At 35.6% G+C, this 127,651-nt stretch overlaps 11 protein-coding genes and 2 non-coding genes across 17 annotated transcripts; 5 read left to right on the top strand and 8 right to left on the bottom strand.

Annotated features, from left to right (window-relative positions):
* The first annotated feature begins 2,943 nt into the window (after nucleotides 1-2,943).
* On the top strand, nucleotides 2,944-3,461 carry SMAP1 (small acidic protein 1). Its single transcript, XM_086233851.1, has one exon. It carries the CDS (start codon nucleotides 2,947-2,949, stop codon nucleotides 3,244-3,246), a length of 300 nt encoding a protein of 99 aa, XP_086089977.1. The 5' UTR covers nucleotides 2,944-2,946; the 3' UTR covers nucleotides 3,247-3,461.
* Nucleotides 3,462-6,563: 3,102 nt separating this feature from the next.
* LOC147293720 (F-box protein At2g05970-like) lies at nucleotides 6,564-7,703 on the bottom strand. The gene has a single exon (XM_086231121.1). The coding sequence runs from the start codon at nucleotides 7,701-7,703 to the stop codon at nucleotides 6,564-6,566; it is 1,140 nt and encodes a 379-aa protein (XP_086087247.1).
* Nucleotides 7,704-24,592: 16,889 nt separating this feature from the next.
* On the bottom strand, nucleotides 24,593-25,510 carry LOC147293719 (uncharacterized). The gene has a single exon (XM_086231119.1). It carries the CDS (start codon nucleotides 25,508-25,510, stop codon nucleotides 24,593-24,595), a length of 918 nt encoding a protein of 305 aa, XP_086087245.1.
* Nucleotides 25,511-41,187: 15,677 nt separating this feature from the next.
* Nucleotides 41,188-41,610, bottom strand: LOC147293718 (S-protein homolog 2-like). Its single transcript, XM_086231118.1, has one exon. It carries the CDS (start codon nucleotides 41,608-41,610, stop codon nucleotides 41,188-41,190), a length of 423 nt encoding a protein of 140 aa, XP_086087244.1.
* Nucleotides 41,611-42,885: 1,275 nt separating this feature from the next.
* TRNAY-GUA (transfer RNA tyrosine (anticodon GUA)) lies at nucleotides 42,886-42,977 on the bottom strand. Its single transcript is given in 2 exon segments — nucleotides 42,886-42,921; nucleotides 42,941-42,977. It is a non-coding gene; the product is annotated as a tRNA-Tyr (tRNA).
* A 1,761-nt stretch (nucleotides 42,978-44,738) lies between these two features.
* Nucleotides 44,739-44,830, bottom strand: TRNAY-GUA (transfer RNA tyrosine (anticodon GUA)). Its single transcript is given in 2 exon segments — nucleotides 44,739-44,774; nucleotides 44,794-44,830. It is a non-coding gene; the product is annotated as a tRNA-Tyr (tRNA).
* Nucleotides 44,831-45,605: 775 nt separating this feature from the next.
* LOC147293715 (tubulin-folding cofactor B-like) lies at nucleotides 45,606-50,469 on the bottom strand. The gene is made up of 7 exons (XM_086233774.1): nucleotides 49,977-50,469; nucleotides 49,750-49,850; nucleotides 49,358-49,419; nucleotides 49,126-49,167; nucleotides 48,394-48,527; nucleotides 47,468-47,537; nucleotides 45,606-45,885 (listed from the first exon to the last, which is right to left on the bottom strand). Exons 1-7 carry the CDS (start codon nucleotides 50,453-50,455, stop codon nucleotides 45,853-45,855), a joined length of 921 nt encoding a protein of 306 aa, XP_086089900.1. The 5' UTR covers nucleotides 50,456-50,469; the 3' UTR covers nucleotides 45,606-45,852.
* Nucleotides 50,470-51,824: 1,355 nt separating this feature from the next.
* LOC147293714 (uncharacterized) lies at nucleotides 51,825-60,077 on the bottom strand. 5 transcript variants are annotated; one of them, XR_015120537.1, is made up of 15 exons: nucleotides 59,628-60,077; nucleotides 59,017-59,226; nucleotides 58,752-58,868; nucleotides 58,553-58,637; nucleotides 57,368-57,476; nucleotides 57,209-57,276; nucleotides 57,006-57,131; nucleotides 55,979-56,925; nucleotides 55,501-55,704; nucleotides 55,330-55,390; nucleotides 54,178-54,291; nucleotides 53,495-53,608; nucleotides 53,296-53,402; nucleotides 52,509-52,584; nucleotides 51,825-52,304 (listed from the first exon to the last, which is right to left on the bottom strand). XR_015120537.1 is itself a non-coding variant. In XM_086233194.1 (15 exons), exons 1-14 carry the CDS (start codon nucleotides 59,717-59,719, stop codon nucleotides 52,558-52,560), a joined length of 2,361 nt encoding a protein of 786 aa, XP_086089320.1. In that variant the 5' UTR covers nucleotides 59,720-60,076; the 3' UTR covers nucleotides 51,826-52,304; nucleotides 52,509-52,557. The 5 variants fall into 5 exon arrangements, 3 of the variants coding, with proteins under 3 accessions (XP_086089321.1, XP_086089320.1, XP_086089322.1); XR_015120538.1 differs by having other exon boundaries at nucleotides 59,017-59,175; XM_086233194.1 differs by having other exon boundaries at nucleotides 51,826-52,304; nucleotides 53,316-53,402; nucleotides 59,628-60,076.
* Nucleotides 60,078-67,929: 7,852 nt separating this feature from the next.
* Nucleotides 67,930-71,917, top strand: BAM1 (beta-amylase 1). Its single transcript, XM_086231885.1, has 4 exons — nucleotides 67,930-68,740; nucleotides 69,331-69,541; nucleotides 70,565-70,675; nucleotides 70,764-71,917. The coding sequence occupies exons 1-4, from the start codon at nucleotides 68,115-68,117 to the stop codon at nucleotides 71,568-71,570; spliced, it is 1,755 nt and encodes a 584-aa protein (XP_086088011.1). The 5' UTR covers nucleotides 67,930-68,114; the 3' UTR covers nucleotides 71,571-71,917.
* A 1,734-nt stretch (nucleotides 71,918-73,651) lies between these two features.
* UNE15 (Late embryogenesis abundant protein (LEA) family protein) lies at nucleotides 73,652-75,054 on the top strand. Its single transcript, XM_086234303.1, has 3 exons — nucleotides 73,652-73,687; nucleotides 73,944-74,078; nucleotides 74,974-75,054. The coding sequence occupies exons 1-3, from the start codon at nucleotides 73,652-73,654 to the stop codon at nucleotides 75,052-75,054; spliced, it is 252 nt and encodes an 83-aa protein (XP_086090429.1).
* A 3,931-nt stretch (nucleotides 75,055-78,985) lies between these two features.
* On the top strand, nucleotides 78,986-91,684 carry LOC147293711 (putative triglyceride lipase). Its single transcript, XM_086232297.1, has 18 exons — nucleotides 78,986-79,483; nucleotides 80,159-80,217; nucleotides 80,461-80,542; nucleotides 80,699-80,766; nucleotides 82,136-82,205; nucleotides 82,995-83,076; nucleotides 83,326-83,390; nucleotides 84,195-85,223; nucleotides 85,387-85,449; nucleotides 85,532-85,578; nucleotides 86,894-86,939; nucleotides 87,031-87,110; nucleotides 87,970-88,083; nucleotides 88,484-88,565; nucleotides 89,070-89,195; nucleotides 89,911-89,991; nucleotides 91,038-91,163; nucleotides 91,401-91,684. The coding sequence occupies exons 1-18, from the start codon at nucleotides 79,166-79,168 to the stop codon at nucleotides 91,470-91,472; spliced, it is 2,610 nt and encodes an 869-aa protein (XP_086088423.1). The 5' UTR covers nucleotides 78,986-79,165; the 3' UTR covers nucleotides 91,473-91,684.
* A 2,109-nt stretch (nucleotides 91,685-93,793) lies between these two features.
* Nucleotides 93,794-95,656, bottom strand: LOC147293710 (uncharacterized). Its single transcript, XM_086233789.1, has 2 exons — nucleotides 95,112-95,656; nucleotides 93,794-94,404 (listed from the first exon to the last, which is right to left on the bottom strand). Exons 1-2 carry the CDS (start codon nucleotides 95,557-95,559, stop codon nucleotides 94,145-94,147), a joined length of 708 nt encoding a protein of 235 aa, XP_086089915.1. The 5' UTR covers nucleotides 95,560-95,656; the 3' UTR covers nucleotides 93,794-94,144.
* Nucleotides 95,657-101,110: 5,454 nt separating this feature from the next.
* Nucleotides 101,111-122,260, top strand: LOC147293709 (myosin-6-like). Its single transcript, XM_086230694.1, has 40 exons — nucleotides 101,111-101,533; nucleotides 103,295-103,423; nucleotides 104,787-104,930; nucleotides 105,190-105,335; nucleotides 105,423-105,579; nucleotides 105,744-105,802; nucleotides 106,051-106,210; nucleotides 106,572-106,721; nucleotides 106,792-106,928; nucleotides 107,033-107,179; nucleotides 107,293-107,394; nucleotides 107,886-107,943; nucleotides 108,037-108,138; nucleotides 109,428-109,465; nucleotides 109,598-109,724; nucleotides 109,843-110,013; nucleotides 110,123-110,254; nucleotides 110,372-110,481; nucleotides 111,183-111,243; nucleotides 111,516-111,693; nucleotides 111,782-111,987; nucleotides 113,552-113,671; nucleotides 115,141-115,239; nucleotides 116,417-116,533; nucleotides 116,657-116,770; nucleotides 116,936-117,075; nucleotides 117,400-117,511; nucleotides 117,591-117,611; nucleotides 117,706-117,789; nucleotides 117,933-118,103; nucleotides 118,594-118,728; nucleotides 118,832-119,014; nucleotides 119,575-119,706; nucleotides 119,788-119,858; nucleotides 119,949-120,048; nucleotides 120,150-120,206; nucleotides 121,145-121,201; nucleotides 121,396-121,482; nucleotides 121,566-121,648; nucleotides 121,736-122,260. The coding sequence occupies exons 1-40, from the start codon at nucleotides 101,531-101,533 to the stop codon at nucleotides 121,851-121,853; spliced, it is 4,518 nt and encodes a 1,505-aa protein (XP_086086820.1). The 5' UTR covers nucleotides 101,111-101,530; the 3' UTR covers nucleotides 121,854-122,260.
* Nucleotides 122,261-127,651: the final 5,391 nt, after the last annotated feature.

Genomic DNA, 127,651 nt, shown 5'->3' with positions numbered 1-127,651 from the left:
TATAAAGTTTTGACAAAATTGCTCTCGATGCTTTTATATTATCTTGAAAATTTACTAATGTAGTCTCAACTTCACATTTAGTTGTAAATGTACGATACTCACAACTTCAAATTTAGTTGTGACTGAACGACAGTCACATCTAAGTTATGAGACAGTCATAGTTAAGTTGTGATTTAATTGAATTTTTTTTAGAAAAATTATACTACAATATAGTATAAATAGAGGTCAGAACAATATTTTTACTCAAACTAATATACAGTATAGTGGTGTGAGTTGTCTCTTTCAATTTACCAAGACAATTACAATTAAGTTGTGACTTGATTGATTTTTTTTTAATACAATATAGTACAAATTAATGTAATATTTGTGATGTAATATATTTTTTTATTGTAGTAGCATGTGATATAATATTTGTAAATTCTAATACCATTTACTTTATTAATTTGTTTAACTTTTTAACTAATACCTAATCTAAAATGCTATTTAATTTTGGTACCTAAACTAAAAAGTTATTGAAATTTAGTAGTTAAAATCAATGGACCTTTATATATATTATAGAGAAAATTACAGATTTTGTTCACTTATTTCATAACTAGTTCGGTTTTGATCCATGATCTTTTTTAAGTTCGATATTAGTCCACTTATTGTTCTTTTTATTCAATAATGGTTCATTCCGTCCATTTTGAGTGGATGAACATTTATTTAAGGGGCAAATATTTAATTTCCTCAGAAAAAAATTTATAAAATAAAATAAATAAAAAAAGGTGCATGTGCACCACCCTCTTCCCCCCCGCCAACCCACACCCACACCCCTCCCAACCCAGCACCTCTCCTCTCCTCTCCTTTCTCTCTCTTTCTTTTCTCCATTCTTTCTCTCTTCCATCTCTTAGGCCACCCCACCCCACCCCCTCCCTGAACTCCTCTCTCTCTTCCCCCTTCCTAACGTTCTCTATCTCTCTCTTCCCTATCTCCGGTCGAGGTTGGGTGGGGGGAGGGGTGGATGGGGCTGGGTGGTAGGGGAGAGGCTGTATAAGTGTGGCGGCGGTTGCTAGCCTGGCTGGGTGGGGTTGGGGGAGGGGGCGGGGTGGGGCAGGGCTAGATTGGGTGGGGGTAGGGGTGGAGGTGGTCGAGTGAAGCTTGGGGGAAAGGGGGGAATATTTTTCTTTAAATTTTTTTTGTTTTTGTTTTAATTTTTTTATGAAAAAATTACTGATTTTCCTCTCAAATAAACAACATCCATCCAAAATAGACGGAATAGACCAATATAGAACAAGTTTAGATAATAAGTGAACTAAAACCAAACTTAAAAAAAATCGTGAACCAAAACGAAACTAGTTAAGCTACATATCTAAGTGTCGATGGATCAACATTTGAAAGTTTTGTCACCTCTAATTAATCAGAATTCATTCATTGCTTAGATATTAGGTTTTAACTCTCCATCGTTGCTTAAATCCAAGAGTTAAAACTTAATATCTAAACTCTAACAATTTTACACCCTAAAATAAGCAACTCGTTAGAAAGTGAAAAAGAAAATAGAGATTAAAGTTGGTGAAAGTGTTGGAATAAAGAGTATATTATCCTTTAATTATGTTGTATCCTCGAGGGAGCCTCCCTCTCATTCTTCAATCTCAAACTCTTCCTCTCTTTCATATTTCACTATTGTAGTAGCCTTTTGACTTTCACTATGTTAACCAATAGCTTTGGTACTTTTACCAATTCAATCGACAACCTTTTCTTGTCTCCACACATTTTTGTCCATCTCATTCAGGTTCATTCGTCTATGATAGAGAGGTGGGTGAGAGATAGCGAAGGGAGAAAGTGAGGAAGAGATAGGGAGGCTCGAAGATAATTTCTGTAAGAAATTTTCAGGTACGGTATCTTTAATTTCTTGATAATTTTCTAGTACAACATATCACTCTTGCATGATTTATACGTACGTACACTTTTTGTTTGTTATTTGATCGTGATTTAATTTGAAGGAGGAGATCAATTATTTTTTTGCCCAGAAGGAAGAGATTATCATTTCGATTTTAAAAGTTTTTCTTTCTTTTCAATCCATTTTATTAAGAAAATATCAGAATTTAGAGGAAGCGACGATGTTAACTACAAGAGAAAAGATATTGAAAAGTTATAAGTCAATCAAGAATTCTCTAATGCGAAGCAAGAAATGCAGAAGTAATGCGAGATATGAGAAAGCGTGTGCACTCTCATGGCGTTAAGCATTGAAACGCCCACATTGATTGCATGTGCATCCCCACATTGATTCCTATGTGCATCCCACATTAAAGAAGAGCTCCTAAGTTCTTAAATGGTGAGTGATCTAGGGTTCCTTGTATATTTGTAATTGATTTTTTTTTTTGGTTGAAGTATACTTGTAATTAGTTATACCTCCTACCTACCTTATATTGTATTCCTTGTTTAACAAGGCTACTTGTATTTTTTCCTATATATACCTCTAGATGGAGAAGAATAATACAACATATATTTACCCTAAACCTAGATTTTGACACTGATAAATATAACTAATGAGTATGTGACATATTCTATCAAACAAGAAGATTGATAGTACGTACAAAGGAATTTGATTCACTAAGTCAAAGGAATAGGTTATTTAGCACATTATTCTTGTTTTAAATAATATTTAACTCATTACTCTCTTTTTAATAATATTTAACACATCATTCTTGCATGATTTGTTATTTATCACCAATTTTAACATCTTTTCTTTTTCAATTCATTGGGTGTTTTCCGATCGTTGTTAGTTTTTTTTTTTTTGGCGTTAAATGAAAGAATTTAGAGTTTAATCCCAAAATTTTAGGGGAAATAATGATTATTATCCAATTAAAAAAAGATAATGAAAACTGAAAAAGTGAAAAGTCCCAAATTGGTATAAATAATGACTAATGAGTCGGTGATAATTCCGACAGAAGCAAATGCAACAACAGAATGACAAACGACATGTCGTCTTTGACGAGACAAAAGGCGAGCTCTCCAGCCGAGACCCAATACGCAAGGCGCTCACAAGCCATAGCTACCGCGAGACAGAGAAGGTTTGGCGCGATGAGGCCGACGGCGATGGACTTCTTTGGCGACATGGACGACCACGGCTCCACCATGGCCATGGACGTGGACGACGTCGACCCGCTCGAGATGTTCGGTGAGGGCGTCATCGGCGAAAGCAGGCTCGCTGACGCTGACTTCTTCAACTCCTTCCAGGACGATTTCGACGACACCGACATCAACTGAACCAGACCCAGATGCTCTTCGCCATCAACACCCATGTAATTCTTTTGCTTAGATTTGACTTGCTCCGGTTTCTAGGGTTCTCTTTGCTCTGTTAGACTGTTTGTGGTTTGAGGAGGTTTAACTCTTTGATTGGACAAAAGGGTATGTGAAATATTAATGGGTGGATGGTTTATGTTGTTCAGTTGATCGTATATGAATATATGAATCTTGGTTTTTGTGTTTGTGCAATATATGCTTGTGGGAGTGATGGAATTTTTATTTTTATTTTTTCTTATGTTCGTTTGAGATTTTTTAAGCTGTGTGTGGTTGCTGAAGAATTAGTGCAAAGCAGAAAGTAATTGGTTGATTATGTGGGTTAATGGGGATTCCCTCTTTATATTTTGTTATTTTTATTTGCATTTTTGGGGCTTCTGCAGGCGTTGTTTAGTATTACATCTTTTGGGTTGTTTAGAAAAGTCAGGAATAGAAAAAGAGAATTGGTTTTGTGAAGGCTTTTTGTTGAGTCAATGGTAGTGAATGATAGGCAACAGTTGAAATCTTTGCCTTCCCTTCTAATTCTTGCTTTGTATGCAGAGACCATGTAATTATGTTTTGCTTTACAACATTGTTATTTATGGTTTGTGAATTTGTTCTATGCTAACTAAACTGGGTGTCATCATCTCTTCAAATATATTCATTTGATCCAAGTTTGCCTGTCTGTGCTCCCTATATTGGTGGTCTCTGTGCTTGTGTATTCTTGGTGGTTATGCTTTGTTTTTTTTTTTGGTGGTTATGCTATTTAGTCGAATTACCAATCATCATGTACATCGATTTCTAGGTGCTTATGAATTTAGGTTGAAACCTTTAAGAGTCTTGTTTATCATTTTCCTTGAAGAGGTGTCTAGTTGAGAACTTGAAATGATGGGTTGGTATGTTGTGCATGGGGTACACTTAGGTGCTTGAGTTAGGGTGGTATCTGTTGTGGCCGGGGAGAAGAGTTATATCCATATAGAATCTAGCAATTGATATATACACGTGAGTGGAAACTGTTGAGCTACATAAGAGTGATTCAAGAAATACTAGGAATCCTGGAAGCTAGTGTTACACTTTGAATTGTTCTAGTTGAGAAAACGAAGATGCACAAATGATGCCTGGGGATCTAGAGTCTGGTATCACAAAGTTGGGTTTCTCTACAAGACTACAATTGTTAAGTCAGATTTCATAAGCTATCTATACATATGTGAGAGGTTAATAACTTAATCATTTAGCATGCAAGAGAGTTCTGGGCAAGTTTTAAATATTGGCTTTAATTTAAGAGCGCTTGGAAACCAGTGACCTTTTAGGTTAATACAAGACAAGGTAATGATCAAAGACAAGAAGGAAAAAAGAGACAAGGAAGAAGTTGAGAGGAATAAATGCTGATGAAGACAAGGAACAAATTTAGATGAATCAGTGTTGCAAAGTTTATGGTTCTCATTGCCTTCACAGGATTAGTTTAACATTCTCTTGCCTTTTCTTTTCTTTTTTATTTTGCTGGCTACATAATTCATATGTAGCATGGACCTCCCCAACTGATCACCAAGTTTTGTCCACTGTTTCCATAACCGCAATGCTGTTTTGGTTGCTGCAATTAGTTGGTCGCAAAGACACAACTGCGCATGCTTTGCTCATCCTTCCTCGCAAACCATTCAAGTTGTAATATTCTAGTGTACAGCGATGGTAGACATTGTATGAACGCTTCAAACTTTGGTAATTAAAGCCAGGTAGGTCTGGGAAAGTATAGAAGGGAGGGAGCGGAAGTGGATCATCAATCCGAGATAAGGGATTGAAGAGCAGAAACTCTAAATTGCTTGCTTTGAACCTAAGTTGCATTCAAGTATATCTGGGAAAGTATCGAGGGTTAATCCGAGAACCCAATAGTTTGATTCCCTTAAGATAGAACAAATCAAACCAAAAAGTAGTGCCTAAACTAGTCCAAGAAAACATAGTAAATATAGGTAATACATTACAAAGTCAAGAAACCAAAACATTCTGTTTATTCACTAAAAAAAACAGAAACCAAAAAGAAACTAAATATTGAACTTCCTCTAAATAGATTGCTGTGTACCATATGCCTCACCAAAGATTAATCTAATTATGAACAGATTAAAATAATTATCAATCTTCCCCAACAGTAATCTTTCAAACTATATAGACCCTTTGGATTGTTGATAATTAATCTATAGCTACAAGCTTAAAATGGACTCGGATCAAACCAAAACGCTGGTGGTTCAACTAATTCAAGCCATGTTGGATGATCACAGACATTTTCCTTTCTTAATGAATTGTCTCTCAAATTAAACACACCAAAATGATAGCCGGAATCTTCGGATAACTGATTTATGAAGTAAATTGAACCCCGATCACATTCTGGAGCATCATGGGGTGTTATTACTATGGACTGATTCGAACCCAAAAGCAATGCAGGATTGGCGATGGATTCCACCTCTACCCATCTACAACTTCCATCATCGGAATAATGTTCCAGCTTATAAGCAAGGACTTCAATTTTTTGGTGGAAATCAAGCCAAGGGTTAATTATAGCACCTCAGGACCATTAACAGTACATCTTCTGCTGTCTTGATTATGTAACACGTGGTGTAATTAGGTCGGCAGTGCTCACGATGAGGTTCAGGCCATGGTGCTTGGATTTCCATAATTTTGGGAAAGGAATTTGGGAAATCCCAGACTTCAACACTATAATTTCGGCGTAACGCGTAGAAATGATTGATAAATAATTACTATCGATTCTCAAACAATCAAGATCGATTGATAAATAAGCCGAAACGTGCTTAAGTTGAAAAATAATAACTTTCTAGCGAGCAAAAGAGGTAATGTTTATACCCATATATAAACATGCACGCTTAAGTTGAAAAATAATAACTCGTGTTGATTGACGCGCGAGAGATGCAGATTGATGGGCAAGGCAATAATAGTTAACCTACTAGAAGCTCCTATATATGGTTCGATCGACAACTTTTTTTAGGTACTCAATTGGGACAAATAAAAGTTTAGGTACCACATTAAGATAATGATCAAAGTTTAGATACTAAATATTAAAAAAAAAAAAAAACCCTTAAATAAAATATTCTCTTAGAACATGATAATATATGCCCGATGAGTGATTGCAATAGAAAAGCAGCATATATATAATATCACTTAATTAGTTGATCAATTAATCGGAAAGGAGGATTTCAAAATTGAAAATTAAAGCATACAGCTAAAAAACTGAGATGATCTTGGTTTAATCAGTAGAGGGACGTCTAGCTACGTGTATGAATATTTGGCTACAAGGCTAACTAAAACAGATAATGATCAACCCAAAACACTGGTGCAGTCCCCGTTGCCAAATTTGAGGCTTTTTTCACTTTTTTGTCTCTCAAATTAAACACACCAACAAAATGATTACCATGTGGCAGCTGAGACGTGAAGTAAATTGAACCCTCTTCACATTTTGGAGCATCATGGGAAGAGATTACTATGGACTGATTCAAATGACCCAAAGCCAACGCACGATTGCCAATCGATTCCACCTCTATCCATCTTCCATCCAAACTCAGCTTATAAACCTGGAATGGAATTGAGATCTCCCTCTGAATCAGCAACACATCTTCCACTGTTTTGATTATATAAGTTGTGCACGAGGGAGAAATCGTTTTTATACCTAACATGGATGCATCAGCTAGAATTTCCTCCTTTTTAATGGGAAAGGAACCTGGGAAATCCCAAACTTCAACAGTACTATAATCATCGCGTAACGCGTATAATTGATTTTCATAGCTCGTAACATCAATGTACCACCGGTGCTCGTTAAGTTTTGTCCACTCATGATCTGCAGTGGTACAGAATGCAAGATGAAACCTTGTGCAGCTTTCAAATTTGGTGATGCTGTACATTACCATGACTCCAATGTTGTTTTTGTTGAGGCAAGTTGGTCGCGAAGAAAGAACAGCTTTTGCCACCCTTTCTCTTACATCTTTCAAATTGCATTCAAATATATCTGGGAAAGTATTGAGGGGTGGGAGTGGAAGTTGAATCTGAGATAAGGGATCTAAGAGCCTAAACTCAAGCTCTTTGTTCAACAGAAGCAGCCAACCCTGAGACGATCCGAGACAAACACTATGGCCCCCCAAGTACTTCTCACCGGGCTTGTTCTTCAAGTGGTAAACCTTCAAGTTGCGAACCTTATTCTCTTGGAGACTGTAAAAACAAAAACCGTCATTACCAAAACCATCATTGTTATTTTGGCCAAGAAGGAGCCACGGTGTTCCACGTTGGTCCTTGACGGCCTTATACCAAGAAGGGCAAACTGCTTTGAACATGAGTATGTCTTCGGAGGACAATTTTGACAAGATTATTGCACATAGGTTGGTTGGAAGTTGGGACCAGTTTGCTTCTCTTGTACTCACTATTTGTGTGGACTCCTTCTTGTCAGCCATTGATATCATCTTCAAGGGATTGAGGCTGAATCTATACATTGGAAAACAATAAAAATAAATTAAACTAATTGATCGATACCGTTTCGTCCCTTGCCTTCAATATATAGGAGTAGTTTACTTGGAAAACAAGTTTTTATGAATATGGGAAACCTTGTTTGATGAGAATTTGGGCTTCATTCCCCTTTCTAATTAATTACTTTCTTATTCTATATTACGTTTGTTGCTTTTTCTTTTGGAAAATAAAGAAAAGATAAGGAAATTAACTCTTGCCATTCCCCTTTATGCCCTGAATAAAAGGGAATAGTTTACTTGGGAAACAAGTTTGGATGAATTTGAAACCTTATTGAGGCTTGGAGACTGGATTATTTAAAGTATAATTGGTAATTTTATTTTTTATTTTATGATTTGTTTAATATATTTTCTATATTTTCATTTAAGTCTTCACTTTTAGCATTATGTTTTTTTTTCCTTTAATTTATTACAAATAAAAAAAAAACAAAAGAAAATGAAAAAACTTGGGCCCAAAAGCCGGAGCCTAGATTGGGTTTGAAACCTATCTTGGGCCAAGCTTCAATCCTCCCCTCTCTTCGGCTCGCCCCAAATATTCAAAAAGCTTGAGGGACTTTACTTGACCTGAGTCCAACATTTCAAGCTTGTCCGGACTCTCAAACAATAATGACTAGTAATAAATCAAGATTTAGGGACTGACACAAAAGATCAAGCCCCATTGGAAGATAAGATCACTTGCTCCTATTATTTTGTCTTTCAAATTAAACACACCTATATGATAGTGGTAAGACGACGGTACCCCTATTGTTTTTTCTTTGGTATAGGCTACGGTAATTTATTGATTAAGTAGATTGAATCTTCATCATCGTTTAGACATTCATGGGGTGGGATTAATATGGACTGATTAAAACCCAAAACCAATGCATGATTGCCAATCGATTCCATCTTTATCCATCTAGACTTGCCAGAGAAGAAAACATAAGATGATCGGTTTGGTATCAACTGACGATTGAGATTTTCAAACCGCCACTGACAAGCATCGGTTCAGTATGCTAACCGATACCAACTATTCGAACAAGCGTCAGACGACGTTTTTTTGATTCAGTAAGGTCGTTTTCGGTCGGTTCTTTATTTTTTCAGAAGAATCGACCTAGCCCTAGCTGAAATAAAACCCTAGCAGGATTCTCATTGATATGATCTTCATGAGGCTGAGGCTGGATCTACCTTGGAGTTCGTTGAGAAGAAATTAAACCTAGCAGCTTGAAAGGAAAATAAAGAAAGATCTGGAAATTAAGTCTTACCATTTCCCTTGATGCCCTAGATAAAAAGTGAGTAGTATACTTGGGAAAGAAGTTTGGATGAATTTATGGAAACTTTGTTGAGTTTGATGTACCTTTGAGACTATGGGTTATTTTACGTAGTTCTGGTCATTTAGTTTTTATTTATAATTTTTTTAACATATCTTCTTTAAATTTTTTTTAAGCATCAAGTCTTTAAAATAATAATAGAAAATTATAATTAAATTTTAAATACCAATAGTTTTTCAAAAAAACAGTAAGACACTGTTTGTCTGGTAACGTTTTACAGAAATATTTTTAAAAAATTGTATTGTAAAATGAAAATGATAAATTAAATTTTTCGTTCTCAAAATATGAGAAGGCGTCTAGTAGCATAATTGAAAAACAATTGTATAAAACAAAAACAATGCACATTTGGTAATAACCAATTATTATAACCAAATAATTATATTTACAAAATATATTAATTATAAATTATTGTTAACCAATTTCATAAAATAACTAAAACTAATAACAAAAAAAAAAGAGGAGTTGCAGAACTCATAACACCCAACCCACCTTGGCAGTCGGCGCGACCCCACCCTCCCCCTTCTCTCTCTTTGTCCCTCTCTCTATTCGTCTCTTTCTCTCCCTCTATTCCTCTTTCTCTCGAACACCTGGGCTTAGAGGGGGTTGAACAAAATTGACGAGGGCTCGATCAGAACAAGCTTGCCTTTGAAAAACAGGTCGTCGAAGGGAGACAAAGAAAGGTTGTGGGCGAGACAGAGATGGAGAAAGAGAAATAGATAGAGAGAGAGGAATAAAGGATAGATGAAGAGAGATGGGCGAGGTGGGCAGCGCCGACGAGTAGGGTTGCGCTAGAGGTGGATCGGGCTGGGTGGGGAAGGGGTGCGATATGCACCTCCTCTTCTTCTTTTTTCATTTTTCAATTTTTCTTGTTTTTTTTTTGGTTTTTAGTTTTTATCTTTTTTATCATTTGTATCCCGTGTTCTGTATGTTTTTCAAATTCACCGAAAACATTAGGGCCCGTCTGGTAACGTTTTCCAAAACAATTTTTAAAAAACTGTATTGTAAAATGAAAATGACAAATTAAATTTTGTATTCTCAAAATTTGAAAAGGCGTCTGATAGTGTAATTGAAAAAAAATTATATAAAACAAAAATAATGAAAACACATTTGATATTAACTAATTATTACAACCAAATAATTATATTCACAAAAGATATTAACTATAAATTATTATTAACTAATTCCATAAAATATATAATTAAAAAAAAAGAGAAGTTTCATAAAATCCAACCCACCTCGGCCGGCACGACTACCTTAGAGGTAGAAGAGTTGTTGGTGGTCGTATTATTAATAGAGACAAGACTGCAAGCACCTAAGATTTAGTTGAACAGATGTATTTTCTCTATGTAAGTGTTGTTAAGGCTCGTGAGCTTCTTGTCGTGAATGTTACGGGGAGTCTTGATCTGTTTATTGAAGCAAGAATTGGAAACTATAGAGTTATTACAAAGTATATATTTTGAGAGATAGATAGAGAGAGATAAATAAATAGAGGAATAAAGGAGAGATGAAAAGAGATGAGTGAGGTGGGCAGCGGTGGGGATAGGGCTACCACCGGAGGTGGGTCTGGCTAGGTGGGAGGAAGTGCAAATCACATGTTTTTTCATTTTTTTTTTCAGTTGTAAATTTTTTTTATTTGTTTCTATGTTCTCTATGTTTTCTAAATTCACTGAAAACATCATTTAGTTGTTTTCTGAATTTACACTGTAAACTATAAATTCTATTTTGTGTTTTTCAAAAACTGTTTTCTCAATACGGCAATCAAACGCATTTTTGTCATTTTTTGAATTTGTAAAATGAAAAACCATTTTGTAAAACGTTACCAAACGCACTCTTATTTGTTCGTTTTCTGAATTGAAAAAAAAACTATAAAAGTCCAATCACAATATGCCACATATAAAAAAAATTAAAAAAATACAATGGACTGTCCAGTTCAGTTTTACCAATTTGTAGAAATTTCAAACCACTACTGAACCAGTAAAAACAGTTTGGTTCAGTTCGATTTGGTTTTTATTGACTTTTTCATTGACCAAACCAAACCAAACCAGTTTTGACGGTTCCAGCCAGTTTCTGCACACCCCTAGTATCCTCACTAAAACAATCAAGACTACAAAAAAATCAAGGGTTGGAGTCGACCCAAAAAATAAGCACTTTCTAGTGGGAAAAATTTTGCTGGTTGAGGCCTGGGTAGATCACTCTCATCATGGCATGGTTAAGAAACCAAATTAAAATAAATATTAAACCTATAGCTGGTGGACTAAACCACAGTACTGATAATCACGCCAATCGATCTGTATCAATGAGGCAAGTTTTGCCCAACAATGTTGCCTAGTGTTCATATCTAGTGTACTAGCACAGTGAAATCAATCACAAGAACCCAATATATAGTTTGATCCCCTTCAAATAGAACAAATCAAACCACAAAGTAATGAGATCTAAACTACTCTAAGAAAACATAATATATAGGTATACATTATAGAGTTATTAAGAAACCAATTTGAAATTAAATATTAAACTTCAACAAAATATGAACATTGGAACAGGTTGGTGAATTCCTAAAACGGATTAGGATCAACCCAAAAAAGTGGTTCAATCTCCCTTGAAAAACAAGGACTCTTTGCAATTGTCTGTCTCTTTTGTCTCTCAAATTAAAACACCCAATTATTTGCTTTGCACCTATAAATTGTTGAGAGTAATGTGAAGCAATGTCCCACATCGGAAAACTAAGGCTTAACATATGTGCTTATAAGTCTTGGGCCTCTCCACCCATTGCCAATTGGTTTTGGGTTGGATGCTCTAATTCTATAATGGTATCAGAGCCAGGTTATCCGCGTGTAAGGCCTAACGGTCACACGTGCTCCCACGTCACCCAATATAATTTGTTCACGTGTAAGGCTCAAAATATCGCCACACGTGCGGGGGCGTGTTGAGAGTAATGTGAAGTAATGTCCCACATCGGAAAACTAAGGCTTAGCATATGTGTTTATAAGTCTTGGGCCTCTCCACCCATTGCCAATTGGTTTTGGGTTGGATGCTCTAATTCTATAATATGATTGAAGACCTCCTGTAGAGCGGCGATCATCTGGATCGCCTGCGTAATCGGCATCAGAATAAGCAATTAAATTCAAAGAACTGGAAGTGTAGTGAATACCATGAGAAGAAGTGTTCTTGAGATAACGGAGAATAGATGTAGGAGAATGCATAAATTGGCAAACTTGGTTGACAGCAAAAGCAATGTCTGGCCTTGTGAGAGTAAGATACTGAAGTGCGCCAACTGTACTTCGATAGACAGTAGGATCAGATAGAGGGTCGCCATCACAAATACTTAAGCGACGGCCACTAATAGCTGGAGTAGAAACTGGTTTAGCGTCAAGCATGTCTGTTCGTTTGAGTAAATCCAATATATATTTGGATTGAGAAAGATGCAATCCGTGTGGTGATCGAACAGCCTCAATACCCAAAAAATAATGTAAGGGACCTAAGTCCTTCATAGAGAACATGCGACCAAGCTCCTTGATTAATGAGGCCATATGCAACACATCATTGCCTATAATTAAAATATCGTCCACATATATTAACAAATAAATAACAATGGAGCCATGATGGTAAGTAAAGAGAGAATAATCTGCAAGAGAGGCCTGGAAACCCAAATGTTCCAGATGAGTAGAGAAACAAGTAAACCAGGCTATGGGAGCTTGCTTTAACCCATAGAGCGATCTACGTAGCTTACAGACATGATGAGGAAACTGAGGATCAAGAAACCCATTGGGTTGCCGCATATAAACCTCCTCAGATAGATAGCCATGCAAAAATGCATTCTGAACATCCAGTTGACGAATAGGCCAATTATGATTAACAGCAACTGCAAGAATGAGACGAATAGTACTATGATTAACCACTGGACTAAATGTCTCTCCGTAATCAATACCCGGTTGCTGATGAAATCCATTAGCCACTAAACGTGCCTTGTAACGCTCAATAGACCCGTCTGATCGCTTCTTGATGCGATAGACCCATTTATTAGGTAATACATTCATGGAAGGATTGAAAGGAACAAGTGTCCAAGTGCCTGCCCGTTGAAGGGCACCAAACTCATCAGCCATAGCTCGTCTCCACTGTTCAGATTTATTAGCCTGTGTAAAACAAGTCGGCTCTACAAAAGAATTAGTAACATCAACTGCCAAAACATATTTGGAGTTTGGTTTCACAATACCTGCTTTACCCCGAGTCACCATAGAATGAGTATTTTGAACACCAATAGAAGGATCATTAGCCGGCAATGGAGATGGAGACCCTGGTGGTGACGGATTGAGAGATAAACGGGGTATCGAATGAGACGAGATAGTGGCAGGACTGTGTGATTGAGCAAGGGAAGTAGGTGACAGCAAATTTGGAGATAACAAACTTTGAGAGCATGTGTTGGTTTGAGGTGTTGAGCACGGGCTGGAAGCAACCTGCATTATAGGATTAGATAAAGAAGGAGACAAAGAACTAGAAGAACCTGCAGATGTTGACGAAACTGGAGGACGAGGAGAAGCCCTTGGAAAAGTAGTGTCCTCAATCATAACTGGCAGCATAGGATTTGAAGAAGAGGAAGGAGCCCCTGCGGGTTGAGTGAGAGTGCCATATTTAAAAGGAAAAGAACATTCATCAAAAACAACATGCCTTGACAAAAAGACTTGACCAGTTTTAATATTCAAACACCTATACCCTTTTTGATTTAGAGAATAACCCAAAAAACAACACTTGACAGAACGAGGTTGAAGCTTATTATGATTATATGGGCGCAAATAGGGAAAGCATGTGCAGCCGAAAACTTTTAGAAAATCATATTGAGGAGTTTTAGCAAAAATTTTCTCATAAGGAGAAATATTATTTAAATTTCTAGTGGGCAATCTATTAATTAAATAAGTAGCTGTATGAAAAGATTCTACCCAATAAGAAATAGGCATAGAAGCATGTGTTAACATAGTGAGACCGGTATCCACAAGATGTCTATGCTTACGTTCAGCCACCCCATTTTGCTCGGGATGGTGTGGACAAGTATAGCGATGGAAGATGCCATTTTGAGTTAAAAAAGTTTTGAAATGATTATTGATATATTCTCCCCCACCATCACTCTGAAAGATTTTAATTTTTCGATCAAACAAATTTTCAACAAGCTTTTTAAATTGAACAAAAAGAGCAAATACCTCATATTTGTATTTCATAGGAATGAACCAAGTGTATTTAGAGAAATCATCAACAAAAATTAAATAGTACTTAAATCCAGAATTTGATAAATAGGGGGATTGCCATACATCCGAATGCAACAGTTCCAAGGGATAAGTTGAAAAAGAACTAGAATCAGAAAAAGGCAACTTAATGTTTTTGCCCAAATAACATGAATGACATAAAGAATTCCCAAGTTTGCCAGTCAGAGGCAATTTATTTTGATTAACTAATTGGTGAAAAATAGGAGCAGAAGGATGGCCAAGCCTAGCATGCCAGCCCGGACCAGTCACCCGCTCACCAACAAAGGCAAAACGACCGCCTAACACCTTGGAACTGAACTGAAAAGGAAAAGGATAGAGGCCATTCTCACTCGGCCCGCCGAAAAGGGTCTTCCCCGTCGCCAAATCCTGCACCAAAAAATGAGTAGGAAAGAATGTAAAATAACAGTTGTTATCTTTAGAAAACTGACTAACAGAGAGAATATTTGTAGAGGCATTAGGACAATAAAGAACATTGGTTAAATCATAAGAAGAGGAATTTTGACAAAAAGAAGTGTCACCAATATGAGAAATACCCAAACTAGTACCACCAAGAACACCATTGACATTGTCAGCACCACGATACTCCTTTGGTGCTTGCAAATGACTCATATCCTGAGTGATGTGAGAGTTTGCACCAGTATCTGTTAACCAGCCCAAAGTACTGGGAGAGCCATGTGTAGCAGCAACCATTGAAGTGAGGCGCGAAGTAGGAACACGACCCTCATAAGCCATGTTCATCCTGTTATAACAATCTAATGCAGAATGACCAGAACGTCCACATATCTGACATTGAACACGTCCTGAAGAACCACCAGAAAATTGAGATTGATTGGTAGGAGGAGGCAAAGGCCCCAAAACACCAGCAGAACCTGGACCACGACCCCCACCATGCTGAGACCCACGACCACTCCCGTGAGAAGGAAAAGAACCACTGAAAGAACCACTAGAAGAATTAAAACGACGCCCTCTGCCACCATGCCGTCCTCCACCACCACGATGGCCAAAAGGAAAACCACGGCCCCGATAGGTACCTTGGGCACGAGCAGCAGATGCGGCCATGGCAGTGATATTGGTGTCAGTGACAGGAAGATACGGCTGTGATAACCTGCGTTCAGCACTCAATAAAAGAGCTTCGAGCCCATCATAGGTGATGGGAGTTTCTCGAGCTTGAGCAGATGCAACAGTATTCTCATATAAATTACCAACATTACTCATGATGATTGTCACCAAATCATCATCCGATACAGGAGCACCATACATTGCTAAATTATCAGCCAAAATATTAAGACGATCTAAAAAATCAGAAATGGAAGAATCACCTCTATAAGTGCGCATTAACTCACCGCGCAATTGCATAATACGATTTTGGTTCTGAGATGTGAACCGAGAAGCAAACGACGCCCAGGTTTGACGCGCAGACGTGAACCGAGCAACTGTCGCAAGCATGGTGGGACTGAGAGAACTATTAATCCAGGACAACACCATTTGATCTTGTTGAATCCAGGTTTCATATAACGGATTCACAGTATCCGTAGCCTTGCCAGCAGTATCCAGCAAAAAAGCAGGAGGACAAGGATTAGTGCCATCTACAAAAGACATCAGATTACGGCTCCGGAGGATGGGAGTGATCTGTGCCAGCCACAGCAAGTAATTATTGCGATCTAGTTTAATGGTGAGAAGACTGGGAACACTCGCAAGCGATGGTGTGTGGGAGGATGAGGCAAAGTCAGTAGCAAGAATGGTGGAGTTCGTAGAGGGGGTTGGCTGAATAACAGGGGAAGTACTCATGATTGAGAAAGGAAAGAAAAAGACGACTAGACGTAAGGGATCAGTTTTTAGTCGTAAGACTTTATGGTGGCTCTGATACCATAACCAAATGATCCCCAGGAGCCTCAGGACTAAATGTACATCTTCCTCTGTTTTAATTATGTACGCAACCTCTGCAGGACTCATAAATCGTTTCTTTGTGTAACATAGATGTATCATGTCGGATTTTTATCTTTTAAATGGGAAATGAATCCTGAAAATCCCAGACTTCAACACTATAATTTTGGGGTAATATCGTAATACATAGAAATGATTATGATAGCTCATAATATCAATGCACTCCCAAAACTTGTCGTTAAGTTTGGTTCACTTATCATCTGCAAAAGAAAAAAAAATAAAGAAATTAAACTAATTGATCAAGAAATTAACTCTTACCATTCCAGCCCCTTGCCTTGAATCAATAAAAAGGAGTAATTTGCTTAGGAAACAAATTTTGATGAACTAGGAAACCTTGTTGAGGCTGAATCTGCCTTGGAAACTGAATTATTTAACGTATAATTGGTAATTTGTTTACTATATCTTCTTTTAAATCTTTTTAGCATCTTATCTTTTTTATTCTTCTAATTAATAAATAAAAAAACCGATTAAGCCGCCTAAATTGGGTTTGAAGCCCAGCCTAATACCCTTGATCCAAGCTTCAATCCTATCTCGTATAGCTTGGCTTGACAACTCGTTTTACATCCTTAATTGAGGGTATGTTTACTAATCTGGAATTGGGTCGAAAATGAATCGGAGATAGAAGGAAATGGGGGAGAGATTTCAAAACTGAAAAGCAGCATAAAAAACTGAGTTGATGTTTGGTTTAATCTAACTTCATCAGTGTACTAGCTTCATAATCACACAAATTGATATGAAAATACACTGAGATGAATCACAGGAACCCAATAGTTTCACCATTAGATACAACAAACCAAACCATAGAGTGTTTATACATAACAGAATTAAGAAACCAAAGTAAAACCAACGGTCAAGACTGTGAAGGCATTGTATGCCTGCAGTCATTATAGAATTTCCGATCATCTATAGTGATGAAACATAGGCCTTTAGTGACCAAAATTTTGGTCTTTTAGGGATGGAATAGTTCATCACTAAATCAATTTTTTTAGTGAGGAAAGACTTTGGTCACTAAAAAGTATAGGTTTTAGTGATGAATATTTTTTGTTCCTCACTAATAGGCTTTAGTCACTTGGTTTGGGTTTCGGTCAATTTAGAAACTTAAACTTAAACTTAAACCCTATATTCTATATTCTATATCCTAAATCCTATTGTGTTTTTTTAAAATTTTAAATCCTATAACTTACCCAATACACTATACCTTAAGACTATAATTCATAGTTGGTAACTTGGTATATAACTATAGAAGCAATTTTGTTGAGAATTTGGGATTGCATGTCAAAACCTGATTGTCAAACAGGAGCTTATATTTAGCAGCCTGAGAATGCAATTGCTCTTTTGTCTATACACAGTTGCAGTGCTAAACAATTTTTGGCCCACTAATGAAGTTACCATTTTCTTGATGATTGGTTCAAGAAAATGGTAACTTGGATCAAGAAAATGATAACTTACCATTTTTTGACAAAAAGTAACCACTTTTTGAGAAAAAAAAAATCAAGAAAATTGTAACTTTGGTCAAGCTTGGGCTTGGTTACCACTTTTTTGATCGAAGTTACCATTTTCTTGATCGAACGATCAAGAAAGTGGTAACGTTTTTTGCCCCACTGATTTGCTTACCAGTTTCTTGAGGATTGGCTCAAGAAAATGGTAACTTCGATCAAGAAAATGGTAACTTACCATTTCTTGAGAAAATGGTAAGTTTGGTCAAGCTTGGGCTGCGTTACCACTTTCTTGAACCAAGTTACCATTTTCTTGATCGATCGATCGATCGATCAAGAAAGTGGTAACGTGTTTTGCTTAGTTGATTCCATTACCATTTTCTTGAGGTTTGGTTCAAGAAAATGGTAACTTCGATCAAGAATGTGGTAACTTACCATTTTTTGAGAAAAAAAATAAAAAAAATGGTAAGTTTGGTCAAGCTTGGGCTGAGTTACCGTATTCTTGAACCAAATTACTATTTTCTTGATCGATCGATCAAGAAAGTGGTAACGTGTTTTGCTTGGCTGATTTGGTTACTATTTTCTTGATTTTTGGTTCAAGAAAATAGTAACTTCGATCAAGAATGTAGTAACTTACCATTTCTTGAGGAAATGTTACCATTTTTTGAGAAACAAAATCAAGAAAATGGTAAGTTTGGTCAAGCTTGGGCTGGGTTACCACATTCTTGAACCAAATTACCATTTTCTTGATCGATCAATCAAGATCAAAAAAGTTTTGCTTGGCTGATTTGGTTTCTATTTTCTTGATGTTTGATTCAAGAAAATGGTAACTTCGATCAAGAATGTGGTAGCTTACCATTTCTTGAGAAAAAAAATCAGGAAAATTGTAACTTTGGTCAAGATTGACCTTGGTTACCACATACTTGAACTAAGTTACCATTTTCCTGATCGAACGATCAAGAAAGCGGTAACGTGTTTTGCTTGACTAATTTGGTTACCATTTTCTTCATGGTTGGTTCAAGAAAATGGTAACTTCGATAAAAAATGTGGTAATTTACCATTTCTTGAGAAAATGTTACCATTTCTTGAGAAAAAGGATCAAGAAAATGGTAAGTTTGGTCAAGATTGGGCATGGTTACCACATTCTTGAATCAAGTTACCATTTTCTTGGTCGAACGATCAAGAAAGTGGTAACGTTTTTTACCCCACTAATTTGGTTACCATTTTCTTGATGTTTGGTTCAAGAAAATTGTAATTTCGATTAAGAAAATGGTAACTTACCATTTCTTGAGGAAAAAAATCAAGAAAATGGTAAGTTTGGTCAATATGTAATTTTGTGATTGCATGTCTAAACCGAATTGGCACGGAAATTCTATAATGATTGCAGGCATACAATGCCTTCACAGTCTTGACCGTTTGATGAGATATATTTGATCTAACGGATGAGAAAAAAAACAAGGGCTGAATCGGTAGCCCATATTGAGAGAGAAAGAGGTAACCTCTGAACAAAAAAAAAAAAAAAAAAATCCTTCTGAGTCAGGGCAAACAAAAAATGCAACGGAGCCCAATCTTGACCAAAGTTACCAGATCTGCGTTTTTTGTTTGCCCTGACTCAGAAGGATTTTTTTTTTTTTGTTCAAAGGTTACCTCTTTCTCTCCCATTATGGGCTACCGATTCAGCCCTTGTTTTTTTTCTCATCCGTTAGATCAAATATATCTCATCCAACGGTCAAGACTGTGAAGGCATTTTATGCTTGCAGTCATTATAGAATTTCCGCTTGTAATCTGTCCTTGAAATCTCAACAGCCTGCACAGACTACAAATTTCAAATTGAATAACAAGGGTATATTATACAGATACATATCATCCATGTCACCAGAAATAAGTCCTAAAGTCAAAGATTATTTCTGAAGCTTACCTGCATTCCTTCCATGCCATTGATTCCTACTCCAATATCAGCCTCTTGAATCATGCCAACATCATTTGCCCCATCTCCAATTGCCAAGGTTGTCCTTCCTGTATGTTATTTTTTTTTTTTTTACCAAACGAGTAATCTGCAAAAATATAAGATTGATTTTAGGACACTAGTAGGTATTTTGAAATGAAAAGATGGAATCGGCTTGTTTTTCTTAATTACAGAAGTTGGTAAGACGATAAAATTCACTACAGAATATAAAAGAAGAAGAACTTATGTTTGCCTAACTTCTAAAATGAAGATTATATATAATAGACCTACCAAATCCTTCTGTTTTGGAGAGACCCTGCAGCATATAACAGAGGCACAATTAACAGCCAAAGGTAAGAACTGGTCCTTCACATCACTTCTCAGAGCAATTTCAAGGCCAGGGGTGCATCTTTACTGCCTTCTTCAAACTTGAATTTGTGAAAACTTTCGAGTTGGTTTAAATGTCTTCTTTCATCGCCTGGAAACTAGAATAAACAAAATATGTGATTACCAACTCAACTTCTATTGAAGTTGGATGTTTAAGAAAATTGAAACTTACTATAGTCTCCTTATAAGCTTATGTGCTTCTTTTCCTCAGTTTGTCATGCTGGTCAATAATTCTGAAAAACAGAGAAAAGAAAAGTGGTAAGCATGCATATACTTGCTAAAGTGGGAGACTTGACTATATTGTGCCCTAGAAGAATTTCATGCTCATATGTTGTCTGAACACCCATGCCCAAAATTTTTAATCATGGAATAGATTTAGTCTCTAGTTGTTAAAGTCAAAAGCGGCTGCCAAGTCCATGCAAAAAGTCTGAATTACTAATGACCTTCCCATTTCTTAGCAAAAACTCAGATGATGGGCCTTTGTTTTCTCTTCTCTACCTCTCTACTCCAATTTTTAGTCATGAATTTGACCAGTGCAGCTGATACCATATCTCCATCACAATTCATCAGAGAATGTTTTTGCAGTATTCTTGTAACAATCTCATAAGAATAAATTCAGTATCACATATAATCATTTACTTCAAAAGAAAATGTAAAATCTTGTAAAGAAACATGAGCTGACAAACATAAAGGGAGCATTAAGACAGGAGTTCTGCATTTCATGAAACCTAGAGGTGTGGAGGTCAATTGTTGAACTCTCAGAGATTAAAATAAATGAATTACCATGAATCTGTTCCTTATGCTCAGTTGCAGTTTGAAACAATCCCCCATTGAATATCTGAACATAGTTTGATGAGTTAATAGATGATGTTATACATAATGCTTCAAAATATGAATTAAAATTGAACCACGTATGCAATTCAAACAGGTCGATAACATGTCATGCTATCACAGAATAAAAGAAGAGGTCCAGTGGCATGTTTTTGTATCAAGCACAAAGGTACAACAACCATTTAAGCAATTATATGTAAGGTCCTATAGCATGTACTTTTCACTACTTGCAGTGATCTACAATACCCGAGTACAGGACCCAAAAGCATGTATCTAAGCATTGTAAAATACTACAATGCTTAGATGGGAAAGAAATCTTTAATGCAAATTTATTATTTAAGAAATAACCAATCAGAAATGGAGCCAATAAAGTAAGCCAGAAATTGTAATGCCCTACTAAGAATTGGTTGATTACAGGCACTGATCCAATCTACCATTTTCTTCTATTAAAACCTTGAACTAAAATATAAAATTGGTCTTTCAATAACAATAGAAAAAAGCATCAACATCAGCAGATTAGAGAAGAGCAAGCACATGGCCATAGGAAATTACGCAAATAATAGGAAAAATAAGATGCGGGATTAGCCTTGAACTCTACAACAAACAAACACAAAACTAAAACTTCAGACAATTTTTATCTCACTGATAACATTAGATTCAGAGAACATAACAGTACAGGTAACTATGTCAAGGCAGCATACAAAACTGTACCCATACATACCAACATGTATCCAGTTTAAGGATAGAAATAAAACATACCAACAGATCTTCCTCCTGGACCCTGTGCTGCTATATGCGAAAACCCAAATCGGGAAAAAAACCAATTACATTTTCTGGCATAGCAAGAAAAACCAATTCCTCTGAAATCCATACAAGTAAGAGAATTTAAATACACAAATTTGAGAAAGCCATTGCAAGGTAATTGACAAGATTCACAATCTCTCTATGAGGACGCAATTATACCTCTGTAATGATCCGGTAGCGACCATGACCTGATACCCGAGAGAGACCTCGAAGCCGCTAGAAAACTCAGATCGCCGGCGAAGGGGTTGGATCTGTTCTCCTTTGATTCTCCTTCATGATTGAATTTTAGGACTAAAGGAGGACACCCAAACGATCAGTGTGTCGAGAGGATGATGTCTTGGGTGGTCGGTGTCGCAACTCCGCCGGAGAAGGCAGATGGCCGTCACGAAGTTCAATCGGTTCGTCGATTTCGACATGGTAACTGGTAGGCGAATATTTGGGGCCGATTTTGCCAACGTTGCCGCCGGACGGCTGGGTTTTGATCAGAGAAAGGGTGTGGGAGAGAGAGGGTAAAGAAGCAGATGAGATCTGCGTTTTTTGTTTACCCTGACTCAGAAGGATTTCTTTTTCTTTTGTTCAGAGGTTACCTCTTTCTTTTTCATTATGAGCTACCGTTTCAGCCTTTGTTTTTTTTCTCATCCGTTAGATCAAATATATCTCATCCAACGGTCAAGACTGTGAAAACATTGTATGCCTGCAGTCATTATAGAATTTCCGAAAACTAAGATATCAAACTTCAACAAAATATTTTGCTACCTCACCAAAGATTAATCTATGAACAATCCAAAAGAGTTGTGGATATCTTTCAAACTCTACATATATACTCCAAGATCATAACCAACATAAAAGTAATCACCAATATTCAATATCAGATAATCCCAACAGTAGTTACAATGCTAAAACGGATCGATTAGGATCAACCCAAAAACCGGTTGTTCAATCTCCAGTGGAAGATCACAGAATTTTTTCGCTCCGAAATTAAACACACCTATATGATAGTGGGAATACGAGGGTAACTTATTCTTGAAGTAAACTGAATCCTCATTACAGTCTAGACCATCATGATTCATGAGGTGAGATTAGTATGGACCGATTCAAACCCAAAACCAATACCTAATTGCCAATTGATCCCCACCTCTTTCCATCTAGACAAGTCATCATCATAAAAATCATGATCCAACTTATAAACATGGAATGTCATTGTTTTTCTGAAAGAAGAGCCATGAATTTCCACTACCAGCAATACATATGTCTTTGTTTTAATTATATATGTATAATCCTTCTCTAGAGAGGATGTCTGTAAATTTTAAAATTTGCGGACGCCGACACAGTGCAGACATAGGGTAAACAATGTGTCGACACACTATTTATCCCATGTTAGCACTGTATCAGCATCCGCAAATTTTGAAATTTGCTGACATCCTCCCTAGAGAAAATCCCTATATATATATATATATATAGAGTCTGTTAATATACAGGTATTGACATCTAATTTTATTAACCAAAACCACCTAAAGCCCCATTCTTCCTTTGCGGGCCAACTACTACAAACTCATTCTTCATTTGCGAACACCACACCACCACTAGATCCCCACGCCATAAAAAGCCCATCTACCCCCCGCATTGTTTTGATGAAAATAGACATAACAAAAACATAGCATGCAGACACCTTCCAAAATACCAGCATCAACGCATCATCAAAAGAACGGAAACTGAAACTGTAAGTCTGCAACTCCAATAAACTGCAGTTTCAATTCACTTGCAGTTTCAGAGTGCACTTGCAGCTTTAAAAACTGCAGTTTCAGAAACTGAACTAAACAAAAAAAATTGAAGAACCTACTACTGATAAGGAAGGCACGAGGGTGGAGTTGGCTTCCCCAATAGCTTTCTAGGCGTTGTTATAGTGAGGAACTTGGCTTGTTCTTCGGCAACGTCGCGACAAGGCCGGGATTAGAGTCAACATCGGGGCTTCGATCGGGTCTGGAGGTTGCTAGGTGTTTCGACCTCACAGGGATAAAGAGGGAAGAGAGAAGAACTCAGGGGTGGTCCTCTCGTCGCCATCCATGGCCGGATGCACACACACGTTGTTGAGGAAAGTTACAACGAGGGAGAGCAAGAGAGAACACAAAGAGAGTGCTTGGGGAGAGAGAAAAAGAGTGATGAAAGAGAAGATAAATTTTAGAAATGAGGGAGAGAGAGACACATGAGAGAGTTATGGAAAAATTAAAAAATTAGCAACCATTGGATTGCTTGGATGGCTAAGATAAAAAGCTTGTACCAACTGGTACCAAGAAATTGATAACCAATCCACTCTCAAAGTAACCTGATTGTTAAATATTATAAATATGTGTATTACATGTTACAAACAATAAGTAAAGTGTAGTACAGAGTAATTATTTCATATATATATATGATGTGTATGATTTGGCTACAAGGTTAAAAAAGAGTGGGATCAACCCAAAGACCTGGTGCTTCAAGCCCCATTGGAAGATCCTGGACTTTTTTCACTCCTAACAACTTGTCTCTCAAATTAAACACACCGATGTGATGGTGGGAAGACGAGGGTAACTTATTGGTGAAGTAAATTGAATCCTCATCACATTGCAGACCATCATGGGGTGAGATTAGTATGGACCGATTCAAACCCAAAAACAATGCACGATTGCCAATCGATTCCACCTCTATCCATGTAGACCGGCCATCAACAAAGGAATCACCATCCAGCTTCCAGCTTATAAACATGGAATGCCTTTGTTTCACTAAAAGAAGATCCATGAATTATCACTACCAGCAACACATATGCCTCTGTTTTGATTAAGTAAGCTCTGCTATGCCTAAGATTTATTGGTTCACATACCACCAAGGCTCCAACTCAGATTTCCATCTTTTGAATGGGTAAGCAATTCGTGCAATCCTAAACTTGAATGCTATAATCGTGGAGCAAGGCATAGAAATGATTATGATAGTTGATAACATCAATGTACCACCCCTTAAGTTTTGTCCACTTATGATCTGTGGTCATGCAGAATGCAAGATTATTGTACTTAAATTTGTCCGGAGACCCACTTTGTCCAAAGAATGCGTACATAACCATGACTCCGATGTTGTTTTTGTTGCTGCAAGTTGGCCGCGAAGACAGAACAGCTTTGGCTCTCATCTTTTTCTGCAAATCTTTCACAGAGCTGATATCCCAAGTTTCTAATACATGAATAAGCTGATCAGGATTAGTTGGTATGAAAAGCGCATGAGGTTTAGCTGCTGGTACGTTGCAATTTATTGTGCAGCTATCAATAACATGGTATGCATAAGTAGTTTGGTGGAATGTAACGCTGAGTATATCTGGAAAAGTTGAGAGCGGCGGGAGTGGAAGTTGAATCCCGTATAAGAAGGGATTGAAAAGCACAAACTCAAGCTGTTTGTTCAAGTAAAGCAGCCAACCGTGAAACGATCCAAGGCAAATTCCATGCCCAAAAAAATTGTTCAAGTTGTAAACCTTATTATTTCCGAGACTATAAAAACAACGAAACCCGCCATGATCATCACCAATATCTTCTTTGTCCTGATCATCATCTTGATCATGAGGAAGAAGGAGCCATGGTGCATCTCGTAAGCAAGTAGGTTGTGACATTGATGATGATGATGATGATGATGAGGGAGAGATCATGTATTCCACCGCCTTATACCAATAAGGACAAACTGCTTTGAAGCGCAGTATGTCTATGGGGGACAATTTTGATAAGATTAGTGCACAAAGCTCGTCTGGAATTTCAGACCAGCTACTGTTTGCTTTTGATGATCTACAATTTTTCATTTCGGTTCTTCTGTCAGCCATTGATGTATGAAGATTTTGAAGAAGCTAGGTTGTGGTTGCAGTGGGTGAGCCCTTAATTTTCTCCTGAATATAAAGAAGTAGAAAACTTGAACAAGAAGTTTGGATCAATGAACTACGAAACCCTGTTTGATGAGAGTTTTGGGCTTCTTTCTAGCTAATTAATTTCGAGAACTTCACGTCACACGACTCACACCACATTTAATAAAATATCAAAAAATACAATTAAACCCTTCCTCGAAACAGATCAAGCAATGTCCACCAAATACAATCCGGCCTGTTTTAAGTGTACACCAAGCTTCTTTGTGTTTTTTTTTTCGATACCATGGTTCAAACCCTCAATTTTATAGGTGTTCTTTTAAGGATCATCTATAAAAAAAAAAATAATTTAGAATTTCATGATAATTATTTTATAGATTATTGGAAACTTGGTGTTTATACAACAAGATAGGGCTGGGAATGGGTCGAGTCGGGCCCATATCAGGCCAAACAACCGACCAACCAACCGAGTTTGGCCATTTTATACAATCAATAACCGATCCGACCATTGTGGGTTGGCAACCGATAAAGTCGATAAAATTCGGGTTAGTAATTAATGGTTTCAACCAACCTCTCTTTTTTTTTTTCCCCCTGCACATTCCTAAATTCCTAGTAAATTACCAAATACAATACAACAATACTCAATACAAACCTGCCTAAGAGAACCGAGAGATGAGAGACCAATACCAATACCAATACCAATAATAAATTACCAAATACCAATACAACGTACCTCACACCCACACCAATTACTCAGTACCAAATTCCCTACAGATCGGCAACAAAGAGAACTGAGAGATGAGAGACTAAGAGGGATGAGATAGACCAAAATCAAGAGAGAGTGATCAACGATTCCCCGCCGTGAGAACACTCATCATCTCTGATTCTCCTCAACAGCCCGTGCTTTCTCGACGAGTTCAGCTAACTCGGACTTGGATCGCCACTCGATCATCACGACGGCGTCTCTGATGATGAGAGCAAATAATGAGAGATGAGAGATGATAAAAGTAGATGATCGATGAGAACAGATGAGAGATGAGAGATGTTTGATGAAGTCGAGAGAGAGAAAAAAAGAGAGAGAGAGAGGTAGTCACAGAATGAATTATATTAGGGCTGGGATGAGAGAGAGAGAGGCATAGTGAATTAGCCTTAGGGCTGGGTTGCCTGATTGGGCTTCCTAAACACACATATGCAGCCCAAACACGCACACAACCCACCAAGCTTCCTAAAGTCGGTTGTCGGGTAACCGACTTTAGCTATTTTCACAACCACCAACCGATTCGACTATATCGAGTCGAGTTGGAACAACCGACCTGACCTTTGTGGGTTGGTTTTCGGTTTCATATCGGCCAGGAAAACGGGTTGGTAATGGGTCGGTTGTCGGTTAAAAACCGATCCATTCCCACCCCTACAACAAGGGATTGGTAAGTTCCTCTCAGAAGAAGAGGAAGGGACTCTGGCCTGCGTTTGAGTTTTCTATTAATTTAATTTTTTATTTTGACAAAACATCATTATATCTAATACTTAATTCTGTTAAGTAGCTGTTAATTAAGTTAGTGTTAAGTTAGTGTTAAATGGTGACATATGTCAAAATATAAGCTAAAGGACAGAGGGGAACAAACAAAATGGGGACAGAGGATCTCAGCTCCTAATATCCTCCACTAATTTAAATACTGTATTTATCACGAATATTATGACCTGTTTGGTTCAAGTTTTGGAGGTTTAGGAATGAGAAATTAATTTCATTCCCACATTTGCATTGGTAAGTACAGGGAAGAGAAATCAATTCATGGCTCAAGCGAATCTGATGCCCTTATTGGGGGAAAATGAAACCTTTGCTCTAGCTTGGGTTTTGTTTTCCCCCTCTTGGGAAACATTTATTGCATTTTTTTCACAAAACTAACCCTGTTAGTATTTCAAAATAAATAATAGATGAGGATATAATTGAAAAACTGACACTTTTCATATCTCATTCTTAGTTTACTTTCTCAAAATTACCAAACACAGAAAAAAGATTTCACATTTCTTTCCCTTGGAAAATGCAAAGAAATTAATTTCCTAAAAAATCAATTTGGTGAACCAAATGGACCCTTAGAATACATAATCACGAATAACAACCATGGTTGTCGGGACGACTTGGGTAATGGAAAGATTTCTTTCCGTCTCTTACGGTGCTTTTATATTGTCCTTAATTTAAGGTGTGTTCTTTTTTCTTTTTCTTTTTTGAGAAAACTTAGAGATGTGTTCAAGTGTAACAATTGAACTGTAATGGTGTGTTTAGATAGAGAAAAAAACTTGGAATTTAAACAAAACTCAGCATTTAAGAAATTACATGCTCTAATTTCCTTGTTTGGATCCATAATTATAGAATTTTGTAAATTTTATGTGGAAAAAAACTTAGGATTTGAAGGCTATAAATTCCACTTAAATTGGTGTCATTTTCAATATTCCAATTTTTATTATAAAAAAAAAGGTCGTGTTCACCCATCACCTTGCCAATTAATTACAATACCACCACCACTACTACCATGCCGCAGTTACCATCACCACCACCGTCACCACCACTGCCACCGCCACCGCCACCTTCGCCGCCACCATCACCACCACAACCATCGACACCACTTCCGCCGCCACCACCACCTCTGCCACCACTACGACCGCCACCGCCGCCACCGTCACCACCACCACCAACACCGCCAACACCACTACCACAGCCCGTTGCCACCACCACCGACACCACCACAGCCGCCACTACTGTCACCACTGTCACCACCACTGACACTGCCACCACCACCACAACTGACACCGCCACCAGTACCACCACACCTACACTGACACCGCCGCCGCCGCCTCCATCACCACCACCATCGCCGTTGCCGTCGCCACCACCACCGCCAATGGATCCGTTGCCGCCACCTCCAATACCCCAATTTTTGCCACCACCATTTCTCTCACCGCTCATGGGCCATCACCCCTACTACCATCATCAACTCACCAAAAGCATTATTTTTATTGTTACCACCATCACCATCACTCTTTTATAAAACTACTATAAATTTCATATTTAAATTCCATTATGATTACATTTATCCAAACAAGAGAATTTACAAATTCTAGAATTTTAAATCTCCGTCATTTGTGAATTCCTTAGTAGTTTCAAATTACTTCATCCAAACGCACCATAAAGGTTTTTGCGAAATTTACTAATTTAGAGAGATATCTCACTTATTATATTAATCTTGGTCAACCAATCTAAGACAATTAATTTAGAGAGATTTCTCAATAACTCAATTAATATATTCAATCGATCTTAATCAATCAATGCAAGAATTAATTGTATTTACATATACAATTCCTAACAGTAAGGCCCAAAAAAGTGAAAAAACGGAAGGTAATTTATAATAGCTTTACCATTTTTTTGATAATTAATATAATAATGGCTTACCATTGCACCTAACCAGTTACCATATTGATTTGTTTTTTGGTCAATTGTAATAATTACCACATTGATTAGAATTTCACACAGCTTTAGCTCCTATTTAAGGGCATGACAAGCAGCAAAACATTTCACACACCATCTCATTAGCAAAGGATCTGAAACAATAGCATATAACAACACCATGACCACACTGCCAAGCTTTCTCCTTCTCCTTCTCCTGTCTCTCTCTGTTGGCAGCTCAATGGCCTACTATAGTGTCACCATTTTCAATAACTTGGGTGACAACACCAACCTCAATGTCCATTGTCAACCGGGCACAGATTTGGGTGCACATGCAATCCCTTATTTAAACGACTTTAGCTGGATTGTCAACAATGTCGAGACTACTGTTTTAACTTGTGACATGAGTTGGGGTAGTGTAAATAAGCCTTACGTCATGTTTGATCCCAAAAGAGATGCATCGAGGTGTGCTGATAATTTGTGCTTTTGGCGTGCGAAGCAAGATGGCTTGTATCTCTACATCAAGGATCATAAGATGTTGGAGTTTCAGTTTAAATGGTAGCATTGAAAATTAAGCACGACATGCACATTGAACTTGGGCAGCTTTTGCTTAGTTAGGAGTGCCACATACGTACTGATCATTTTAAAATTTCTTCCTAAATAAAGTCTAGCAAATATCGATCCTTCATATATGTATGCCTTCTTAAAGCATATTAATTGTTACATGATATGAATGATTCAGTTGACAATGTCACATTTATAATGTCGTGATCCAGCAAATCTTTCCGCCAAAATATTTTGTATATATTCCTTCATTCTATTACGTAATTAATTAGAGTTGTGGCACATATATGATCAATCTGTTGGAGTTGTACTTCGACACAACCTGTTGTGGTCTCATAGTTGCCTAAGGGTTTTGTGGCCTAAGTAAAGATCAAGAGTTCAATTAGAATTATACCTTGAAGCCTATATGGATTTATGTGTTTTTGGTTTACTAAGGCTAAAGGGATTCCTATTACTTAGAGGACAATAAATTAGAGTCCTAGGCTAATATGGTTATCCTATGAGTTCAGTTATGGGTTAGACTCATAGGTTGCCACTCTATATAAAGTCGAGATCCCCTTGCACACAAACGATCACAATTTAGTTTACTCCCCATCAAGTAGTTTGTGCTAAAGGTCTGTAAGTGCAAGGAAGATTCTTGACTCTTAATGGTCAGCGATGGATGCAGCTGTGGTGCTGTGGTAAACTCAGGTATGTGTTTAATTTATATAAGTCACTAAAGTTAACATGTGGTATCAGAGCATGACTTGTATGATTAAAACCTAAAAGAAACATGTCTTGCTTAATTGTTTGCACACTATATTAAATGATTAGGATTAATCTAGAGAATATATATATATATATAAAGGATTAATTATATGCATAAGATCACTTGTTTATATATATGATTGATCGTGTGTAATCCATGATTGATGTTGATGTGAGAATTAAGTTTTCTTGCACTAACAGTAATTTCATCTGCTGCAAGTTTTCTATGATTTTATATTCAAGTGTTTGTTATATCATGTAAAATTTAATTAAAACTTCTCGTTGCTGTTTTGGGGTTTAGACACTATGGTTTCTCATGTCACAAGTAACAAACCCTAAAACCAAAAGGCTATAAAGTTGGATCAATTAAACTATTTGAATTTATTTTTCAACTATCTGTTTGTATGTATTAGATATATTTGATCTCAAGTCTTATTATCAAATATATATATATATATAAATATCTAAAGGTTGTGATCAATGTTTTAGGGGTTTTTGGACCAATTAAGCAAGCCTCTCGCGGCTTATTTGGTTTAAAAAGGCCCTAAACAAAGGTGTATTGATCAAATTGCATTATCAATACATGACAGGTGAAAGTAATTTTCTGTCCATAGATGATTATTACTTCATCATGGTCAGTATGATTATGGCTAGCATAGAAAATAACACTATATAGGCTATTAAAGGGTCTCCTTCTGTCCATAGATGTAGGAGGTTCTTTATAAAGCTAGTTTATGTAGTTTTATGATCTAGTGCTACAACATTGTTTACTCTCAGCCTATAGGTGTGAGTTAATTGTGTTTATAAGGCTTTTCTTGGAGATTAAGTTAATAATTAAATTAAATTTTCAGTTGTGAATTCCTCTGCTATCAATATTCCATTGAACCCTTGAATGATAGCAATTTTAAGAAGTGGAATCGAGATTTGGAAATTACTTTAGTTCTCTTAGATCATGACTTCGCTGTGGTCAAGGACTTTCATGTTTTTCCATTATGGATTCCAAGTTTTGTTTTGTGCGCGGCTGAACTATTAGGTATCTATGAATTATATATGGAGTCTTGGTTTAATTGATATATGAATTTATACATATCAGTTTCTGATTTGGACAAATATATACCTATGTCCGTACGTATGTCTCTCGGTTTCCTTCAGATTACATCTATTAGTTTTGTTTCCATGGTAATAAGTTTGGATACTCTCACATATATTATTCAAAGTTATATATGTAATTATATAATAAAATCCCATGATCAAGCATTGTCGGCAAGTGCAGTTATATTGCACCAAAAGAAATATACATGTATATAAATGTTTATTATTATCGAAATTTATACAGATCCCATGATTGTATCGGCATATGTATCCCTTGGCTTTGAATGTATAGATATTTACATGGTTATCAATTAAACTGCATGCATATTCACGAAATCAGACCATTAATTGTATGCACTCATGATATATATATATATATAAATATATAAATATATATATATCGAACATATCTATTCATTTGATTGATCTTGCTGTCTTATATATATGTATATATGCTTAAAGTCATGCATATGTGCTATATACATATATATTTAAAGATGTAATGCATTTTATTTTATTTTTTTATGATGGAAGATCTGAATTTGATTTGATGCATTTATTGAATTAGTATATATATCAAATTTGTACACTAGAATAGAAAATTAATTAGAGCTTAATTTGTGGGAAATTGCTTAATGTAATATGTATATTGCTTGGTATATGAATGTGTTTAGCCTTAACTGATTCAATACGTGCATGACAATGACATATACATAATTAAAGCACTTATCTCTTATGTGCATTCACTATGATTCAATTTGTAGATGGCTTATATTCATATGAGGAAGTATCACTTTATGCTAATGTATTTGATCAAGATCGATCGTTTATATGTGTAGAAAGTTTTATATGCACCTTAAGATTCATGTTATGTACATATTACATATATGGCCGTACACCATAATTTATAGATTTATGATATATTGATTTTGATACAGACTTGTACAATGAATTAAAGTTTTAGAAAATCATCAGTTTAATTTTTATTGTTGCTATATCTAATGTCTTAAGGGCAGAGAATCTTAAGTTTTATATTGCTTATTATTAATATATATATAAAGGGGGTTAAATGTATTTGTTAATTTTATGTATTTAACTAGAAAGTGGGTTAAATGTATTTATTAATTTTACGGATCATTATTGTTTGTTAGTCACCAAGGGGGCCGAACTAGAAATTTTCATGATTATCAAATTAAGTGATAATTAAGTAATTACTCAAGTTAATAGAACGCCGCCTTATGCATAGCAAATTAGCAATAGAAAAAGAGTAGCCAAACGCAGCCTTAAAACTCTCAGAAACTCCCGCAGACTTGTAACTTGAGTTTCAGAGTCAGAGTTAGGTGACTTGGAGGCTCCTCTGCGCCGAGTTGTGTGACTGTCCACCTCTCTTTGTTTATTTGCTATGGCGGACGAGGAACCTGTTGATCAGAAGAAGTACCTCGAATCTACTATTTGCCAACCAAAGTAATTACTCAAGTTTTACGGATGCATATAAATAGACTTAAACCTTGTAAGTTTTAAAGGTTCGAATAACATAGAGTCATTTTGTGGAGACATATTTTAAGTCTTAATTTACTGGTTTTTATAACTATAGGAATACATTCAGTACATGGCTACCATATGTATTATTTTTTATGAGCATATTATTGATTGTTAAATACTGAACATTTTTTGTTTAGGGGAATTGATGTTGTGCTGTTTTGATCAATCCTTATAAACCACAATAACTGTTTTTGTGCTAATTACTTTTGCATCAAGGAATAGCAAATGTTTATGTGAAATTAATATAATTTGGTAGTTTGTTCACTGTTAGCACATTAACAATCTTATTGTAGCGTGATGAAGGCTCTCCAATCATTTATGTGATTATCATATATGGACTGTTTGTTCTTGTTTTTTTGTTTTTATCGTAGAAATTGGGGGAAGATATGTTCATTAAATTTCTACTTTATTAGTGGCTTTGTGAGACCTTTCATCAGTGCGTGGGAGCTAAAAGTTTTGTAAACTTAAGGGTTAATGCTCACTTATATATGATTATGAATATAAAGGGGTAACTTGTATGTATCTTATTTAGATTGGTTTTGCATGTCCAAATATAACAAAACCCTTCTGGCTTGGCCTATAAAATTACCAATAAGGAAAATAAATCATCACCTGAAAGATACTTGGGTATCTAAGTATATACTAATCTATGATATATCATATATTGTTTGCTTCCTATTAAATATTATTATGGATGATTAATTTCGTTAGACGAAACATTGTTCTAGTTGAAGCACTAGCATTAAATGGCTTATAATTGACATGTGATAATATACATGAATTGGGTGATTCTTGATTTGGCTTATGTGAATTACTTGGATAGAACATTGTTTAATTATATTATTCGCTTTTGAAGTTCTTGATCTATATATCATGGCTTAAAGTTTAAATGATGTTTTAAAGGTATTCTCTTAAGTTTACATCCTATTGTCCGAGCGAATATACATTACATATTTAAGATATATTATTTCTCTTTTAACACATATAGCAAATCGATTGTTTAATCAGTCTGTACACATAAATAATGATTACAGTTTCATTCAAAATGGAGTAGATCTATATTTTCAAGTGATCTATATTTATTATCTGATTGGTACATTCAAGTATATATGTATCGTTTGAATTTCATTATTGGTATATTATCCAAAGATTGAGAAGGAAATTCATACATGAGCTATTTTGCCTTACAGGTTGTTTTTAATGTACACTACTGTGATGGGTGTTTTGGTTTTCTCATTTACTGACATGGGTATTGCTTGAAATTACTTACGGCACAAAAGGCATATAGCATTCGATTACATATGTGTTGCATATTTATGATATATTATTCATCCATGGTCAGTAATTATTGTGAGCCACTAATTTTATTCATGTTATTTGGTCATACATTATATTCTAGAGTAACCACCCATCATCTAGGATAATGAAAGAAAAATAAGGAATCATCACTCAAGAAATATGTATGATATTCTTTGAATCATCATCCGGTCAAAAGGAATTTTGGGGACTAATAAGGATAATTGAAGTTATTCTCGCATATTGTTTGGTTTGCTTATATTCATATTCAGTCATGAACTCTTCTGCTATAAATAATTATGTTTTCATTGAGATAAGATTTTTATTTGTTTTTTTTTTGGTACTTTGTTTTTCTTGTACCTATAAGAAATTTTGGAATACAATATCCATTAAAGAGATTTCTAGATGCATTGATGTTATAAAGGTATATATTTTTGTTAGGACAGGTACGTTAAGGCTTATGTTATTGCATATTGCTTGTTTAATCATCAAAACCATTATTCTTTAAGAGTTCTTAAAGTAATGCATGAAGTGAATTTTATTATTTGTGAAAGGGTCCCTAGACTTGATAGCCGACCCATTGAATAAAGTTGTCCCTAATTCCGTTTTTTCATAAGCATGTCACCAACATGGGGGTACTATCCAGTTTTCAAGATGCTCTAATTTAGTGGGAGCTTTTTAGCTTTTAATTTGCTAATATTTTGATTAAGTTATTTGCATGTCTTTGTTTAAGTTGGTGATTCATGGATATGTCTTAAAGTTAAGGAGACACTTATGAATAAAAGTTGATGTTCAGCTAAAGAAAGCATGCTATGGTTTGTTTTAAATATCTTTGTTTTTGTTGAATAAAATTCATTAAAGTTTAATGTACTGTTTCATTAAGTACATAAAGGCAGATTTATTGAAATCTGATAAAGGAGGATCTAGTGGAATGATAATATCTTAAGCATTTCCATATGCATTCAAGTAACACATCAGGAAGATACATTAATCATTCTATTTCCATTGTCTTGTTGGCGTCTCATGTGGATATGAGTTCTTGCATATGTAGTTTCTAAAGCCGGATAATGTATTAGTCCAAAAGTTTTTGAAGCTCTATGTAAGAGGTCTTATTTGACAAGAGGCATGCTAGGAATTTGATTCAGTTGAATTCTGTGCGCACTAAAGGATCAATGCTGAAGCTACAATGGTACCTATTCGACCAAGTGGGAGAATGTTGGAGTTGTACTTCGACACAACCTGTTGTGGTCTCATAGTTGCCTAAGGGTTTTGTGGCCTAAGTAAAGATCAAGAGTTCAATTAGAATTATACCTTGAAGCCTATATGGATTTATGTGTTTTTGGTTTACTAAGGCTAAAGGGATTCCTATTACTTAGAGGACAATAAATTAGAGTCCTAGGCTAATATGGTTATCCTATGAGTTCAGTTATGGGTTAGACTCATAGGTTGCCACTCTATATAAAGTCGAGATCCCCTTGCACACAAACGATCACAATTTAGTTTACTCCCCATCAAGTAGTTTGTGCTAAAGGTCTGTAAGTGCAAGGAAGATTCTTGACTCTTAATGGTCAGCGATGGATGCAGCTGTGGTGCCGTGGTAAACTCAGGTATGTGTTTAATTTATATAAGTCACTAAAGTTAACACAATCACCATAGAAATTTGAAAAAGAAAACAAAGGATATTCAAGAAAAATAAGTTACATCACACAACTTAAAACATTTTCTTTAATGTGATTTCAGAGGCGATCTCTTTCCCATAAACAAGTCAAACTAGAAACCCTATTATAGTGGAAAAAAAAAATTTGCTTTTATCATCCATGGTCTACCTTTATAGATATCAAAATATTGAAAAGGTATTCACCAGGGCCGGGAGGGTTTAAATTTCAAAATTTTCGGCGAAATTTTCGACAATTTTTACAGGTGTCGAAATCGAAACCTGTATTTGTTAAATTTTCGGGATAATTTCGACGCTGTGAACTGGTTTTGGATTTCTGGATTTTTAGAGAGGAGGCTGGGTTTTTGGAGAGGAGGCTGGGTTTTGGGAGAAAAATGGGGCAGCGGCAGGGGCGAGATCGAGGGAGAAAGAGGAGGGGCGGCGGCAGGGGGAGATCGACAGAGAAAGAGGGGGCGGCAGGGGGAGAAAGATCCGGCAGGGGGCGCGACGGCAGGGGGCGGCAGGGGGGAGAAAGAGGCCGGCGGGGGGGGGGCGACAAGGGTGGCGAAGGCAGGGGGCGACAAGGGTGGCGACGGCAGGGGGAGTCTCGGGGAGAGAGATGGTGGATTGGTGATGGATTGGAGAGAGAGAGAGAGAGAGAGAGAGAGAGGATGAAGAGAGATGAAGAAAGGAGAAGAAATGACTCAAGGAGACAGTGGAGGCGTGGAGGCGTGGAGCTGGAGACTCGGGGGTAAAGAAAGCAGAGGGAAGCTGGGAAGGAAAGAAAGAAAAAGAAGAAAAAAAAAAAAAGAAAGGAAAAAAAAGAAAAGAAAAAAAAAAGTAAAAAAGAGAAAAAAATTAAAAGATTTAGGGTTGATTGGGATTTGGGGCCTTTGGTCAATTGTAAAGAAAAAAAATAGTTTGAGTTTTCGTTTGGCCATTTTGGAGTTTTGTTTAGTTGTTTTTAAATCCTAAATTAGTAAACTATAATATATTTTTATATAAAAAATAATTTAAAATACTCTAAAGGGCTAAACCCTAATATCATATACCATATGTCCATATCCTAGTTTGAGGTTTTTGGGCAATTGAAAAAAAAAATGATTTAGGGTTTCGTTTAATTATTTTTACACCCTAAACCAATAAACTCTAATACATTCTTATATAAAAAATAATTAAAAATATCCTAAAGGGCCTAAACCCTAATATCCTATATGATATCTTAAGCAATATAGAGTATAGATTATAAAGTATATAGGATTTAGTGTATATATTATAGAGTATAAAGAATATATTAATTTTATTTATTTATTATACTAATTTTATTTCACAGTATTTACCTTCAGCGCGCATTATATTCATCTTATATCACATGAAACTTACTATATAATTTGGTTTCTTCAATGTTTTTTATCAATGTAGTAGATAATATGTTAAATAAACATATAGTAAAGTTTCATTCAAAATTTCTGTATTTTGGTAGTAATTTCCATCATTTCCATCTAATTTCTGTCAAAATTTCCTCGAAACCCGAAATTTTATTCCTTGGGGCCGGCCTTGAGTTTTTGGGGGCCCGAGGAGAAATTTAAATGAGATCCTTGTATAAATACATATAATTTTACAATAAAATATTATTGAAAAATCATAATAGTTTAAAAAATTACTTAAAAGGTATCCCTCAAGCTAAAAAAGGTCAAATATAATTTTTTTTTTTTTTTTACTTTCAATTTATAAACAAATTCCTCATGTTATAAGAACAATAATATATTCATATTAACAAAAGTTCATGTTAATTAGAATCTAAAGGAAATTATAGAAGTTACGAAAAAAAATTAATTAGTATATATAAATTTACATTGATTTTATTACAACTCATATTCATGTTATCATATTATAAAAAATTGAAATATATTTATGGTTAAGTTAATCAAGATATAAACAAAAACAAAAACTAATGTGTAATTGGCTGTCAAATGACTAAATTTATATTTTGTGAGGCCCATACTTCTAAATTGGCCTGAGTTTTATTAGGGCCCAACCCACCACATATTCAAAAGTGCAAAAAAAACAAGTTAAAAAGTCAGAAACCTTTCAAAGATTCAAATTGGTTCTCCTTTACGACAATCATACAAACTAAACTCAATTTCATTATACGTAACTATTTCGTACATATATATATGTATATACACTGTGGCTAAAATTTGTCTGGGCCCCAACGGTCGCACTCCCTAGCCCATGCTCAGGGCCGGCCCTGGTATTCACTCGACCAGGTAAATGATCCTTTTCGTCTTTGTAGCTGTATCGTCTTTGTAGCTGTGTGTCCACTTTTTCACTTTTGCTCCTATAATTTTAATTTTGACAATTATATCTTTATAGTTTACTAATGTATGCAATTGAAGGATAAAATCAAATTCCATCAAATGAATATACAATACGGTTGCATGGGGCATGCCTATAGGGGTAATTTTGTCTTTCCCTTTTCCTCATATAACCCCAACCACCCACGTGTCACCCACATGATCGGTTTGTCGACTAATATGGTAGAACATTGAGTTTATCCTTCAATTGTAAGCATTAACAAACAACAAAGGTATAATTGTCGAAATTGAAATCATATAGATGGTAATAAAAATGAGACAAACTACAAGACATGCATGGAGAACGAAGACATTGTCAAATAGACCTATAGATAACAAAATGATGCAAATAAAATCCTAGTATTGGCACACTAATAATTAATATAATAGTAATAATATATATATGTATAATAACAACAATATACATATATTGATACTTGGAGATTTGTCAAGCAATTGACCATTATTCAATGTGAACTTGGTGGTCTTGATAGAAACATATATTGGAGTAGCAATCAGCTGTCAATAACACAACTTAACAATCTAGTATTCTTCATGCATGATCAATCTCTGCTGTGCTACTGATAGCAGAAACCATGAAAATTAAATATATTAAAAAATTAAATAACTGCTGTGCTACTGATGGTAATTTTAATTTTATGAAAAATTAAATATATTAAAATTTTTAATCAAATAACTATATGAAAAATATATTAAAATTTTTAATCAAATAACTAATTTTCATAGAAATAATTATTTTATAAACTAAAAATTTAAATTAAACAAAAAAAATAAAGAATTTAAAAACATCAATTACAAAATAAAAGAAATCACATAAAATCAATTAAACCCAAGGAATAAAATTTCGGGTTTCGAGGAAATTTCAAATATTTTTAAATTTCGACAGAAATTAGATGGAAATTGCTATCAAAATACGAAAATTTTGAATGAAACTTTACCATATGTTTATTTAACATATTATCTACTAAATTGATAAAAAACATTGAAGAAATCAAATTATATAGTAGGTTTCATGTGATATAAGGTGAATATAATGCGCGCTGGAGCAAATACTGTTAAATAAAATTAGTATAATGAATAAACAAAATTAGTATATTCTTTATACTATATAATTTAATTATACATTAAAATCTAAACCCTAATACTCTATATATCCTATATACCATAATACTCTTTATACTCTATAATCTATACATTAAACCCTATATACCCTATATTTTTTAGGATATTAGGTTTTAAACCCTTTAGGATACTTTTAATTATTTTTTTATATAGAAATGTATTAAAGTTTAAGGTTTAAAATAACTAAAAGAAATCTCAAACCTTTTTTTCTTCTTTCCAATTGCCCAAAGGCCCCAAACCCCCCCTCATTTTTTTTCTTTCCTTACTTTTTTTTCCCCGTGCCTCTCTCTTCAGTCTTTTTATTTTATTTTTTATCTTTCCTTCCTTTTTTCCCGTGTCTCTTATTTAGCCAAGCTTTGTCTTCACTAAGTGTAACAACCCAAATTTTGGTTTATGATAATTTTGTTACTTAAATTTTTCAAATTTTTTTTAAGGTTTGTTTAAAAGAATTAGAAATTTCTTTAAATTTATTTTAACTAACTTAGACCTTTGGTTGTAGTTATAGAGCTTAGTTGTGTGGAAATGAATTTTAGAAAATGAAAATTTAAGAATTTGACGATTATTATTTTTTTCAGAATTAAATTATAAGAGTAGGATTTTTCATAATTGTTTTGAAAGCAATTTGACTATTTTGAGGTTATAGGAAATTAGTACTCATCAATAAGAGTCCGTAGAATTTTTTGGTGAATTATTTGGATTCTTGAGCTATTTTTGGTGAATTTCTGAAGTTGGAGAAAATAGAAAATATGAAAATTTCGATAATTTCGATAAATTTCGGTAAATTTCGATAAATTTCAAAAATTTCGGCGAAATCTTCCCAAAAAATTATTAAATATATGTTTCGATTTCTACACCCTAAAAAAATGAAATTTAATTCCTAGGTTATAGTTAACTCCAGTTGAGGCTGGTCTTATCCATAAACTTAAGGAAGGAAGAGTCTGAATCGCGCGCCAATGTTTTCGAAAACAAGGAGAACTTGATAGTCCAATGTTATCCATTCCATACCTTTTTGTAAGGGCTAGATAGGACATTGTGAGGACAAAAATAGCCCTAAAATATGGATCATGTGCCTCGCACATGAGTATTTTAGACAAAAAATGTAACAGAAGTTAAAAAAGGATTAAAGTGATATATACTTGTGCAATAGTTCATAGTACATGAATTAAAGTGATAATCAGGGTATCATTCATAGATTATTGATATTATTAACTCACCTCAGCTGTTATAAGAATAACCAACAAAGACACTAATAGAATTAGAGCATTTCTCATAAAAGGACTCATTTTAAATGGGATACGGGAAATGACTAAGTTTTTTTTTTTTTGGACAAAGGGACAAAGAGCATGAGGAGACATATCTCTGTTTAATTTATAGTGCACAATTGAGGGTGCTGTGTTTCTACAATTTATTGAGTGTATATAAATATGGAATGAGTAAATTAATCATTTCCCTATTCTTCCAAGGAATTAACCCAACAATTTATAAAATAAAAAAAATTAATAAATAAAGAAAAAATAAATCATTTCAAATGAATTGATGTCTAGTATATAAGCTGGAAAATAAAAGTTGGGAAAAAAAATAAATCCTTGCAAATGAATTGATGCCAAGAAAAAAATAAATTATTTAACTCCGATCACATAGTCTGGTTTATACATGCTAAATCACATTCATATAATTACATGAAATGAGATAAACATTGGACTTTATTCTAGCTAGCAGCCTAGCATTATTATTTAAAAATTCAGAACCACATGAATAACATTAAGATAATGGTAAAACCACAAGGATGAAGCCCACAATTTGGCCTTTAATTTTTCACCCAATCTTTCTTCTTTTCAAATTCACCAAGCTTATTGCGATACAAGTATATTCCAGTCTCTCTTGCAGTCCACTTGCAATGAGCTCCACCACACTCGTCAATGAAAGAACCATCGTTAATAAATGCATCAAAATGAACATGGTAATTCGAGTACCACATGTCACAGTAGAAAAGTGTGGTGTAGGTCAAGCCAAACCCAAATTCCCAATACTCATTGGGAGGAAGACTGCGACGGCCAAGATCATCATCTCCAGATCGGCATCGGTAGTCAAGTTGTGTGTTGTTGAGATTGTTGGTAATGCCCACATAGTGCTTTTTCCAAGGTGGGAAATCTAGGGATCTAATTGGGCCAAAGGCTAAGGCAAGGAAGAGCACAACATAGTAAAACTGCCATATTGCTTTTGCCTTCATTTTGGTAACATGCACTACTCAATAGTTTGGCTCAGTATGCCTGTTCTAGCTGATTGTGTGTGCTTTTATAGTAAAAGAATGCCATTTGGTTCATGTTTGGTTGTTTAATTAATTAATTCGTTTCCTCTTCGATCAACTCATAATAATGTCTGAATATTTTAGAGGAATTTATTAGGGTATAGTTAAAAGATAATGATCGAGCTTACCTTTTAATATATGTACTAGATACATGTATAGCTAGTGAGCTAAATTTAGGAAAAAGATTGTCATATACATGCATGTTCCTAATATAAGAATCTAAAATTGGAGGGTGATGTATTCGGAGTTGTTGTTATCATATATATGGTAATTTTCTCTGGTCATATAGCAACATATTAAATGTGCTTCAGGCAAGAAAAGTTATAAATACATAATATGGCTGATTTAAAGTGATGACCTGTTTAACACGAGAGATATTATGAAAAAATTGATGTATTATGAAAAAGTTAATAAAAAGTTTCAATATTATAAATAAGTCAATACAAAATTTCATATCTCATATTAGTCAATAGTATATTTTGAGAAATTATACTTTAGTTAATGTCCTAGCTCATTTTAGTCACTAAGCCCAATTTACTTAAGGATGTCATGTATTTTGGTGCATTAGAAAATACTAATTTGCTCATCCATTTTTTACATTACTTATAGGCGTAAAATTATGACATTACTCTTAATGTAGTTTAGGGTATAAAAATAGAGTGCATGGTATATAAATGAGGTTTAGAGTTTAGAATTTGAGTTTCGAAGCCTATAGCTTGAAGTTAAACCCTAAATCATTTTGCTGCGTAGCAGTCAAATACAAATCTAAATATGAATAGTAATGCATGTTTATTAATTTATTGTAATTCATATTTTTTCATTTTGCTCAATAATGACTAAAATAAAATTATGAAAAAGTGCATTAATTAAAATGTAATTGTGAAAAATTTTATTGACTTCTTTATAATTAGTCCAATAAAATTTGTCCTATCATTTGCCTCATCTATCGGTGATGCACTACAAATAAAGATTAATAAAACATGATGTGTATTGTCCTAGAATCTTTAACAACCATACAATAAAAATAAAAAATAAAAAGTAGAAAAGGACCCCTAAATTATTTACCCTAAAAAAAAAAAAAAAAAAAAAAAAAAAAAAAGCAGAAAGAGTCCGAACCAAAGTAGGAGTAAAACTAAAAAAAAAAAAAGCTATTAAAAACCAGACCAAAAAAAAAAAACTGATATGGAATGTAAAAAGTCCGACCTGCCGGATTCGAACCAGCGACCTAAGGATGGCTATTGGAATAACCCGACTACAGTCCTCCGCTCTACCAACTGAGCTAAGGTCGGTTTGTTAAGAAGTGGGCCAGTTATTACTATATTACAAAAGTATTTCCACCGTTCGCAATTTAGATGCTTGGTTTTTTGGGCTTGGTCCATTGTGTACTCTCTTATTTCCCTCTTTTGTGGGCCTTATAGTCCTATGGACTTTGGTTGTAGCTGCTTGGATTTCTACCCAGCTACTCCTTTTTTGTTAATAAAAACTTCATTTATCCAGCAAACAAAATGGAAGTTCTTCTTTGACCCTCAAAACACCTTACGATTATTAATATTTTTCTTTTTGAGATGATTTATAATTTTATACCACTGAATTAGCAGGGTCCTTCTCTTAGTTAGATAACACAAAAACAATTATATTGAATGCTATATGCTTCAGATGAAAATAGTTTTAGCACCTGATCGATTTGCTGTCCCAATTGCATTTCACAGTCATTGCACTATGTTTTTATCTATAATTTTCTTTCCTTTTACTAGTGCCACATCTTGTGCTGGTACCAGTTCCAATATTAATTGTATGCCTTGTTGTTTTTCTTATATAAGCAGCTCTTTAGAAGTTGAAGCAGCGCCTAGAGCAGTTCTTCTCACAAGCTGATGGAAGCTGCTTCTGATTCTATTTTGTCAAGACACAAAGTGCCCCAATTGCATTTGACACTCATTGCACCAGAAAACAAAGACATATACAGAAATATGGAAATTAACAATGTATTTTGTGGTGAACATTTTTGTTTGATTATATACAATTAAGCTGGCTTTTATTAACTTCACCCTTAGTGTTTTGCCACCTGATATGGCTTGTACCATTAGTTTTCTTTAATTTTACTAGTGCCACATCCAATGCAGGTAACATTTGCTTTTGCTAGCTTTAATTGGATTTATGTAAAAAGTAATCTAAAAGAATGTTTCCTTAAAATAGGCAAAGTGTAACTGTAGTGCAACCAAATAGTGACACGTGTAACCTTTTAATGAATGGGAATTAACAGCTAACATCTTATGAATTCCCAACTTGGCAGATTATTGGTGCTAGCTGATGGTATTGGCACAATATTCATCCTTAAGGCATTGTATTGTGCTTTTTAATTGAACTTTTTAAAAATTGTAACATGCTCTGGTTCAATTAATGTCCCTAGCAAATAGTCCTTTCAATATTAGTGAAGGGTGATATATTGGTATCTAATCTTGTGTTGCAAATGTACATGCACTTTAATTAAGCCTGATCCTTTTCATTCTCAATGTGTCATGTAAATTGTAACTTATGCAGGGTCATGCCCAATATTAAAGGCCAAGATCCTCAAACTATTTTGTTATAGCTATTGTGTGTGACCGTAACAGCACGTGATATAATAACGTAGTATTATCAATTCACTTAAATTATAACACGTGTACAATCAATAATTTCTAAAACCCTAAACTTTAAAAAATACCGTTAAAATAATACTCGTGTTATAATTTAAGAGGATTGGTAACACCATATCATCATGTCATATGATGCTACAGTCACGTACAATAATTTTTCGCAAAATAGTTGTTTTTCAACTCAATTTATGAAAATTCTAAACGCTGAACATTCAAATTGAATTAATTTGTGGTACACAGCCTGTGAAAGCACAAATAGTTGGGATCAACCTTTGTACATGCTTCCAAGTTCCAATGATTGGTAAATTGGGAAATTTATTTAATTTTAACATTAAAAAAATATAGAAAATAAGGAAGGAGTGTAGTCGGATAAAATTGCCTCCCAAAAATAATAATCATAAGTTGGAATGTAAAAAATCCGACCTGCCGGATTCGAACCAGCGACCTAAGGATAGCCACAGGAATAACCCAACTACAGTCCTCCGCTCTACCAACTGAGCTAAGGTCGGATTGTTAAGAATTGGACGAAACAAAGATATATAAACGTACCCTTTTTTTTTTTACTTTTGTCATTTGTAGTGTAATTTACATATATTTGAGAAGCAGAGGAGAAAATCATTTTTAGGGGATTCCAACTACGAAACAATGCGTATTCTCAAACTTGATTGAATTTTTTAAAATTTTTATTTTTACTTGGTGTGAGCTTTTTTTCTTTTCTGTAAACTAAGGTCAAACAATTACTAAATATTTGGGCACCCAAGCTCAGATGATTGGTAAATGGAGTTGTAGCATGTGGACTATACAATCATTCAACAGACAATATGTGGAGTTTACAATCACACGGCTTTAGAGAAGCTCGAGGGGGGCAACTCATATGAGTTGTGATAGTATATTTTTATTTTCTATCAAACCATTAGATAAAATTTGCTATTGTTTTGTTCTTGAACATTTAGATCATTTCTCAGTTTAGGTGTGCCATCTTTACATAAAGGCCATATTAGATATTTTATCGAGTCTACCAAAGATTCATGAATTTTTATTTATATTTCTTTTTTTTTTTTAAGTTGTCATATATTTTTTATTAAGAATTTGAATGTTCTGTGCCCAAACAAAAAAGAATTCCAAAGTTATATTTTTTTCTTTTTCTGGTAAACAATTTGAAAGTTATTTCAAAGAAAAGAGACATTGAAGAACAGGATTCTTTTTTCTTTTTTTGGCCAACAGAACAAGATTCATGAATTGGAATATTTTCATGTTCGTACACAATACGAGTTCCAAAAGAGTTTAGTGGGTATTATGGGAGACATGGTAGAATATATAAATTTCATGTCTGGTTTTCCTTTAGTGCTGGTCCCTCTGGACTTCGATCCTCTTTGGTTTTCCTGGTCATACTTTGAAGGATGTCACATGCATAACTCTACCTTCCAAGAATATTACAATTTGAACGAATGTATAATTAAGCAAACTTCAAGGTGAGTGCCTCAAAAGGTAATGTAGAAACAGGAAGTAAGCAAGTACTCTCAAGACCTGTTTAGATTTCATCCTTCTCAGGGTAGTCACCAACCTGAAATTGACAAAATTTATGGCTTTCTTCAAATTCATAAAGAACCATGCAGAAAAATGCACAAAGGCCAATGAGAAGAGAAACCCTTTCGATTCATTAGCAGGGTCCTTCTCTTAGTTAGGTCACTCAAAAGCAGTTTCCCTCAACATAATAGGCTTCAGAATCTCAGATGGCAACGGTCTTTGCACCAGAATGGTGTATAACCATTTGTTCAGATACAGGGTGCCCCAATTGCATGTAACACATTGCACCAGTAAGCATACAGAAATATGGAAACAATATCTTGTGGTGAACTTTTCGGTTGATTACATACATGCTGGCTTTCATTAACTTTATTATCAGCTATGATTTATACCACTTTCAAATTTGAATATCTCTTGACACAAAAATTGACCAAGCCAGTCAATAAATTTGTCACCATTCGTGTGCTCATGAAACATAAGGTTGAACCAATACAAGTAACAGTAGACAGAACCAATTAGGGCAAGCGATTGTGCGTAATTGGTCAAACGATGTATCTGTTTTGTATTTTCGATAGGCAATCTAAAGTACTGATAACAACATAAAGGTTGTTCTATTTTTAGCAGAAAATGTTATTAGTACAAAGATTCTTTATAAAGTTGAGATGACATGTCATGTGTGTTACACTAATCCCACGCACTGCCCATGTATTTGGCAGCATGTAGTTCCCCGCCTATGGCATTTCATTAATTTATGTGGCATTGCCAGACAAGTTTGTAAGATAACTTTAAAACTCTTCTAGGGCCTCTTGCTCTAGGATCACTCTTTAAATTAAGGCAAGCCTTGTCATCATAGTTAAATATACATCATACATAACTTTTATCACAAGCACAAAAAGACATTATGAACTTTTTAAGTTTTGGACTTGACCAACTCATCATTGGTGGAATTCCTAAGCTGAGTCCACACTTTCACCTCTAGCATCACGTTCTAAGTCTTCTTCTTTGTGATAAGTCATCAAAATTTTATTGAAGAACAATCACATCTCCTAGGTTAAATTGTCAAACCATTATAGACATGAGAAAGATTCATATAATGAATTTGCCTTAATCATTGACTGACATATATCGTGAAGAATTTACCTTAATCATTGACGTATTTCTTAAAGATTTACCATAATCATTGACATATTTCGTGATTAATCATTAACATATTTCATACTTCTGAAACAGTTCCTCTCCTACAAAAATAGAACTCTCTCCTAAAAGAAATTACTAGATATATCACTTAGTTTTCCAATGTCAACATGCACTGAAAGATCTTGATATCGTTAATATGCTGATGCCACATTGAATGATGGTCCATACCAAGATGGATAGTAGGTTAATTGCCAGCATACCAAGGGCTCAAAGGTGAGCCCCAAACTATTCTTTTGTTCATGAAGTGGCTAAATGCCACTCATGGTGGCAACCTTAGAGCTAACAGGTCGTATTAAAATTTTCCTATTCCATGTCAAACAGCCAATGAAACCAAACTATAATATGCTCTGCATCTTGATAGGAAAATTAGGAAAAAAAAAAAATCAACTTAAAGTATTTCCAGAATATATATGAATACATACCTTTACTTTGTCTGGTCGAACCATTGCACCATGAAGAGGGGGACAATCGAAGTACTGTGTTCCTTTCACCCTAGGATATGAAGAAGAGGGATCTCAAGATTCTCGACCAAATAATATGCAGAAACAGCAAGGCCAATTTAAAAAAAGGAAATTCAAAATGTCAACTAATTGTATAGCAAAATCACCGCATAAAAGAGTTTGGTTATAAAGGATTTACAAACATATAAAAGTTCAATTAAAGTTCTCGAGCTATTTTCAAAACAATTTTAGTATCCTACTTTCTCCAGGAAAACTGTGAATTATATTATTTCATATGGGGAATTTTTTCCTTGAACAAGTTTTACTTATGGAAATAGCAGAACTGTCAGCCCAGTCAAGTGGTTCCTTAGCGATGTGGAACAACATCTAACAAGCAGATGGGTATATTTTATTCCATATTCCATATTCCAGCTTATAGCTAAAGTGTCTTAGGCTATTATGTTGAATCCAAGATAGGCACTTCTAATTGGTATTTTGTGTTTTAAATCTCTTCAGATTTTTTTTTTTTTTTAAAGAAACAAAATTTCTTCAGAATGTTAATACATCAACCACAACAGATTTCAGCTAAATCTATCTCATTCTTTTCTAAGTCATGTCATTGTACAAAATGTATTTTGAGCATGTAAAGAAAAAATTCCTTTATTTGAACAAGCCTGTCTTAAATTTATAAACAACCTTTAACTTCTACACATCAAGAAAAGATTTCTTTACAAGCACTTTCTGTCCTAACACTAAATGCCCCTATAATAATGAACAATATAAAATTTGATATGTTTTTAAGGATGAGAAACGTGTTAGGAAAAACAGAGCCGAGAATAGACAAATTTATATTATCAGCAAACGAAAATCCAAAAATCATCTTATATAAGAATCAGGAGCTCACTTACATGCCACCATGCTTTCCCAATGGTTCATCATATTGAACTCCAACCCAGAAACCAGGAGCCAGAGGTTCTGCCTGACCCACAAATTTAACAACAGCTCTTTTATCCCCTGGTTCAACTTCGCATCTATCTCCTACCTTCAGCATATTAAAATTAAGAGAATTGTGCCAGTCATGAGTATGTTTCACAATAGACAAGACAAGACAAACTGCAAGCTAACACATATTTTTATGAGAAAGATTATGCAAATTGAAGAATGGCACAATCCCGACACAAAATACAAGCAAATAGAGAAAAATAATCTCAAAATTTTAACAATATTCATATAAAACTACAGCTCAAATCTATCTTGAACGCTGAAGAAAATGCCAACTACATCGGGAAAATGACCCTACTAGACCATAATGCTTAAAAAGAACAATGTTGGTAGAACAATCACCAACTAATTGCAGAACACCCTAAATTATGTTATCAAACAAAGATCCCAAAGTTTATGTAATCCAAACTTTAAATCTTCAAATATTAAAGAAAAAAAAAAAGACAAATAGTGATTTCATTTTGTGGTATGGTATAAGTGCCACAAAGGTAACTAACTAAGTATTACAAATAAACCAGTCACTACTTAGCAATAAGCCAGTCATACTTTTAAAAGGTCACAAGCTTCTTTCAAAGGACTGACATTTCAACAATTACCAAGAACTGCTAATACAAGAGAGAGGTGGGGAGTTAACCGACCTTGATATTTGCACAGAGGGTTTCCATGTAGTTGTCTGGTATCTGCAAACACAATTTCAGTCAACCAATTATGAATCTATCCTGTCACTCCCACATGCAAGGCTGACTAAAAACAAAAGTTTGTCAATTTGATTCATGATTAACATATACCCAAAGAAGCAATGGCTTGTAAATTCACTTCACAGACAGTAATGTATATGCTTTGTAAAGGAATAACACATGAGAGGCTTACTTTATCCTCCAAAGCTGATGGGTTCTGTGATGCCAAATTTTCCTCAAATTTTCTATAAGTGCCTGAAACACACCATAAATATGTAAGTTATAAAATAAAATATTGACTAATAATAACCATATCAATGCAGTCTTGACTCGAAAATACATAATCTTAACCAAAAAATGGAAACACATGATGGATTGAACTAAACATACTTTACTACATTTTCATTTTCTCCTAACATGACCATATATCCTTAAATGGGTAATCGTTGTTGTACAGTCTAACATGTTATGTTGTTAGATTGACCGACCGCACATTCAAGCAAGCATCACGCCTTATCAAATGGGTTGATAGTAACAACATAACATAAGCTTAGTTTATAGTTTGGAAAGCTGAATAATCATTACCATCGCATTTCTCGTAAGCTTCTCGGGTTATCGAGGCGTCCACAAGCGCCCCACCAGAGTTCTCTGAGGAAGGGTCCAGGTCTATAACATGTAGCCGGTAGCTTCAATTTCAAACACACACATTGACAACAAAAATCACAAATTTGGCCAAAAATCAAAATCACATATTTAACCAAACCAAAATCACAAACAATGTGAGAGAGAGAGAGAGAGAGAGAATGACTGACCCGTCAAGAGGGTAATAGAAGCCGAGGGGCTTGGAATTGTCAAGAGGGGAATTGACAGAGCCGTCGTCGTGGACATTGGCGTCGGCGGCGAAGAGCTGAAGCGACATGGAATGGACACAAGTGCCGCATTTGCGCCACAGCTGGTCTTTGACGGCATCGACGGTGGTGTGGAGAGAGAAGCGGAGGTCGGCGGAGAAGGTTTTGAGGTTGGAGTGAGTTACACGGAGGAGTACGGAGTGGTCGTCGCCGCGGCCTTGGATGTTTGTAAGTTGATTGAGTCCATTTGGACAACGACGGCGACGAGCAGAAGAAGAAGAAGCGTGACGACGAGGACGAGGACGAGTGCGTTTATTGGTTGTAGGGTTTAGTGTCCGAACCAAACAGGCCATTGCGCAAATCATCACTTGCCTGACTCCCTCCTCGAACTCCTCTGAGTCAGAGAAGATAGATTCGTCAGAGGAGGTAGATTCCCATAGCATTTTGAGAAAGGGTCTTACTTTTAGCAGGAGGAGGAGGAGGAGGGTATTCTGATAATAATCTTTCCCCAAATCAAGTTTTGTTAGATTTTGAAAGACATACTAAGGAGGGAAAACTAAGTTTTGGAGGGAAACAAATAAATAAATATGATATTGGTTTGTTTTTTAAGTCCAAAATGAAAAATATTCTGATTGGCCGGCCCACTTACAAAAATACGGTGACTGGCCGGTCCATTTTAATGAGTCGAGTACTCGGCATCATCACTAAGCACTTAGTAGTTAGTACAACCCACTAAGCGCTCAGCAAAATATCATTGTATGCTCTGAAATTGACATTGTCAGATAGTGGCAAATCACTATTACTATGCGACAGTAGCAATTTAAATTACAAAAACACCCTATAAATGGAATTGGAGATGCTCTAAAATGAGATCCATGTCTTTGTCTTTTCTCTGTTTGTTTTTGTTTATTTGGATTTTTTTTCTTTTCTTGTTTAAGCTTAGACTTTTAATTGTTATACAAGAGTAGAGTGCAATACCCTAAATGAATTCGTGACATATTTTACTAGTTTTAGACTTTTAGTATGAATAAAGTATTAAAGTTACACAAACTCTTGCATTTATAATTTTATATTAAAACAAGCAAAAACAAATAGAGAACTTAATGAAATTAGACATAAGAATCCAACGATTAATGCAATGAATTTAACAGTTGGTGTCACATGAAATTTTTATCTTGGTGGGACCCTTAAACATATAATTTATTTAAGAGATATTTAGGTTTAAGTTTTTAAGAAAAATAATATTTAAATAGAGATCGGGAGTGTTTTAAAATTTGTAAGAAAATCATTTTAATTCATAATAAAATCTTTTTAATTTATAAAAAAAATCATTTTAATTCATAATAAAGTCCTTCTTCGATTTGAAGGATATTTCCCCTCCTAAAGTGTAGAGTGGACTTTGTAGAGGCTACATGTTAGATTTTAACTCCGAGATTTCGGACCCGAAATCTTGAAATTAAAACCTAACATGCAGCCATCAAAGAAGAAAAATAAAAAGACTTAATTAAAAATTCTAAATTACTATCAATCTTACTCTAAGAAAGACTCATAAAATGGACTAAATTCTAAATCTCCTTTTATTTAATAACATCTATGTTTGTATTGCTAAGTGCTGACTTAAGAAAAAAGCATTCTTTCACTGATCTTTAATTCTCTATTAATTTGCACTTTATGATTGATTCCTAAGGTGAAATAAAGCAAAATACTGAAAACATCCACCATCGGCCACACATTAAATAGAAGTCTAAGACGGCATAGTTTTGAAACATAAGCACAACATCAATAAACATAGCACAAAATCCAAACTCGTTAAACATTATGGCACTTGTAGTTGGTAGCAAGCATTCCCTTATAGAAGTTGAACATCAAATAGGTAAAAAAAATACAGAAGGAGAAAAATCATTAAGAGAGACAATTTTTATTTTTTTTTCTTTTTACAATGAAGGCCTACATATAGGGGCCGAAAACGAATTCAAGACAGTAAAAAAGAGAATCGATTACATTCCTAACAACGTTCCACAGAACCTGAACAAGCATATACAATAACAACGTCCTTTGACATGTTTTGCTTCATCTAACTTATCAGTTTCCTTGTCAAATTAAATTACCTAATGGTGTCAACAACGTGTATTCTAATAAAACAATAAAGAAAAGTTACAGAGTCCTATTCTGATGCCAAATCGAACATTTCACAGGCATTTGACGAAGAACAACAGTCTGGTACAGGGTTAACTGCTACATGTAAATAAATACTTTCAGCAACAAGCTTCATGGGTACACCATGATTTCATCCTGAACCATAGCATAGGTACATGGTAAGTCCTTCTAACCCGATAAATCAATTGGAGCCATGAAAACATCACAAAATCTCTACAAAGGTGTAATATTAAAGAAATAATACTACAAACCTCATCCAACAAGCCCATGATATGAGAAGTATAATATAATAGGAGTACAAAATCTAAAATTAATAGATCTTTAAAAAGAGAAACAAACCAGCTAGGCAGAGTGGTACGTCTCGCAAGCGGACAATGATGGCTGGTCCCTAGCATTCTAAGGCATATGTTGGGACCTAAAATAATAGAGACTGGTAACATTAGTAACCAGAATATTATTACAAAACCAAATTATCACATTTGAGTCATTGCTCAGCCCCTACTATAATCTAGAAATGTACAAGAAATCCAACAATGTTGCAACATTCACAAATGCTTAATTTCACAGATCAAAATCGTATTTCATCCAACAAAAGCATGCCATGAAAAGGCGTGTTTCAAGTCACAGTGAAATTCACTGATTTTTCTTTTTTTGTTTGAAAGGAACCAAAATCATTGTCCAACACAACTGTGTGACCTTAGGTTGCATTTGTCTCATAGAACATTTTTTCCTACGAAAAAATATCAGTTATAAATTTTGCTTTTCCAAGCTTTCAATTTGTTTGGTACTGATTTGAATTTTCTTGGAATATTATGTATATAAAATAATGGAGACAACCAATTTCAATTAATATGTTGACGTTTTATAGCTTTGTATCCTTAAATATCTCAAAGGTAAACACTAAAAAGCTTTTATTTACAGTTGTAGAATAAACAAATACTAGAATAAAAAATTAAGCACAAAAAAAGAACCTTCAGAACTCAGGAGAACGAACACTTGAGCAAAGTAATTGAATATGTAAAGGATGAATATTTTACTTTGATTTGTCAAGCAATTTTGAAAAGAAAAACAGGAAGGGAAGGTCTAATTTCACAAATATCAAGAACAATAAACAAATAAAACCCACCAATTGGGGCCATGTTGTACCTCAAGCATGTTTTCGTCAAGAAAACCAGACGTTGTATGACTCATGCCATGTGAACTATCATATTGGAGGATCCTTAACTTCCCTTCCTGCATCTCATAGCCCAAACACATTGTAAGTTCAGGAAATTAGCAGAGGAACCAGAAAACTAAAAGAATCATACTAAATCCCAATTGCTTACCTTAGTTCCATAGACAAGGCCACCTCCAACAGAAGGATGAAAACAAGCTACGTTAACCTCATCCTCCGCACTAGGGAGAACTCTCACGAGTTCCATATCAGAAACTCTATAGACCTGAATAATAACTCTGATTGTTAACATTTAAAAGGGATTTAAGCCTAAGTTCGTACCATACCAGCTTATACAGCTGTTCAACTGTAACACATTAAAGTGTATCACATATGGTAATTGGAAAGCTTAAAGTAGAACTATAAAGAATATTTAATATCAAATTTACAATAAAGTGGATATAAATCCATTTCATACACAAAGAATTTGGCTCCAAATGACTTTTAGTTGCACTAACGTCGTATGTATCCCATTCTAAGACTAGTGTAATCTAACTTAAGTTACATTTATTAGCCTCAAGGCTCAAACATACAATAAAATTTCATATCCTTGTCATTCCTTATTACAAGTAGATTAGATTTCATATTTCTAAAAGTTTCTGCATGTTATGTTTCCAGATTGATTGAAGCACCCAATTGAAATGAAACTTGATCCTTGATCGCATGTAAAAAAGCAGGGGGGGGTTGGGGGGGGGCAGGCGTATATACACACTTAATGTCCAGAATATAACTATTGAGTTGAATAAATCCAAGAACAAAGAATATAGATTTCATAAGAAAACTACAGAAGCTTACCTCCAGAATGGTGTAAATAGGCACTGTTGTCTCTCCATCAATGACAACACTCTTAAGAAGTGAACTGTGACGCCGGCCATAGGCAAGTAATATATGCTCAGACGTAGGAGAGAACTGCCACGGGAAATTCAATGAATAACTTCAATAAGTGTCTGATGAAAGTACAAAGCTTTCCTTGATTTAAAAACATAATTTAAAAAAATTAAAACTATAAAAGAATAGTTCACGACCTTTTGCATATACATGAGACAACTATTAGTGTTCTAACATCGGTTCAACACTTCATGTCAATATGTAGATATGTATTTAGCACATTTATGCATCACAGGCAATAAATTAAATGAGTGGTCTTGTGGTGTGAGTCATAACTTGAATGGAAATAAATGTTTTCTAAAGATATACAATGAATTATATGCATACAAGACAACTGAAAATATATGTTTTCTAAAGATAACGTATTACGATTTGAGAGAGAGAGAGAGAGAGAGAGATTTTACAAACAGGTCAACCCATAGTGCGCTTGCCATAATGACAGCGCATAGGGAGTCTCTAACGATTTTATTTTTATTTTATAATTTTTTTACTTTTTTGTTTCAGCCATTATGGCAGTACATAGGAAATCTAAATTATGTATCATCAGCCGTTGGCTGTTGAAACAACATAACCAGACTTTAACAAAAATCCGGACGTCTGGACAAGAGAATTCCACTATACATGCATACATACATATATATAATGTATGTAATGTGTATGTGTTCATATACCCCTACAGGACGAGACCATGCTTCAAAATTTGAGTTTTGTAGGGGCTTAAGCCTTATTTAAAATATAATCTAATGTCATTTTTCATATTCTAGGTACATAAAGAAATCTTAAGTAATCATAATTCCTAATCTCTAACTGCTAGGCACATGGGTGACAAGAATCATTGAGCTCTTATGCTGAGATTTTAAGGGATGCCCTCCATATAGGCAGCTAATCTTATTTTGCTGTTAAAAAATAAAGCATTTGAATTTCCCTTGGAGCTTTTATTTGGTCTTAGAAAAAAGAGTCGGAAAAACAAAGAATTTATTTCATAGTTGGCATAATCAATGAGAAATCAATGACCAATATGATCCAATAAAGCAATTACATCTCCAAAATTTAGCTGACCTGAATAGATGTTAAGCAATGGGCAGCTCTTATTGCCCGGGATGCAAGAACCATACCAAATCTACATAAATAAAAAGAACGTCAGACTGTAGAATGAAAGAAAATTTATATTGAAAGCTAAAGAGGAGGTAAGAAAATACAACACATAGATATAGGGAGTTTAAGCTTTACGTTGCCTCCTCAAGGGAATATATCCGCAGCTCATACACGACATGGTGAGCTGAAATTGGGTGTCGAGTTGGGGAAGTTGCTGCCCCTGTGACATCATGGTTGACCTGGCTCTGTAGTCCAGGATCAGCTTCCAAATGAGGCAACATACATGCAACACAGGCAGCTAAAAACCTTCCACAAGGTGAAAAATGAGCACCCATTTCACTGCAAGAAAATCTCAAGTAAGGATCCAGAACAGATATAGCTAGCAATAGTATCAAAGTTCAAATTGTCATGTAATGCTGAAAAAAAGTAGCCAAACCACTTCATGAGCATCAACTAATCAAGCTCAAATATTTGTTTGCAAAGATGTTATTACCAGTAAAAATAAACCACCAAATAAGAAAAATGTACTTGTTTACAAGACCTAAGAATAAGCTAAAAGACATGTCAAAGCTAATAAAGCAACAAAGTGCCGTGAAAGTTGAAAAAATATTACCTACAAAGTACGGCATGTGGAATGGTTAAGCGACATCTTTCTGCATCAAGGGGAGCACATGGATTTTTTGCATCATGTGGCCAAATTCTGAGCTTCACAGTGCAAGGTAACTCTGCAGCTGCTGCTGCAGCAAGTGAGTTGGCAAGTTCAGATTGGATTCTGCTCACAACAGGTTGAGTCTCACTTTCTCCATGTGTAATATTACTGAATCCAGCACCTTCATTAGACCCAATTGTCGACACCATATGAGAACGTGAAGTACGATGCCGGGAACTAGATCTTCCAGTAACCCTAGATTGGTTCACACTGGTTGGTATTACTGAGGAAGTGATAGGAGCTGGACTATCCATCTCACCATGTGCAGAAGGATTATCATGGGCAGCATCACTTACTAGCCGCATATTCCGTTGGCTAGCTTGGGTCTGACCAATTAACCATCCTTGCAAGAAAGGAAGTTCCCAATATGTTGAGTCACCAAAAGGGAAAATATGATTACTTCTTCCTTCTGCTTGCACTTCCATAGGCTCTAAAGTATCTATCGCAGATTGAGAAACTTCAGTTTCCATTTCACTTAAGAAAGGATTAGTTCCTGTGTCTTCTGGAGCTGGAGAAGAGCTATTAGGTTCAATAGGCGACAACAGAAGTTCATACTGCCCTGACGGAGTAGAATATGTTAGAAGCCGTACTGAAGCAGAAGGATCAACTCTCTGTTGTGCACTACTTGAACCAATGTCCACATCACTACGCTGCATAGATATTCTCCCATTATCTCTAGAAAATGAAGGCCATATCAAAAATGGTAAAGACATAAGAGGTAGTCCATCTGCCAAACTAGAACGATCACTAGAATGAGCATCTGCCAAATATACAGTAGGTGGAGGATAGCGCAAGTAACCCGGAGAAGTTGCAAGTGTCATTGAGGAATCTGATGAGTCGAGGTCATTCACCTATAAAACAGCAAACTGATAGAATTAAAAGACAGTTAATCCCAAAAAAAACACGATAATATGCTTACACAAAAATTCACCTCAGCAGTTAAAAGGAACGGAGCTGCATGCGGGTGAAAATGCACAGCCCGAAGCGAACGTCGTGTCTTCAGTACTATGGTTGGTGAGGATGACTCCCCTCTCCTATTGTAGTGCCATATGTATAACTAAAACAAGATTTCAAGGTTAAGGCCATTAATGAAAAATAAAGATAATTATGTAAAATTGCCATCTAAAAACTTACCTTGTGACCTGATGCAACAGCAAGAAGCTCCCCTTGAGCATGGAAAGCTATGGAAGCAATGGGACGCACTGTGTGGACGAAAAGAACACTATCAATCATATATCCTCTACAAAATTTTAATCATCTAAGAATTAATTGTTTGTAAACATAAATAATTACAGAAATCACGTGATCCTATACACTCTGCCGTTTTTGCATCCCACAAGCGAACTTCGTGATCCAAACTTCCACTAGCCAGTATGTCTGGATACAAAGGATGAAACCTAACCTGCAAAAGCACAACCAGCTAATGAGATGAATCCAGTAACTATGCTGAAGTGTCAGATCTCTTAACTAGTAATTTTTTAATCTTTTTAATGAATAAAACAGCTAGATTTAAGTGGCAAAATCCAAAACAGATTAGGATAAAGTAATCAAAAGACTTTTGATCAATGCATAAAACTTTTAGAAAAAAGGATTTTAACATAATAAACATAGCTGGTGTCATATATTTTTAAGCAAAAGAATATGGATGAAAAGGAATTTTAAGAGACACAACAGGATCTAGAGAGAAGATAATAAAGTTATTTTAAGTTAGTTATGAAAAGAGAATCCAGTATTTCAGGCGAAAGGACGCACATGTCTTTTTCCTTTCACTAAATCAAACTACGTAACTCCGAAAGAAGCCCATTCAGATAAAATATTATGATGCCTAAAGATCTTCTTTCTAGGCATTAGCAAAAATTTTAGGACAATATGAAAAGATCATCTAAAATAATAAGATTGATATGAAGCCATAATGGAATATTCAAGATAGCTTTATAGTGTTCAAAAGCTTCTTGAATGCTAACAGGAAAGAACTCTAGGATCAGCAATAGGAATGCCCGCAACCCCAAAAAAAAAAATCAATCCGCATTCTCACTGCTCTAACTGGACCAACAAAGTAAGGTCCATACAAACCACAGTATGTAACGGCAGAAACTTATTCAACCCTTTACTAACTAAGTCATGGCCCTATTTCAGGCTCACCAACTTGCCCATAATGGCAAAGGTCTCTGATATTAACACTTTCAACGCTTGGGATGGGAGCAGATTGAGGTAGCCTTACTCGGGGGAGTTCATATCCAATTTTTCTAGAGCCTGGTAATTCAGAGCTGTGGCTTGCCTCTTTAACACTTGTGCTTTTCTTAATTCTCATTGCATCTAAATGGTGCAAGGGAGATCAAGAAGAACATGACCAGGTGGAAGGAAATAGACATGACTTTTCTTGTATAAGAAGTCTCAGGTGTAAGGTGACCACCCGCAAAAGCAATCATTCAAAACTTTCAATCAATCAAAGTAAAGTTTGGATAGTTTTCGACTTACCACCCAAGGTGTCCTGCGGTGACCAGTCAACACTTTTAAGCAGCTCCCAGTTCGGCAATCAATAATCTTTACAGTATGATCTCCACTGCAGTTACAGTAGCATATTGCAAATTGGAAAAATGATACATGTCTTAGAATCAATGTGACTCAACACTAAGCTTTAGCCACACCCTATACCACAGAAAAAAGAAAAACTTACTGAGTAGAAGCAAGCGTCTTTCCATCTGGGCTGAAGGCTGCTGCAATAGTTGACCGTGGAGGAGGCACAAGCGGACAGTATTTGGCAGACAAATGCTGGAGTGACTCTGCCTCCACCCTTAAGTCAACACAGTTTCAAGACAACCCACCAACATAAAGATCAAACAAAATGCAAATAATCAAACAATAAAAAATAAAAAAACCAGTATGCTGTATTTTCATTGCATGAAAATTACTAGAGAGCAACTAAACAAATGGGGCCTCACCATGAGACAAGGCCATGTCTAGCATCTCTAGCTGCATTACACCTTGGGCCAACAGAATCAGAACGACACTTAGAAGCTTGCCCCCATAACTTCTTTGACGAATGCTTTGTTTGAGGAGAAACCTCTCTCCGTGCTAACAGTCTAAGGACATTGCTAACACTGCCAGTAACATCATATACGTGCACATCAGTTTTGACTCCAGAATTCCCACTGGGCACACCTTAAAATTATCAGTACCCAATTGATATTTCATTGACCATTTACAAAATCAACACCAAATGCAGTTCTAGAAGCAAGAAAAGTACTTGAAAAAACGGTAACTAAACAAAACCTTGGTATCTCCTCAATTTCCATCAATTTTCACCAAAGTAATAACCAATTTATATAAAGGCTGATTAATTGTAAAACCCAGTAAAGATTGGAGCTAATTTATTTACCGGATATCAAAAATTGATAGAATTAACATGTAGAACCTAAAATTAAAGCATAATTAGATATCATATGCAAAGGTACTAGCTGCAAAGCATCAATTTGGCAATTGAATTGCATGCAAACACATAAAAAAAAAACTATCCAAATCATCTAAATCCAAAAATGAAGTCTGAATTCACCTGTGCTTGCACGGATGGGCCTGAGGAACGCGCGGCACCGAGGTAGACGGAGCATTACTGGGCTCGTCGGCCCACAACGAACCTCCCCTCATAATTTTCCCGGGCAAATGTCATAATCTCATATTTTCCGGCATTCTAATGAAAAATTTAGATTGATAATTACAGAAAGCAACGAATTCTACATGCACATCAATAAAAACGCTGCAAAACAACCTAGGAGGAGCTAGAATTGGGTGAAACGAAGGGGTTTGAGAGGGTCCGATTCTGCGTCTGCGGGCGTTCGCGCGGGTTCGGGTTCGGAGCGAGAGAATCCGAGATCTCGTTGACGAGAATGGAATGCGAGAGCCGTCGAATTTGGATTTGGAATTTCGGTCGCAAAAAAAAAAAAAATTCCGTCTTGGGTTTCTGTGATGGGCGTTTGGGCAGCGAGGGAGGGAGGGACAAGGCGTCTGTCTAAGCTAGGCAGGCCCTAGGGGAGTTTTTTCTTCGGACAATAATGCCCTTGGCCTGTGGAGCTGACAGAGCTGTGGAGCATCAACGGCACGCGTTTTGGTGTCGTAGGGCGTAGAATGCCGTTCTGTGACTTTGTCTGTTAAACGACAACTACGGACTATTGTGGGTTCGGGATATCAGCTTAAATAGACTCCGGTTCATGTCTAAAAACGGGGATTTTACATTCAAAAATTCTGTTATTATCTTTTTTACCTACCTCGTTAGTGTTGTTCGTCTGTTATAGACATAAATTTACAAAATGCCCCAAAACTCTATTGACAGTTTTTAGTTTTATTTTAGTTTTTACTGCACAGTAGTTGCAGCAGATGTGGTTACTCAAAAACTGCAGTTACAATTGTGTTTCTTGGGTTATTAGGGTTTTACTTGGACGTGTGAGAATATATTTTAGCATTCATTTAATGAATGTATGGGTTTAGAATTTAAAATTTATGATTTTTATTAGAGATGCAGCCATACAGGGCATGTTTTTTTTTTTTGGTTACAAAGGGAGGAGGCCAAGGAAAGAGGCCTAGAGGGGGGAGGGGGGGATCGAAACCCGGTGAGGTGGGGGCAGCACAACTGCTTGGCCAACTGGCCTACCCCAAGTCCTCCCATACAGGGCATGTTTGGTAGACAGGATTAAGTGGGACTAAGGGGGACCGTCTTAAATAAGACATTAATCCTATGTTTGGTTGGACACAATATTAAGTTTAATGGGCTTATGAAATTCGATCCCACCAAAAACAGTTCCTTAGCCATTCTAATTTAACACCATGTGAAAGTAGCTCACTAAATAAGAGCTTTCCTTCCTTGCACCAACATGCCCCTCCTCGCCCCCACCCAGCTCTCCTTCACCCATCCCTGCCCCCACCCAGCACTCCTCTACCCCTCCCCTCCTCTACCCCTCCCCTCCCCTCCCCTCCTCTCCTCTCATCTCCTCTCCCTGCCCCCACCCATCCTCACCTCCCTCCCCTCCAACCAAGACTTGACCCGCCCCACCTCCCTCCCGTCCACCCAGACCTGACCCACCCCATTCAATCAAAACCCAGAAACCAAAAACTTCTCAGCCTAGAGAGTAGTGAGCTCGGGGAAGAAGAAAAGAATGGAAGAGAGAGGGAGATGAGAAAAGAGAGAAACTTGGAAATGAGAAGAAAAGAAAGAAAACAAAAAAGTGGGAAATAGTGAAGGGCATCACCAAACGTGGGACAATTTTAATCCAACTTAAGGCTATCTGAGATAGTCCTGGATAAGTTTAAGAAATAGTGAGGTCCTTAATAGTGAGGGGTACCAAATGAGTCCTTACATAGTACAAAAGTGTAATGACAGAGTGTAACTGCAGTGCAGTGATAAAAGCATTTAAAAATACTAAACGATTAAGCAACAAGTAATATTATTCTTAATATTTAAAAAATTTAAGAAATTATAAATTTGGTCTACTTATTTTATATCTAATTCAATTTTGATCCATTTATTTTATACTTAGTTCAATTTTGGTTCAAGATCTTTTTTAAGTTATGATTTTAAATCATTTTAGCTGTATTTTCTTCAATTTTAATTAAAGTATAACTTATATTTCATCATTTTGTAAACAGAGGAACCAATTTGGAGTATTAGAATCAAAGAGGATTGAAGTTTGGTAAAGTTTGAAAAATCTGAAAAATTTTTTAGGAAAAATTAATAGTTTCAGGTACCCTACTTTGGGGCCAATGATCTTGAATTTTAGAACTCTGATTTGAATGATCTTTATATGGTTGTAAATATGAGATGCATAGCTTTAAAACAAGTATATATTTGCTGAATTTGGTTGAAATTTGATAAGGTAAAAACGAGACAAATTTGTACATTTATTGAACAAGTGGAACAATTAGTGAACTAAAACAAAACTTAAAAAAAATCATGAACTAAAATTGAATTAGGTATAAAATAAGTGAACCAAATCTGTAATTTCCTCTTAAAAAATTTTATTTGAAAATTTATGAATAAATTCAAAATTTTGAAGCCCTTACAAATAAGAACAATACTTGGCTTCATCTTCTAAATGAGAAACTCCTCCAATTTCCTCTTATAAAAACATGTACCTTTTAGAATTTTTCATTGTATAAATTAAAATGTTTTACTTACCTAAAATAAAATACCAAAAAGTACATGTTTGTGTGAGAGAGATAAAGGAGCTCCTCCTTCAGAGAATGGAGCCAAATATTGTTTTATAAATAATGACCTCTTGTAAACTGGATAAAGTTGCATTAGAAATTTAGAATGTTCATTTTAGATGTTTAAAAAAAAAAAAAAAAAGACCTCTTATAAACTGGATAAAGTTGCATTAGAAATTTAGGATGTTCATTTTAGATGTTAAAAAAAAAAAGAAAAAAAGTGAAGAAGTTGCAAGTACAAGACAACAAAGCGTATGGGCGCGGCATACAAGTACATTGCAAGCAAAACATCACAACAAAAGTACATAACTCTATCTACCACAAGACCTAGCACCTATCTCCACATAGTTCAACTGCAAGAGTCGAAGTAGGTAAATTATAAATGAGGAGACTAATGAATAAGTGAATAACACCTCCTTTTGCACATTATTCATGGTTTGATTCCTTAGACTAAATATATGTTTATTCAATGAAAAAGCTTCTAACTTGAATAAAAAAATTAAATTAGTCATAAGAGAAAAATTATCCCTTTTAATCATCACAAAAATTATAGAATTGGTGAAAATAAGTTTACCTATAACTAATTGGTCTTCTTCCTATCTCTTTCATTTAAGTTATAAGACATTCTCAATCTTTATTCTTAAATACACATAAATCTAGTCATTTAATAGATTCAATCTAATCCTAAGCACCAAACAAAGCCACCTATTTATAAAAACCAATTTTACGTACACAAAATCTTATTAATAATTTCCATCTTATGGATGAAATGAAATCTTAAGTAAGTGATTTCACCTTTGATGAATATTGAAATATTTTCATAGTTACTTTGTTGGGCTTTGTACAGCCTAGTTTGTAAGTAGTTAGTTTTTGTTTTTAGGGACTTGGATTCAACCAAAAAAAAATTACAAATCAAGATTGTGATAAAAATTAGGGATTAATGTCATTTTACTCTCCAGATTTTTAATTTGAAAAATTAAGAATTCTGACTTTTTTAATTTGACCAATTAAGTTTATTCCGTTAATTTACACATTTTTCATCCAAAACTCCGTTTATGGAGAAATCATCAACCCAAATTTAGCGGGAAAAGAGGGGAAAAAAAAGGTAAGATCTAAATGGAAGGGACCATTTTGCCCTAAAAAAGGACCCCACGTGATTGATACATGGTGCATGGTGCTATGCAAACAAAAATTTGGAGGGAAAATGTGTTAATTGACGAAATAACCTCAATTGACAAAATTGAAAAAGACAGAGTCCTTAATTTTCCAAATTAGAAGTATGAGGAACAAATTGATACAAGTGTAATAATCTAGGAATCAAAATTACATTAATCCTTAAAAATTAGGGTAAACTACTTTTTTGGTCCTTGTGTTTTGGCTCGAAATCACATTTGGTCCCTATAGTTTCAATTTTCCTCATGGTACCAAAATTACAAAAAATATAAAACACAAGGACCAAATTAGGAAAATTGAAACCACGGGGAGTCAGGACCAAATGTGCTTTCGGTCAAAACACAGGAACAAAAAATATAATTTACTCTAAAAAATAGAAGAAAAAAATATGAATCATCATTTAATCCTAAGATTCAACTCGTCCATTTCGCAATGTTAATATAGAACTTAAAATTATCTTTTGTCATTAGAATACCAAATTTAATTCCAAATTATGTGCATTGGATCACATTTTTGTCATTAAAATACTACTATAGAAGAGAAATGATATATGCACTCCAAAATTATCTTCTCACGCTCATTGATACTCTTACATAAGAGAAATGCAAGCAGTCATTTTTTGAGTGCAAATAATAGCTCCCTTATTGAATAACACCTCTACTTTCTAGTGCATTAGAGTTGCCAAAGAGTCATGATGATTGAAAACATCGGTTATTAGATGAAAACATTTGTCGCCTAATTGTATGAAGTCGAATTTTAATGGTTATGTTCAAAATAATGACTTGGCAAATTGCTACTTTTGTTGTTCGAGACTTTGCATGAGTTCCTGCATATGTAATGCAAGCAATATGAATCTAGATTGTATATTTATTATCATTCTAAAAACAAAGATTGTATATTTATTATGGTTCTTGAATGTGAGGCATTTGCATGGATTTATTTTGGGTAATTACAATGGGGCAGGCATTAGAAGAACAAATTATTGTAAGGGCTTGTTTGAGAATACTTATACAAGAAGCGTTTTTACTTAATAACGCTTTCACTATAAGCGTTTTTGTTAAAAAAACATAAATTTTTTTGAAAAAAATTCAAGTGCTTCTTGTGAATGTACTTGAAAGCGCTTCCTTTCAAGTACTTTTATAAAAAGCGCTTTTAATTTTTTTGTCAAACACAAGTAAAAGCGTTTTTGATTATTTGAAAGCACTTTTAAGGCTTCTAAAAACACTACCAAACAAGCCCTAACTAATTTATGTGTTATAAAATGGATGAACGACAAGTTTATATTTAGGATCTTATCACACGTGGATTAGTTATACCATATAACATTATATTGGTTAATACATAATAATTTATCCATTAGGAAATATGTGGAAATTTTTTTTGATTTAAGGGAGGGAGATTTAAACTTAGAATTTCTTGTAATAAAGTTTAAAAAAAATACCACTAAACTAATCAATAGCTTTTTTAAGAGCAAATTACAACTTACACCTTTGAGGTTTGAAGAGTTTCATAACTTGCACCCTATCGTTTTAATTTTTTCAATTTAGTATCTAACATTTTGATTTACTTACAATTGACTACTGTCGTCTGTCTGATTATCTAATCAGATGTTAATTGATGACATGGTAGTTGTGGGTCTCATATTTTGTTGACTTGTAAGGTCAAACGACCTCCTAGACTGCCCCATAAGAAGTGCTTCAACTGTTTGATATGAATTTTTTGTTTTTGAACGACATCTCAAAATCTATATTAAACTTGATGTACTGAAAATGCATTTACAGAGAGGTCATTCGACCTTATAGGTTTGCAAAAATGTGAGATCCGCAACTGTCAAGTCATCATTTAACATATAATTAGACAATCAGAAATATGACAGTAGTTAATTGTAAATAAATTAAAACATTAAGTACTAAATTGAAAAAATTAAAATTATAAATCATAAGTTGTGAAAGACCCAAATCTCATAGGTATAACTTATAATTTGCTCTTTTTTTAATTAATCAACCATTGCCAAGAAGATTTGAAGTCCAGATCTTTTTCAAAGGATGTCACTAGACCAAGTAATGATTGACAAACTAATTGATAGGTGGTGGAGAATTGAACGCCAATTTAAACTTTACCGTTAATAGTCTCACTAGAAAAATGATCTTATCATGAGGTGCATAATTGTTAATTCTGAATATTCAACAATCAACATCTCATATTTGGGTTCTTAGAAATATTTGTCCCAAACAGATTTGCATATATAAGTCACCATTTCATTGGACAAACCTTGATTGATGCGAACTATTATACAGTTCATACTTCATAGTAATCAACTAATCAAGGTCACTGTTTTATTGGAGGAAAATTTTTGATCAAGCATCCATTACATACAATCAATTTTTAAATTTAGTGGTGCGAACATTTATCACATGCCGAATTGCCGACACTTTTTTTACCATTAAACTTTTTTAAGAGTAATTTATTTCTAATAGAATGTAGTTTCTCATCCCTAAATAGTGAATGGCATTCAATGTTCATATGGTAGATTGTCTCTTTAATGTTCAATTTTTTATTATTAAAAGATATCTTTGAAAATTATTATGTATAATTATGACATTATGAAGCATGTTGATATTTAGGGTTAATTACAAAATACCTCTCCCAACTTTATTGTCATTTTCAAGGTTTTAGTTTTTTTAATGTGATATATATAGTTTTCAATCTAAGTCAGTGTGCAAATTGAAAAATTAAAAAAATTAAAAAAATTGAAAATTAAAATTAAAAAATTGACTCCATTACCCCGACTCATACCCCTTCGCCCCCAGCCCCACCCTCCCCAGCCCCGTCACATCCCCCTCCCCACTAACATAAAATATTAATTTCCTGCAACAAAAAAGAAAAAGAAAAAGAAAAATATACTAATTTTCCATTGAAGCTCATATGAGAGCTTATCTAAACAAATCACAGCACCTGTTTCAAAAAAAAAAAAAAAATTCAAGCACAAATCTTTGCACCAAAACCTTTGAAAATGTTCTCAAAACAAGCCATTTTCATATCTTTCCTCATAATCCTTTGGTACTCATCAAACATTGATCATTGGTGTTCTCCTACTCAACAAGTTCTTACTTTCAAAGTATGGCTTCAAATTCTCAATCTTCCTCACAATGTGCAGCCGAGGGAGCCAGAGAGAAAGAGAACAAAAGAGAGAAAGAGAGATGAGGCAGAGGGGAGAGAAGGGTTGCTGCCGGGGGAGGAGGGAGTCGTCGACAGTGGTGGGGAGGGGGATGCGACGGGGCTGGGGAGGGTGAGGGGGACGACGGGTTAGCCAAAGAGAGAGATAGAGAGAGCTAGAGAGAGAAAGAGAGATGAGGGCTAGGGAGGGTGGGGGTAATTGAGTCTTGTTTTATTTTTTTTTTGTTTTTTTGTTTTTTCAATTTGCACATTGAATTAAATTGAAAACTATATGTACCACATTGAAAAAATTAAAATCTTATAAGGGAAATTGAAAATGATACTAAACCTGAGAGAGATATTTTGTAATTAGCTCTAAATTTTAATGTCTATTATTATCTAAATCTAAAACTCAAAATCTTAAATAATATAATGTGTTATAATTTAAGTATATTGGTAACATTATGTCAACATGTTACTTAGAGATAAATAGTTCTTAATTTTTGAGAAATTATTGTGTGTGACTGTAATATCACGTGGCATAATAACGTGATGTTATCAATTTATTTAAATTATAATACATTTATAATAATTAATTTATAAAATTCTAAATTCTAAATCTTAAAAAATACTTTTAAAATCGTTCACGTGTTATAATTTAAATTATGTCGGTATCCTTTTTCATCCATGCATATTTGAGATGAGATCTCCGTATGCCACGTGTCATAATTGGACACTAATTTTCTGCATCAGTCCAATTTCCGATATCTGAAAATCAGTATTACACCAGGACATGAACTTGATCATAAACTCAACACCCCCATTCTGATTCAGTGGTGGCCCACCCACCAATCAAGCTAGCTTAGTCACTACGAACCAAGACACTTACCAAACGTGCCGACCGTTCGCCACGTGTCGCCCATCCCCCTCACCCTTCTTCGTCGTTTCCGATCTCTCTCTCTCTCTCTTTCGTGGACGTCAAAGCAGCCAAAGAAAACAAAAAGACAAGAGCGATAAGCCACCCCCCCCTTACATGTCTTAAGCCGAAAGGGCGGGACAATCAGCCATTCGATTTCCGCCACGTGTCGCCAATCAGCGTCTCCCCCCAACGCTTTAACTCAAACACCACGAAGCGCGTTCGCTGGGAACAAGGCCTGGAACCTTCACGACGTCGACCGTCCGTCGTCACGTGCATCGAGCAATCGTAGCCGTCCCTGCTGGACCCCTTCACCCGCTGACACGTGGAGGGGAGGGACACGTGTCGATAAATTAACGGTTCGAGAAAGATTATTTAATCTTATCTAGACCAGCTTCCAAGCCAAGCTCTTCATTCCTTTAAATGCAGGAGCTTCACAAGCCACCCTTTTCCAACACAAAGACCAAAGTCAAAAACTAAAAATCTAAAGAAAAAGCTCACTGTCTGAATCTGAATCTGAAAAGGTCTTTCGCACGCAAACTTTCTTTCATTTTCTCACACTTTCTGGGCTTAGTTTCTGTTTGGTTGGATTCGAAGAAAATGGCGTTGAGAATGACGCACCAGATCGGAGCACTCGCCGGGACGCCAATTCCGTCAGCCGAGAAGAACACATCCAACGTCGATACCTCGTCGGCAACGTTAAGCGCATCGGCGGTGTGGAAGTGTCCAACAACGAGTTTGACCTGCAAAATCGGGAAAAAGGAGATGTTCGACGGGCTGTCGCCGCCGGTGAGCCCGTGCCGGAGCCCATGCATTAGCCCGTGCCGGTCGCCACTCGGGTCGACCCGGCCCGATCTATCCGTAGCCTGCCAGGCGTTCGCGACGGAGGTGGTGGAGGCTCCGGTTTTGGAGCACCGGGAGAGGGTTGCGAAGGATAAGGGGAAGGGGGTGCCGGTTTACGTGATGATGCCTTTGGATAGCGTGACGATGAATCACACGGTGAACAGGAAGAAGGCGATGAACGCGAGTCTTCAGGCTATGAAGAGCGCCGGAGTCGAGGGCGTGATGATGGACGTGTGGTGGGGATTGGTGGAAGGTGACGCGCCCGGCGCGTACAATTGGGGCGGGTACGCTGAGCTCCTGGAGATGGCCAAGAAGCACGGCCTTAAAGTTCAGGCTGTGATGTCGTTTCACAAGTGTGGCGGGAACGTCGGTGACTCTTGCACGTGAGTCTCTCTCTCTCTCAATTTCTCAATTTCATTTTTTTTTAAAATTGTTTACCTTCACGCGCGGGAGCGTCGTGCACGCGCCTTGGGGGTGAGATAAAAGGGAAGGTTCGACCGTTCGAGAGTGTATGGAAAAAGTAGGTTGGCTTTTTGCCTAATAGATTTTTTTCAGGAAGTTAGTTTACAAGCAAGGATTAAGATTCCATTTTGAATGTACGGTAGTACATGTTGGACTGGCTTAACATATTGGGAAAAATGAATATACTAGAAAGATCAGATGGTGGGTCTTTAAATTTGTCATTGATTTTGTAATTGGGGCTAGTAAAACTGTAAAATTTTCCTGATTAGGTTCTAATAATCATTGTCATATTTGATGAAATGCTTATTTTGGGTAAGAACAAAATCTGTGAAAAATTGTGAATTTTTCAATTTCACGAGCTAAAATTAGGGATTGGCAGTTTTGATTGTGGTAAATGTGCCATTACTAGTGGCATCTATAGCGTTTAGACTTTTTTTTTTTTGGCCATCTATAGCGTTTAGACTTGAACATTATATTTTGTATTGAATGGTCCATTTTTTCTTGAATACAGAATTCCTTTACCCAAGTGGGCTGTGGAAGAGATTGACAAAGACCCAGACCTTGCATACACTGATCAGTGGGGAAGGAGGAATTACGAGTATATATCACTTGGTGCTGATACCCTCCCAGTCCTTAAGGGCCGTACACCTGTCCAGTGTTATGCTGACTTCATGCGTGCCTTCAGGGACAACTTTAAGCACCTTCTTGGTGACACCATTGTGGTAATACTTCAGTCTTTTTACTCGTACGCTTTGAATTCATTTGGGTACTTAACAGTTTCTGGGTTGGTTATTTATGACTGGTATTTGCTGTTAATAGAGTTTTGTGGGTGATTGAAAAAACTTGATTGTTGCACAGCTATGCCTCTCGTTACTGCATTGAATACATATACCTGAACATCTATCTTCTTAGATATACTGATTTACACTGAAACCAACTTGTGCAAGAGCTTGTTGGTTGATACTTGATAGCAATTGCCTTAATTGAAGTATGCTTCCTATGTGTTTTTATTGGCTATGCGGAAACTCGAACTAGAAGTTGACTTTGTTGTGGATGAGGCTCTGGCTCTACAACCAGAGAGTTTTTGGTTTTGTTTCATCTAGTGGTCATGTACTTTTAAGTGCTTGAATAATTTGTTCCAGGGAAGATGCCACCGTACCTTGGTGGTAAACATGTTAACAGATGTTCTGGAAAATTAAAAAAAAAAACTCATATTTAGTCACTACAAAGCCACCTAAAAAGGAATGCTAAAAAACAATAAAGGAAGATTCAAGATTCTGGTGATTGATGAATGCCTTTTGTTTCAATAGACTATATATCATGTATCTGCAATGATGTTGAATCATTAGTTTTCTCTGACTAGAACATGCTGAGTACATATATGCCTTGTTAGTTAGCTATGTTAAGAGTTAAGGCCATGCCACATGTCATCAAGTTCAAGTCAGCTATGGCAGCCGTTCCAAATTACCAAAGCCATGTCATCTGAGATTAGTTTTAGAACAAACTGTTTGTTACCAAAATCAGTTTATATATTTCTGTTAGTATAGGTTGGTTAGATCAGTTGAAATTAGTCATAGCTTCTCTATTGTATATATAAGCACAACTGCTCACAGAGTGATTAATCGATCATACACAAAAAGGCTTATTCTACTTTTTCTCTCAAATTAACTTTTCTCTGTAATCTTCTGTGATTTTCTCATCACCATTAGAATACTAACAAGCTAAACCTTTCAATATCCACTCAGGAAATTCAAGTTGGAATGGGTCCAGCAGGCGAGCTCCGTTACCCTTCATATCCAGAGCAGAATGGGACATGGAGATTTCCTGGAATTGGTGCCTTCCAATGTTTTGACAAGGTATCTACTCTCTCCCTCTCTCGCTCTGCCAGTAGCTCTTAGTTCTCCAGGACTTGACTAATATATATTTATATATAACATGATGCAGTATATGCTCAGTGGCTTAAAGGCTGCTTCTGAAGCTGCGGGAAAGCCAGAATGGGGTAGCACAGGCCCCACTGATGCTGGTGAGTATAATAACTGGCCAGAAGACACCCCATTTTTCAGAAAAGAAGGTGGAGGCTGGAATAGCACATATGGTGAATTCTTCCTGGGCTGGTACTCTCAGATGCTCATTGCACATGGTGAGAGGATACTCAGCTCAGCCAAGGCTCTCTTTGAGAACACAGGCGTGAAGATCTCAGTCAAGATTGCAGGCATCCACTGGCATTATGGTACCCGATCCCACGCCCCCGAGCTCACAGCAGGGTACTACAACACACGATTCCGAGATGGTTACCTTCCTATTGCTCAGATGTTAGCTCGCCAAGGTGCTGTGTTCAATTTCACTTGCATTGAGATGAAAGACTACGAGCAGCCACAGGATGCCCAGTGTTTACCTGAGCAGCTCGTGAGGCAAGTGGCTCTAGCCACTCAGAAAGCACACGTCCCGCTTGCTGGCGAAAATGCACTGCCAAGATTTGACGACGGTGCACTCGAGCAGATCTTGCAAGCATCAGCCCTGAACGTGGACAGTGATTCCGGAAACAGAGAGATGTGCGCCTTCACGTACCTAAGGATGAGCCCCCACCTGTTCCAGGCGGACAACTGGAGGCGTTTCGTATCGTTTGTGAAGAAAATGAAGGAAGGCAAGGGTGCTAACAAGTGTTGGGAAGAGGTGGAGAGGGAAGCCGAGCATTTTGTGCATGTTACGCAACCTCTGGTGCAGGAGGCTGCTGTTGCTCTTATGCACTAAGAAAAGCAGGATTAGGCTTTAGCTAGCTTGCTTTCTTTCTACTACACAGTAAGAAAACTTAGTGATAATATACAACAAGGTCACACAAAGTGGCAATAGCAGTTGCTCCAAGTTCCCTGGGTCTGTAGCTCTCTTTTTTTTATCGTCTGTGGCTGTGGAAAATGAGTAGTGATAGTTGTGTGGCAAGTGTGCCATGCTAATGTCATAAATTAAGATGGGACTAAAATCCAGGTATTGTTGTTTCAACACTCAAAAACTGTATGTTTCTTTCCTCTTGTTAAGAGTAGGTATGATTGTGTACAATATGGTCATCAATGAAATAAAAAATATGATTTTTCTCCCTTTAATCTTTCTGTAACTATTGACTCTTGCGAAATGCATGCAAATATAGCTTTGATTCCATCGGAAACTGCCCACATAACAGTGTTATTAACCTTCCTTTGGCCAGCTTCTGCTCGCATTTGACTCTTATTTTAGAAATGGTTAAGAGTTAAGATACCAAAACAAAATCTCAAAGCAGGGAGAGCTTCATTTGTTTACATCTCCATCTACTCTAAAATTCTAAATCTCATCTTCTTCACATACCACATAACTAAATTTTGAAAACTTTTCTGGTGACTGTCAAAATTATTTATTTTTGGAAACCGTTTTGGTGATGCAAATTGTCAACTACTTGGATTTGTTTTCCTCTTATGGACTTTGTTATAGAGAGCTTCTTTAATGCGCCAGCATCACTAGATGTCAATGAGCGTTCAAACACTCATTCACGTTCTTTTGTTATATTAACGTTGAATTCACTTGAATTTCAATAGATTTGAAAAATCATAATCGGATACCATAAATTTTAAAGACTTATTAAAACTCTACCTTATACACATGCATTTCAAAGTAAGCATAAATTCTTTTAAACTCGTACGAAATGTATATTGAGTACACCCTTAAGTGAAGCTAGGAATAGCTATGAGATTGTTTTCATCCTCCTGAAATATGGGAACTGTTAAAGGCTGAAAACCTTTGGCTCACGTGGTTAGTCTAGGGTTAGCTTTCTAAAGCATCTTGCACATGATTCCCAAAAGTAGAAGCAAAGAAACAGATCATTCATCCATCTCTTGCTTCTACTTGCAGTACTCTTGTTGCCCTTACGTCCTCTACAAAACATAAACCCTAATTTTGTGCCAAATCATGTGACAAATCACATGTATTGAGAAATGAGTGGTAGCTTACTAGCTTAAACAAAAACACAAAAGAACCAAAGATCACATGCATTGATGCCATCAAGTGGATTCCTCCACAAAGCTCCTTAATTCAAGATATATCTTTCGAAAGTATGGTGATTTGTGCGATGTGCACAAGCACTAGTACAAGTCGTTAAGTCACCTGTAGGCACAGAGAGTGATCTGTATAGCCCGAATCACAACTTAAAAAAACATAAAAAGAATTTGTACAAATTACAAGGAAAATTAAAACAAAATAATCATGGTTACAGATATCTTTGAAAATTAAAGCTCAGGTCACATTGAATGATTGAAAGGAAGGTTATAATTCCTCTTAGATATTTTACATGGTTGACTTAAATTGTCATCTATTCTTTAAAACTGTCCCAATTTATGGAATAGAAACAAACAAAAAAAATTCTCAATTTATCTCAATTTATGTCTCGTAGCATACTTTTTCTTTTTTCTAATTCAGAAAAGAGTGAAATCCTAATCAAAGACACTTTGGGGAGTTTGTGTTGCCTTGCCTCCTTTCTTGCTATAAGAAAGGGTTCACCAAATCTTTGGTGTTGCATTTAGGCCCTTCATGCTCTTGAGAGGACCATGTCAATTGCCCATTTCAACAGCAGAAATGCACGCTGCTGCATTGAGAGACTTGTTCTACTCATGACATGTGTGCATGTATTAGCCAAACTCTCAAATATCCACATATTACTCCTCTATCTATGACAATCGATCAGACCCATAACTATTATATATAGACCTTTACAATCCCATTTTTATATCAGCCGAGAAACGTTTACATCATTAAGAAAATCAATTCACACACTACTCTCAAATCTTACTTTCATAATTTTCTGAGAAAACATGTCTAGCATGCAACAATCCCGTAACCATGCTCAGGTATAAAATACATTCTTTTATCAAATAGTTTGACAATATAATAATATTATGTTGATAAATTGTAAATTAATGTGTAGTTTCGTATTCACAATCATGTGAGAAAAAAATTACTCTACATATAGTCAATTTAAGCAACAAAATATAATTTGTATATTATGACCATTTTTATTTTTTGTGAATAATTTTGTATGAACATTTTACTACTCATATGCATTTGTGAAACAAATTAGTTCCATTAATTTGTGTGTTGGTGCAGGGCAAGGCAGAAGAGTGGATGCAATCCACAAAGGAGACAGCAAATCAAGCTAGAGACAAGACAGCTGATGCAGCTCAATCAGCGAGCGAGTCTGCCCAGCATGGAAAGGACCAAAGTGCTGGATTTCTTCAGCAGGTAATTAATTAATTTCTTAATTGTTAACCCCCATTTTATTTAATTACATGAGTGATATAGTGCTAATTGCTAAAGGTATACATGCATTTAGCTCACCACATTATATTCTAGCAGGAAATGCCTGCTAATTATGCCGTCTAAAAATGTAATTCCTCAAACATTATTTTAAAATTTTTTAGGCATCAAAGTAGTTTTTTGTGAGCGTCCTGCCGTCCTCGCAATTTATTTGCTTATGATTCACAAAATTTCTTTATGAGTGGAAATTTGTTGGGTATATCTATTTTTCTTCTTCTTTTTTAACTAAATAAGGATGGATCATCATGCTTGTATAACAAAATGGGTAGAGGCAGTGGTTAATCCATGAATCAATCGTTATGAGTTCAAGATTAAGAAGCTCACGAATATTTATTCTCGGTCTGGGCGCCGCGAGTGAGCAAGGGGCGTCGCCTTCAGGGTTCAGGCTTTGTTTCTGTCTTTTGGGTTTCTCTTCTACTCTATTTTTTTTTTTATAAAAAAATTAACTTGTCAAAACGACGTCGTTTTGACAAGTTAAGAATTCAAAAAATAAAAAAACTCATATGTAGATCACGTGAGTCACCTTTTCTTTCTTTGGTCTTCTTTTCTCTTTCAAACATAAACACAAACATTTTACCTGTAACCTTGCCCCTGCAACTACCACCAAAACCCAAGCTTCATAGGGTCAAAATTTTTCCTCAAACCCAGCATTTATGGGTTCATGGGATCAATTGACCCCACCCTGGATCCGTCCCTGCTACGTTAGAGGTTTAGTCAATAAATTAATGATTGTAGACTTTTAATATGCTTTCACAAGTGCATGCCAAATTATTTGACACATTTGTTTCTCTTAATTCATGTGTTATTCTAATTGTTACAGACTGGAGAGCAAGTGATGAACATGGCACAAGGTGCTGTGGACGGTGTGAAGAACACACTTGGAATGAATGAAAAGAAATGAAGGAACAAATTAACCATTATCTTCCTACTCTGATATGTGAAGTAGTACTATTAGTAGCAGCTACTTAATTTGATGGGTTTAGGCTTGTTTTTTATTTTATTGGGCCACTGATGGGTTTAGCCGTTTAGGCTTTAATTGTTAGTATTTTGCTCTTTCCTCATCATTAGGGACAAGCAAATTTGTCTTTCAGAATAATTCTTTCAAAGAAAGCTCCTGATCAGTTGTAATAAACTCTACAGAGATCTTTTGCTTTTCAATATATATTTTTTCCCTTAATTACAGCAGATGTAATAAAAGCTCAACAATCATAGTACAAATATTGAAATGTAATGCAAACAAAGCTGGTTTCTTAATTTCACCCATGAATCTCCATCTTTATTCTCCTCTACACATATTTGACATTCCCATACAAAGCCAACTAGTTTTTTTTTTTTTTTTTGGTCTGAGCATTAGGCCCTTATTCACTGCTTTAATGTTTTCCATATGTACCTTTTTTTTATTAGGTCAAACATCTATTATATACTTTCTAATGATAAATAAACTCACTTTTAATATTTAACCAATTCTATTCATATTATAAATGAGTTTGGACACCTATTGTCAGGTGTAAGTCGGTAAGAAACATATGCAGGTTTTAACTATGACAAACAATAATCATTGTATTTTTTTATGGCTTTTTTACCTAAATACCACCTGGACTATATGAGGTGTGCTACCGTACCACCCAAACTTTTTTTCTTGCTAATTTACCACTTCAAGTATCAATATATGCTAATGTGGTACTTATGTTAAATCATTAACTTTTTTCTCGAACTTCCTAGTTTGTCCTTAAGTATAATTAAGAAGAGAGAGAGAATGAGAGGAAGAGAGATTGACGTCGTTGGGGGTGAGGGTGAGGGTGAGGGTGGGTTGGCTGGGTTTGTTTGTTTGTCTTTTTTTTTTTTTTTTTAAGTGTATTTGAATTTTAGTTTTGTTTTTTAGATATTTTATAATATGAATTGACAATATTACTCTTCAAGTTAACAGAAAAATTGACAAAAATAGATGGGCAAGTGCTACATTAGCATATATTGATACTTCAGGTGGTAAATTAGCAAGAAAAAAAATTTATGTGGTATGAGAACACACCCCCTATAGTCCAGGTGGTATTTAGGTAAAAAAAACATTTTTTTTTATTGAGTGTTACTATTCTTACCCATCAATTCTATTTTCCCACCCCTTTTTTGTAAAAATAATAATTACAATTTAAGCTTTTAATAAAATTACTAAAAGGGACACGCTAAAAAAATAAAGAAAACTCAAGCTGTCATGTTTGGATGCCATGGCAACCCATCTTCCATGACATTGCAGCACTCCTACGCACTTCTCAATTATCTCAAAAATAAGCTACATATTTCAGAACCATAATATCTTAAATGTATGGATTGAATTTGCAATTAACTAAAAAAAAATATTAAAGTTGCGATATTCAATATCAAAAATTTTGCACGTACATAAATTTTCCCAGCATAGTTAGAATAATTGATTCTTCATCAAACTAAGCACAACGAGTATTCTTAATCTCCATATTATTATCCAACCCATTTAGAATATATATATATATGTATATATTGATATGACAAGTGGCCAAAAAAAAAAAAATATATTGATATGACAAATAAGTGATGATTAGCATAAGAAAATAATTTTATACTTTTTAGGGCTGCAAACTAGGATTACAGATTAGAACTTTTTTTTTTTTTTTTTTTTTTTGTAAATGGGGGGGCCAAAGGCCCAACAAATTAGAATTTCGTTAATTGATAATTTGTGCAAATCTCGTGCTAATTTTTTTGCTACTATTGTGTTAGCTTTCTATTCTTTATTTTTTTAGGTTTAGGATTAGTGTTAGGTTGGGGGAAGAAGGAAAGGGAAAGAGAAAGAGTAGGGGCAGTTTTGGAATAATGGGAGTGAGATGAGTAGCTTGAAAAATTTTAAAATTCAATGCATGCTGTGGAAATAAGGTGAGTTGGAAAATAAGATTGAGGGGTGGAATAGTATCACTCTTTTTTATTTTTTAAGGTTTTGTTTTAATTTTTGGTCTATTTATATTTAAAATAGACCTGTATTATTTTTTGAGGTTTGAGGTTTTGTGACAGGTTAAGTAAGAGTGCTGCTATTTGCACACCCTAAATCTCTCTTTGCACACCCTTTCTTGAAAAAAAAAAAAAAAACTCAAGGGAAAAGACCATTTGGCCCTTCCCTCACCCACACACCTCATTCCCATCTCCCCCCGTACACACCCCACCCCTCACCTGCAAATTTCCCTCACCTGCAAATTTTTTTTTTTCTTCTTCACCGTCGCACCCTCCACCCTTTATCTTCTTCTTCTTCCCCCCACCCCAACCACCTCCCCCCGAGCCCTCCCCTCCTCTCCTCTCCTCTCCGACTCCTCCCCCCTTGCTCTGTTTTTTTTCCCTTTGCCGATCACCACCTTCCTCGCACCAGCAGCACCACATTCCTCGCAGAACCACCACCGCGCGCCACCACCTTCCTCGCAGCTAGCTCACCGTCGCGCGCCGGAGAGAAGATAACTTAAAAAAAAAAAAATTGGAGTGGGTTCGGCGGACCAGTGCCGAACCCGATGGTTTCGTTCGGTAAGTACCCACCGAACAATCCTATTCTATTCGGCGGGTACCTGTCGAACGAAACCACCGGGTTCGGCACTGGTCCGCCGAACCCGCTGCAACTTTTTTTTTTTTTTTAAATTTGTTTGGCTGTCTGCTGGGTGAGAGGAGAGAGGGAAGGAGAGAGAGAGAGAGAGAGAGAGAGAGAGAGAGAGAGAGAGAAAGAGAGAGAGAGAGAGAGAGCGCTGCGCGCGGTGGCTGGAGGGCTGGGGTGGTCGGGGCTGGGTTGGGCGCGGGGAGGGTGGTGCAGCAGGGAGGAGAGAGAGGGGTGGTGCATGGTGGTGGGCACGGGGAGAGTGGTGCAGCAGGGTGGTGGGCGCACGGTGGTGGTGCTGCGCGCGGGGAGGGTGGTGCAGCAGGGTAGTGGGCGCAAGGTGGTGGTGCTGCGCGCGGGGAGGGTAGTGCAGCAGGGTGGTGGGCGCGGGGAGGGTGGTGCAGCAGGGTGGTGGGCGCACGGTGGTGGTGCTGCGCGCGGGGAGGGTGGTGCAGCAGGGTGGTGGGCGCAAGGTGGTGGTGCTGCGCGCGGGGAGGGTAGTGCAGCAGGGTGGTGGGCGCGGGGAGGGTGGTGCAGCAGGGTGGTGGGCGCACGGTGGTGGTGCTGCGCGCGGGGAGGGTGGTGCAGCATGCTGGTGGGCGCAAGGTGGTGGTGCTGCGCGCGGGGAGGGTAGTGCAGCATGGTGGTGGGCGCGGGGAGGGTGGTGCAGCAGGGTGGTGGGCCCACGGTGGTGGTGCTGCGCGCGGGGAGGGGAATGAGGTGGTTGGGCTGGGGCTGGGTGGAGGGGAATGAGGTGGTCGGGCTGGGGCTTGGTGGAGGGGAGGGAGGAGGTCGGGCTGGGTGCATGGATGGGAAAGAGGTGGGCTGGGTCGGGGCTGGAGGGAGGGTGCGACGGGGCTGGGCTTGGTGGAGGGGAGGGAGGAGGTGGGTGCTGCGTGGGTGGCCGGTGGGTGTGGTCGGGTGAGGGAGATGAAGGGGGTGTGTGTATTTTTTTTTTGTCTGTTGATGGGGTGTGCAGAAGAGAAAAAATTGAGTTAGGGTGTGTTGGGTGAGGGGTAAGTGTGTCCTTTTTTTTTAGTTTTGATTTTTTTTTTTTACAAAAGGGTGTGCAAAAAGAAAAAACAGAGTGTGCAAATAACAGCACTCTTAAGTAAACTCAAACCTAAAAAATAATACAGGTCTATTTTAAATATAAATAGACCAACCTAGAGAGCAAAAAAAATTGATTATGACCGCCATAACTGTCAAAGCGTAACGACACTAACGGCTAAGCCTACTTCCTTCTCAAAGCTTCCCCTCCACTTTTACATGGACGAATTCGATACGCGTACTCCAGTAGCTAGTCCACCTCTACAAAAATCTCCCCCCTTCTCCACAAAATTACACATCTGCCATTACCACGCTCACTCTACCACTCTACCTCACCTTCTCTGTTCAAAGCTGCAACTCAGCCATGGCTTCTCTGCAAACCCACCATTACCGTCTTCAATTACACCACTGCGTCTCCTCTCTCTCCCCCAAACTCCACAACCTTCAAACCCCTAAGTTTTCACGGCGGCTCCCGACCTCATTTTCCGGGAAAGTTAGGGTTTTTACTTTCAAGGAAAATGGGAGGAGTAGAGATGAAATCTACTCATTTTGCTGCTCATGCAAAGCTGGTACTGAGATTGAAAAGGTTCCGGCCGAGGAGGGAAGCGAAAGGCCTCCTTTTGATATCAATTTGGCGGTGATTCTTGCTGGTTTCGCATTCGAGGCCTATTCTAGCCCTCCTGTAAATATTTCTTAATCAAAATTTTTTTGGGTCATAATGAATTGTTTGTTTTCTAAGAAAATTGAGGAAAAGGAAAGAACTTTAGTTATTAACTTAGCTGATATTGGGTTCCTGAAGCCTTGTTTGGTTACTGATGAAGTGTGAGAATATCTTATTTTTTTATTTTAAAAAACAAAGTGAAATCTTCGAACTGGGATTTTAGATAATTGGAACCAAGAAAACAGGGAAGTTTCACTACATGAGCCTACCTCAGCTCATTGGCTTAGCTGAGGTGTTTTTTAAGACCAAAAATACCATGTAAGTATAAGTGTATAACTGACCAAATTTTCAGGGTCTTACAGAGAGTATGGACAATAGTTGTATAAGAATTTAACAAAACAAGTATATAACTTTAATTTTCTTTTCCTTTTCCTTGAAGTTTCGCAGATAACGAAATAATTATCCTATTCAGTTTCTCAAAAATCATAGAAAAGTAAATGGAAAGAGATAGAAATTGATAAGTTTTTCTACTCAACCAAAGCTTTGTACAAGTTATTAACTTGGAGAAGTGAGTGGATTTTTTTCTGCAATAATGAAAGGTTTAAATTTCATCTCATCAGCTTTATTGGGAACCTGATGGTGGATTACCTCAAGTGTTTTAGTTTCAAATTCATTTGATTTTGTTGGATTGTTCAGGATAATGTTGGAAAGCGCGAAGTTGATGCTGCAGACTGTAAGACAGTGTATCTTTCAGAGTATGCAAACACTTCCTTATCTATTACAGCATACATTGTTTTATCTGCTGTAGATATTGATGTAAGCTAACTCTGATCGGATACTCTTGATGTTTATTTGTATGCATTTGATTAAAATTAAAATGTGAATGCAGTGTTTCATATCGAACTCATCCCGATTCATGTTTCTAGAAGAAAATTACAAATAAGCTGATAAGTTTGCAACGTTCATGACTAATTACTAAATGTTTTTTATGAATGCAGGTCATTTGTGCGTGAGATCTATGATGGTCAATTGTTTGTTAAATTGAAAAAAGGTTTCAATTTCCCTGCCATGGATCCATGGGTTGGTTATCCTTTTCGACTTTTTGTGCATTCAGGATTCCAGTGATTAATTACTATCATGTGTACCCCTTCTTGTATACTTATACTTCACGTTTTCCTCTTTCTTTATTTCCTTTTAGCTTTTGCTGATCTGTTTTGACATTTGATGTGCTTTTAGGGAACAAGTGATCCTTATGTGGTCATGCAATTAGATGGTCAACTTGTCAAAAGCAAGATTAAATGGGGGTAAGGTATTTTCACATGTAATTAATTTTAGAATCATTGATTGCCTTCCAAAGATTAAATAGAATGATAATTTTTCATGTTTACAACAATAATTTAGTTAAAGGCTTTTTTGATGCTTTAGATTTTAATATAATGCTCATGTTTCACTAGAAATGACAAATTTACTATTTATCTTTCCTATGGTGATTAATCAACATTTCTTTGCAACTTGCTAGGGGCTCTCTGTTTTTGAATACGAGAATATGACTTCATATACATATTGAATACACACACATACACATAGATAGTATATAGATGCGGATTTTGAATCGTGGGACTTTACTGGCCATTGATTGTGTTGACTGCATGGTGTCAATGTGATCAATGGTGTTAAATATATAATTTTAATGAAGTCTTTAAAAAAGGATCTGTTTCTGAGCTGTTATATTTTATATGGTGTATTGTGTGTGTGTGCGTGCGTGCGTGTGTCTGCATATTAGCATTCTCACACGCAGTTCGTACGTGAGAGATTTCTCCCACATCTGATAACTTCTACAGAGAGTGAGAAGTTACTTTTTGGCATTTTACTGCTTTAACTATTAAAATATCATTTGTTTTATTTTAAGTACATTGCAAGAGAGAGCATTTTAGGGGTTTAGATAGTTACAACTGTCAAGTTTGGGTTTTACCAAGTATCATTCTCTTCTAAGATTCTTAAATAAGGTCTTTAAATGAGATTAACGACTATTAGTTCCAATATGGATGACTCAAATGCACAATAGGTGAAAGTGGGCAAGATGTGACTCAATTGTCCATATGTGCTCTTACAGCTGATAAAATATGACCTTACTTAAGGACCTTACGAAAGAACTATACATACATATATATATATATATGTGCTATATAGAATTATTCTGTCCGTATCTAAGGGCTTGTTTATGAGTAGTTAGATCATATATGAACTGGTAAATATGATTTGTGAGTTGCATATCTCTTGCAACCAAAGCTATGATCCCATGTTAAACCCATGAGTAGAACTTATCATTGCAATGGCTTATAAAGAAGGTGCCCATGTGTTTATATACTGCACATCTCAAAGTACCCAAGCGTTGTGGACTATGCTACCACTTATTATAGAGTTCCAAAATTATTTTATTAATTGTCTTTTTTTGCTGATGTTTATGAAACTTTTTTGGTTTGTGGTTGCCACTATAATGGGAAAAATAGCATAGAATCTTAGAAATGTGAGATTTCTTAATCATATTGCAAGTTTTCTGCATGACAAAAAACATATCATATTCACATATTTAGTGGATCCAGAAAAGTCAGGGACATTTTCTTTAATCAACTAATAAGTTGGATTTATTTTCAAATATATAATTTGTGGCAGGACAAAAGAGCCAACATGGAACGAGGACTTCACTTTTAATATCAAGCGGCCTCCAATGAAAAATCTTCAGGTCAACATGTATTCTTTTAAGTAATTTTTTTATTTCCCATGCAGAAAGCTCTTGCCTGCTTTTTCATTTCTCTTCTTTGGCTTGTTGCCTTGAAATTTTAGGAAAAAATTACAGAAACAAAAATCTATGAAAAGACTCCTCGCTAAAAAGTGACTGTAGTCACTGCGAACACATACTTCAAGGCATAGTGGCATCTTCACCTCTCTTTGTGTGATGAGAAATAATCTATCTTTTCCTAGACGACCTGTTTGTGCTCAATGGAGATCTCCTCTTTCTATGGCCAGTTAACTACAAACTACAAATTCCATGGAATTGTTTAACTAATTATTCCTAAAGCACAAACTCTTTCCAAAGGGACCTACACCAGATTCTCAGCATTTTAGCTTTCTTTTTAAGCTGTCAATCATATCCTTTTCTTGAAAGTTTTCTGTTACTGGGAATGCAGACCTGTTATCGTATGACCCTTTTTTAGGTATCATCATGATCAACAATATGAGAAAAAGCCTTCTGCAAAATTAATTGGGTATTTCTTGCTTTCTGCCTTTTCAGCCTATACAGAGCCATAGGTTACGATAAGTTATCTGCATTCATCATTGTCATTGTTGTTCATTGCTGTTGTTGCTTTTGTGATAATGATATTGATGCTGTATTACCTAAAGAATAATTTCAGAGGGAAGAGGTGTCAACTTCTAATGTTGTAAAATGATGTATTCAAAGCCAATTATTTTGGTGTTGTTATTTAGTTGCATCACAGCTACTAATTTTCTAATATCTGGGATCAAGTTGTAGGTTGCAGCTTGGGATGCAAATCTTGTGGCTCCACATAAACGCATGGGGAATGCAAGCATCAGTCTGGAATGCCTCTGTGATGGTAAAAATCAAGTCAATCATTTGCATTGCGTGCATGTTTTGAAATGATGGTTCTTGCCAGATTGTTGAAGTGGGTTGGTTTTATATGTTTGTTATAGTACTAGTTTAGGGTGTTTGTTCTACTTAAAGTCATGGTTGCAGGATCAGCCGTAAGAAATAGAATTACTAATGTTGAGCAGATCAAGTCTGGAGTGAGGCTGTAAAATTTTTCTTTCCAAAATGATCAAATACCATACATGTACTTTTCTAGGAAATTTGCATGAAGAACTGGTGGAATTGGAAGGAATGGGAGGTGGTGGAAAAGTACACCTAGAGGTAAGTTTCCCTGGTGAATGAAATTATTTTATAGGTGGATGGTTCTAGAGAGAAGAAAATGTTGCAATACATTTCCTGTTGTGAAAATGCACCGTAGTTTTCATTTGGGATCTGATGCATATGAAAACAATTACTTCATATTATATATAAACCTACTATAGCTGGTTGTATATGGATATATTCCAATATATGCCTAAACCATGAGAAAGTTCCATTCATTCAAAATCTTTTTCTTGCCAAAAATTTTTGGATGTGTGCTGGGATTTCTGGGAAGGAATGAGAGGAAATGTCTTCATTTGGGTCTTTCTTTTCCCTTATTCATTTTCTAATCTCCCTTTTGACTCTCAGGAATTGCAACCTTGAGTAGCTTTTTTCCTTTCAGCACGAAAGATAAAATTTAAAAGAAAAAATAAAATCACTGTAGGCTTTGTGTGTTACGTTCTCCTCATACAGAGGGATGCTTGTAAGTTGTGGGTTCTATGAGAAACTTATAAAGATGCTTAATATTCCTTTCTTCTTCTGTTATGCATGGTTCTTATACTGCTAATACTTCTCTTTTTGTAATGAAACTTATTGTAAACTATTTATGTTTGGTTCAATTGGGAACTTCTTTCATATGAAGATTTTGTTTTTTCAAGTTTCAACCACTAATACTTTCATGCTATTATAAATTTTAAACATTTAAGTTTTACATATTTGCTTTGATGGCCTTTGTGGGCCCTGCAAGATTTTACATTTTCACAATGATTTTCTCTTTTGGTTTGCTGTTCTATTAAGTTATAATTGTTACTGTTGAGCTTTCAGGTCAAGTATAAAACTTTTGATGAAATTGACGAGGGAAAAATGTGGTGGAGCAGGGTCCCCTTTATTTCTGATTTTCTCCGGAAAAATGGTTTTGAGCCTGGTCTGAAAATGTTTGTTGGCTCTGAGACTGTGCAAGCACGTCAATTTGTGGAATATGCTTTTGGGCAGTTAAAGACATTCAATAATGCGTACCTTTGGAAGAATCTGATTTCAAGTAATGATGAGAATGACACAGAAGGCTCTGGGAAATCTGATAATTCTGCTGTTGTGTCAGACATGCCATCCCAGAAGGGTATAGCAGAAGGTTCTTTAAATAATACAGGCTGCAACGAAGTGAGCAGTTTAGAGGAGTCCAACACAGATGATGGTGCTGTTGAGAATGGACGTGCCCCTGAACTGGAGAAACAATTTGGTGAGGGAATGCAATCAGATAAGCATTTTTGGAAGAACTTTGCCAATGAAATCAATCGAAATGTTGTTGAGAAATTCGGTCTCCCAATTCCAGAGAAATTAAAGTGGGATGGGTTTGATTTATTAAACAGAGTTGGTTTGCAGTCACAGAAGATGGCGGAAGCAACTTATGTTGAATCAGGGCTTGCAACTCCAGAAGGCTTAGATGTTGATAATGATAAAACAACTGGCCCACTTTCCATTAGCATGGTTCAGTCTTCACTTCCAGATATTAAGGAAGCGACGAGAGATCTATTAAAGCAGACTGATTCTGTTTTAGGAACATTAATGGTTCTAACTGCAACAGTCTCTCAATCAAACAAGGAAGCACATCTTGCAGGAAAGAGTGAAACTAAAGAAGAGGATACTAGTAATGTAGAAGATGATGTCGTGACATATTCCACAACCGAGAAGCTTGCTGGTTCACAGGGAGCTGAAGAGATGAAAGCCCTCTTTTCAACTGCAGAAAGTGCCATTGAGGCTTGGGCGATGCTTGCTACTTCGCTGGGGCATCCAAGTTTTATAACATCTGAATTTGAGAAACTTTGTTTCTTAGATAATACAACAACAGACACACAGGTAAGTTTTTTCTCCTTTGAGATGACTGAGGAACCTTTTTTCGGTTGTTAACTAGTTATAGCTCTTCAAATTCTGAAGATTCATAAAAACGTATGTGTGGTGAAAGGCTGTCAATTAGTTGTGAGAATTATACTGTGGATGACTAAATTCTAGGAAGCTGCAGGTGGCAATTTGGCGTGATTCTGCAGGGAGAAGATTAGTTATCGCTTTCAGGGGAACGGAACAAGTAGGTTATATATTGTTTTTTCTAAAATGGAGTGTGGGTCTATATCTTTTGGTTCAAAATGCCTTTACTCTCACTTTTGCAGACAAAATGGAAGGACTTGGTAACGGATTTAATGCTAGTTCCTGCTGGGTAATATTCATTTACTTATCAAGTCATAACTTGTTTATGACTTTATGTGGTTGGCATTGATAATTTGTAATCTTTCTTCCTAATTTTCATTTAAGTCATAATGCATGTATGCATCATTTTAACAACACCCCCCAATTAGACAAAATTACAAAAAAGAATAATCCCGAAAAAGTGGAGTGACCAATGCCCATAAAGAAGCCCAAAACCGGACTCTCTCCCACAGATTATCCACCGTTTCCCCCATAGCATTATCAAAGACCCTTTTATTCCTCTCCATCCAAATTACCCACAAAATAGCCATCACCGCACATCTCCCCAACACTCCCCTCTTCTTCCCTTCAAAAAACTTAAAACTCTGACAGCAAGGCGGAACAAGAAACAGGAGACTCCCACCTCAACCCACCTTCCCTAAACAGCCTCTGCCATAAAGATAACTGGGCACTGCACCATTTGGTGTTCCAAACTCTCCGCCTCTCTTCTGCACATCACGCACCAGTGAGGTGATAAACAAGAAGGTCTTCTGCGCTGAACCATATCACAGGTGTTCAGCCTTCCATGAGAAAAAAATCCAGGCTAAAACCTGTACCTTAGAAGCTACTTTAGCCTTCCAGATTACATGAGAGGGAGGAAAATGAGAAAGAGAAGGATTATCCATTAATACCCTTACAAAGGATTTACACGAAAAAACTCCTGCAGCCTCCAAGTTCCAAATTCTCCTATCTTCCTTTTGCGGGACCAACACAATATCATGGAGACTAGACAATAAAGACGTGAACTCCTCCACCTCTATATATTGACTAGTCTGGTTTCCTATCCAGATTAGTACTGTTTTTATGTTTAACACACTCGGACCATTCGACTTACAAGTTTGCCCGGCAAACCCTTCAACTGGTTGTGTTTATTTTCTAAGATAAAAGGTATGGTTTGAAAGTTATCTCTTGGATGCAACTACACTTTGTAAGGTTAGTGGACAATGGCTAGTTGGGCTAACAATACTATTCTGTTAAGCTAGTGACGTATATTTTATAGAACCACTAAATTAATAACTTTAAAACAATCTTGATTAACAAATAGCTAAGCATTTATAACATGACATCACAATGGATCAAGGTTCAATGCAGTCAGACTGGTTACCCGTGACCCAGTCACTTTTTCTGGGTCGCCAAATGGTCCAGATTTTAAATATTTCATATGCACTAGGTTTCTCATTAGTTGTTGATTGATTTATCCTGGTTAATATTTCCCAATTTTAGATGTGTCCACCAAATTAAGCATTATATTTTCTTACAGATGTTGATTTTTGTACCTTTTTTAGGCTAAATCCTGAAAGGATAGGTGGAGACTTCAAGCAAGAAGTTCAAGTAAGCAAATCATTCATGTATGACATGAACAGATTATTGACAAAATCCAATCTCTACTTTTATATTACTGATGGTGACTAAATTATTTCAGGTTCATAGTGGTTTCTTAAGTGCATATGATTCTGTCAGGACAAGGATCATTTCACTCATTAAATTGGCAATCAGCTATATGTAAGTTTTGCTTTTGCTTAGATTTATTTATCTTATGTCTGAGTGTGTAACTGGTGTCTAAATTTCGTATATAACAATTGATATCTAACAGAATCTTGCAGGAGTAGTTTGCTTCACTTAAATACTTTAGGCATGTGATTCACTTACATAACTTGTATCCTTGATATATAAGCACTAAAATCTTGGGACCTTTAGATTTTAGATGCTAATTATCTATTAATTCCGATATCGATTTACTCCTTGTGATTTTAAAAGTATGGGTTTCTCCATCTACTTTATGTTCCAGTTCACATTGGCAAAGTATGAGAACTCACTTCGTTTTTAACAGCTTATGCTACCAGTTGAAAATTTGCATTTGATTAGTTGATAATATCATAGAAGTCAACACATTTCCTAACAGTTGATATTCAGAATTATGTCTCATCAAATAAGACCTAAGTTCAATTGTCTGTTTGATCTTCTTCCAGTTATTTGTTATTATTGGTAGTCCTACATCTATTAGTTGTATTCCTTAGAGAATTTGACAATATTTCAGTTGATATGTTTCAAAATCACAAACAATATTAATATAATCTTAGTATTTATATAAATATGTAACCGTTTCATTACAAATGGATAACATTGCGAATAGTTACATTATATTGGTACAACTTTTGCTATTTTCCTTCTTCTACTTTCGAAAAGGTGTGTAAGCATACAATTAGCTCTAGTACTCTTTGGGCCTAAAGGAGCAATCCTTTGGCATGGCCAGGGAATTGTGATATATTAGATTAATCTTTTAGTAATGCATATTGCATTTACATCATGAAATGTGATTGTTCCATTGTCAAATCAAAAGTTAGATGTTTCTCTGTTGCAGTGATGATCTTGCTGAGCCGCTGCACAAATGGCATGTTTATGTAACTGGTCATAGTCTAGGTGGTGCATTAGCAACCCTCCTAGCTCTTGAACTTTCATCAAGTCAATTAGCAAAGTGAGTTCTTTTATTCTATTTAAGGAAGTTATTATTCCTTTGATCAGATTATAATAAATGTGGATGTGATTGAAAGATTTAAAAATTATTTGCCTATGAGTTATCCTTTTGAGAAGTTTTGCATTGAAAGATTTTGCAGAAAGGGTAAACCATGTAGTATTATTGTTTTGATATTTTCCTCATGATTGGAAAATTGGGTACACAAGATATATTCATTGTCATATACTCATTCCATTTAATGGAAATACAGTAAACATACCTAAAAGTTGCAAAGAAAAGCAAACTAGAAAACAGAATTAAGCTTACGAGTTAATTTTGGGTTATACAATATCGTAATATCAAATTCTTTGAAAGTTGGTAAATTCTTATAGATCTAATCTTCTGTTTCTCTGTGTATTAGGCATGGAGTGATTTCTGTGACCATGTATAACTTTGGATCTCCTAGGGTTGGTAACAAAAGATTTGCTGAAGTTTATAATGAGGTAAGAATTGTATTTGTGATCTTCTAGTTGTTTCCCATCATGCTGCTTTTAATTCATCATTGAAGCGTTTGGTAATTACCATCTCATCTTTATTTTCTATGGCTCCATTCATTTCTTCTGCAGTCACCTCTGGTTGGAAAAACTCATCTTTTTATAGATGACCTAATACAACAAGCTAATTTGTGGTGTAGCTGCTAATCTTGTTAGACCTTGCAGAAAATAATTTCAAATTAAAATAAAGGAAATTATTTTTATTAGGCAGAAGTAGTGCAGAACTCTCACTTGTTCACTCTTTCTATCTAAATATTTTACAACAGTGTCATATAGAACTCTTTGGACTGAAATTTACAGGTATCATGGAGTCAGATCCACTGTTATATTCAAATCTTACTTTAATTTGCCTCATGAATTAAAATAATAATTAAATATGTGAAAGTGTATTTGTTGGATGCTACATGTCTATTTGGTGAAATTTTTTGCAACATGCAAATCTTACCTTTGCAGAAAGTCAAAGATAGCTGGAGAGTTGTAAACCACAGAGACATTATACCAACAGTCCCCCGCTTGATGGGTTACTGCCATGTAGCTCAACCAATTTATCTAGCAACGGGAGACGTAAGAAATGCCATGGTAGGTCATTCATTTTCTTATCTAGATCAATTCTCTTTTTAAATTTCAGAACGCATGAAACCTACTCCAGGCTTTATGACTTCCAAATAGATGCATGTGGCATATCAATATGCTATTTAAAATTATTTTTATGGACAGAGTAATTGGTCTCCTTACAAGATCTATAATTAGATTGTCAGTAGCGGCCCTAATTATTTCCGAGATAATTGATATCATCCCCTAGAACCTTGTTGCTACAATAGATACATAAATTTCACTTTTTAGAATGGCTGAATATGTCTTTCTTTACTTGAAATGTAAGGCTCCCTGTGATTTAATGCTTGCTTCGAAAGCTGTTAAAAATTCTTTTGGGGTGCTTTTTTATGGTTAAAAAGCACTCTTCTTCTTCATCTTCTTCTTCTGTTAGCCCATAATTCTCCCCCCAGTAAATGTAGAGTAACAAGTTTGTGCCAATTGAGGTACCTAATTTCAGGGTTATTAGCTTTTTCCATAGTAAAATATCCTTCTCTTTTGTAGCCCATATTTCAGGATCTGAAACTCCGAAGAATTATATGACCCTTGTTGGCTCAATTCTTCAGATGCAGAGCTGGAAAAAGTTTGATTTATATGATTTATAACAAATTGAAATGCTAGTAGAATAAATACAAAGAATGATTTAAAATTTAGTATGTTTTTGCTTAAAGCTGAGATAATGAATGCAGTACCTTCTATCCAGGAAAATATGGAGCTTTCTGAAGATGGTTACCAAGCTGATGTGATTGGGGAGTGCACACCAGATGTACTTGTCAGTGAATTTGTACGTTTCTCCTCATTTAATCTTTTTCTTTTGGTAGTATGTTTGCTTATGGATATTTAACATCACATTCATATGGTCATCAATGAATCCAATATTTAGATATATATATATAGAGAGAGAGAGAGAGAGAGAGAGAGAGAGAGAGAGAGAGAGAGAGAGAGAGGGAGAGATTACAGAGCATATTTCCAGCCGAAGTCCCATCAGTTCTGAAGCGTTTTTCATTTAATGTATCATTTATGTCTTGGGATGTAACCAATGTTGCATGCACTGACGCAGAATAGAAAACTGAAGCTATGTCTCACTTACTATTAGCAAAACAGAGCAAAAAGAATCTTTCATAAAGTCCCAAGAAATTAAAATGAACTGGGCTTGGTACCTTCATTATGTTCATGATGTGGGTAGCACTCCAATTGCATCTAGTAATTTCTTGTCCCAGATAAAATCAATTAAATAATCTTAGAATTATAAGACAATTGTTGACTCAGCTTAAGCTTTGGGAATAGTGGTAAAGGAACAAAATTTATCACGGTACCTGAGTAGGAGATATGAGTTCAAATCCTTACAATTGCATCCTCCCAATATATGTTAAATTCCATCCATTGAAAATGTTAGAAATAAAACATTTGTTGGCCCACGTCCGAATAGATTAAGCTTTAGAGATAATGGTAAACCAGCAAACTCTATCACAATCAGAAAAACCATTGTATTAATAGCCTTACTCATACGGATTATGAGCTTATTTATGGTCAAATTGAGTTTTTGGTAATGTCATAATGTGCGAGTCTTGTAACTTATTCTGCATCAGAATTTGTATTTAGACGTCTAGCAAATGAAGTGTGACCACCATGGAGGCTGAATCAAGGTAAAGTAGGATTCAATTTGGTATCAAGATGTATTTTGAAGGCCTGACCCATTCTGTGTATATTCTTAAAAAATCTTCACACCGCTCAAAATGCATTTTTAATGAGTTGTTATATAGACGAAGCTTTTCTGACTTTTTTTTTTTTTTTTTTTATCAAAAGTTTGACTAAGTTTGATTTCTACAGATGAAGGGTGAGAAGGAGCTTATCGAGAAAATATTACAGACTGAAATAAATATATTCCGTTCAATCAGAGATGGGACTGCAGTTATGCAGCATATGGAGGATTTTTACTACATTACATTGCTAGAGGTACATTCACCTGGTTGAGTTTATACATACTATATGTTTTTTTTTTTGGCCACTATACACACTATATGTTAATTTTCCATAGTTTGGTGGTTTTTATTGGTATATGATACGATTGGGGACGATTCCAATTGCAATGCATACTGCTATGAGTTGTAAATTGTAAATAGCTATTTCTTGTAACTTGTAATATCTGTTAGTCTTATTGTTGGTTGTTATCTTCATTTTTCGTCTACCCAGAATGTGAGATCGAATTACCAAGCTGCAGCAAGGCCGCTGTCCAATGAACAAGATAACAAAACAATCAGATGAGGCTGGCGTCTAATGGGCGGTATGGAACTTATACATGTCTTTGAATGTATTTGTAAATTGTAATTACCCATTTTTTCAGGCATTGTGCCTGCAACAGACCACCATTAGTCAGGTGTCTCAGCCTCTCAGGTGCCATGAATTTCTCCAAATTGTACATTGGGTACAGGCTTTTTATAAATGGAATAACATGAGCCAACAGCCATTTGTAACTCTTTAAGTTTGTGTAGCTTTGTTCAAATATCACATGTCTATTTTCACAAACAATATCACATGTGAGAATAACTTACCTATCCCCGTGTTAGGGGATAGGTGGTATCACACAGGAGAGAGAAAGAGAGAAAGAAAGAGAGAGAAGGGGGGAGAGGGGATAACACCTGGTAAAACCAGGTTGCAGGTAAGTCCTTCTCGTGATTCATATATGTAAGTTCCACACAAGTGATCAATTTAGACAGTACAAATAGTTTTATTCTTTACGCAGTAGCGTTTTCCTTCCATCTCACAACTTGGTGTCAATCCAGTTCATGCTTGCAGACTATGGAGCATGCTTTTAAGTTACTTACTGGAATGTGGACACTGTTTTTTCGGCCTGAAGAATGTGGAGATTGTTAACATGTCAAAGATGGTGGACTTAAGTTACACGCAAATTAAGTTGGTATTGCAGTGTCAAACCAAGAATGGTGGTATGGTGGTGTACATACAAGTATATGTGCACTCCCTTGTTAAAAAAGAAAAGAAGAAAAAACTAGGATGAGCTATGTTTAAAGAGAGAGGAAAGGGAGACACAGAAATTGAGGGTACAATGGGTAAATGAATTACAAAAAGTAAAAATAGAAACGTTATGTTGACAAATGACCACGGTTACCAAAATTGTTTGTGAAATTTTGGTAGAGAAGGACTTACCTGCAACCTGATTTTCTCTATTTCTCTCTCTCTTTCTTTCTCTCTTTCTCTCTTTCTCTCTCTTGTGTGATACCACCTATCCCCTAACACGGGGATAGGTAAGTTATTCTCATGAATCACAGCTCTGTTAGAAAAATAATACACGATTTAGATAAATTAACAAATTAAAGAATAGAGACAGAATGTTAAGCTTAAGAGGCTTTACTGCCCAGATGAATAGTTATCTTCATACACAAGCATTAGCTCACTCAAAAGCTTAAGTGGATCGGTGAAGTGATGGTGAAAAACCACTGGAAATCATATGTGTGGTTCCAACTTTCAATTAGGGGTGGCAGACACATGAGGGTTATGATGCTATATTGAAGTTTTCAATCTAAAACTTAAAGCTGGTATGTGAAAAGAGCCAATAAATATATGTAAATTATACACACTTAACCCAATCAATATGAAACTAATGTTCAAAACACAGGGTATGATTCATCATACAACTTTATACAAATAAGAATCCCCCAAAAGTAATAAGATGCACTATTTGTCTGGTCTTCAATTGCTGAGGCCAGAAATTGGAAGATAAGACACCACTAAGGTTGCTGAAAAATTATTCAGATTAGCAACACTAGTACACTACTCCCTGACCCTGACCCTGACCCTGACCCTGAGGCGCCTCTTGGTGGGGTCCACAAATGCGCTCCTCCATTATTGTATAATTTAACCTGCAGGTTGAATTGCTCTTATGCAGTTAGGCCCGGTTTTGTATGCTTTTGGTCAGGCATGAGTTACACATGCATTCCTCTGCTCATCCATATTTCAAGCCCAGTTGCATCAGAGACAATCTAGTGTGGGCAAATATGTGATATAAGTTTGGTGGTTTATTATTGTTCTCAAAATCTTAAACTTAAACTTTTAGAATGTGGGTCAACAATTATTTTAGGAAAATATTTGGGTCACCCCTTGGGGGTACCCCAAGGTCCACCCTCCCCCCGAAAATAACAATTTCGGTAATGCCGGCGCATGATCGGAACCGTTCACTTTTTAGATCACCTATTATAGATCATCTCTGCAAAAAATCAAATCAATCGGAAATCGTTTGGTTATATAACTGTTGTCAATTAAGTAGAAAAAATTGATGGTTTTCAATTAAAGAGTGATTTTTTGGCCAAACCGTTAATTTTTTCTATTTAATCAACAACAGTTATATAATTAAACGATTTCCGATTGAGTTGATTTTTTGCAGAGATGATCTATAATATGTGATGTAAAAAGTGAACGGTTCCGATCATGCGCCGGCATTACCGAAATTGCTATTTTGGGGGAGGGGTGACCTTGGGGTACCCCCAAAGGGTGACCCAAGTAGTGTCCATTATTTTATATTCTTACACTCCCCTTCACATGTGCCACTTCTCTACTCCAATAGAGTCCAAAATGTAGATTTCAATTATATTTAGAGGATACAATTGCGGTGATTTGGATTCAAGCTTTGATACCCTGATATAATTTGTTGATTTACCACTATTCCTAACATCGTAATTTTTGAGAATAGTGCTAAACCAACAAACTTTATCACTATGCATGATGCACTGTTTCTTAATTTGTGCATATTGCTTTCCCTTTAAATACATGCTGTTCTGGCAATTAAATTGTTCCAGTTATGCCAAATTATTTGTAAACTTCAAATTATTGCATTGCACTTCATGCTTATTTTTTTGGGTTAAGCATTGCACTTCATGCTTTGGCCATCATACAGCAGTGAGTAAAACTTTATTACATTTTAATCACGCTTTTCTAGCCTGTTTATTATTCACAATCTGTGGATCTCTGGAGACATTCTTAGGGACCTGCAGTGTCTTCTTACAGCACATGATTCGTAGGCTTTGCCTTAATATGTCAACCTCTCGTTCCCTCTTGTACTGTTCATGCTCCATTGAAACTATTCGAGATTTTAAGGCTGCAATCGTCTCTTCTTTGGCTTTCAGTTCTCTCTTTAGCTCTTCCACAATGTCTTCTTCCTCTGCTCTCCAATACAGTCCATTTTCTACAGGAAAGCCAGACAAGTAAATGTCATTGCATAACTATATTGATATATATATATATATAATGGAAATTGATAGTGGTAAAGAAGAGATTGCATATCATGGAAATTAATACAAAAGGGAGTTTGAATTTGATACATGTTACATAATCCGTCATGCATAAACTTTTCCATTAGCACATGGATTAAAAACACATTAGCAATGAAGATTAATAGATCTGGTTAACTATATACAAAGGAATCAAGCCATTCCATTTCTCACCCATTCCAAATTATTAAATATACTTGTAGCTAAGCTAATTAAAAACAATGGGAAATCTTGAATTTTATAATTTTTCTTGTGATGAGAACAGAAATAACAAATGAGTTCAGATGAGAAAGAAATTGAGAACCATCTGCTGGTAAATTCTGATGTGGGTTAGCAAGAAGATTGAGGATACATCTATGTACAAATCCCAAACCCACAAATTTATATCTCAAGCAAGATGTAGCATGGTGTGAAGTGAAGGGCATAGCATATTATTGCAATGTCTGTCCCATATATCATTAACAAGAATTCAACAATAAAAATTTGCATCTCATATATTCCCTGTGGATATTATGCAGATTACTTGGGACTTGGGAGTGTGTGTGTGTGTGTGTGTGTGAGAGAGAGAGAGAGAGAGAGAGAGAGAGAGAGAGAGAGAGAGAGAGAGATGAGAGAGACCCACCACAATGTGTCCTCTGAATGAGATCATCAAGCTCCATCTTAATAGCCTGATAGAGCTGCTTCCACTTCTCCACAGTCTCATCTCTCCTTGCTCTCTCTTCCCTCATTTGCTCAGCCAAGAAACCACTACTCCCCAACACCACATCCCACTGATCTTTCTCAATACTCTTCCCACCCACCAACACCATCCCACCTTCCTCAATTCCTCTGATCCTCCCTTCTTTCTCTTCCACCATCTTCCTCAACATCTTCACCTCCTCTCTCATCTTCTTCTTCTCTTGCTTCCACTCAGCCTCCTTGAATGCAAAAAACATCATGTCTCTCTCATATGCTGCAGTCTCTTTCTTCCTCTCACACACCATCTCACTCATTTCCTCTTGGACATGCCTTACCTTCTCTCTCAACCCTCTCTCACTTAAATTGCTCTTCTTGCTGGCAACCCCACCCATCTTTGAACCCCTTAATTAATTTTCTTGCCCTCTACTTTCTGGAAAAAGTCACTAAGAAGACCCTGTAGGACATAAATTCTATCCACAGGGCAGAGGCTCCTCTTAATTCCCTCACTGAAAAGCTGGACAGAGAGATATATATATATATATATTTATATATACACACACACACACATATAATATATGGTCTATTTTATTGAGGACTACTAGTAGTAGCTCTCACACCATAACACCAAGTTAATTTTTAATGATTGATGGAAGCATCAATGAGGCTCGTGAAGAAGACTGTACTCTTTGCTTTGTATATGTGACTTTTTAACATAAATATCGGACACACTCACACACATGATCTGTATGCAAATATAATTGGTGTCTAATCACACACATGTATGCAATTGTCTTAATTAGGAGCTTGTGGGTTCTAATCACAAATGCATTATTAGTCAAATTTGTCCAGCTGCTTCAAATGGGTCCTATGCTAGTACTCTTGCAGTGACACATTACATTAGCCTCTGTACCCAAAACAATAATTTTCGCACTTAGATGGGACTGCCCTTTCAGAGTTTCAGACTTTCAGTCCCAAAACAAAAACAAAAAAAGATGGGACTGCCCTTGGTTCTAATCACAGTCTATTATTCTTAGCCAACATGCATTCCTACTTCCAATGGGTCCTATCTATATATATGCTAATATGCTTTTGCAATTGGCATTACATTAGTCTGTCCTTAAGAGAATCCTCATACAGTTTGCACTTAGATGGGACTACACATTTGATATTCCTTAAGCAAATGATTGCTTACCAAATAATGCTACAAAATTAAAAATTTAGAATATGGGTGCTATGGTCAGGAAATTTGTTCACAATTTTTCTTTACTTTTTAAATTTGAGTTTACTTTGAACCTCATTTATACTTACATATTAATATTGATACATTATTGAGTGGACAAATTTAGTGATCATAGCATTATTGTTCGAATATTACACGATAACATATTTTGTTTGATGACAAAATACCCTTTATGTTTGTAGTCCTAAATCAATTAATTCATTTTAAATAATAAACTTGATCCATGATTTTTCTTTTATTATTTGGGTATCGCTCAAATGAGCTTAGTAATTTCTATTATCAATTAAGCATATCAATTAACCTAGAGCTACACTCAATAGAAACTCTTGGCAAACCAACATACATATGAAAGTTCATTGTGGCATTGTGTGACCAAAAATCCCCCAAAGAGCATATATTAATTATTTCAGCTCTGCTACTTAATACTTATCCTATTTGCAGTTGCAAGAGTTACTATTATATAAATTTATAACCAAACAAAAGGTGTATGTGGTTCAATGTGTACATGTTCACACCCTATATGTCCAAACTCCAAAGTGTATTTATGACCATCTCTTTGGATTCCCTGTTGGAAAGGGACTTGGGAATATAGTTGCTTGCTTCCTTACAATTTATGAGATTGCAACACCAAAAACAAAATGGCATGCATATATGCCTTGTACCTTTGTACACTAGTGGCTTCATTTTCTTTCAAGTTTGGCGTTTCTTGAAGTGTTTCTGGCATTGCGTAAAAATCAGGGATGGAAGCTTCTCTATTTGAACTGTTTCCATTCTAACCTTCCCATCTTGCTCACTCCATCTATGGTAATAGATGAAAGGTGTGGATGATAAGTAATTTCTTATTGTTCTTGCTCGTTATTATTGCATGGAAAGTATTAACTGCAAAAGTTTAACCATGGTTATTTCACATCACACATGGAAAGCTTGGAATGAGGTAGTGATGCTACACCAAAATTACGGGTGGTGAGAAAAAATGAACTCACTAAAAATGGTCCTTTCTTGCAATCTTTTTTTGTTGTCACATGTTTTAAGATATCTGACATGCGAACAACAAAAACCTTTAAAAAAGTAATGTTTTGTGATACTGCAAGTCTGCAACACGTACATGGGAATTAGTATTAGGTTCAGGCTATTCTATTCACTCTAAATTACTGAGTTGACCGTCTTATTTTTAAATTTTAATTTTACTCTCTAAATAAAAATTTTTAATTTTATTCGTCGGGTCATTCAATTCTTGTCTGTGAAAATGTTTGTAATTATTCGACACTTAATTGTCGAATATTGGAAGAATTTTTGGTAGGTAACCACCGAATAAAAAAAAAATATTCAGTAGTATTCTATCAAACATTGTCATTATATTCAGTCATAGACTGTCAAACTCTTTAATATATTTTGGTAACATGCTGCAAAATAGGTTCGGGGGATTCCATAATTTTTTACCAAAAAGGGTGATCCAAATAGTCTTCACCTTAGAAATATTATATAGCAGTGTTATGATCACAATGAAAATTTTCTCAGCCCTTTAAAGTCAGTCAGACAGTCACAGTCACGCTTCTTTGCAAACAAAATAAAAAGAGAGAACATTTTTTTATTTTGGTATATTGTAGGCCTGCAAAATTAACCAGGAATACACCTAGGCCTATAGAGGTCCAAAAAATATGAAGCCCATCTTAAGATCGACCATGGCCCAAATTAGCCAAACCATCAATCCAGTTTTGTTCTCTGACTTATGACTTATAGTGCACTTCCAATATTTGCTGATAAGCATTTTGCAACTGTTAACCAAGCTCTAGAGGATTCAAAATCAGATTAACACTTGTGTCGAAAGCAATTGAACGTGCATGAGAAAATCAAGTGACGACTGCATGTGTCTGGTGCGTCTTTATGACAAAAGTACAAAACTAATCGGAAATTGCATTGTAGTGACAATTATTAGTGTAACTCTAGTGCAAATGGTTTTTTCTTTTTCTTTTTATATCTTTTACTTGCATCTTATAATTTTCTTAGGTTTTTTGAACTTATTTAATTTTAACTTAATATGATTTAGCAAATTTTAGAAATTTATGAATTTAAGAGTAGCACTGCCGACATATTGATCTGTGCACTTTTTGTCCTTAGGTTTCATTTGGTTCGCAATGATTTGCATTCTCATGTTTGATAATGTTAGGACAGTAACTAGAAAATATTTTTTTTTTATTTTTATTGTTTTCCTATATTTGGTTTGTATAGGAATAAAAAACAAAAATAGTTCAAATTTTCAATCATACCCCCAGTTATTATATATACTAAATAATAAAAACCAACAATTGTCTACATATATAATTGTTATTTTCAATTGGTAAAAGGAGTAACATGACTTTGAAAAAACGTCGTTAATGTTTTCCTATAGGAAGGAAAACCCAAACCCAAAATAGCAGGAGTCATGGCGGATTCAAAAATCAACTGTTGTGGGGGCAAGATTAAGAAGCAAGTGAGCAGGCACAGGCACATGCGTGCAGTGGCAGTACAGCAGGGGGCGTCACGACTCGCGAGGGAGCAGGTTGACTAGCTAAGCAAGTGAGCAGGCGCAGGCGCGCATCGGCAGTCCATCAGGAGGTGTTGCATCGGTGCGTCCCGAGGGAGAAGCACTGAAGCAGGTGTTGACGTTGCAAGGGAGCATGGGCGAGTGGACGACACTGCTTTGTTCAGGGTTTCACTCCTTTTCTTTGTGGCTGTTCCTGTTCAGTGTGGTCTGGTGTGGTGTGGTCTTCTGCTCAGTACTCAGGTTTTGTTTTAATTAACTTGCCAAAACGACGTCGTTTTGGCAAGTTTAGAATTAAAAAAAAAACATATGCATCTCACGTTACACCTTCCTCTTCCCCATATCATATTGTTTTCATTTCTCTCTTAACCATTTCACAAATACCATGCCTGCATCTTGCCCTTGCGCTTGCCAATAACATCAAATCTTTATAGGGTCAAAAATTTCTCTCAAGTCCAGCATTCCTAGGCTCATGGGGTCAATTGACCCCATTGTAGATCTGCCCGTAGGGTTTTATTTTCTTTTTTTAGGGCATTACTTTTTCATAAACTATGAAGTATTTTCGCATACTTGCACAGTTGCACTTATCAAATATAGAAAATGACATTCCTAAACTTTCAATGCGTGAACCAAATTTGGTATCAGTATGCATGTTTATGAGTATTAAATTCCTATTAAGCCCTTACAGTTAATAACTCCACTATTTTCCACCAACAAAAGGCGTCTCGAATCTTATGCAAGTTTTTAGTGGGCCCGTATCAGGAGAAGTGAATCAAATCAATGCCTTTCATTTCCGCTGTGGGGCCCACACAGTTAACTACGCCAACGGACAGGAGTTGACTGTGCCGATTTGGTGGGAACTCGGAAGATGGTTGGTTTAGTTACGAAATTGCCCTCAGAACTATGAGATAATAACCACCATACCATAAGTTCTAAACTCAGGTTTTGTAGTCTAATGACTAATTAATGAAATTACAATTCATCCCTATAAAAAATAAAATGAAATTACTATTCGTGATCATCTTCAGTTCGTGTGTCAACTCACATAACTGTCAAGTTTGCTACCTAACCAACCAACTACCTTAGTGATTACATTTACCTAATTGGTTGTCACCAAATATGAAGTTATAAATTCATTCCCAAAAAATTGTTTTTTTTTTGGTTGGTTACCACATTTGCAAAAAGTGTTTTTGTTTATTTTGTTTATTTTTTCTGTATTCATTTAATCCGAATGGCCTTTCTCAGTAAAGGGAAAACAATTGTACCAGTAAAATATAAAAATGACAACAGCTTTATTGGTTCACAAAGATGTGACGTTTGTTGTGCTTTTTACAGATTGTGTTCCACCTCTGATTATACTTTAATACGAAGGCCCATCATTGTAGTACTACCATGTCTCATGAAGATTAGGACTCAACATAATCTGATAATGCATATTTCTTTTTATAATTTTTGATCCATTCGAATGTTAGTGCATACAAGTGTTTCTGGGTTACCATTAAAGAATGAATTTATACTTAAAAACGTTTTGATGATGAAAAAATTTGTCTGTGAGGGCGTGTACCACTTACCCTTAACTTAAGAACCAATTTTTTAAGGTATTTTATCAAGAAAAATTTGGCGAATCTATATAGTTTTTTTATTATCTTATTATAAAATGTATCTTTGACATTTACAATAACGGCGTAGTGTGAATGTCATTACATGACTGAAACATAGATAATTTGATCTAATTCACTAGTCCAAACAATTAAATGGTAAACATTTTTGTAAAAATGTCAAAGATATTCACAAGACATTAAATGAGTTATTTTATTAAATTTCTCGTGTTATAAGACAAATATAGCAACGTATTAGTTACAAAAAAATATAACAATGTATTAGCGCCATTTAGCGGGAAAAGAAAATGAGAACGTACCAAACGTGATGGCGTTGAGGAGCGTCCTCCTATCAGAACTCTCCGATTTCTCGTTAAACAAGTAACGCGGGTACTTCAAACTCCAAAGAGCCATTGAAGTACAACCAATGTAAACTAAAGGCCGTGAATATATCAAAACACGATGGGCAATAAGGGAATTTAAAGTTATATGTTGAGCTTATGCGTTCACGTTGTTACGTTTTCGAAACAGAGAAGCGAAAACAAAGGCAGCGAGCGAGAGAGAGAGAGAGAGAGAGAGAGAGGCAAAACGGCGACGGAGAGAGAGCAACGAAGGCGAAGGAAAACGCGAGAAAATAAAGGGAACGTAGTTGCAGAGGATCTTCTTCTTCTTTCTCGTTCAGGAAAGGATAAAAGGTCCGCCATTGTAGCCCCCTCTGCAACACCATTTCCCATTTTCATAATGCCAAGTCCGTACAGTCGGAGCCTGAGGTAGCGGAGCAACATTGCCATTCTCTGCGAGGTAACCGACCAAATTTAGGCACCTCTGAGTTTGAAATGAGGTAACCCAGCAATTTAGGCACGGTTTGTTGGATCTTTGTGCGTACGGTTCGCTCTTGAGGACAGAATCCATGGCTTCGTCGACATTGATCTGAATGCTGAAGGGAATCTAGGGTTTGGGAAGCTCTGCCTTTGATCTGAATCGAATCAGAAATTTCGCCAGCAATGGTAGCTTTTTCGCATTTTTTTCGTCTCCAAGTTTTGGAATTTATTTGCCATTAATTTCTGTTTCTGAATGATATGTTGTTGTTGTTGTTGTTTTTTTTTTTTTTCGAATTATGTATTAATCTGTGTTGCAATTTGAGTTGATTCTGTGTTTAGCTCTGATGAGCTTACATGGGATTGGAACTGTTTGATTGTTTGTGGAGTGAAAATTTCAGAAATTGTCTGTTCTTTTATCGTAGTAAACCAAAATTATGAAATGTTAAATATTCAGGTTTATTGAAACTAGCTGTTTTCTATGTAATTTAGGGCAAGCTTATGAGATAGTTGGACAGTATAATTTACTGAATAAACAGCTTTCTGGCTTGAAAGGCTATATTTTTCTCCAAATACTTGGCATAAAAAAGAGTTGCATTGTTCTCATTGCTGCAGTTTGGATTTCATTAACCCTTGCTTCATGGCTGAGAGTTTTATTAGGATAAAGTTGCCGACCACCTTTGGATTATGCTATCGACTTTGTGAAGCAAATAACATATCGGAAATTTTGTTTATATTCAACATTAATTGCAAAATTATGAAAGTAGACAATACATAGTTGCATTATACTTTGGCTTGCATGATGTCAACTTGGCTTGAAGGAGAAGTTGATCGATGCTTACTAGTTTCTTTTTTGGATGATGCATGTCTATAAATCTTTCCAAAACAAGGCATATATATCTATAAAACTCGATTGACCAATTTGCATATATGTTAGGAAAACTTTAAATAAATTGTACTAATTTTCTTTCATCATATGATAAATTTGTCAAATAAATTGTACTAGGCTGCTGATTGATATCTTAGCGTGCCGATGTTCTGATGTTGTCTTGAACCTGTAAATACTTTTAACCAAGAATATAAATGATAAGTACTAAGATAAACCTATAAAATGCAAAATTAAAAGAAAAGCCTTTCATTTTTCTCTCTCGCATACTTTTTGTGTTCTTAGACAGTGCCCCTTTTGTGTCTTTTGGATGAATATTTATTAATCTAGAAAAATATAAGATTCAAATTCGTATAGAGAATTTGAATTTGGATATTTTATTTTTGAGAGTAATAAATAGTTTCGACCAAAAAAAAGAGAGAGATTAATAAATAGTTCAGTTGCCTTTCTTTGAAAAGATCAACAAATTCTGTTACTTAAAAAAAAAAAAAATTCTTATAAATAATTCGACAAGAGTGTCATGTACAACACACTCACATATATATATATATATATAAAAGAAATCTGTAGCTTGCTGGCCATTATGTAACAAACTTTGGAAGTTCTGTTATTCTTATCCTGATACATGAAATCTATGAATATGAAAGATCTTCTAAAAACTTTAGATCCACTTTTATCATATGAAAGGATGAATCCATCACAAGAAGTGCATCCAGCGCTTTTTGGGTGCTCCTGGATAAGTGCTTTGATGCATCCTTTAATTAGAATGCGATTATTTGGACTTTGTCTTGGGTGGTAGAGGTAGATCCAAGGTTAAATCTTTCCAACTAAAAGAAAAAAATTGATGGATATCCATACAGTTATAGAATAAGGAACACCTTACAGTTTTTTGGTAGATCCTTATTTTCAGTTTAGTTTTCTACTTGCATCATAGTCGTGCTGTCTGATACTAGCTTGACATGTCTGTTGTTGTGCATGCAATTCATTGTTGATGATGATTTTAAAATCAAGGACATGGTTTGCTCTCTCTTATAGATTTACTTATTATCTTATTGGTCATACAGGCTGCTAATGTCAATTTGGCAGTTGGATCTCATGTTTGGGTGGAGGATCCGGAGGTATCGTGGATAGATGGAGAAGTCGTAAAAGTTAATGGTGAAGAAATTGAAATAAACTGTACATCAGGGAAGACGGTGAGTGCTGCTTAAATTTCATATTAATTTACAGAATTATGATTGGGGATATCATTGTTCATGGTTAAAAACACATGTTTCTACAAACTTTTCCTTCTTGTAGTGGCCCATATCACTTTTTTCATTGAGTGGTTTGACATGATTCTTTACAACCCTAAATTTTGTTCTATCAAGTGTTGCCATCAAGATAGAAAGCACATGCATTTACCTTTACAAGGCACATTTATTTTGTGGGCATTTTCAATTTATGTTAATGTCAGAACATAATGGCATCAAATCTGGACAGCAGTGTTTCTTTTAAAACCTTTGTACTGATGTTGTTTATGCTTTTATTGGTTGATTACTAATTCAAATTAAATCAGTTAGCTGTTATGTGAAGGTTTCTCTGCCATTGCTTGTTTAACCCTTTAATGCATAAACCAAATGATAAGATTAGGAACTTGGATGTTGGATTGTTACATAAACCCAATATTTCGTTTGATTTATCTGGATTGGTCTGCTCTTTTGAACTAAGTTGTTTGGTTTACTTTTGTCTATATCGTTCCAACTTTACCGGATGCCCCCGAAGAGATGTTTGGTTTAATTTTGTCTAGGACTCTAGGTTTAGGGGCTTTGCTTGGTGTTTTAGTTTCTGTGTTCCTGATGGACTTCTTGTCCATCTTGTTTTGTAATTTCTTCTTTCATTAATAAAGCTGTTATTTCCTATATAAGAAAAAAAGACTGGGAACTTGGATGCCTTGTTGTACCTGTTTGACCCAGCTACTTGCCTAATGTGAATTTGTTGTGTATTGTTTCTTTCTTTCAGTTTATTATTATTATTATTATTATTATTATTATTATTATTATTATTATTATTATTATTATTATTATTATTATTATTATTATTATTATTATTATTATTATTATTATTATTATTATTATTTTTACAATTCTCATTGAGCCTTGCTTCTGCTTTTGTTAGTTGTTTAAGACCCAGGATATACTTTAATGTAGAACTTCAGCATGCCGGTTTAGTACTCTGAAATTTAAATGCAGATCTATTACAAACTAGTGGCCCATGTTTGCAGGCAAAATGATAACAAATAACATTCAGAAACACTTAATATGTTAGGAGAATGTTTTAATAATAGAGTATCTCCACATCAGAATTATAAGGAAATAATGTTCTTTATTTACTAAGCCATGATACAAGGTTCATTTGACTGCATGGGTTTCCTCTTCCTTGTTTTTATGTTCCTTTTGATATTAACAGAGCCATCACGTTCATTGTATGTATATGAAATCTAGTGCCTGGTTAATCCTTGCATATTATTAATTATCATGATCATCTTATGGACTATTTTTTCTTGCCTTTTTGTTGTAGGTTGTGGCCAAAGCATCCAATGTCTACCCAAAGGATCCTGAATTTCCTCCATGTGGTGTAGACGATATGACAAAGTTGGCTTATCTGCATGAACCAGGGGTTTTGCAGAATTTGAAATGTCGATACGATGTAAATGAAATCTATGTGAGTGCTACTCAGATGATACACATTCCCTTCTCTTTTAACTAGTTAGTAAATTAGTTTTAGTTGTTCTCTAAAGGTCATCCGCATTGTGTAATTTCCCAAATTTGCATTCCTTTTTACCTCTCAGCTGTGGTTTTGAGACATGGATAATGTCATTCATTTCATATGTGCAGTTAATATTGTAACTGCCAATATCTTTTCTAGAGGCATAACTTTAATAGTTGGCATAGGCAGCTAAATTCTCTAACGGTGTTTCCAGACTTACACAGGGGGTATATTGATAGCTGTGAATCCTTTCCAGAGACTACCTCATTTATACGATAATCAAATGATGGAAAAGTATAAAGGGGTGACTTTAGGTGAGCTGGCCCCACATCCTTTTGCTATTGCTGATGCTGCATACAGGTAATTTGTCAAACTACGCCAGTTTAACTTTTTAAGTGTTTTACAATTGATAATGTGCCTTTAAAAAATAAAAAATTTCTAATGCAGACAGATGATCAATGAGGGAATAAGCCAGGCAATTTTGGTCAGTGGGGAAAGTGGAGCTGGAAAAACAGAGAGTACAAAGATGCTTATGCGTTATCTTGCTTATATGGGTGGAAGAGCTGCAACTGAGGGGCGATCTGTGGAGCAGAAAGTCCTAGAGGTAACAAGTTTCTGATGTTTTTACTTGTCCAAATGGGTAGTATTACAGTTGGTTCTATTTTTTATGTCTACTAAGATGTCTATTGTTCATGGCTTTTTTTTTGGGAAGGGACTTGTACCAGTGATAAAATCCATTTGTTCACTTATTATTCTTTTTGATGGCAGTCTAATCCTGTCCTCGAAGCATTTGGTAATGCAAAGACCGTCAGAAATAATAATTCAAGGTGGGTAACTCATTTCTTTTTTCTTCTACCGAGATAACTAGATTTTTATTTATCAAATTTTTTAATGAAATTTGTTTCTTTCCAACAAAAAAAAAAAGTAGTTTTTATTTTATTTTTTTATGTGTCTGTTGAGATAGATAAAGTTAAGGCGGAACGTTATTGTTGAAAGCATTGTGTATTTCTTTTGCTAATATTTTTTATTCATTTGGGTTAATTGCTGCTCTCAATTGAATTTAATATAACTGCAGTCGCTTTGGTAAGTTCGTGGAGATTCAGTTTGATCAAAGGGGGAGAATCTCAGGAGCTGCCATCAGAACTTATTTATTGGAAAGATCTCGTGTTTGTCAAGTGTCTGATCCTGAGAGAAATTACCATTGCTTTTATATGCTCTGTGCTGCACCACCAGAGGTAAATTGATCTCCTGTACTCATAATATCATTCATATCTAATTTGCAGTCTGGTACTATGTATCTATGATACCAGAGCAATCACTGGATAAGTCATCTTAGATTGCATTAACTTAATTATACTACTTCTGAGCACTCCGAAATTAATTCTTTATTACTAGCTGTAATGTGTATCTGTATGTGCATGCGTGCGTGCAGACACTCTTAAGTGTGTGCATGTTAGTGCTACACTAGGTCATGTAGAGTGGGAGTGTATCGTTGAGATCATTAAATCCTAAGAACAGTTCATTATCTGGGTGACATAACTAATGCATATTTAAGATTTCTAACATTTGCATGCTTTTCTTGTGCCCACCAATCAGGATGTTGAGAAGTACAAGTTGGGAGATCCAAGAACATTTCATTATCTAAATCAGTCAAACTTCTATGAGCTAGATGGGGTGGATGAGTCTAAGGAGTACCTCACAACTAGGAATGCTATGGATGTTGTTGGGATCAGCTCTGATGAGCAAGTATGTCACTGCATAGCTTATGAACAGTAAATATTCTAGCAAATATCTTTACCAAGCTTGTGCTTTTCAGGATGCAATATTTCGAGTTGTAGCTGCAATACTCCATTTAGGCAATGTTGAGTTTGCAAAGGGGACAGAAGCTGATTCTTCTGAACCCAAGGATGATAGATCTCGGTTCCATCTCAAAACAACTGCTGAACTTTTCATGTCCGTGACCCTTGTGATTTGTTATTTTTAAGTATCCATGTCTGAACTGAATTTTGATGTGTTCATATGTGAAAGGCTTATCCTTAATCTACAACTTCTGTTAGGTGTGATGAGAAATCTCTTGAAGATTCTCTGTGCAAACGTGTGATGGTGACCCGTGATGAGACCATAACAAAATGCTTAGATCCAGACTTTGCAGCCGTCAGTAGAGACGCTTTGGCCAAAATTGTATATTCAAGATTATTTGATTGGTAGGTTTCAGCATGCACTAATTAGTTCATCATTGGGAACAAAATTGCTGCATTGATGTATATTTGGTTTCTTTTTTCTTTTTTTCCCCTAATGTCGTGAACTGATTGCCCAGGATTGTGAACAATATAAATAGCTCTATTGGTCAAGATCCTGATTCAAAATATTTGATTGGAGTGCTGGATATTTATGGATTCGAGAGTTTCAAGACAAACAGGTGCTTAACCGGTATGCTTTTGTTTTCATCATTGAGAGGTTAAATTCTTGCAGAGGACTGCATTGAATCCTTCTGTTTTATGTGATGGGGACCTATGGGGGTCTTGATTAAGAAAGCTGACTCTCTTGTGGCTCTATGATGCCATTTGGCAAAAACTATTTATTTCTTCTTTTATGCTAATATCCTGAATAATGAGCTGGGTGTTTTATTTGTGCAATCACGTCACTGATTGAGAAAATATTTGATGATGGCTTTGCTTTTATTCTTTTGGTGCTTTGTCCTTGGAAGCACACCTTAAACTGTGGAAATTTTCAAGTGATATCACAGCCTTTGCTTTTCTAGGTTGTTTACTCAGGAAACACATTAACTGCTCACACCTTTCCGTGACAGCTCAGTTCTGTTCTTAGCTCTTAGGTTGGCCTGGTTGCTTTTATTATATCCTTGTGTTTGCTCCTGATGTGTATAATTTCAAAACTGTTACTGGTGTGCAGTTTCGAGCAATTTTGTATCAATTTGACAAATGAAAAATTGCAGCAACATTTCAACCAGGTGTGGGCATGAATACATGATATGTATTCTTTGTTATTTTTGGATCTTCCAGGCTACTCTCATTTACTCAATTGTCAACATTCTGCTTGACAGCATGTGTTCAAGATGGAGCAAGAAGAATATACCAAAGAAGAAATTGACTGGAGTTACATAGAGTTCATTGATAATCAGGATGTTCTTGATCTCATTGAAAAGGTATGCCACTTTCCTATCATCCTTTTAAGGTCCGTTTATCTTTCCTTTGAATTATGTCACATACACAGACAGATATATATATATATATATATATTATTTTCTTGCAATTTAGTGTTGAAAATCAAGTAAATTCTTTCAATTTTTATTTTTTTATTTTTTATAGGTAACTTATTACTTATGTTCCTTATGCTTATAGATTTTAAGTATTTTTTCTGCAGTTTTGCAAATGCTTTCTAGTATATTGCAGTTCTTGATGATATGGGGGATGTATTTTAATATATGCCATTTCCTAATCTTAAGAATGCATTTTGATTTCTTCAAGTTAGTGTCTAACATTTTATGGGATGAATTTTCTCCATTTTTTTAAATGTTATTGAAATGTTAACAAAGCGGCCAAAATTATTGGTCTCTAAGATTCTTCTGGCTTTAAGTAGTTTAATTGCTCCTGGAATACTAAATTGTTCTGGTGGAGGGTTATTCCGCAGCTATGTGCTAGTAGTGCATTGCATAAACTAACAACTCAACTTTGAGATTGTTGAGAGAAATCCCATATTGAAGATGTGAGGGCCTTTCTAGTGACTTATAAGGGTTTGAGCTACTCTTCCCATTGCCAATTGGTTTTGGGATGGATGCCTAGATTTCTTCATGGTATCAGAGCAGGTTATCAACATGATGCACCTAACGGCCACACGCGCTCTCACGTCACCCAATATAAATTGTCCACGTGTTAGGCTTAAATGATGCCACACGTGCGGGGGCGTGTTGAGAGAAATCTCACATTGAAGATGTGAGGGCCTTGCTAGTGGCTTATAAGGGTTTGTGCTACTCTTCCCATTGCCAATTGGTTTTGGGATGGATGCCTAGATTTCTTCAGAGACAAAATGGAAGAATTCGGATCCATTTATTGATGACGAATTTATCAGGAGACTGGATGATCACTCATGCTGTTCCTGTGGCTAGTTTTAAGATTTATACATATTTTATCATCTTTATATAATTCATGGTCATGAGGCTTTATTTATTCTTAAATAAAATGTTATGAGGTGTTATCTTGTCCTGAACCTTAGTTAGATTCTGTACATTAGTTGTGTCTAATGTGAAGCTATCATTTACACTTTTCTCCTGTTTTCTGTTGATTTATTTCTTCGCAAAGCGCCTTTGCCTTATTTAATTATTATTTTTTCTTCACAAGAGAAGTGACTTTCTATGCTGAATGAAAGAGTTGTCAGTGCCTCATGATATCATGATATTGTGCTTTATTTCTCTGACGTATACTTTTATCATTACAGAAACCTGGTGGCATTATTGCTCTTCTGGATGAGGCTTGGTATGCACTATATAAAACATTAGTGATACCCCCGCTCTAAAATGTTAAATATCAATCGGTTGATATTGGACCATGAAGTATTTTTCATTTATGATTTGTGATATGCTGACAAAGCTTTTGTATTCTTTGCAGCATGTTCCCAAGATCAACCCATGAGACATTTTCACAAAAGCTTTATCAAACTTTTAAAGACCATAAACGTTTTAGCAAGCCAAAATTGTCACCCACTGACTTCACCATTTGTCATTATGCTGGTGATGTAAGTTTTGAAATTCAAGCCTTTTATATAAAGCACACAGTGTAATAAAATCTATTCCAACCAACGAGAAATTATCAACTTGTTTGATATTTTTTTCATGTGAACATTTTGTTATCAGGTTACTTATCAAACAGAATTCTTCCTGGATAAGAACAAAGATTATGTTATTGCAGAGCATCAAGCACTCCTGAGTGCCTCCAAGTGCTCTTTTGTTTCAGGCTTGTTCCCTCCTTTACCAGAAGAATCTGCCAAATCATCAAAATTCTCATCAATTGCTTCTCGATTCAAGGTCATTTTCTGTTATAAATTTCTAATTCATATGCTCATTGGCCATTTCTCAGTGAAATTTTTTGTGTTTATGTTCCTTCAGTTTTTATTCTTTTTGCCTTCTTGTACAGCAACAACTGCAATCTTTGCTTGAAACACTTAGTGCCATTGAGCCTCACTATGTACGTTGTGTAAAGCCAAATAATCAACTTAAGCCATCTATTTTTGAGAATACTAATGTTTTACAGCAGCTCTCTTGTGGGGTAAGCTTATTGTTGTAGTCAATTCATTATTGTTGATCTTACCAGTTAAATTTCTTTCATTTGAATGCAACATGATTTGATATGTGTGTGTGTATATATATGTATATCTGATTCCAGGGAGTCATGGAGGCAATTAGGATTAGTTGTGCTGGATTTCCCACTAGAAAGACATTTGCTGAATTTGCAAGTCGTTTTCGCATCCTGGCACCTGAGGTTTTAAATGAGAGGTAGTTTCATCAAATTCTCTGAATATCATGGATATCCCACAATAATTGATTGTGTTGACCAGACAATGAAGTCAGCACGACCAGTGGACTATGTATCTATCTTTCCAAAATGCAACAATTGATCATATTGATTAATGGACTATATGCACTACACATATATATGTGTACGCTACATGTGTGTGTGTTGTTGTTGCGCAAGAGAAATGGGCAATGTATGTAAAACGAACTTTAAAAGTTGTGGGATTGCAGTGTGCTACAGTTTTTTGAGTTCTATGGCAGTAGAGAAACAGGAGGATTTTCTGAAAACTATGTTGGGGTTGGGGAGAATGAGTGATGGGATAAAGTTAGATTTTGTTTATCACATTGGGCTTCAGTATCTTTTGCATTTCACGTTGCATCTTTTTTCGGCTATTATCAATCTGTTCTTTTATGTTCTTATTAGGCTTAAGGTCCTGTTTGTTGGAAGAATTGTATTGTTTTGTAGTCTAGCTTCCTTTGTTGTTCTTGTACTGTATGAGGTGGACAACTTGTCCACAAAGGTTGTACTGTTGCTTGATTGAAATAAAATGTTGTTGCCAACAAAAAAACTATTTATGTACTAGGTCTAACTGTCATCTATTACTCAGATTTGTAGCATTGAGATTTCTTCTTCTTGTTATTGTTTGTTAAGTCCCCTAACTTTCTTAGTTTTCTATTTTTAGTGTTGACGAGGTCACTGCATGCAAGAAGCTTTTGCAGAAGGTCAACCTGAAGGGATATCAGGTACTTAGAATAGTAATGCTGCTTTTACAAATGGGCTACAGTTAGATTTTATCTTTTTCTTTTTAAATGGTTAAATTCATTGGATGGTTGTCTCTTGCTACATATGTCTTGGCTTCTTATTAAAGTATAAAGTATCTGCTACTTCTACAATTGGTAAACTTACCAGTTTTCAGAAGTCAAGCTGCCTTGTACTACTGAGCTTTACATGATCCTAACCGATTATCTTTTGTGGGGTTTAAAGGAATAATCTTTCTAATGTGTTTATGTTGCAGATTGGAAAAACAAAAGTGTTTCTCAGAGCAGGTCAGATGGCAGAACTAGATGCTTATCGAAGTGAGGTCTTAGGAAGATCGGCAAGCATTATCCAGAGAAAAGTTCGCTCATATCTATTTCGCAAAAAATTTATCTTGTTGCGATTGTCTGCCATACCAGTCCAAGCCTTTTGTAGAGGTACAACGTATTTTCACTTGTGCTTCTTGGTGATAAGTTTCCTTGTAGCCCAAGGAGATATTGATTGTTTTCTTGGAGCTGATTGCAGGACAAATTGGACTCCATCGATATGAAAACATGAGAAGGGAAGCTGCTTCTGTGAAAATCCAGAAATATAGTCGCAGGCGTCTTTCTAGGAATTCTTATAAAAATCTGTGCTCTTCAGCTGTTTCTATTCAAACTGGTATGCGTGGGTTGGCTGCTCGTAATGAGCTTAAGTTCAGGAAGAAAACAAGTGCTGCAATAGTTATCCAGGTGGGATTACATTTCTGTTTAATTATAGCAACATTAATATCTGAACTCTTTGTTTTTGGGGTTTCTTTATTTTTCCCATTTCCCTATTCCTTTTCTTTAATTTTTTCTGGTGCAATAAAAGTAAACATGCTATCAAGAAGCTTATCAAAATGGTCTAAATTTATTGATTAATGTCTTGCCCAAATTTGTGTGAGATAGAAAAGAGAAACCCCAGTTGGTAGAGAATATTAAAAGAGAAGACCAAATGTGCAAATTCCTATCTCTGAAATTTAAGTTTTGGATCATCCAAAAGATCATGTAGATGGTGGTTTTAAAGTGAAAATTTCTTGGAGACAAAAAGCCAAAGTTAGTTGGATTAAAGAATGGAATAATATTGCAAAGTTGTTTCACAGCATAGTAAGTGGCAGAAAAGTAAGCAAGCTAATGAATAGATTGGAGAATAGGAAAGGCAATTTAATTGAGATTGAAGATGGAATTGTGAATGAGGTCTATGGTTCTTTTTTGGAGAGATTAGGATGAGAGTGTCAATTTTCAGGTGGATACGTTGGATTGATGTTCAATTAGTGAGGACAGAGATAACTGCTTGGAGAAACTTTCGAAGAGGTTGAAATTTGGATTGTGCTAGAGAGAAATCCATGGACCAGATAACTTTTCTATTGCAATTTTTAAGGATTGTTGAGATGTGATAAAAGTTGATTCAGTGAGGGTTTTACAGGAGTTTTTTAGGAGCAGAATAGTCAATGCATGCACCAATGCTACTTACATTTGTTTAATTCCTAAGAACCGACATGCTCTGAAAGTTAAGGATTGTAAATAGGGGTCATCATTTGGCTCACCGGCTTGAGGCTCAACCCTACTTTATATAGGGCTTGGGCTTGGTCCAAGGTTCCTGAGCTTGACCCCATCTCGCTTGTATATAATAGATTGGTAATTACATGTATTATGTTGCATATATACATGATACATTGAGCAGATGTGATTGGTGGGATCCTTGTGGCTTCTTTGTCAGGGCATGTTAGAGATATTCCCTTTAGTTTGATATATCTTGATTGGGAGGGAGTGTTGCATTGATTTTTGGGTTTACTTTGGGCATCAGTTACTTCAGAATTCAAGGATCTCTCATTGTCGGCTAATTTTCTTGATTGGAAGGCTACATCATGTAAACTGCATACTATTTTAGTTTTCTTGTAGTGGTTTGTAACTCTCTGCTATATTTATTGTCAGATTGCTTTCAGTTCTCTTGATGCATCTTTGATTATGGACTTCTCGTCCACTACTATGTAATCTTTCTTTTCAATAGCAATAAAATCTTTGATTCTTCACCAAAAAAAAATTGCTTTTAGCTGCTCTCTTTTCTAAGATAGACATCTTGTCTGTCTTTCCTCGTACCTGTTGCTTTCTTAATAAATTTATGTAAGTAAAACAAGATCATGTAGATGGTTTATGTAGGAACTGAGGCATTGAAGGAAATACTATGCTGTTATATAAATAGATTGGTTCCACTTTTGCTATCTTTTATATTGTTTATGTGTACTGATTCTAGGTGAGTTAATGTTTATTACAGAGTCAATGCCGGAAATACTTAGCTCGTGATCGTTATTTGAGGATGAAGAGAGGAGCAATTGCCACACAATGTCGCTGGAGACAAATTGTTGCTCGTAGAGAGTTGCGGAAGCTTAAAATGGTGATGTTTTTTTTTTTTTTTTTTTCTCCCCCTCTTTTCCCTTTCTGTTCCATCTTCTTCTTCTGATATAGATGTTACTTGTAAGCTTCCCATCATGTTTGTAACACCTTGTTGGTATGCTTGTTTGTTCTTTGTTTCCATATGTGACAATCTAGCAAGTATTCTCTCATGTTGTCTTGTGCTATGTGAACTTCCATGCTTTTTGTGATTAAATTTGACAAGCTTGTGTCTCATCTGTGGTCTGGATTCGTAATCAAGCGAAATATGTTGATTTTCATAGAGAGGTGGAAATAATATGTAGTAGAGATCTTTTGCTTGCTTGCTTCTGGGTTATGTGACTGCAGTTTGATCACGCTCTGAAATGATAGTCTTTTCTCTTACCCCTTCTCATGGATGTTCCCCCATATAGGAAATTTTTAGAAGTTATGTTTTCTCTAACTAGGTTCTATTTTTCTACTGTTTGATTCCCAACCTAAAACACCTCAAGCTGGTGGATGGAATCCTGTTTCAGTTAATCCACTTGTTCTTTTTTTTTTTTTTTGGGTATTTGGAAAAACAAGGTGCTCAAGAATTTTGAAAAGGCTGAAAAAGCGAGGATATCCTTAACAAAACAAACGAAAGTTAAATGGGTCGGATTTGGTTTTGTGGAATTCATTTATCTTGTGTAAGTGGCGGGTCCGCCAACTAAAAGACAAAACTAAGAAATAGTAACAGCATTCATGGCCGAGTCTTGTGCCTCATCAAACTACCAGCTCTCTCTCTCTCTCTATCTCTCTCTCTCTCAATTGTATGACACACAAAAAGCCACAATATTTATGGTTTCAATATGAATGGAGGAACACGGTCCTGTTTGTGAATGTGGTAGCTTTTGACAAAGATAGCAAAAAGTGCTTTTTGGAGTTATAGAAGCACTTTAAGTGCTTTCTAGAGAAGCACCATAGTTGTTTCCTCATGAAGTGCTTCCAACTGCATTTACATAAGAACAATGCTTAGGTACTCAGATTTGAGTACCAACCTTGTACTCATAGCCAATCAAATGAGCTCATCATGAGAGAGAATAGAGAATTAGGATGGTGGACCCTATCATGAGCTCATTTGATTGGCCATGAGTACAAGGTTGGTACTCAAATCTGAGTACCTAAGCATTGTCCTTTACATAAATCACTTTGATTTTTAATGAAATTTTTTATATGCTTTTAACAAAATTGCTACTTAGTAAAAGAACTTCCTACAAATGCACTCCCAAACAGGCCTCTCTCTCTCTCTCTCTCTCTCTCTCTGTGCTAACATAGTAACTGACCAAATTGGATTGAAATTTTTTTTGTTTATTCCAAACAAAAGAAAAGCAAGCAAGCCTGTTGTTTGAAATTTTGTTCAAAAGCGATGCACACTGGTTTCAGAAAGAGTGTATGCAGATTGAGCATCATATATTTGAATAATTATTTAATTTCAACTTGTCTTTTTTGCAGGCTGCAAAGGAAGCTGGTGCTCTCCAAGAAGCCAAAGTTAAGCTGGAAAAGGAAGTTGAAGAGCTAACCTTGCGTCTGGAGCAGGAGAAACAAATGAGGGTGATAATCTCTTTCTTCTCTCTAATGTATTAATGCACAATATCCTATGTGGGTAGTGTGAGAGTCGGTCAATGCAACTAAATAAATAAATAAGTTAAAAAGTCAATTTAAGAGTTAATGTTAAGTTATATCAAAAGTGAATGTATCTGGGTCTTAGAAAAGGCCCAATTTCTTTTAAGTTTTCTTAATAGTCTCCTATAATTTTAAGGGAGCCTTAGAGTCCAGTATATTTTATGAGTATTTTTTAGACTAAGACAGGTAATGATTTAGGGTTTTTAATCAAGTCCTTTTATTTTTTTTCTTTGACGGCTTAACACCCTAGGAGGGGAAATACCCTTCAAATCGGGAGAAATACCCTTTAAATCGGGGGATAATTTTATTATGAATTAAAAAGATTTTCTTATAAATTAAAATGACTTTTTATGAATTACAAAAAAATTTCTTATAAATTAAAGGACTTTATTATGAATTAAAATGATTTTCTTATAAATTTTAAAACATCCCCGGTCTCTATTTAAAAACTCTTTTTTCTAAAAGACCCAACCTTAATTATTTCTAATTTTAATGAACTTTTTGGTTTTTTTTTTTATTAATATTTTATTTTATATATTTTTAAAGAGTATTATAGTTTCTTAGGAGCACTTGGATTTTATTTGAAGCCCATAAATAAGACTGTCTATTGTAAAGTAACCCCCACATCCAAGTCCACACCCAAGGCCAGAAACCTAGAGTTCGAATCTTCCCTCCCCATTTAACCTCATTTGTACCGAAAAAAAAAAATCAGATTTTGGAGGAATGACTTAAATGGTCTTGAAAGGCTTGGTGTCTTGATATCTCTTTCTTTACTTTCCATTTTTCTCTCTATTCTATCTCTCTAATTTCTCTGTAATTTCTAAATCTTTTTTTGTTTTTCCTCTCAAAACCTCTTTTATTTATTAAAATTTGTACCGTCTAAAGCCAACCATAAAATCATAGGCAACACCCATCTTGTATTGTCCCATATCATTGGTTCACCATTTACCTTTGTTCAAATTTTTCTTTCTACACTCATTTTGATCCTTATTAATTAAGGTTCAAGAGTTTGACAAGAATCACAACCAGTGTTACATAAGTTGACTCATAGGTACTTTTCTATTTTGCCAAACTCGGTATTCCAATTGTGTATGTATTGATGCAGATTGACATGGAGGAAGCCAAAACACAGGAAAATGCGAAATTGCAGTCTGCTTTGCATGAGATGCAACTCCAATTTGAAGAAACTAAATCACTACTTATGAAGGAACGTGAGGCTGCAGCGAATGCAAATGCAGCGCATGCGGCTGAAGCGAATGCGGCTGTACCGAATGCGGCTGTACCAAATGTGGCTGAACCGAATGCGGCTGCAGGGAAAGCGGCTGAACAAGTTTCAGTTGTACAGGATCCAGTTGTCCAGGGGGTTCCAGTTTCCCAGGAGGTTCCAGTAGTACAGAAGGTTTCAGGTGTTGATCATGAAATGATCAATAAAATTACTGCTGAAAATGAGCAGCTCAAGGTAAAGGCGCTGAAACTCTTGTATTAATATGCTGCTCCTTAATACTTCAGATATATAATTGATCAGTTCATGATTGCATTCAAACTTTTGTATTCAAATATATAGTTGTCTCAATGTCTGTTAGTCTTTACGTTACAATTTTATGCTTGCTGTGATCCTTTTCAGGCTCTAGTAAATTCGTTGGAAAAGAAGATTGATGAAACAGAGAAAAGATTTGAAGAAGCAAGCAGGCTTAGTGAACAGCGGTTCAAGCAGGCTACGGAGGCAGAGTCAAAGATAATTGAATTGAAGACCGCCAAGCAGAGGTTCTTTCTTCTTTTCCATCAAATTGGCTTAGGATTCATCATTGATCTTTACTCTGTCATTTACTATGGTTTTGATAGTTGGTTTTTTCGTGCTTAACTGGAAACATAAACAATTTTTCACTTTAGTTACTCTAATAGAAATTAGATTTTTTGTATAGGAAACATAATGTTTACTGCTAAAAAGAAAGAAGTAAAGTACTATCAGAGTGGACCAGCAGTCCACAAAAACTGTCCACAACTTAAAGAAACTAAGCCACCAACTTACATAAAACTTCCACAACCTACATTATTCTAATATAAATTATTGCCTTTATCATTCCTCAGGCTTGAAGAAAAACTTTCTGACATGGAAACTGAGGACCAAATTTTGCGGCAGCAAGCATTGCGGATTTCATCTTCTAAGAAAATGGATCATTTAACAATTTCAACAGCTCAGGTAGACATGCAATAGAATTTTGTGCACATTGGTCCTAAAAACATTTTATTGACTTTTGTTTCTCTGCTTGTAATTGCAGTCCTTGGGAAATGGTCATCATGTAAGTGATTAATATAAAGCAAGTGTGGTTTTGCATATTTAGTGTTTATTTATTGTTCTTTCTGTGCCCTAAGGTAGGGTTTCCGTTATTATAGGAACAACCAGCACCCATGAGAGCTGCATCATCAAAAAGATTTGGCTCAGACTCTTTCAGGGAATCCCGAATTGAAAGGCAGAATGTATGTGTTTGAGAAATAAATCATGCCTACCAATATTTATTTTTATTTTATTTTCTTTAAACTTTTGTTCTATTTTATTTTTGCTATACTTTTCTGATGAAGTTTAAACTGATTCTGTCATATTATTCTTGTCGGTGGTGCAGGAGAGTGTAGATACTCTCATGAATTGTGTGACAAGTGATCTTGGGTTCAGTGAAGGAAAGCCAGTTGCAGCAATTACTATATACAAATGTCTTATCCACTGGAAATCATTTGAAGCAGACAAAACTAGTGTATTTGACCGACTTATTCATATAATTGGTTCTGCAATTGAGGTAAATTAATTTTCATTTTAATTGTTTTGCCAAATGTTTTAGAACTGAAGCAGTCATCAAAGCAGAGAAGGGAGAGGGCTAGGGTCTAGAGGCAATGTTACTTCAACCAAATGTTTTATGAAATTCATATATAATCTTAAGAAAGACATATATATAGATATAATTTTTCTCCAGAGAGGATGTTCGCATTTTTCAAAATTTGCGGACGCCGACATAGTGTTGACATGGGGTAGACAATGTGTCGACATAGATGATGTGCTGCAGTTGGAATTTTGTGTCGATACACTGTCTACCCCATGTCAGCACTGTGTCGGCGTCTGCAAATTTTGAAATTTGCGGACATCCTCTCTAGAGAAGGACTGTATATATATATATATATATATATTTATGTATATATGTTCTTTATATCATTTTCTTTTACATAAAAGTGAAAAACTTTCTGGAACTTGGAACTTGGAACTTGAGTTTGATAATATATATTTCTTTTCAGGACCAGGATAACAATGATCATATGGCTTATTGGCTGTCCAATACATCTACATTGTTGTTCTTGCTCCTACGGAGTTTAAGAACTGCACCACGAAAGCCTCCTACTCCAACATCTTTTCTTGGAAGGATGACCCAAGTAATGATATATTTTTCTAATTATCATTTTGATTTTGTTTATGTGTATCTAACTTTTATCTTTTTTCTTGTGCATCATGTGATATGATGCTCATATTTCTTAGGGCTTCCGATCTTCTTCTGCCAATCTTTCTGTTGGTGCTTCTGATCTTGTACGCCAGGTTGATGCCAAGTATCCTGCTTTGCTTTTTAAGCAGCAACTTACAGCATATGTAGAGAAGATATATGGAATCATCCGAGAGAATTTGAAGAAGGAATTATCAGTTCTGATTTCTTCTTGCACTCAGGTACAATGAATTTTTTTGGTCACTGGATCTTAGCATGACTTTTTCCATAGTTCTTTTATTCTTTTAGGTGCTAGAGTGGAATAACTATTGCTCTGAAGCTTTCATTTGTCCAGATAAATTTTTCTTTACTTCTTGGTTGTATTCTTCTAGAATAAGCAGGTGATTTTAGATGCTAGTGTTTAATTTTGATCCATTAATTTTAATCAATTTTGTCCCTAAGCCTGAACTTTTTTATCATCTTGATTCTCTTACCTCCTTTCTTTCTTGATGTGGATTTTCTTTTGCACATTATAGTAAACATGGCATGTCTTCTATGGAAGTTTGATTAGATTTATGATTCATTCTGTTGCATAAGTTGGTGAGGATGCAAGTTAGGTTCCTGAGGATTAGCTTTCCTTGTTGAAAAATATTGGTAATATGCTAGGGTTCTGTTAGATGTGTATTTGGTGAGAAATGTTACTTATTCTTGTTCTGATGCTGGTTTATATGAACCAATTCAGTTAATTATACTCCAAGGTTGCATTTAATAACACCAGTCACATGTTTTCTTGGAAATCCAGGCACCCAAAACATCAAAAGGGAGTGCTTCAGAATCATCTGAAGGGACGGATAATAATAGTCCTTCAGATAATCCTTGGAATAGCATCGTCGCAAGTCTTAATGGGTTTCTCTGTAAATTGAAGGAAAATTATGTATGGGATTACTTTTGACAATTTTAAAGTGATCGCTATCCTTTTTGATACATTCTAATTTAATGGTTAGCCTTGTTTCAGGTGCCTCCAGTTCTTGTTCAGAAGATATTTACTCAAGTTTTCTCATATATCAATGTACAGATTTTTAATAGGTAAGATGCTGTTCTATCTTTATCAACCAATATGATATAGATATTAACAAGGTTAACTTGTGGCTTCATTGTCGCTTGTTTCTGCTGCAGCCTTCTTCTTCATAAAGAGTGCTGCACATTCAGCACTGGGCACTTTGTGAAGAATGGGTTAGCTGAATTGGAGCTCTGGTGTACTGAAGCAAAAGAAGAGGTACTCTTTTATTCTTATGACTGGCTCCCCTCCCTCCCTTCCAACTGGAATATAATGATTTGTTTTGATCATTGTTGGTTTGATGTTTCATCTCATTGCAGTATGTTGGCCCATCATGGGATGAACTCAAAAATTTAAGGCAGGCTGTAGGGTTCTTGGTATGTTTCTTTAGTTGTGTTGAAGAGCAAAATAAATGTATTTCTTCTGATGGTTCTTGTTGCTAGATATTGTAGTATATTGAATGTTACGTTTTCTCCCTTTTCTGATAATTTGTTATTTATTTCTGTACTCATAAACTGATTTTTTTTTTTTTTTTTTTTTTTAATACGAAGACTGAAAATAAGCCTTTGATTTCTTTTAATACTTTCTGTCCTAAAAGTCTGACAAATTTACAAGATAATTCAATTTACTTATTATTAATGAAAAGGAATTTAGCACCAGATAATGGAGGAAATGTGAGTGTATTGAATTTTGCAACCGAACTGTTAACAACATTATACCCAGATACAACTGATGGAGCAATGGTGTTAACTCTAGATAATTAGACATTGAAAATGGAATTGTCATCAATTTCTCTTGCTTTCTCAGTTCAGACTTATCTCCCATCAAAGATTTGTGAAGTGCTTTATATTATTATAATGCTGGTCAGTTGGTCTGTTCCGTATTATTGAGGCAGTATTGCTGCTGTCTCACTGGGGAGAGTAAGTTAAGAGGATATCCTGACAACCGCTCAGTCAACTTTATTTATTTATTTTATTTCTGTAAATGTTCTTGACCTTGCAAGTCTACCCTTATGCCAGTTCAATTGTTCAAAAGTATTCAAGTTGATATGGTATTAATCATGTACCAAAATTCCTGAAACAATCATTTGTTTAAACATTTGTGGAGGCTTGCCTTTGTTGAATTTGGCGTATATATTTAAGTGATGGAAGCAACTAGTCTCCGGATTTTATGATGGTTTTTTTCCGTTTGGAAAATGATAATTCAGTTATTTTAATAGGCATGCTATTGAATTCGGATATAGAGAAGTTCTTCAACTCTATATTCGTTTGGTTATCAGCTAGTTCTTATCTGAAGACTAGTTTGTTCTCTGCAGGTTCTACACCAAAAGTCTAGAACCTCCTATGATGAACTTACAAATGACCTATGCCCTGTAAGTCTTTCTCTCTGTGAAACTGGCAGCTGAAATGAATTTTTAGCCTGTGGATAAGGAATGTAAAAGAAAGTTTGAGTTCGAAACCAATATGTGTTTGGTGATTGTTGAATTAATAGGTTTAGCTGCATTTATAAGTAGACTTGATTTTCTCTCTTGTACTCTCTTTAGATCATATATGCTTCTGTCTTCAGGTCTTGAGTGTTCAGCAGCTTTATAGACTATGCACACGTTATTGTGATGATGATGCCGATAACAGCACACAAAGTGTATCTCCTGATGTGAGTTCAGAAAACTGAAAACTTGATTTGAAACAGCTGGATCTGTAATTGTTTGACATAGTGAAACCACTTTTCTTTTCCAGGTCATTTCCAACATGAATTTTCTAATGACAGATGACTCCAGCAATGAAGATAGCAGCTCTTTTTTGTTGGATGATAATTCCAGGTTAAAAAGCCCTTCTTCTCCTCGTCTTTTTTTAAATAAATAATGCTGATGTCTGAAACCACCGCTAACCATGCTTTATGAATGCAGTATTCCTTTTGCGTTTGATGATATTTTGAATTCCCTGCAAGACCAGAGTTATTCAGACGTAAAACATCCTCAAGAGCTTTTGGAGAATGCAGCCTTTGAATTTTTACGGGAGACTTGAGAGTAAGGTTGTTTGTTACTCTACAATTCTCTTCTCTTTGTGGTGCACATTTTTGACAAGAATTCAACCGAATTCAACTCTTTCAACTCCCGATCATTTCTGCGCTGTAAATCCGCCCCAAAATTTTTCACCTCTCCATTGGTTTTCTTCATTGTAACTTCCATTGTCCTGGGTGTAATATTGTTATTTTCCATTAGAATTGTAAAATTATATTAGGTTGGTTCGGATAGATAGAGGGGCAAGGATAGGTTTCACAGGTCAAGTTCACTCCATTTTGTTTGATCTTCAATTTTTGTAACGGGTCAGTGGCTTGGAGCCAGCATTCATTCTTTATAGGGATGGTAGGAGGGAGAGGGAAAAATGTTGTGAATGTAGCGCAGTGGTGGGAGGAGCTGATCTTAAGACCACTCTTCTCCACCAGCCCCATCTTCATCTGTACAAAGTAGTTGACTATATTACACTACAAGGTATATAATATATAGTGGATTTGCCTATATGGTTTCACAAAAACCTGTTGCAGACTCATCAATTCTTTTTTTTTTTTTTTGGTTCTTTGTTTGAAAATTTGAGGGTTCATTTAGATGGAAGGATTTAAAATGAGGGATTTGGAGTTGAGTTGTTGGGTGTAATATCCAAACTTTCTCTAAACCTCTTCCCAAATTTAAATTTGGGAAAAATTTAACATGAAACACGTATCAAATTCTTCTCTAAAATATTTCAAAATTTGAGTTTTCCCTAAAAGTTTTTCCAAATCAAGTTGAATGGTTTCCCAAACTTTATTTAAACCTTCAACAGTCAAATTTTATATGAATTGAGAAAATTTTAACTTTAGTATTGGAGAGTCCTTTTCCAAAATATTTAATCAAATGAGTGATTTGAAATACAAATACCAAGAGAAAAATGTTTTTTTTTTTTTTTTTGGTATTAGAGAGGCCCAAGAGGCCCAAAACAGAGGAGAAAAATGTTACTCCGAATCAGCCTAGGCTTAACCCAATCCATTTTCAGTAGTGTTCAATATTTTTGCAACTCAAGGTATATGCAACAGTTTGTCTGGACCTGCCCAATACATGGAAACATCAACTACAAAAAAGTGGCAAATTACATGTTTAAGAGTGAGTTAATATGTTATTGGCCGAGGCTATTTCAATCATCTTAACCTGTTGAGTTGATCAACCTATTTTTAATTTAGTAAAGGACATATATACCCCATAGCAAATGGACCATAAAAGACATTTTATTTTTTAAAAACATTTTTTCTCCCTACACTCACTACCCTCTTCAACCACCAGCAGGCTTCATGCGTATACCACCATCATCCTCACACTCCACTCTCTTCCACCACCACCATCTTCAACCTTCAACCTTCAACCTTCAACCTTCAACCTTCAACCTTCACCATCTTCAATCTTCACCCTAGAAATAAATTGTTGCTTTAAACAATTCCACCAGCTGGCTCCACCCACGTATACCACTATCTTCAAACAACACTCCACTCTCTTCCACCACCACCACCACCACCACCACCATCATCTTCAACCAACACTCTAGACATAGATTATTGCTTTAAACAATCTAATTCTACCCAAATCACCTACTTCTACTTTTGACGAATGGACACTCAACAATTTGGAGTCATCAAATGAAGAAAGTTTGGTCTTTTTTTAAGTTTTCATGAATTTTTTCGCATCTCAAAACTATCAGTTTGCGTTTTTATTCGGTAAACCAGTACCAAAATATGTAATTATGTAATGTATTTTGGTAGATGGTCATTGAATAAATGTATATCTTTTGGTAGTGACTTGTCAAACGAATAAACGTATCCCTTTTTTTATTATTTCATTTGGTAGTGACTTTTCAAATTATGTAACTATATTCGGTAGTTTGCCACCGAATGTATGTGATATATTCAGTGGTTTCCTGTTGAATACTGAGACTCAAATTTTTTTTTTTTTTTGCACCGGCGACGGAGGGAAGTACCGACCAAAACTTTCAATCTCTGTGGGGTGGGGTAGGTGTGTTTGGGGTGCGGTAGGATTAGTGATGCCCATCGGTTGATTCAGATTGGTATTGGGGCTTACCAAACCAAAATAAAAAAATTCGGTAATTTTTGGTAAATTTTAGTTTTCGATTCGATTTCGATAATTTTGGTATCGGATACTTTCGGTTTATTTTCGATTTACTTCGGTATATCTTCGGTTCATTTTCGGTTTAATTATAATAATACTAATTATTATATACCAATATAAATTAAAATTTAATCAAATATGATGCATAAAATATAATATTTGATGAATATATATTTGCACGAGTAGTATTGGTAGTTTAGTATAGTACTAGTATTTTACCCTAGTAATAATATATACTAGTATAATTAGTTTAATCATATGTATTAGTACATATCCTATTAATTTAGTATGTATATATACTGATAAATATGAGTATATATAGAGGGCCCTTCCAATAAGGGATCCCTCATTTAGTGTTAAATGAGGGATCACCTTGTGAGGCCCACACGAGTCGTTTTGTGTTAATCCGAACCGTCCATTTTTTACATCTCCATTGATAGATCATCCCTGCAAAAAATCAGCTAAATCGGAAATCGTTTAATCGTTCATTTAAACGGTCAAAGTTTAAAACAAATGGACAAACAACAAATTCCTCTATAAACACCTAAACTTTGACCGCTTAATCAAACGGGTAAACGATTTCCGATTTGGTTGATTTTTTGCAAGGATGATCTATCAATGGAGATGTAAAAAATGGACGGTTCAAATTAACACAAAACGACTTGTGTGGGCCCCACAAGGTGATCCCTCATTTAACACTAAATGAGGGATCCCTTATTGGAAGGGCCCTCAGTATATATATATATATATATATATGCATTACTTACCTAAAGATGAGATTTTTATTTTCTTAAAAATAATAACATTTACTTTATTAGAGAATGACTCTATATCTTAACTCACACTTTTGATAATATTATACAATTATATTTTCTTATAGTTGTTTAAAATATTAGTGGTTTAATATTTATTGTATTACTAACATAATAGTATTATATAAGCATATATAACTAAATTTTGGTAATTGTTTCAGTTTTTTCCGTATATATTTTGGTTTTTTCGGTAATAATCGATTCGGTTTCTTTCAGTAATAATTTTCGGTAATCGGTCGATTTACCAACTTTTTTTTGTTTTAGATTTTCGATTTTCGAAAATCGGTATACCAAACCAAAAAAATTTGATCGGTAGTCGGTCGGTTCGGTAAAAACCAAACCAAAGGGCAGCCCTAGGTAGGATTGATTGGTGGGTTTAGAGAGTAAAGATGGTGTTTTTTTTTTTTTTTATGAAATTAGGGGTATTTGTGTCATACTAGGGTGCTCAACTCAGCATAAATTAAAAAATTCAAATTTGTGGGTGGTGAACAAAGTAAGGGTGGTCAACTTAGCCGTTTAGGGTGGTCGAAATAGCCGTGGTCTATGTTATTTTGCCAATGAAATTCAACTCTCCTATTACTTTAACTTATAATACATGTGAAGGTTGTACAGGCGACTTATATGTAATGTGATGAACGTTAAAAATGGATATGGTATATGGGAAAAAAATGGATTTATTAGACAAAAAAAATAGGGAGTTGAAGTAATATTTTTCTCTTGAGCAATTGAAATCTATCATGTTCTTCAATAATAAAATTCACATGTGAATTTTATTAACCTAAATAATTAATTTGTTCAAAGTTGAATTGAGCAATTTACACAGAAAACTCAAATCCAAAATTTTCAATTTAAATCCCTTAAACAGCTCCCAGATTAGTTTCCATTGTAACAATGCTTGCTTTTCTTCTTGTTTTGGGTAAACCTTGAAAAAAGCAGGACAAAAATTTGTGTCGATATGCATGAATTATTTGAGGTTGTGGAGGGAATATTAAATTGGTAAGGGTGGGTTCAGCTGGTTAATTATTTGGCTTGGAAGCACATGCTAGGCCCTGTATTTGGAACAAGAATTTTTCATTAAAGCTATTGTTGACCATTTTCTGAAGAGTCTGCAGTGCAGGCTCAACCCTTGCCTCCTCCAAAATTCATGTGATCACATGTGTCCCCATGTAATTCACTGAGCAGATTCTCTCCTACTCAGGGGAACAATTTGACTCCAAATTAAATATACATTTCTGATTCCATTTCAGTTATTACAGTTATGGAGTTAGTTGCATTTATTTATCCATATATTATACTACTATTTTCTTAAATAATAATAGTAAAGTACATATTCTTGAAATTATATGGGGCATGGGGCTTGCATGATGATCCGTTTCTGGTTTTATACATGAATCATATGGAATTAATATTAGTAATGCTCTGGTTTGGACCACTCCATTAATGTTGTACTATTTGATTAATTTTATCTGCTCATGGATCACGTTATGCGCGCACAACTGTTCATTCCATGGAAGAGGCAAGACTTTAAAGCCTCTGCTTTTAGCTTAGAAAGAGGGGGAAAATTGTATATTGCAGTATTATCCAATTATTTCATCTAATTTTCTTTTTGTGAGATTCAAAATCTGAGTCTGGTGCTCAATCATTAGACAGGTTGGTTTTTTGCAATTGCTTATATAATTGGATGACTCGATACACAATCCATGTATGACTCCACATATACTCATTAGGAGAAGAACTTCCTTGCAATAGGGATAATGAGTTGGCATCACCTACATGAGAGGAGAGAGGAGAGAGAGTTGAGAAATTGAGATATTGAACCTTCTCTCATCTTAAGTTGATGATGCCGCTTCACTATTCCTTTTTTTTTAATTTGAAAGAAAGAGATTCGAACTTAATTGCACATTTATTGTGAAGATAAATACTGCTAGATCTTGAATTACCACATATATAAACTTGGGTTACCACACATTTTACGTAAAATTATCAATAGCCTGACATAGACTTAACCTGCTGGGCTGCAATCAAATGGATCGGGCACAAGACACGCAGCCCAAGCCCTACTAACATGTAGGATATTGCGACCTTTAAAAATATTGGGTCGGGCTGGTTCATCGAGTCTGGGTCATTTATACAAGTCTACTATGCATCATGGTTGTGCTCCAAGATCATGCATGGAGGAAGGTTGAAATGGGGTGACAAAGAAATAAATCAGAGGACTAAGAGTTTTTCTTTTTCTTATTTTTTCTAAAATAAAATGAAAATTATGATATTTGGGGTTGTGATGAAGAGATTTGTGAGTAAGAGACGCATTACCAATATATAATTGTTCCAAATTTACATGACAAAGACGAAAAATTATAGGATATAACCGATATACCGCCACGTGGTATAACCAATTTAACGTGTAAAGGTATTACTGGATGATGTGTTTATATTAGTAGGGTATAATATTAATAACATCCACTCATATTATTACAAATAGACCGATTATACCATGTGTCAATATAACGGTTATACAGAATAATTTCTCGACAAAGACAATGAAGAAAATCCAAGTGTAGGTTATCTCATGTTTAATAAAAGTAAAAAACTAAGACTAAATATAATTATCAAAGAAAAAAACTAAGACTAAAGATAGCATCGTAAAGATCCTAATTCTTAATTAGCTATTAAATCAATGATTATTTGGTCTAGTAGATGACATTTAATATTAGTTACTAAATAGAAAGAGATTCCGAAATCAAATTTCATAAACAACAATCTTGATCAATTAAAAGGAAAATAGTAGCTACTAAATATCTGATTTGATGTATAATGTTGAACGGACCACCACCTCCACCAATCTTTATAAAACTCAACA

This window comes from Dryas octopetala, chromosome 2 (genome assembly GCF_963921425.1).
Source record: "Dryas octopetala chromosome 2, drDryOcto1.1, whole genome shotgun sequence".
NCBI lineage: Eukaryota > Viridiplantae > Streptophyta > Magnoliopsida > Rosales > Rosaceae > Dryas > Dryas octopetala.
Note: the sequence above shows the minus strand (reverse complement) of the source record. Positions and strands in the feature narration are given on the sequence as shown.

Coding starts and splice junctions, on each gene's coding strand:
- SMAP1 (XM_086233851.1), top strand. CDS start 2,947: ATGACAAACGACATGTCGTCTTTGACGAGACAAAAGGCGAGCTCTCCA.
- LOC147293719 (XM_086231119.1), bottom strand. CDS start 25,510: ATGGCTGACAGAAGAACCGAAATGAAAAATTGTAGATCATCAAAAGCA.
- LOC147293710 (XM_086233789.1), bottom strand. CDS start 95,559: ATGGGTGGGGTTGCCAGCAAGAAGAGCAATTTAAGTGAGAGAGGGTTG. Junction 94,405..95,111: donor CATTCAGAGGACACATTGTG/GTGGGTCTCTCT, acceptor GCTTTCCTGTAG/AAAATGGACTGTATTGGAGA.
- LOC147293709 (XM_086230694.1), top strand. Junction 105,580..105,743: donor TGGAGCAGAAAGTCCTAGAG/GTAACAAGTTTC, acceptor TTTTGATGGCAG/TCTAATCCTGTCCTCGAAGC. Junction 105,803..106,050: donor GTCAGAAATAATAATTCAAG/GTGGGTAACTCA, acceptor ATATAACTGCAG/TCGCTTTGGTAAGTTCGTGG.
- LOC147293711 (XM_086232297.1), top strand. CDS start 79,166: ATGGCTTCTCTGCAAACCCACCATTACCGTCTTCAATTACACCACTGC. Junction 79,484..80,158: donor AGGCCTATTCTAGCCCTCCT/GTAAATATTTCT, acceptor TGGATTGTTCAG/GATAATGTTGGAAAGCGCGA. Junction 83,077..83,325: donor TCTGGAATGCCTCTGTGATG/GTAAAAATCAAG, acceptor GTACTTTTCTAG/GAAATTTGCATGAAGAACTG.
- LOC147293718 (XM_086231118.1), bottom strand. CDS start 41,610: ATGAAGGCAAAAGCAATATGGCAGTTTTACTATGTTGTGCTCTTCCTT.
- LOC147293715 (XM_086233774.1), bottom strand. CDS start 50,455: ATGCTATGGGAATCTACCTCCTCTGACGAATCTATCTTCTCTGACTCA. Junction 49,851..49,976: donor TTCTATTACCCTCTTGACGG/GTCAGTCATTCT, acceptor TTGAAATTGAAG/CTACCGGCTACATGTTATAG. Junction 47,538..48,393: donor TTGGGAAAGCATGGTGGCAT/GTAAGTGAGCTC, acceptor TTCATATCCTAG/GGTGAAAGGAACACAGTACT.
- LOC147293720 (XM_086231121.1), bottom strand. CDS start 7,703: ATGGCTGACAAGAAGGAGTCCACACAAATAGTGAGTACAAGAGAAGCA.
- UNE15 (XM_086234303.1), top strand. CDS start 73,652: ATGTCTAGCATGCAACAATCCCGTAACCATGCTCAG. Junction 73,688..73,943: donor AATCCCGTAACCATGCTCAG/GTATAAAATACA, acceptor GTGTTGGTGCAG/GGCAAGGCAGAAGAGTGGAT. Junction 74,079..74,973: donor GTGCTGGATTTCTTCAGCAG/GTAATTAATTAA, acceptor TAATTGTTACAG/ACTGGAGAGCAAGTGATGAA.
- BAM1 (XM_086231885.1), top strand. CDS start 68,115: ATGGCGTTGAGAATGACGCACCAGATCGGAGCACTCGCCGGGACGCCA. Junction 69,542..70,564: donor TTCTTGGTGACACCATTGTG/GTAATACTTCAG, acceptor ATATCCACTCAG/GAAATTCAAGTTGGAATGGG. Junction 70,676..70,763: donor CCTTCCAATGTTTTGACAAG/GTATCTACTCTC, acceptor AACATGATGCAG/TATATGCTCAGTGGCTTAAA.
- LOC147293714 (XM_086233194.1), bottom strand. CDS start 59,719: ATGAGGGGAGGTTCGTTGTGGGCCGACGAGCCCAGTAATGCTCCGTCT. Junction 57,477..58,552: donor ACCGCAGGACACCTTGGGTG/GTAAGTCGAAAA, acceptor GTGCTTTTGCAG/GTTAGGTTTCATCCTTTGTA. Junction 57,277..57,367: donor TATAGGATCACGTGATTTCT/GTAATTATTTAT, acceptor TCGTCCACACAG/TGCGTCCCATTGCTTCCATA.